This window comes from Pyrus communis, chromosome 10 (assembly GCF_963583255.1).
Source record: "Pyrus communis chromosome 10, drPyrComm1.1, whole genome shotgun sequence".
NCBI classification, from domain to species: Eukaryota; Viridiplantae; Streptophyta; class Magnoliopsida; order Rosales; family Rosaceae; genus Pyrus; species Pyrus communis.
Window position 1 is genome coordinate 7,142,294 of NC_084812.1, and position 141,268 is coordinate 7,283,561.

A 141,268-nucleotide genomic window follows, 5' to 3' on the forward strand; every position below is an offset into this window, starting at 1 on the left:
AAAAATAAGAAAATAAAATTTCTAATGGTTCGTGAATTGTAAATTGGTTTTGCTTTATTAAGTTGTCAAACATATTAAGCTTTGAATTAAAACTAATATAATTTTGTGGCTAATATGCATTTAGTCTTCACACGTCCTCAAAATGAGCACCTTAGGGAAGCAGGATTGACCGTTTCAATGCACCATATAACAATATTATTTTTGTTGGTTTTTTTATTCTTCTATGTTTTTATTGATTTATTTATATCTAGTATCTGATAGAATGACTTGAGAGATTACAAAGCTTGGAAAAACTTGACCAAAAAAATAAGAAGGCTCATTCTACCCTCACATAGATCCGTATCTATATGTCTTTACCCATGCAAAATTTTGAGTAGAAAATTGTAACTTTAGTATGAAAAAAGATTGTTTTTTTTTTTTTGGAAGAAAGGATTCATTACCAAGGCACAACTGCCAGACAAGAACAAAGAAAGCCGAAGACAGCTAACAAAACAGGGAGACCAACATACCCCAGCAGAAAAAGAGGTACGAGATTACACAAGACGCTGCCACAACTGGCGAACACATCGTCCCACAAAAACAAGAACCTTAACTAACCACTCGAAGGGCAAGGCAACTCATCCTTGTTTACAATTCTAACAAGCAAAGATGGGGGCTAATCTGCCCACACATGATTGCACATCTCCGGAGTAAAATTCTTCGCAACGAAATTCGCCGCATAATTTACTAATCTTGGAATCCAAGACCAGGAACAGGCTTGGAAGGTCTTCCCAACCACCCAGATACAGTTTCAGATTGGGAGGATTTCCAAAGCGCAGCTCAAAGAGCTATCATGCAAACATGAAATAACCTGTTTCAAATCTGATTCTATCACCACCCGGGGGATATTCAGACCCTTCGCCAGATAGCACCCCTCAAGAACCGCCAAGGACTCAGCCACCGCCATTGACGAAGCTAGAACCGCCACCATTTTGACCTCCAAACATCTACAACTTGAGTCTTGGACCACCAAACCAACCCAAGCAGAATTAGCACCTTGTCTCCAGCTCGCATCCACATTAACCTTCACCAAGGGACAAGGAGGAGGAGACCACGAAATCGCACGTTCACGGCTGGGCAGAGGCGGAGGAACAAGACCAGATTCCCTTGACTTAGCAGCAACATAATTCTCCCAACTGCTGGAAATATTGAATATGGTTTGTGATGGAGATGGGGTACGATTGTTGAACACCGCATTGCATCTGGCTCTCCAGATAAACCAACAGAAAAAGGCCACCTGAGACAAAAATCGAGACTTAAACTCATTAGACCCCAGCTGCAATGCACACAAGTGAGAGAGCCAGTCATTGAATGAGGTAATTGAAATGCCATTAATTCGAATACAAAGAGGACCACCGAACCACACAGGCTGCACCCACGAGCATAGAAGCAAAAGGTGCTCAACAGATTCCGAATGAGCAAGGCAAATAGGACAGCACGGATTTCAGCACACCTCATCCTAAACAGGTTCTCCTAAGTAGCAATGACACCCCTTATGCAGCGCCACACAAAGATTTTCACTTTTGGAGGGACTTGAAGCTTCCAAATACTAGCCCACACCGCATACTCAGCAAAATTGGAGGAAGATGGACGATCAATCCGCCAACCCGGAGTAAAGTTTCGCACCCATCAATACCCCGATTTAATCGAGTATTTGCCATTCTTAAAGGCGGGCCAGATAAGGCGATATGAAGAAAGTGAATCCCTTACCTGAATTCTGGAGATCGCAGCCCCATCCAACTCAGAAAAAAGGGCCCCAAGCTCATCTGATCTCCACGTCCTACGCTCCATGTCAATGATCGAAGCCACCACCCGTGTCTTGTCAAGCTCAACCCCACCTTTAGGAGTCGGATGACCATTCAGGATGCCAGGAAACCCATTTGTCAGCCTACAGATTGATCAAATTCCCGCTCAAAACTTGCCATCTCAACCCACGAGTGATAAGATCTCGTCCCTCCAATAAGCTAGACCAAACCCACGACGCACGCCCGCCCCTCTTGGCCTTCAATAACGAATCCTGAGGGAAATATCTATCCTTCAACACCTTAACCCATAGCGAATCCGGCTCGTGGAGAAGCCGCCATTTCGTCCCACCTTAACTAATGAATGCTCTGCTATTTGTTCGTATTTCCTCACCAAAACGTGGCAAGAGCAGCATCAATCTCCCTGAATAATCTATCAGGCAGCCGGAACATATTCATCGAGTCTGTTGGGACAGCCAAGGCAATAGCCTTAATAAGCACTTCTTTACCTGCCTAGGAGAGGAATTATTGCTTCCACCCCATAATTTTTACCAGGACCCGGTCCTTAATGTAAGTAACCGCGTTCGATGCTTACAAGCAGGGGACGCTAATACTGTTTTCTTCCATCAATCTACGGTACAACGCCGACGTTCTAACCACATTAGCAAACTCCAAAATGCTAGTGGGAGTTAGACGGATGAGCTCATAGGTATCCGGCATGTGGTTGATGACCACTTTATGCGGTTGTTTTCTACGAAGAGGAGTCGCCAGTGGGGGGACATTCTGGAATGTGTTGATCCAATTGTAATGCCTGAGATGAATGATGGGTTAAGGAATTATGTGGAGGAGATGGAGATCAGAGAGGCTTTGGCGTAGATAGGCGGCCTAAATGCGCCTGGTCCTAATGGATTCCAGGGGGTGTTCTTCCAACACTTCTGGGAAATTATTTCTCCATAGGTAATGGGGATGGTTGTTGAATGTCTTAGTGGGGGAACTTGTCCGAATTTGATCAACTCGACACATATTGTTTTAATTCCCAAGGTCCCACTCCCAGAGTCTGTGAATCAATTCAAGCCGATAAGTCTATGCAATTATTCCTATAAGGTATTATCAAAAATTCTTGCCAACCAGCTGAAACCATTTTTGCCGGAGTTAATTTCCCCCTAGTCAAAATGCCTTCGTCCATGGCCACCAAATTTAGGACAATATTATTTTGGCCCATGAGATCTTCCACTTCCTCAAGCTCCAGAAAGCTAAGCATAGATTTGAGTTGGGCATCAAGCTAGATATGAACAAGGCTTATGACCGGGTTGAATGGGATTTTTTGGAGGCAGTGGTGAGGAAAATGGGATTATGTGATGCTTGTGTATCATTTATCCAGTTTTCTGTGCTTCTAAATGGGCAGCCTGGGAAGAAGTTCAAGCCGTTAAGGGGGCTGTGGCAGGGGGACCCCTGTCACCATACCTATTTTTTTATTGTTTGTGAAGTTCTTTCCCGCCTTATCAAGAGGGCCACTGGTCTTGGGTTCTTGGATGGTATTCAACTCAGTGTGAATGGACCAAAGCTTACCCATTTACTTTTTGCTGATGACACGTTTGTGTTCCTAAAAGTTACTCCTGACAATTGCCGGAATATGTCAAACTTACTGAAAGCTTACTGTCGGGCTTCTGGTCAGCAAGTTAGCTTACAAAAATCAACGGTCTACTTCAGCGCCAACACCCCTATGGCAATGGCCCAAGAGCTCGGTGTCAACTTAGAAATGTTGGTTGTGAAGGATCCGGTGATGTACCTGGGTGTCCCCACAGTGAAAGATGATTGTTTGATCTATAGTTTCTGCTCAAGTGGCCCTGCAACGAATGCCCCCACTCAATTGTTTTTTGGTGGATAAAAAAAGTTATATTAATAAGACGTATCGCTAGTTTACTTGCTTGTGATATTAATTAGCATTAATTCTTTTAGTTGGCCAATGTTGAAAGAACATTTTCAACCATGAAATTTATGAAGAATCGATTGAGAAATCGAATGGGAGATTGATGAATGAATGATAACATGGTTATTCTTATAGAGAAAGAGATATTTGATGGTATTCGTAATGAAGTTGTCATGCAACGATTTTAAAACATGAAAACACGCCGAGGGATAGTGTGATGCGTTGTACAAAAAATCCTATGGATTAATATATAGGTATTTTGTTTAATAAATTCTTCAGCATTTTAATTTGTAACTTTGTTGTCTGAGGATACCCTCATCGATACAGATCTCTGACTTCGTCCTTATATCTAGTACGTTACATTGTCAAGAGACATGAAAAACAAATGATTATGATATAATTAGGTTTTATTGGAAAAGTATTGTAAGGTATATCGTGGATGCTCAATACTCGATATCCTGTTGATTATTTAATGGTATCAACATTAATCATATATCGTAGATTGGTATTCTGTACCAATCAACCACTCCCCCATTTTACATCCTAACGAATACTCTAACAATACCTATGGCCAAGTCTACCAACACATGTCCAGTTTTGAGTTTAAGAATCACGAGAATTCTATGCCTCTTATAGTAAGAAATCCTCTGTAATGCAACAACATCAATCCACATACACGTACGTATACATGTACAAGTTGTTTTTGGCTTATATGCCGTCCTAGCATTAGACCTAGTCATGGTGACTCGATTGAATAATGTCTCTTTGAAACTATAGACTTAATATACACATATGTATATAACATATTTATATATTTTTGAAAATAATAGCCGGCAGATAATTATTGATCAGTCTGGGATCAGCTTATATACATGCACTTCCCAATAATCCTTCCCCTCCTCTACCTATTGTTCTCTTCAATTTGAAGCAAATTAATGGTCACCTTAATTTCATGAAAATGTAACTGAATCGAAGTGTGCACACCCCTTAAAGAATACGAAAATGGAAATGCGACGCCAGTTGGTGGTGGCTTCACCACCATCTCGAAGTTTTGTTCATGCTCACATACGCATTTTGGGAGGCTTTGTTGGCATTCTGTCAGTTTTGATAGTGGCCTTGTTATACTACTTGATCAAGAAGAAGCTCCTACCAGCTCTCAGGCAAAGACAATTACTACATGAGCTTGGGCACAAAGGTGAGCAAAACCTCATTTTGTTGTGGGGCCCACACCAATTTAACCCAATTCATTGACACTCTTCAACAACCATCATTTAATAACCATTTTGATTTTAGTTTTTATTATTTAGTGTTATTTTGTGTGTGTTGTAGATACAGAAAAAGTATGCGGAAGAATGAATTGTGAGCGAAACACAAAATGAAAATGTATAACGTGCTTGCACTTTCAAATTTTTGTTTTCATGTAATCTCCTTCATTTCTTTCTTCTGCCTCCCAGTACCTCCCTTCATCCTACATCCTTCTCCGCTATTCATTTCTCTTTTATACTTTTTCTCTATTTCTAGCACAAAAAATGAAAACTAAATCAAACGGGACTAATAATATGAAAATGTTGTCTTAATTACCACATATTCGACGTTTATGTAATCAGTATCAATTAAACATCATCCATTCAAAACAAGAAATTACTGAACTAAACAACCAAATGAAATTACGTATTTTGTTAATCCGTTTGACAAGAGAACATTAGTTACGATCTGGAGAGACCACTTGAAGATTTCGGGGTGTGACTACTATGTTTTTGTCTGTTAGGAAATTTGAAAGAAGAGAAAATAACGTTGAGGCGCTTCCAGTTGGATGAACTAGTGAAGGCTACTAATAATTTCAGCAGTGAGTGCTTGTTGGGTTCTGGTGGTTTTGCAAATGTCTACAAGGGGACCTTTGATGATGCAGGAACCCTAGCCATTAAGCGAGCCCACGCCGATTCATTTCAGAGTGTCGAAGAATTCAGAAATGGTAAGCCTCAACCAATAAAAACATGTAAACGGTACTCAGATACACAAAAGTAACACGCTTGCTAACATTTTTTAATATATGTGCATCAATAGTAGGGCCCCATCAAATATATATAGTCTTGTGTCTCTAAATAGATTTATCGATGTAGAAGTTTGTAGTGTAGAAAGATTCAGAATTTAGTTGATATCATCTGATTTCTGTGTAGTGTTTATTCTTTGAACAGAAGTGAGGCTACTTTCTAAGGTCAAGCAGAGAAACCTTGTAGGTTTGGTTGGATATTGTGAAGGATCATCTGGTATGTAGTCCACCTGTAAATGCATGTTTAATTTTCTAAATTAGCCCGCTCCTTGTATTGATAAGGGAAATGATTTCAGTACCCTATGATTCTCCTTAATTTTGATTTCTTAAAATCGAATGCCAAAAATGATCAGGAGTGCATACATAGGCTATAAAAAGGTGTGTGGAAATCAATTCCTTTGATAAAGGCATGTAAACTAGCTAATATGTCCGATTGTGACTGGAATAGGGGCAAAAGGAGGAAAAGTGTTGATCTATGAATATGTACCAAATGGTTCTCTCCTTGATTACTTTGTGGGTATGTATGTTCCTTACCAGGAAATTAAACCTACTTGTTAAGTGCTAATTATAAATCTTCCTAATTCTATGTTTGTTTAGCATAAATCCTGTTAAATTACCATGTAGGAAGAAAATGGAGGAGCTTAACTTGGAGGCAAAGAGTCAACATAGCCATTGGAGCAGCAAAAGGTCAGTCATCAGAGATTCATAACTATACAAATAGCCTAACTAGATAAGTAGAACTCTAATTGATTGTGTGAAATTTTGCAGGCATTGCACATTTGCATGAAGGAGTAAACCCGAGCATAATCCACCGCGATATAAAGCCAAGCAACATCTTGATAGGAGATGGATTTGAAGCCAAGGTTTCAGATTTTGGACTTGTTAGGTCAGGGCCTACTGAGGATCAATCACATGTCAGCAGCCAAATCAAGGGAACTCCAGGATACCTAGACCCTGCATATTGTTCAAGTTTCCATTTGACGCCGTTTAGCGATGTCTATAGCTTTGGTGTGATACTTCTGCAGCTTATTTCTTCCCGGCCTGCGCTTGATTCGACAGGCCACCGCTCTAAGCAGCATATAATTGACTGGGTAAACATTTCAAACATTGCTCTTTTTTCTTCTTTTCTTTCTTCTGATACAAGCGATATGTATTCTACTTTAAATTAATTTTGAACTGCAGAGGGGGAAATTCAAACTTGCTTCGCAAAAGAGTTTGCCTTTGTTTTTCGAGTTCTAGTGAGCTGTTTTTCTTGAATGCAGGCAAGACCAAGCTTAGAGCAAGGCCGTGTTGAGGAGATTTTAGATGCAAATCTTTTAACAGAGCCATGTAACACAGAGATGATGCTAAAGATGGGGAAACTTGGCCTAAGATGTGTTGTGAAAGTGCCCAAAAACCGCCCTACCATGTCGCAAGTGTGGAAAGAACTCGAAGAGGCCCTATACTTTGCAGACAACTTCATTAGCAAACAGCCTTCATGGGGATCTCGAAGATCAACTGGCACGTCCCACCTACCATCAGAGCTAGGGCATAGAAGATCAATGGACTATGACCAGTCTCAAAACTCGGTGAGCATAGATGGCATTGGACTCCAGAGGTTTCATGTCGACGTAGATAGCCTTTCCTTTCAGAGCACAAGCTTAAGGTGTTTGGAGTTGAATGATAGCAGCATCGACATCGAAAATTGGGAAGATATACATGAGGAATCTATTAGAGAAAAAGAACTGAACATGTAATACATCTTTCTTCTGTATGTGCATTATGCAAGAGTTTTCTGAATTGTAATATATCACTCCTCTAAGAAGCACAACAATACAGTGTTTTTTTATAAGAGATATTGTAGAATATTCTACATATTCACAATATTATAACGTGTGACATACAAGAAAGCTTATTAACCTAAAACAACAGCATATTTGGAGACAAACGTGCACTACAAGCAAAACCGAGTGTTTTTGAGAAAGGTTGGAACCATAGATTAATTGGTTTATTGACCTAATTCCAAATATCCTATTGATTAAACGGAGTTTATATTTAGAATCAAGCTTCTCCGTCATTCCATGAAAAGTTATTTACGATTTTGCAACAAATTAAGGATCAAAGAAAAATTAAATATTGTTCCCAAAATAATAAAACAAAAAAGCTTAGGCTCCTAACGTTCTCAAAGCCTATAACATGAAACAACTCTTAAAATTGCCTGTCATGCTCAAAACCCTATACGCATCCTTTCCGAATCCGCCATCGGCATTAACCCGACTGTAGCAAGGTCATTTTATGATGAGTTGGTACTTTCGTTGTCAGCTTCGTTTGCATCTCCACTGCATGCTATAAGGTTTTCATACATTTTCATTTCATTGTTTGAATACTCAACCAAGGATTCGAAAACTGTAGAAAATCCCGTCTGAAATCTACTCACAGCAATATAAGTTTTCGCCTTCTTAGTATCTAGCTTCTTCCCCAACTGCTCCTTCATCTCAGTTTCAGGCCTGTTCCGCTTATTCTGTTCTTTCAACTCTTCAGCAATCTCTTTCTTTAGTCGATGCTCCTTTCTTTGTCGATCCACCAGTGCTCGGACGTCCTTCCCAAAGTCTTTCATGGCACAAGTGACTGCTTCATCTGGAAGGCTCTGCAGGCAATCTAACCAACTCTGATACAGTGAAGACTTGTCAGGGGTGCCGGATCCATTTTCAGCACCAGCAAACTTGAATATCCCACCATGAAGAGCTTTAACGTACACCTTCTGCGAAGAGACATACGAAGCAAAGCAAGAGCACCACTTTTGAAGTTCGTCTTCAAGCTTAGAAGTGGCAAGTTGGTGTAAGTCATTGCATGACATTCCATCGTACGGAGAGTTGAGACATTTCACTTGAGACATGATTCTCTTTTGCATCTCATGAGCTTCCAACATCATCTGCGAATTTCTCATTAGGCTGCAAAAATGGGGAAAGAGAGGGTTAGAACACAATTCAAAAATATTCAGGTGTCTAATACACATTCAAAGTATGATTGTGGCATTTATATTACCCTTGAAACAACTTAACAACTTGTGCCTGCAACTCATCTCTCAGCTTTTGAATTTTCTTGGAGTTATATGTGATATCTGTATAGGAATTTGAAATTTTGCTATCCAAGTACGATATTTTAACTCCAATCCTGTCCTTTTTCTTGAGCACATCTCCTTCTCCTCTTTGCTTTTGCAGTCGGACGCATCTTTTCTTGGTTTTTTCCACAATCTGAATATAAAATTTAACGATGATTCAGAAAAAAATTGTTGTGAAACTCATATCAAAGAAATACGAAAAAATCAAATGAAAGATCAAGTTGTGTAGCAAAGAAATTTCAGAAACTGAACGAAGAAAAGAACTTGTCAGATTGATATTGTACCTTCACCTCCTCATACAGCTTCTTCTCCGCATCGTATAGGCTCGCAAGTGTTGACGAATGGCCCCCAAGCAACGTCTTTCCATGGTCATCAAGGCCACTATTGAAATAAGTGCATGTCGAAGAAGTTCTAGAGCTAGATCTCAAGAGAATTTTGGAGGAGAATCTAGATGAGGCGGAGTGGCTCACCGTCATTGAACGGACAAACTTTTCCGATTTTTCTGCACCCAAAATCATAGATGCTTTGACGTTAGAGCTATATTAAAGAATAAAATCAAATGTGGACATGAATTTCACACACTAAAAAAAAGTGTTACCATGCCCACGCACCATATATTAATTTTTCATGCATATTTTAGTTATAAATTAGGTTGAAAAATAAAACAGATGGGGGACAAAAGCACTAAAAATCATCATCACAAAACGTCAAGAAAAGACAAAAGAAAAACCAAAAAGTAATGCAAGAGAGGTCAAATTTTTTAAATTAAATTGCAAATTAAATAATGTGTCACTAATAAAAAAACAAGCACGTTAATCGACTATTAATTAATAATTCAATCATCTACAACCACATCATTTAGTTTGCAAATTTGGTTTAAAAATTTTGATCTCCTAGTTACTCAAAACGAAAAGTTAAAAGAGAAGGATCTCACCCTTAATCTCCTTGGAAGCAGATTCTACTTGAACCATGTTGGTTTCAAGCATCCTCGAAACCTCCATACCAGAATAATAAGTTCGAAAGAAATGCTTCTCAACAGCTTTTAGTGCTTCCAACAATTCTACCGCTTTTCCTTCCGTTTGATTCATATTACTCGAATCTCCCTCCTTTTCACTACTTATCGCCATCTCTCCCCCCTCAGAATCTCTCTGTGTTGATGATGCCACCGAAGGAGCCACCATCACCCTACAAACTACTTCCCCATCAGTCGTCCCAGCGTCGTCCTCTTCTCCGTCAACCTTTACAGAGCTCGTCGAAATTTCGGAGTCCGAAAACGTTGAGTCAATGTTTTGAGTATGAACGTTTGCTAACATCCCTACAGCATGCCCGACCGCCAAGAGCGAATGGATGTACTTGCACTGCGCGTCTGCGAACGCAGACCTTCTCTCTAGGGCTAACTCTAGCTGGCGTTTTCTCTCTCTACAAAGCCGTACCTGATCGTTAACATCCACCACCCTGGAATTGGATTTGGAAGGAATACCACCCATGTCTCTGATTCCTCTGAATTTGCAGGGTTTTGGTTTGCTTAAGAAGATTTGTACGGACTTCTAAAGATTAGTCCGTTCTGTTTTTTTTTTTTTTGAGTTCATGGGTAGGGACTAGGGGTATATATACTGGTAGTAAAAACTCCTTGTTTGAAGGGGTAATTGTAAAAACTTGCTGTTTTTTAATCTAATTCCGAGGATAAAAGATCAATTTGAAAATTTTAATTAGGGAAGTTCTTCATATTCTTAGCCGTTTTCTTCATGTTTGAAACTGGGAAACCTCTTTTCATATTTAAATTCTTTTTAGGAAAAATCGCTTTCCTTTTTTTTCTTTTTTTCTTTTTCTAACTCTCCTTTCTTGAGCCTAAAGTTAGAACATTCTAGAAGTGGAATATTCAGTTATGTTGTCGAGTTTTATCATAACACGTAAAATTGTAAATCACGTGACTTGTGTTCTCGATACTCTGTAAACAATTTATCATGGGTATAATCAACATATTAAGGATACTACCTACTAGCATTACGATAAGTGATATTTTTCTTCACTTATAATTATATATCAAGTTTAACTCACATGCTGATTTCGATTTTTGCTTATATTTGGACCATTGTCCGAGTTAGCATAAATCCTTCCTCTCCCTCAGAGTAGGAGAATATTGTATTAAGAAAAAAAGGAAAACATATTAGGCCATTGGATAGGGCAATGTGTCCACCCCCCTGCACGAGTTAAATTCCTTCCCCTTCGATCAAAACAATTTAGAGCGAGGTCGTGGAGGAAATTTTAGCTAAATTTCCACCAAGTGTTGCAAGAACTTGAAGGAAACATCTCTTCGGGAGACAACTTCATTAACAGCCTTCAAGGGGATCTTGAAAACCAACTGGCCTAAACGATAGCTGGAATACGATTTGTCTCAAAACTGTGTGCCATCAGATTCATAGGTTTCACGTCGACATCTTGAGATGGTTTAAGAGCTCTTGGGCACCATTCCGCTGCAAACCGGTTTTTAGAGGCAAAATCTACTCGGGAACTCTTAACAAAACAGTAGTATCAAGTATCTTCCACATTGTGAATTTGCCGATTTTGTAACATTGTCATACCAGGAGGTGTAAGGAAGTGTGTGCTCCTCTTCTCCCATTTAGAAGAGACTTGCATGCAGCAAGTTCATCGACTTTGTGACATCACTAATACATGACGTTATGATAATAGACTGGGGTGCCACGTGACGGTAAACTAGGTTCTAGTTGTAAGATAAAGTATATGCGGACGTCACCCCAACAAACCCCTCGTTCAGGATTCAAGAAGCTCTACGTTGCACTCAGGCCATCCTGACAATTTCAGAATTCAAAGAAAACGTACAAGCAATCAGCATGTAGAGATTTTCCATTTCCAAGGTGTCCTTCCACGCATGATTTACATGTCCCAAAAACTCTACAACGAAGTTGAAGAAAACCGAAAAAATTCTACCATACACCGAAGCATACTAGAAAATCCCGAAAGAGAAAATAATCTTAGAGAAGATTGTCCACAAGAAAGAATCTTTATGTGCCTGTCACCTTTGAAGCTCTACATTTTTTTTATTCTTTCTTTTATACCTCTGCTCAATATCTCATAAACTAAAAATAAATTACATGTTCAAGTTAATTGTTACATTGTACAGTGAAAAAAAAATTGACTGCACCTTCCCTTGTCTCTTCGGATGTACAAGCTGACGGTTCACTGGAGTTCCCAGAAGGACTCAACAATAGATACAATATTATATGACCTGGCTCCCATCAGCTATCCATGGGTGTGGAACATGGGGCAAGAGTTTTTGACGGTATATGAACACCCGCTCCTCTCACGGACAAAGTAGGACCTCTCGTTGAGCTGGCTTTGCTCACAAGGTTCGAGTCAAGGAATAGGACTATCACTGTTACGTCGTCGTGGAAATGCCGGCGGACACCACGCTCTATTTTCTTCAAGTCTGAGTACCTCATTTCTCTTTTCTTAGCTGCTTCCTGCAAGGCAGTTTTCACAAGCCTCCGAGCACTTCCCTGAAAAACAAGAAGCAAGTAAAATCATGTTCCTTCTCTTTTAAACCACTCGCAATATGGTGTTTGATATACAATTCGACACAATTCTTTGGTGCTCCTGTATTAGTAGTCATAAACTCGATCCTATGGATACGAGCATTTATATCCTCCTCAAAGGCCACTTGCCCATTTGGCACAGAGACCAAATATAGCCCACCATGTAACTAGCTATATCAACATGTTAAACGAAATAGAACTGTAGAGATGAGTAAATTACGCTGTGTGGGTGATTCTGAACAATATCAACTGCCCCCTGGTTGGTGAGGTGCTCCCACAGCCCATCAGAAGCAAGTATGAGAAACTGATCGTGCGGTTGAAGTTCATGTACAGAGATCGATGGTTCAGAGCTTAAAATTGGCCTTTTAAAAGGTTCGCGCAAGCGAAACTTAGCATATAAAGGCTCCCTGTTAAATTCAGGCTTTTTAAGATATACATCGCCAATAGATCTAGAAACCTGCAGAAGAAAAATATATTTACCCTTAATATAAATAACAACCAAATATTCAATTAAGAACCATAAATTGTGATTCATTAAACGCCAAAAATTAAGTTGTCTTTGAAAAGAAAATGCCACTTATGATTATAACCACGAAACTCAGTAACACCCAGCATGTGCTCCGTCGTTTCTACCATAGAAATAGGAAATTAGTAGCAGCTCTACTCCAACCCCAAAAAAGAACCAAAATTTATCACTGCTTGAAATTTGAATCACTCTCAGGCCAGGTATTATCCCGCCATGAATCATGTTGGATAATTACCAAACGACATCTTTATTCTTTAAATGAAAATAAACATTAGCCTACAAGCCTATGTAGTAGCTCAAAGGTCTAAGTACCCAACATAAAACCAACATCTTAGTCCCCTGGAACGGTGGATATTAACAGAGTTTTGTTCTATTCGAAACCACAGTTCTCTATCCAATAGTCCAAACTGCCTTAGTCATTCCAATGTTCTTCTTCAACAATTAAATGAGTCAATACTGAATTAGCTTAGGAAATAGGAAAAAAAGCACTTTACCAGGAATCATAGAATCTGTCATGAATAATTTGAGAAACTGACGCAATTGAGTTACCTGTATCAAGCCCTTCACGCGCCATACATTATGCTTTAAAACTACGATATGTGAGTCATCGGGGTGCAAAGAATGCATCTCCCGTCTGACAGATTCTATGGCCACATTGTGCTCTGATGACAACTGGATGGCACGAACCTCCCCGGTAGCCTTCATAACTCTCCCCAGAACAGCACGGGAATCGCCAACGTTGGCAATGTAAAGGGTGCCACCACAAATCACACCAGCAAGGCAACAAGATCCAACAGCTGCAATTTGGGGTTTCATAGGCCATTGTTTGGTAACAACAGAGAGGAACCCCTCTTCTGTGGCTTGATATGCTTTCCGTATCACGTCTACTGACATGGACTGTTGCTCTGAAGAGAACCCTGAATATAAAAAAGATTAACAGAATCATCAGCAATGACTTCATTTCAATCTTAAAAAATCATCAATGAGAAATAGATAATACATATCCCCTGAACTGTAGTAAGGAGCTTCATTTAATTCTGGGATAATAAATCCTATTCCTAACATGGACTAGTTTGAGCGAATCAAATTTATTTCACCCACAAACACTTCTACGCTAAAAAGTTCATTTGGGACTAGGATGATGTGGTTTACTTTTTAGATGTTGGAATAGGTGATCATTGATGTAACGTGAGGTCTCAGGACCGCCATGACCGTCATATATTCCGAAAAAGGTGCCATACGGGCCAGACTCGAGCGAGCTCAGGGGGCCAGACTCGAGCGAGCTTTGATCCTCAAGCAAATTATTGGCCTGCACAACAGCCATTGAAAATTCACCATTCATGTGCTGCCCAATGTCTTTGTACCAAAGTAGCCCGTCTTGTCTGCCAGCTGCATCTGAACCTGCGTGTCCATACTGGTCCAAGGAAGGCAGCCAACAGGCCCTCAGAAAGTTCATCAACCTTGATAACATCCCTCATTTCACCTGGGCCAGCCTCGAATGCTTCCACATCCAAAATGGATGCAATACCTTTCACAACCAAGACCCCACCACACCGGCTTCCTCTCCTGAAGACCAAAAAATCGACTATAAAACCCGAAACCAATCAATTAAAACAGGAATATAAAAACCCAGTTAATCAAAATTCATCACAAACTTAACCAAAGGATCAGACTTTACAAAGTAAATTTTAGTTAACAGGCTCATTCAATACATGATAAAACAAAATCAGGTCTGAAATATCAACCCCATCTGCATTTCTGCTATAAATACTAGCTTGAAAACAAAGATAGCAACACAACCAACACATAGTTTTGGGAAAATAGTGACAGTCACAGCTACTCTACCACTACTCTACACACCAAACTTCCACCACACAATTATCTCTACACACGCAAAGCAACTTTACCATTACCCACTAACAAATTACCAAACTTTCTGATTACCCAACAACAAATTACTAAACTTTTTGATTACCCAATAGCAAAAACAACATATCAGAGAGTAAAAACCAAGAAAAATCAACTCACAGTGCAAAATTAGGCAGTTTTGATGTCAGCTACTGAACCTTGACTGGTGAAAACGACGGAGATCTAAAAGAAACAGAGCAATACATGTGGGTTTATACGCGTTAGATCTGCAGATCCATCAAACTTGAAAACTGTGGGCAAAAGGGTTTTTCGATAGGGGTCTCTGTTGTTGGTGTTTGAAGCAAATTTCTCAAGTCTTTTGGGGTTTTTCTGATTTGGGATTTTTCCTGTGGGTGACGCAAAAGGGTGTAGGACGAGGAGGAAGATAGAGATTGATTTTACTTGACAGGGGACGAGCTTTCAATCAGTGTGATTGAACGAACTGAAACACCTTTTTATTTCTTTTTCTTTTTTTCTCAGCACACAAAACCCCCACTGAAAGAAAAGCCACCAAAGCGATGGGAAAGCCAGCAATGCATACGGGCAGCAATGGGCTCCACATAGAACCAAAGAAAGAGAAAGTAGATAGAAAGAGGGACAATGATTTAATATTTTTAATTGAAAATTATGAAAATATAAAACAGAAAAGTTTTTATTTGCTTCCAAATCTAAATTGTCGAATAATTTAATTTAACAAAATTTATTGTTTAACAAAAAAAAAATTAATTATTAAATAATTTTAAATTTTGTCTGCCTAATTGAGATATAAAAAGTGAGTAACATTAGGAAGACTAATTATTTAGATCAAATTTTATAAATCATATAACGTGGTTGTTGCTGATTGAATTATTACTTAATGTTTGATTAACGTACTTATTTTCTATTGATGACATATCATATGGTTTGAAAATTTGGTATAAAAAGTTGATTTACCTAACATTACTCTTAAAAATTTAGCAATTGATCGAACTCATAATAGAGTGCATAGGCATAATTACTTTCCGCTACTGCGATAAATCTCTTCTGCCCAATTTACACCCTTGACCATTAACTTTGTCAATTATTTCGTCAAATTGAGAGTTTCATTCGTACTTTTAGCACAATACAAGCCTCTAAATTTACTTTAGGTGTGTAAGTTTCAATTCCACTTAAAATTTAAACATAACTCAATTCTCAAAATTCCAAGTACTTTTTAACTTACCAAATCAAAAGTTTAGACAACAAGAAGATCCAAAATTCAGAAGTAAAAAATTTTCCCTTTCATCTATATATTCAAATAAAATATCAAAAATTTTACTTTTCAATGAGTATTACATTTCAAAAAGTCCTTTCTCTTTCTATCCATTTAAAGTATGTCATTTTCTCTTTCAAAAGATCGCTTGTGTGGTATGGTTGACATGTTATTTCTTGTAGTAATATGTTATTTTTACATGAAAATACTTAGAAAGTAGCTAAAAGTATTATTTGATTGCTCAGTTTTTAAATTCAAATACATAGCAGTAGCACATACTTTACGAATCTCAGAAATACACCACTCAATCATCTTAAACATTACACAATATTCCAAAAAAAAAAAAAATATATATATATATATATATGTGTGTGTGTGTTATATTTGCAAACACATTGTTTGGAGACTCGTGGTGTTTATTATTCAACTTTGTTGCGTGTTTGTTTTGAGTATTATTTAAGGGCAACACCCTCCCAAATTCCCACCACAATTTTGATTCTTGAAGATGGTTTGTGTCTGTGACCTTGTGATTGTTTGCATACGTGTCCCTGCCTCAAGTGCCTGCAGGACATGTGTCCTCACACAATCACGAGAAAGTGGCAATCATTTTATGGAGTTTTAGAGAGTTGAACGTAAATAATATTATAAAAATAATAATATTAATAGAATCTGGATTTTATTAAATTTGTGCCCAATATTGAACAACATGTATACATTTAAAAACCCATTGTCGCAAGTTATGGCGCCAATTCCCGATCAAACAATTTTTATTTTTATGGTTTGTTTTACGGAAAATTTAACGAAACACTTCTAATACTATTTATTTTTAACGAAACGTCACATTTTTACGTTTTTTGTACTATTCACTACATTTTTATTTATTATTTTTCATTAAAACTAAAAAAAAATTTAAATTTTTCGTTAGTTTTCCTTTATTTTATTGATTTGTCTACCCTAAGATTCCAACCCTAGCATGGCAAACAACAAAGCTAGGTGTAATGGTATCAGCGGTGCTCCTGGTTTGCTTCGTTGTGGTGGCGGGGTTTGGTCAATATTCGGGGTGGTCATAATGGTGTTGCCATATAATGTTGGCGGTCGTTGTCTACTTGTTTGCTCGGGCCATCTTGTATTGTTAATAGGGCTTTTGTGCTCTTTACGCCATGTTGTAGTTTATTATTTTTTGTATCTTTACCTCTTTAATTGGACGTGTAGTGTTGTATGTTTCTTTCGCTGAAGAGCTAGAACGAGAGTTCTCTTCGGTTTCTCTTTGAAGATTATGGAATCCTCCAATCACATCCGTTTATCGTAAATCGTGCGGTCAGTTTTCGTCAGGTACTGTTTATATTTAATTTTAAATGAAAAAATTTACAATGATTTATAGCCGTACAATGTACGATGAACGACGTGATTGAAGAACCCTCATTCGAAAAGTTATATTTCAATTTCTGACCATGCCAATTTGTTGGGCTCTTAGGTTCTTATCTCTGTCATACTTTCTTCTATTAATGAAATTTTAGTTGAAAAAAAAAAAACGACAAAGCTAGGTTGTCGTTTGAGCATATATGTTGATGAATATCCCAAATAAACATTTTACAGGCAAAGATGCATTTTAAGTACAATTATTTGTGTTTTTATCCAAGTTTGGTCGTCTATATTTCATATATAAGAGTTGTTATAGTATATTCAAATGTCTCTAAACAACAACGTATTTGATACGTTGCAGACTGCATCATATGACTCTCCAATATAAGAAATCTCTATCGAGCATCTCACATTTATCTGTATCGTCGGTTGAGTCTGTTTTGTCCACTTTCTCCATCCCCAAAAAGGAAAGCGAGCTTGCCCATGTTCGATCCCTTCTTTCCGGGTAGTTCCCAATGAGTACTAAGTGTTTTTTCAAGATTCAATTGCATTTTGGTTAAGAAATAGGTTCACTAAAAACGTTTTTAATTATTTTAAAACACTTTCAAATGAGTCCGAAAACTTTAAATTATGAATCAAGAAGTTCTTGGATTATTGAAATGACATGATTATTATGTGTGTATAGAATGTTAATGTCAAAGCCACCGATGATTTGATGAATATCATTAAGTGTTATTTAGCAACCAAACCTAATGACTATAAAATTTCAACATTTCTTTTTTTACTTTAACATTGTATATGATATATCGCATGCCACCAACATTGTATATTGCATGTGGCATGCGATGCTTATGCCGACCATTCTTTGTATGCAGCAACACAAATTTAAGAATACACTACAAGATAATTGGAAAGTTCGGTCATTCAGGAAAAAGAAAGTGACAATGCACAATTACATTAGAATTTTGATATTGCAATTGAAAAATCAACCCTGTGGTTTTATTTATGCATGATAAAAGAGTTGCAGATGTTCCGGTTAAAAACTACGATTACAAGATAAAGTGGCAAAAGAAAGGAGAACCTAGGATGACTTGGCAAAAGATTAAAAAAAAAAAAAAAAAAAACACGAAGCACTAGAGACTAACAGAAAACTTAGCATAAAATTAAACGTTGTGATATTTTAAGATTCATACAATCAACCTTGTTAGTGTAATAACGCTTTGTTATTGTCTTCGACTCTGATGTAGTTTGGAGTTGGGTGATGATGTTGTTCTTTATAGTTTTTGCATGGGCAAATATTTAAACTCCACCGACAAAACGTCACAAAAGAGATAGGGAGATTACGCGTTACTATGGTTGGGGAATTTAAAAGGTAAAAGACCAATTCCCATGGTTCACAGTCAAACACCAGAAAAGTCATATCACAAGCAAACGACCAAACCGACCATTTGTCTGCTTTTTTATTAATTATTGTTTTTTTTATTTCTTTTTAAGCATTTAAATGGGAATAAAATTATTGAAAAATATGGTATATTCTTTAGGATCTCAACTATCCTAATCCAATCCACACAAATATGACAACACGATCGAGTCATTTTTTAAAACGGCTAAAGTCGGAAATCGGGAATTCGAGCTTAAAATATCTTTTAAACTTTGAGAAAGAAACGTAATAGTCATTTAATATTACATTTTTAGGTTTGAATATCGTTAATGGTGAATTTGATATCAAATTAGGTTGCTCATTGTATAGATAGTTGCCCTGCTCTACATACAACTTTATATATTTGTTACCTCAGTACGTAATTTAGAAGGTTTTTGTGCGGTTGTTGTAGAAGTAGGATTATTTCCCCTCATATTCTCATCTTTTTCCCTCCTCTCCTCTCACACACTATTTTTTATCTTATTAGCTCTATAAAAAAATCAATATAAGATACTGACATGACTTAACTATAACAGTTCAAATATGAAATGAAGGAAGAGGAGATAGATTAGGAGGGAAGATAATTTTCCTCTGTTGTTTTATAAGACAGTACCCATGTTTGGCAGAAGTCAATCTTTAGACGACCGAGAATGATTTGAAAACAAAAAATTCGTTTGGTGGGAATTGGGAACCAACAATTGGGTCAATTTGGATTCTTCCAAATTGCAACACAGTTCATGGCTTTCAAGCTCAATAATAAGACCACGTTAATTTAGGTCATTAAATGGCTAGATAAACACGTATGTAGAGGTCAAATTAGAGGGGGAACAAAACAAATGCAACGCTTCAAAGTCCAAAAGCTACGAAAGGCTAAAACGCGTATTTGGTGAAAGTTCACTAGCAAGAATGATTGATGTATAACTCTCTAAATAAAAAAAGAGTTTTACACAAAACGGAGGGTGACGTCTCGATTTAAAATATAATAGACTATTTAGTTAAATGTTTTTGAAGATTAGCATAACTTTTCACTTTGGTTTATGAGATTTAAAATCGATTGAACTAGTCCTTGAGTTTATTCACTGTCAATCATTTTGGTCATTCCGTGAAAAATCTTAGTTGAATAAGGAAAAATAACAAATTACCCTGAATTTTTGTCAATTATTTTGGCTTATTGTTTATTAAATTAAGAGTATTTTTGTCATTTTAATTCTTATGTAATAGAATTTTTTTTTCACAGAAATACCAAAATAATTGACGGTATACAAACTCATAGACTATTTCTATCGATTACAAATCTCAAAGACTAAAGTGATAAATTATGTCTATCTCAGAGATCATTTTTTTCTTTCTTTAAAAAACGACATTATTTTATTAAAACAAGACATTATAATGACAGTAAACCTCTTCTGCATAAGTTGATTCCTCTAGATATACATTTACATTTTGGCCAGAGTTAAAATAATAAAAAGAAAAAGAAAATAAATAAGATGATGGACATATTGCTTTTGCTTCATCAAGCCCAAAGGCACGAGAGAAGAGTGGCCCTGCAGCTGGAGACCTCGATCAGCCAAGAAAGGCCCAAAATTTAGGCCCATCACCAGAAACAATATCATTAACGAACTTTAAAAAAGGTTTTTATTGCCACGACGTTTTATTGTTGTACAAATAAGTCCACTTACAATTGTAAAGTTTGTTACTCTTAACTAAGAGTTGTTATCGAAGCTCCATAATAGTTATTACGCATTTCTCATTTATACAAACACAAGAAAATAACACATGCAAACACTACATCGATAATGTTTTTACAGAGCTAATAATAATTTTAAATTAACACTCTCGTTATCACATAGAGTTACACACATTTCCAATAACAATTCTCCGGATTGTTTTATGCTTACACAAAGAGAAGAAATAAAAGAAACTACATGAGAAAATATGTTGAAGGAGAGAGACGCACCTCATTAATATCGTTAATTGAATATACGCAAAGACAAGTTTTTCAAATTATTATACTGTCGCATGATACTACCAATATATTCATATTATAACATGTTACACTTTACTAATGATCATTTGATAATCATTCTGTTTTCAATTTTTGCTTTTTTGAAAACTAAAATCTTATTAGGTCTACTACTGTCATTTTTCAGTTTAAAAAAAAAAAAGTACTACAGTTTGGTGGTATTCCTCTTCACTTAGAAGTCAGAGATCTTAGGTTCGAATTTCATGGATGGCGAATTCGATACCAAATTAGGTTGCTTATTGTGTGACTTAGCTGAACTCCCCCTCCTCTAGTGTAAAAATATCGATGTACTAAAAAAAATATATAGTTTTTAAATTTTGGCCCAAATTTTAAATTTTAAATTTTTGGTGGTTTTCAGTTTTTTTTTTTTTTTTTTATTATTATTATTATTATTTTTTTATAACTAAAATTAGTTATAATTTTTTTTTTTTAAGTTTTTAATTTTCAAAAATGTAAAAATTGAAAACAAAATGAATATCAAACAATCACTAAACTTTTTTCATCTACTCATATTATAAAATTTTAACGCCGAGTGATATATAACTGCCAACGCAAGATTTATCGTTCATAGCTAGTGGCACCCTAGAACAAATAGTTTTTCATGTCACAACACTTTTGGTTCTCATTCTATTTCCAACAATTTTGGGTTTTCCTCAAAACAAGTATCAGATTTGTGTGTTCCAAATTAAACTAGGTTTCCTTCAAGAACAAAAGAAAGCTAATTTCTTGTTGGTCAAGAAAGCTTAACCTAGTTTTTTTTTGTTTTGGTACATCAATATTTTACATTAAGGGGTGGGGAAGTTCGGCTTAGTCAGACAATGAGCAGCTTAATTTGGTATCGAATTTACTGTTCACGAGATTCGAACGTAAGATCTCTCACTTCTAAATGGAGAGAAATACCACCAGACCATAACTATGCATTAAAACGAATTAATTGTTTTTATAATCCTATTCTATTTATGATTAAAAAAGAAAATCTCTAGCTTATAATTATTATTTTTTGGGCGATTATTCCTTGCCAGCATGGAACACTCCACCCCAAAAAATCCCAGCATCTTCCTCTTCTTCCCCATAACCCCAAATCCCCGCAAAACCCCACCCAAACCCTAATCTCTGCCCCACATGAAGAAAATTCCAATCCAATTCAATCCCAATTACCTCAAATCCCACCAGAAAAACCCCAATTTCCGGTTCTTCAATCATTAGATTTCCCATGCCTCCGATGGCCACGCCTTATCAATCTTCAGTCTTCTCCCCAATTCCCTCCATGAACGACACTCTCTCTCCTCCGCCGTCCCCCGGCGACGGCGCCGATACCTACGAGGCCTGGTACGGCAACATCCAGTACCTTCTCAACATCTCCGCCATCGGCTCCTTCTTCTGCGTCTTCTTCTTCATATTTGTCAAGCTTCGCAGCGACCACCGCCGCATGCCCGGCCCGTCTGCCCTCGTCGCTAAGCTCCTCGCGGTGTGGCACGCCACGTGTCGTGAGATTGCGCGCCACTGTGGCGCTGACGCCGCCCAGTTTCTCTTGATCGAGGGCGGCAGCTGCGGGTTGCTGTTGTCCATGGCGGTTTTGGCTGTGCTTGTGATGCTTCCGCTGAATCTCTATGCTGGGAGTGCTGTGCTGGGGGATCAATTCTCGAAGACGACCATCAATCACATTGAGAAAGGTTCGGCTTTGCTTTGGGTGCATTTCGTTTTCGTGGTTGTTGTTGTTGTTCTTGTGCATTTTGGTATTTCTGCTATTGAAGGGAGATTGAGAATCACTAGGATTAGGGATGGGAATGGCAATTTGAGTGACCCGACTGTGAATTCCACGGCGATTTTTACAATAATGGTGCAGGGGATACCGAAAACCATAGGGAATGATGGGACTGTGCTACATGAGTATTTTCAACATAGGTATCCTGGAAAGGTTTATAGGGTTATAATGCCGATGGATTTGTGTGCTTTGGATGAATTAGCCTCGGAATTAGTGAGGGTTAGACATGAAATTTCTTGGTTGGTTGCACGAATTGACTCTCGGCTCTTGCCGTATGAAAGTGAAGAGAGTGGATACGTAAGGACTTCTTCAGAGGGAGTATGGGGTTGTGCTTGTAATTTATGGCGAAAGGTGGAGGATTTCTGGTATCATACTATGGCTAGGTTGGGATACACCGATGAAAGGAAGTTAGGAAAGTTGCAGGGATGGAGAGCGGAATTGGAGACTGAACTGGCAGCTTACAAAGAAGGTCGTGCACTAGGTGCTGGAGTTGCGTTTGTGGTGTTTAAGGATGTGTACACTGCTAATAAAGCGGTTCAGGACTTTCGACATGAGAAGAAGAGGCGGATAGGGAAATTATTTTCTCTTGTGGAATCGCGTTTACAGAGAAACCAATGGAAAGTTGAGCAGGCACCCTTGGCCACAGATATTTATTGGAATCATTTGGGGTCGTCGAAGCTCTCACTGAAATTGCGAAGAGTGTTGGTGAACACGTGCTTGTTGTTGATTCTTCTGTTCTTTAGCTCTCCTCTGGCAATTATCAGTGCTCTAAAAAATGCCTGGCGGATTATAAATGCGGAAGCTATGGATAATGCCCAGTTGTGGTTTGCTTGGGTGCAGAGCTCAAGCTGGCTCGGGAGTCTTATCTTTCAGTTTCTACCCAATGTGTTTATTTTTGTCAGCATGTATATGGTTATTCCATCAGCACTTTCATATCTCTCCAAGTTCGAGCGACATCTTACAGTGTCGGGGGAGCAACGAGCTGCCCTTCTCAAGATGGTTTGTTTCTTCCTGGTGAATCTTATACTTCTTAAGGGACTGGTTGAATCATCTTTAGAGAGTGCCATCTTAAAAATGGGAAGGTGCTATATGGATGGAGAAGATTGCAAGAGAATTGAGCAGTACATGAGTGCCTCGTTTTTGTCAAGATCGTGTCTTTCTTCTCTTGCATTCTTGATAACAAGTACATTCCTGGGCATATCTTATGATCTATTGGCTCCAATCCCTTGGATAAAAAGGAAGATTCAGAAGTTTCGGAAGAATGACATGCTACAGCTTGTCCCGGAACAAAATGAAGAATACGCATTGGAAACTCAGGAAACAAATGGTCTAGAAAGGCCCTTGATTGTGGACAACACTTACGATTCTCCCAGAACTCTGCAGGGAAATGATCTCTCTGATTACCCAATCAACAGAACATCAACTGCCCCCAAACAGACATTTGATTTCGCCCAATATTATGCATTCAATCTGACGATATTTGCCCTGACCTTCATATATTCTTCCTTCTCCCCACTTGTGGTTCCCGTTGGTGCTATTTATTTTGGGTATAGGTACGTGGTCGACAAGTACAACTTCCTCTTTGTCTACAGGGTCCGGGGCTTTCCTGCTGGGAATGATGGGAAGTTGATGGATACAGTTCTGTGCATCATGCGTTTTTGCGTCGATTTATTCCTGCTGGCAATGCTGTTGTTCTTTTCGGTCCACGGAGACTCAACGAAGCTGCAAGCTATATTCACACTTGGGGTATTAGTAATGTATAAATTGTTGCCTTCCCAGAATGACTGTCTTCATCCAGCACTTTTGGAAGGCGTACAAACTGTAGACAGTGTTGTGGATGGACCTATAGATTATGAGGTGTATTCACAGCCCAAGTTTGACTGGGATACATATTATTCATGATTCACCATCTGTTGACTTGTAACTTTGCACAGTAATACTTTTCTTAGATTTCCAGAATGAGGAGTGTGCCATTGCCCTTCTTTCAGTGAGGACTTACCTACACCCGTCGCGGATTAAAAATTGATAACGCAATGCTATGTGGGAAAGTTAAGACACATGAAGTTGCGTTATTAATTTGGGATATCCCTGATTAATTTTTTTCGTTTTCTCATTGTTTTGTGTGAAGTTTGGAAAAGGATTTTTTTGGTAAGATATCATTTTGTTGAGTGAATAAAGAGAAGTGTGGTGACCTAGAGTCCTTGGATCTAACTCTGGACTTAGAGCCCTTAGATCTACAATACTCCAGCACCAGGAGCCTTTAAATCTTACTCTTGAATTGGATCCAATGATCTTAAGTGCCGTGTATTGTAGCCTTTTTGTAACCACCGTAACTTTTATACTGGTTACCATCACAACTCTTTTTCAACGAGGAAATAAGAACTACAAAACAAACTCGCGACGACAATCTAATTCCAGCCCGTCGAAGCTAAAAGTTGGGAAAAGGACCGTAGGGATAAGACGCCCTCCAAACAACATGGAATTTTGCAATATGGTCATAAAAATTGGATGAGAAAAAGAATGGTTCAATATTATGGAGATAGAGCACCAAAAAATCCGTAGACAAAGAAGGGATGTAGTGGAATATGAGGAGATCAAAAGCCAAGACTTACCCTAACTCCACTCTTGGCCAACCCTCTACTCCTCCTATACTTACACAGTTGAACCAAGTCTCCGACCAAAATGTGGCTCCACTTCTCACTATTTTCTCACTCACCTCTCTCTCTCTCTCTCTCTCTCTCTCTCTCTCTTTCTGTCTGTGTCTTAAATGTGTGGCTAATATTTAAAGGAGGTGGATTGTCTGCCCTCCCATTTTCATATTCTTCTCATGCCCTCTTGTGATGTGTGGTCACGATTAAGCCACGTTAACATTTTATATTAATTTTTTATAAAAATGATAAAACAAAAAGTAATAAGAATATAAAATGTTGACATGGCTTAACCGTAACTATAAAACAGGAGAGCATAAAAAGAGTATGGAAATGAGAGGACAGACAATCCGTCTCTATATTTAAATAAAAGTGGGAGGTTCTTATATACCATTTCAATGAGGGTAAGTAAATAGGGCAACAGTTGAAATTTTGCAGTCACAAGTTAATCGTTTCTTTTTCTACTGCTTGTAACTTCGATATTCTTTCTTTCTTCTTGTTTGTTGTGTTTTTTGGTGGAACAAATTATGCACCAATTAGGCGTGAAGAAAAGCAGCAATCTTCTTCTGGGTTCTGGTTCTGCTGCCGAGGCAAACTCTGCAGGCAATGCCCAGCCTCTTTGCCCTAAGCCTCGAAGACCTGGCCCTGCTGTGCCTGAGTTCCTCAACCCTATAAGATGTAACAAGCACAGGTTTCATTAGCGTTTTCTTGTTTTTGTCGGGTTGATTTCAAAGGAAAGTGATTTTCGCTCTCCGCTTTCTTCCCATGGAATCCTCTTTTTTTTTCAGTCTTTGGATTCAAAATATCGAAAGAGAATGAAGGACGGAAACAAGGAGAGGAGTTCAAAAGGAGAAAACGGAAGTGCGGAAATCACTGCCTACTTAAAATCATATGTTTGAAGATGTAACGGCTCCTTTGTGTTTATTTTTTGTGACCAGCCAAAAAAATTCCGACGAGAGAAGTGGGGTTCTGAATATGATCAGTGAAAAGGTTAGCATTCATGCTCCTTTATTGTTATTTTGCTTTTTCAACCATTGCCGTCTATCCTTTATGTCTAGTTGAGAATGCTTCTAAAATGGTTAAAAGTGTTTTTATCAATGTGGGATCAAAAAATTAAAAGTACTCAAATTTTAATAAAAATTCCAACATGTTTTTAATAAAAGTGTCTCTTAAAAAAACATTTATAAACAAAAGTACTTCTTACTTAAGCAATCCCAAACATGCTCGAAATTTGAACACCATGATTTCATTCGTGACCAAAATGAGTACTATCTTGTGTTTTTCGAATTCTAATCATGCATGAAATATATGATGGAAGGCAGAGGGGGCGCTGGGAAGGGAGGGGGGGGGGGGGGGGGGGGGGGCGGGGCGCGAAAGGTGTAGTCACACAAGACCCCGAATTTGAAGGAGCCTCCAAAATTTTTGTCATCTCATCTAATATTTATATGTAATAACGTTTTATATTTAAAAATTGATTTTGTTATGCAATAACGTTCTATATTTCAATATTGTTTTTGTTAGCATTTTAAATTTTCATTATGCACTCCTTATAAACATATTTTTTTCCCTTTCTAACACCTTAAAAATGGTATTCTTTTTTCAATTTTATTATATAATAATGTTATATATACAAGTGAAACTTTAAAGTTAGAAATTTTTAAGTTTTTTTTCCTTGTTTGGTTGTTTAAGATTGAACTACTTTTGATTATTTAGTGAACATTATATTTGTAACTCTTTTTACATATTATTAATGACATTTTTAAACTTGCAATCAATGAGTGCTAAACTTTGTTTTGATTTAGTGATTATTTTCTAGCGTCAATACATTATCCTACCTTTTTTAAAACTATCTTAAGGAGGGGTCCTTTCATAAATTTTGTACAGAACCTCCAAAATCCCAAAGACAACCCTGATGGAAGGGAGTATGTGTGCACGAAATGCTCACCGGCATGCTACTCAGGCTCTCCACCAGGAAGAACACACAACCCTTTGGTTCATGATGTGCAGTTCCTTCATCAGATGGAGCTTCTCCCTCCACTTACAAGAACAAAGCTCTCAGATAAATTTGGTTTTAGTACAACCTCTGCCTCTCCAGTGTGACATATCCTCACAACAATTGTGTCCCCAATTTCTTGGAAGAAGAAGAATTGGAGGATTGGGTCCTGAAAAATTTTCAGGTTCATTTTTTTTGTAGTGTGTTAATTTTGTATAAGCTTGTAATTTTGTTGAGTTTAATTTTGTGAGTATCAAATTGTATATATGATGAGACTATTACACAAAATTTGTCTTGTATATATGATTTTGATAACCATAAAGGCCTCTACTTTCAATCTTTTGTTTGTGTGTGAGCATTTTTCTTATCATGGATTGAAATGTGAGTATGATCGTAAACGAATTTTTCTCCGATCATTTGGTGACTAATACGTGGACTTATCTTAATTTAATATTGAGGGTTGAGATTAAAACATCACAAATATTTCTCTACTTCTGACATCAAATCCAAATGTGAGTGATTGTAAATCTTTGATCAACATTTGACAAGAGAATGAGATTCTATGTAGAATGAGATTCTACATGTGAGTATAATCATTTTATGAATTTTGTCATTCTTCATCTTACAGAATGTTAGAAAATAAGTTCGAACAAGATAATTTAATTACCTAGAGAATGAGATTCTATACATGCGATGTAAAGACGCTACGTGCGAGTGGGAAGGGGAGGAAGAGACCAGAGGGAGAATGACTAGGAATCGTGAATCGTGAGGAAGAGACCACAGATCTCTTTAGTTTTTACTATGTATGTGAATCGTGAATCTCATGGGTAACTTTTGAACGAAAATTTTGATTTTAAGTGATTGAAAACGAGTTTCACCACATGAGTACGATTAAAGATTAGTAGGAGAGTGATTAGTGGTAAAGCATTTGAGTCATAGCTAGGTCTCTTTCTACAAGTATAACCAATAGCCAAAAGACAAGTCATAACTTTATATCTTTCAATCATGTTGCCTTTTGTGTATATTTCGATGGGTTTTGGTTGAGGTGTCAATTGGACAAAGATGAAACTGAAATTTCGTATTGAGGAGATGGTGAAAGGTCGGTCTAATACTATTTGCTAGGTCAAAAGTTTGCAATGCTTTACTTTTCCTAGGTTCTCAAAATCTCCTCTTGGCTTTTTAGATAGATTGGTGTGAAATTGTTAACGTGGTCATTTGTTATTGGCTACTTGCATGCTAGAATTTTAAAGTAGAAAAATTCAAGCAACTAGGTTAACATAATGGATTATCCGTAATAATATTGTTTAAACTCTGCTATACATGAGAATTGAACAAAAAAATTTCTACTTACAAATTGAGAGAAATATATCTAGACAATAGTACTAGATGACTCATACTGAACTAATCTAAATATACACAAATATTAAAGGTAAGTTTTCTTTTATTCGAGCGATATACTAAACTAATCTAAACAATAACTTTCAAAAGTGTTCTTCTTGAATTAGATGCTAAAGAACCAAGAGAATCGATCTTCATGTCAAAGGAAAGGAGAACGGGAAAAATGGGATCGTTGTGGAAGAGATACAGAATCTTTCGAGTATTTTCGTTGCAATGAAACTACGGATTCGTAATATAGTGACACATTCGATGGTGAGGTGTGCACTTACATCGAATGAGTTTCTTCACCGGATTTTCTTCCCTTTGGGGTGTTTTATGGCAAGGTTTAACAATGTCGTTGCACGTTTGTTTTATAAGATTTAAACTTTGCTAAAAAAGAGAGGAGCACACCCACTCTGTTTGATTTAGCCACGCTAAGATCTGCAATAATAACAAAAGAGAAATTGAGTTAGTGATAATTAAATATTGATAATGGTTGATATAAAATCATTAATAACTATTTCTCCATAGTCGATGTCGGTGACATATTATTTTCTTCTTTTACCATGAGCATGTCAAGTTCCAATGTTTTGTATATAAGTAGGAATTATATCCTCTTGGACGAATGTTTGGAATTAAGGTAACCTGTCAAATGTTTTGTTCAATGTTTCATAGCTTGATTTTCGACAGGTGGCTTCGAAATGACGTGTGATTAAATCAGATTCCAAACTATGACTTCAAAGTCAAGGTCGGAATAGGATCCTCTCTGGATCTATTTTATGGGAATTTTAGAAATATTCATATCCTAACTATTCATCGTAAGATTTCCATATCTTAACTGTTTATCTTATATCGTGTGGTTAGTTTTGGTCAGATACTATTTATGTTTAATTTTAAATAAAAAAAGTCAAATAATTTATGATTGTATGATGCACGATGAATGGCTATGATATGATGATCCCTAAGATCCCTACAATTTGGATCTGAATGAGATCTAAATCCGTCAATGTCTTTAAAGAGATTCTCTAAAAGGGGAACTCTTCGTGAATTCTCTGTCACATCAGGTTTTTGACGTAATATTTAATTATTTTATAGAGAAATACTAAGGAGTCTTTTTTAGAATGGAATTTTCTATGGATTCTCTTGCACGTCACAGTTTAACGTCAATTTTACTGTCAAAATTATAAAACATTGTGCAAAAAAAATAAAAATAAACACGAGATGAGCGAGAGTCCATGTAGAGTCTTATTTTTTAGAGTCTTCTTAACATTTCTCTGTTTTATAATGTTAGCACAAGAATTAATGTCAATTATGAGATAGTAGAGCTTCCATAAGAGAGTCATACTTTGAGAACGTTGATTAGTATTATCTTCTTTCATATATTATTAATATAAAAATATTATTCTTACCATTTATTTGTATCATCATTTGTACATTCTTTTTAATAAAAATGGAATCCGCATGTGTTTAAGATTCTGAACTTTATTTGAACGACAGTACAAATAAATGATTAGTGTACTGCTACTTTCATTAATCTTTTTGGTAAAGTGATGTCTGTCTTCTACCCAACCGACCCGCGTCTTAATCATACCTTCCCTTTCACACGCTTTAATTTCAGGGTTATTGTCTAATCACCCCTCAACTTTCACGCTATTCATTAACTTCCTAATTTTTTCAAGCCATATTGATTAAATTTTCTACACTTAGTTACTTTTTTTTTTTTTTTTCACCTGTTAATTTATGTTTCTTTATTTTATTTAGACTTGTCCAATTTGAAGTTAAAAAGTAAAGATGCATAAAGCGAAAAAAAAAGAGGATGTGAAAATCATTTCTCATTTTCTATAGTATTTTATCATGTTTTTGTTTATTTAATTCGTTATATCAAAATATACGTCAATACATTTTAGTCAAACAATTTGCAAACTCTCCTAATATCTTTATAGTAAAGACATGCAAGATTGTGCTTTTATATTAGAAACATGCACAATCATTTTTGTAAATGTTAATAACAACTTTCAAAAAGATACAAGTAAATGAAAATTTAAGGAGACTTGCATAAACTCAATGTTAACTCAACAAATATATGCGAAAAAATCATAACTTCTTTTTTATCTGATGATATGCTAATCTAATCTAAATTATTGTGAGAAAACTTAAACTTTAATATAGAAAATGGAGAATACTGCTAATTGTGAGATGGTAGAGAGTTCTACTTTGAGAAGGTTGAATAACATTATCTTCTTTTATACATTATTAATATAAAAATATTATTCTTACCATATATTTGTATCATCATTTGTACCATCTTCATAATAAAAATGAAAGCCATATGTATTTGTGAATCCTAATTCTATTAGAACGACGATATAAATAAATGGTTAGTGTACTGCTATTTTTATTAATCTTTTTGGTAAAGTGATGTCTATCTTTTACCCAACCGACCCGATTCTTAATCATTTACCTTCCCTTTCACACGCTTTAATTTCGGGGTTATTGTCTAATCACCCCTCAACTTTCATGCTATTCATTAACTTCCTAATTTTTTCAAGCCATATTGATTAAATTCTAGAAAAATGATTTCTACACTTATTTACCTTTTTTTTTTTTTTTACACACCAGGTAAAGATGCATAGAGCAGAAAAATGATGTACAAAAATTATTTCTCATTTTTTATAGTATTTTATCACATTTAGTTTATTTAATTTGTTATATCAATTATATGTCAATGCATTTTAGTCAACCAATTTGCAAATTCTCCTAATATTTTTATAGTAGAAAAATGCACAATCATTTTTTTTTAAATGTTGATGACAACTTTCAAAGAGACACAAGTAAATGAAAATTTAAGGAGACTTGCATAAACTCAATGTTAACTCAACAAATAAATGCGAAAAAAATCATAACTTCTTTTTTATCGGATGATATGCTAATCTAATCTAAATTAATGTGAGAAAACTTAAACTTTAATATAGAACATGAAGAATACTGCTATAATCAATTTGGTTAAGCGCCCCAATTCTACATAGAAAAGACAAAATCTTGGGTGAGTATAATCTTAGGAGGGAGAGATTTTTCAGTGTGCCAGAAATACAGTCAGTACACTGAATGTTTTAATACAAGTGTTTGAATGCTTAAACAAAATTTCAACTACTTGTATTAGCGGATCATATTCCTGACACACTAACAAATTTATTGAAGAGAGAGGCTGTATGCAATTATAAGTAATTAATGCTAGTGAGCAAGTATATTAAATAGAGGTTAACGATCATGATACACAATTACAGCAAAAATATGGACATTTACAGCAATTTGTCAACTTTCGTCTATCATCCCTACTTCCCAAAGTTTTCATAATTTGTGTAAAGAATTGGACCCACTTGCCCGCGATTTCGTCAAACAGTGATCAAACTTAAACAACTACTCAAGCTTTCCCGGTTTTCCATCTCTCTCTCTCTCTCTCTCTCTCTCTCTCTCTCTCTCTCTCTCCAGCTGCTGACGTTGGTGTTTGAGAAAGCGTCGCCGCCCACCCAATATAAACCCACTTCATCACATGTCTTCGTTTCTCACTCATGCCTCCAAACCCAATTCGTCAAAACATCTGTTTCTCTCTCTAGAATCGTCTCAGCCATGGCGGCCTGGACTTGCAGAGCTTCTTACAGTTCCTCCGCCGCGCATCTCTTTCTCTCTTTTTTGGTATTGGGTTGGGCTTCTCGGACCTGTTTCGGGCTCGGGACGTACGGGTTCGATATCCACCACCGGTTCTCGGATCCCGTCAAGGCAATTCTGGGTTCCGATGAGCTGCCGGAGAAGGGTAGCGCCGAGTACTACGCCGCTATGGCCCACCGAGACCGATTGATTCGGGGCCGCCATCTCTCCACCACCGACGATCAAACGACGCCGCTTGCTTTCGAATACGGAAACATCACGTATCGGATTAGTGCATTTGGACAGTAAGGACTTTTCTCCTCTCATTTTTACCTTAAAGTTCATATATTTTTGGTGTTGAAATTGATGGAGTTTTTGTAATTGTTGAATTTTTCCTGCGTTCCTGAATTTTTACAGAAAACCCATTAATTTGTTTAAATTTTTGCACAAAACCCAGATATTTGTTTCCTTTGAAGAAAATTATACATGAAGTGTTTGAGTTTTTGCTTTTTTTGGGTCGGAATTTCAGTCTGCATTATGCAAATGTATCTGTGGGGACGCCGAGCACATCATATCTTGTGGCATTGGACACGGGCAGCGATTTGTTCTGGTTGCCATGTGATTGCAGCAGCTGCGTCCGCGGCCTCCAGCTCCCGAATGGACGTGTATGTGAACTGAATTATTATTTCTTTTGTTTGCCTTTTCTTGGATTTTACAGATTTGTGAATTTGATGCATTTTTTTTTACTTCAAAATTGGTTGCTTGGAGTATTTGACTTGGCATACTTCGACCAGTTATGTTGGTTTGTTATAATTTCCATTAGTTGTGAAATTTGTTCTGGAATAAGTACTACAACTCTCGATTCAAGCATGTAACTTTATCATCGTCTGTGTTGAGTGAATTGAGTACTGTCGTGTGGCTTTAGGGTGATTGTTTCTTGATCATAAGGAATGCAAGTGTATTTGAACTTTAAGGGCCACAAAATAGTATTGTTTTCTCGAAAAAGCTCAGGTTGCATCGTAAATTTGTAGTGTTATTCATCAAAATTTAAATCCTGAGTTGCATCTTGTGGTTTCTAAAACTATCTACCAGGCATAGTTTTAGAAGGACGGACTAAAATTGCTAGTGCATTTGGTCCCTATGTGGATCAATAGGGAAGATGCTCTTATGGTACTCATTTTGTTGACAATTAACTCTTGAGCTCTTCTATCAACCAGGTAGTAGAATTTGAAATCTACAGCCCTAATACGTCATCAACGAGCAAAAAGATTTTATGCAACAACACATTTTGTTCACAATCCCAACGCTGCGCTTCAGCAAGTGGTGATTGCAATTACAGGATCGAATATCTGTCTAATGAGACCTCATCTACTGGGGTCTTGGTAGAGGATGTTTTGCACCTATCTACCGACGATGCTCAACAAAAAGATGTACTTGCACGGATTGCCTTTGGGTGAGTTATTTTCTTCACTGCTTTACCACTAGAAAAATATAGGGTAGTCAACAAAAATTAGTGAGTATGCTGATTATATTATTCCTAAACATGCCAATTTTAATTGGTTAGCGCGCTTGTGATGTTTGCATGCTACTCTATTGCAGTTGTGGTAAGGACCAGACTGGTATATTTTTGGACGGTGCGGCTCCCAATGGTCTATTAGGGCTTGGTATGGATGATGTATCCATTCCTAGCATTTTAGCAGGACAGGGCCTTGCTTTGAATTCTTTTTCCATGTGTTTTGGACTTGACGGAATTGGGAGAATCAGATTTGGTGATAATGGAAGCCAAGGCCAGCCAGAAACACCATTCAATCATGATAGCCAGTCATAGTAAGTGCTCCCCCTAAATATCCATATGCTGATGTCAAGTTTACTAGTTTCGCAAGTTACTCCTTCAGTCTTTAATATCATCCCAGTTGTACTAATCTTTTCTTCTTCAAATGTGTTACCAGTCCAACTTACAACATTACTATCACTCAAATAGCCATCAGAAATAGTGTTACCGATCTCGAATTCTATGCAATTTTTGACTCTGGTAGCTCATTTACATACCTAAACGATCCAGCTTACACGCAGATTACTGAGAGTGTGAGTCCTTCAGATTTGGTTTTTCATAATATTACCTTTTGTATCTTCTTTATTGTATAGTCTTTGTAACTATTTGTCATTTTTCAGTTCAACTCTGTGCTTAAAAATAGTCGGCATCCAAAGGATTCAGATATTCCTTTTGAATATTGTTATGACATAAGGTAAATTCTATCAGAACACAATACTTTGTATCAGTTTTCTCTTTCTGAGCCTTCAGGCATGACTTAACTTCGTTTTCAGTCCAAATCAATCGGTGAACTTGACATTGAAAGGTGGAAAGCAGTATTCTCTCCTCGATCCACTAGTAACCGTGTCCAATTCGGTAAGTTACCACTTTTAGTATTTCTTATATATCCTGCTCCTACACTCTGTCATGCTAAACCTTACTGTTCCAATCTCCAGGATGAATCCACAGCGTTCTATTGCCTGGGCATCGTCAAAAGTGGAGATGTTAATATCATTGGACGTGAGTATCTCTTTCTAAATATCTTTCATTATCTTGCAAAAAATTTCATATGCTTGATGTGTATGCAGATCATGTAATGGTTGATTTTAAAATCAGATTCATAAAACCATCGTAACAAATGGTTAAGGCGGTGCCTTAACCATCACTGGCATTCAAATGAATTTGTGCATGTTCAATGTTGCTTACAATGTGGATTTATTCCTGCAGAAAACTTCATGACGGGTTATCGCGTAATTTTTGACCGTGAGAAGATGGTATTGGGTTGGAAGGAATCCAATTGTGAGTCTTAATTCCACCATTTCAAATCAAATTTCGACAAAACATTTTTCTCGTGATTCTTTCAGTGACAATCGCGAGACATTTTTCTTTTCAGGTTACAACGATGAGGAAACCGTCACTTTTCCGATCAGCCCATCGAAATCTCCGACTGCCTCCCCCAAGAGCGTCAACCCGGAGGCCACATCAGGGAGTACCAACACATCCAGCAAACCGGGATCAAATCATTCACCAAAATTGAAGAACTCTTTCACAAGTGCATTCACCATTCTTCTTTTTGTATTTTTCGCTATTGTGTGATTATTTTTTGCCATTCTGTAATATATCCAAAACTGAGAGGCATTTTGTTTTGGAGGTAGAATTTACACGGCGATTTTTGGTATATTATTCGTAGTTATAGCAACATGGCTTTGTACGTATGATTTTAGTTATGACTACTGACCACAGACCACAGATAATAAACATCTTTTTTTTTTTTTGTTACAATAATAAATGATTTTTAGTTTTTGGTTTATTCTTTGGAATCGAGACCCTTTCTAGATCTTGCAATCCAGAGACGATTGATTGAGAAATTTGGATCACTCATTTTAAATCCAAGCCCTTCATTAGTTCACCCTATCGGTTCCCTCACATAAACCGAGGGTTCAAATCTCTCGCCCTTTCTTGAACAGATCGGAATCGGATTATTTAGTCCGCCAACTCCGAACTGCGAGATCCGGAGTTGAATTGAACTCATTTCTTTGAACTATTCCAGAGAACTCAAGCACTAACTTGTTACTTAAAATCGCGATAACCACTCATTTTGATTCACTTCACAATTATCATTTTCAAATATTCATCTCAAGTGAAAGTCATAACTAAAAGCATTCCGATTGAGCGAATTTTTATAAACATTCTCTTTCAAGTTTCGATAATACGAAAAACAATCAGTTCAAATCATGAAATATTGTAAAACAAGATCAAAAAGTGGTTCACATCGTATTAAATTACTAACTGATTAGCACCTGATGACAAAAATAAGGGTTACGCCAAAAATAAAACTCAAACATTCTCATTTTTACTTTCCCAATGACAAAATTTTCCGACCCGAAAAAAGAATCGACAACAATATAACCAACCGCAGCTTAACTATCAGGGAGTTGACTAAGACGTCGAACGGACTTACCTTCATTCAACAATGCTTTCATTTTTGTTAACCTTTGGTCTTTTTCTGTTTCTTCGCCGGATGAGCCAAGCTTGGGTCCTCCTGCTTATCTTTCTTTTCCTTCTTCCCTTTGGACTGCAAATTTTCTTCTTTCTTTGGCATCTTACCTTGTAAGGGCTGGGCTTTCATCTTGATCGATTTAATTAACGATGATTTCTCCATCTTCGACGGTGAAACATCGGATTTCACTTCCTTTTCTGGCACTTCTCGGTCTGCCTTTGACTGTCTCAGTGCTACCTGCCGAGCATAAGCGGCACTCCTGCAAACACCAAACCACAAATACATATAACTAAAACAGTTGCGGCCGATTAATTAAGTGGCACATATTAGGGCATATATTCGAACCATCTTCTGATAACAAGTAAAAAATCGAGGGAAATACCTTTTGAACTGCGGATCTGTCGGATCCAGAGCAAAGCGAGATGAGGTGAAGAGTGCTGAAAACCGTGGATCTTCGAAATCAGCGGTTGGTATTTTGTCCTCTTCTAGAGCCTCTTTACCCTTCTTTCCCTTGGTCTTTTTACGTTTCAAATTGTAGCCCTTAGGCCCTGCATCTGCTCCGTTGTCATCAGCAAGTAATAGCTCGAGCTCATTTCTGCTTGCTTCAGCTTCCTTATCATCTTGCTGTCGCTTTTTATCTTTTTTACTTTTACCTTGAGATCCTTTTTTAGTTTTTTCGACTGAAGGCTCTTCCATAAAGAAATCATCTGGTCCATCTGCTGCCTCGTGATCACTGTCACTACTCTCATCCTCTGATGAGTCCTTCGATTTATTTTTCCTATTCTTCCTTTTCTCGCGTCTTTTTCTGAGATAGGACTCCCAAACTGTTTCTGATCCCTTATCTTTCTTTTCTAGGATGCGCTTGCTTATATCCTCTAAGCCAGTATTAAAAGTGATCTCCATATCCTGGTCATTGTCTTCACCGTCTCCTTCTGACGCATCTTCATCTCCTTCTCCTCCTTCTCCTTCTCCATTTCCAGACAGGAGTAAAGCACGGTACATATCTCGTTTTTTACTCTTTTTATCAGTCTTGTCCTCTACGGCATCATCATTCTCCTCCTCATCACTTTCACTCTCATCAGAAGCCAAATACTCCTTCAGTTCCAATTCAGAAAGCTACAAGTAAACCAACGTCAGATTAGCTAGAAGTAAACTGTACAAGAAGAAGTTGGGTTTGTTTTTAACATAAGTTTATAGCTGATAGTTTTCAGTTGCCCTTTCCATCTACCTCGTGATTTCTATTGTTTATTCAGATCACGGTGACAGAATGCCCATTCAGTCCTCAATAATGAAAGATATGAATGCATAGTGCTAGATATGAACTCTATTATTAACAAATGATGTAAAATGCAAGAAATGTTCACTTAGATAAAATTCTCCTACCTGATCATCAGTGAATTTCCGTTTCAAGGTCTTGCGTCCAGGCTCATCCTCATCCCAAGAAATATCAATTTTACTATGTTGCAGAGCTTGAGTCTGGAAATCCAAACCCCCGTAGCTTGCAGGTACCTGACAAAAGCCAAAGACTTCACAATCACTCCTCCATTTACAACAAAATTTATTTTATTTCCTTTTTGTTTCACATTCCATAAAAGAAGCATAAAAAACACAATTTGTTCTCTATAAACGTATAAATGACTGGTTGAAACATATACCTCTGTCGCAACATCACGGGGTGGGTGTTTAAACTCCATCGAGTCAGGGATGAACCTTAAATCAAGTTTATTCGATGATCTTTCAAACTCAACTCCATCACAATTTTTGTAGAGGTAATCCGCTGTGGCAATTGAGTCACATTCAACAACAGCAAAATAATACCTGGAAATAAAGTTATATCGACAATCGATAAATGAAAATATACTTTAGAGACAAAAGATAAAATCATTATCACAAAATAACAACAATTAACCACCTTAGCCTGCTTTTCTCATAAGCCCGCATTTTCTGAGCAATGAGCTCCTCATCATCATCGTCGGCGTCATCATCTTCATCACTTTTCTCATTTTCATCATCAAATAGGCCAACAGGACCATGAAGTTCTTCCTCTTTCATACGCTGGAGTCCAAACTCAGACGGATAGACAGTTACAGACTTCATTTCTCCACCTTTTGGAAGAAATGATCTCAACACAGCATACAAGTCAACAGCCTACACGAAGCACAATGGAACTCTCAGTTACTGATAAATCCCTACACAAGGAGGAGCTTATAGACAAATTAACAGTCCGAAACTCCAAACGCTATTTTACAAGAATAAACTTACTGCTCAAATTTAATCAAAAAATCAAACAATCTCCAGACCCAATGGCACAAAAATAACAAAATTTGTTACCCTTACAATGTGTCACTTAAATAAGTATAAATGAATTCAATCATGAGCTTGAAAATGCATACCTTCACATGCCTCCAATCCAGATTAACAATTGCAAGTCTGTGAGTCTCCTTCTCAATTTCCGGTATATCTTCCGCCTGCTCGTAAATTTAATCAATTAACCAAAATGTAGCAACATTTTCTTCCAAATTACGACTAACTAAGGCTTAAATTATACTCACAAAAACAATTAACAAAAACTACCTCAATTCCAGGTGCGCCGTCCTCCAAAACCACCTCCTCATCTTCATATCCATCATCGGTGTCGGTATCTGTATCCGTCGTCGTCTCCGAGCCACCACTCGCCACGTCATCCTCCGATTCCTCTCCGCCGAGCTCCTCCACCTCCTCACTCTCTTCCTCCTCCTCTTCCTTTTCCTTGTCCTCTTTCGATTTGTCCTTTTCTCCGTCTTCCGTTTTGGACTTTACCTTATCTCCGTCGTCGTCCTCCTCCATCCTGTAGTACTGCCGCAGCGAGTTGCCCTCCTCGAGCTTCTTCGGCTTGCCTCGCTTGTCCAGCGGCGCCGATGACGAGCTGAATCGCTTGTCCGTAAACATCCGGTCGAACCGCGAGTCGATCTCGACCTTCGCCTTGTGCTTGGGAACGTTCTGGAACCTAGGGTCCCAGTGCACGGACGAGAACCGAGGATCGGCGATTATGTTCTCATCGTCGCCCTTGGATTCTTTGAGCTTTTTTTTGTTTTTCTTGTTCTTCCCCATGGTGGCGGCGTAGATGGTTGTTGTTCGGCGGTTGAAGGTGGCGCGGGTCACGGCGGGTGTGGGATTTCAGTGGCGGTCTGGTGAAGGGGGCTTAAGCTTTAACGTTCCTCCTCCTCCTAGGGTTTAAGTTTAAAAGAAAAAAGGTAAAATAAAAGAAATTTTCAGCAGAATTGTGGTGGACTATGATGAGGCCCACTGGAAATTGAAAGCCCAACTTGAAATTCTACTTAAAAGAATCCAAGTTGAATGATGGTCCTCTTCAAGAATTTGGGCTTTTAGTCTATCTTAACCCAAATTGAAAAGCTAGGTCGTATCATCGCATGTCCTGAGGTGTTTATGTCACGTGACTGTGTTGAGTTTTAAAAATTTCAAATTGAGGCAAGTTAGAGGGTGATATGTACGTGTTGTATGGGTTAGCCTATATCGTTACTATCTAGACAGATGTCAAAAGTCGTTAAGCAATAAAATGTGTTTGGCAAATTGGTCGGAAAAATTTGATCATCCACAAAATAGATACCACATACGTATTTACAATCATTGCATTTAATTCTAGTAGAACGTATTAAGGGCTTTTGAAGCTATGTGTGTGTTTTGTTTATAGAGTCAATGAGTCTGCTTTTTTTTTTTTCACTCATGAGTAGTGATTCATATTGAAATTTAGACAGTGACAATAACATAAATAAGTTGAAGTTTGATGGAACCTACAACTATTTCTTCATAACCGAAAATCTATGAAGAAATAGTTTCCAACTTTATAAAGAAACATTTGCTGGTGCCACCTGCCACCTATGCATCTGAGCTCGAAACTCTACATCTCTTAAATTATTATAATAGTTTTAAACCCTCCCACTCCTCCCCTTAATAACAATAAATTTATAAAAAAAATAAAAAATAAAGTTGTCAGTGCCACCAACTTTAACTTATTTATGATACAGCCATCACCGAAACTTCATAAATATAACTAATTTGAATGGTATTATATTATAATCCCATCTCGTTTGGCAGAAGCTGTTGGGATTTCAAATTGACCATTCCAAGTACCAAACTTATAATCCAGTCAAATCCAACCCAACGCAATCAAAGCTAATACCATATCTGGGAAATTATTTATCCATTATTTTTTTAATTTCCCTCTTGCTAAAATTAGGTTCAATTATTTTTTGAATTTCCCATTTGCTAAAATTAGGTTAGCTAAGTGATCCAATACATCACCTAAATTATCCAGAATTATTTCAGAATAATTAGAAAGAATTGAGAGACAAGGTTGTTGGGATGGACTGAAGTTAGTTAATTGTGTCTCAAACATAACGAATAAAGCTGTAGACGTTGATTTCAAGCTAATTGACTCCCTCAGAATTAACAACTTTTGATGTCTCAACCCTAACCACTTTATAGTTCACACATCCTTTTTTTTCTTTTAAATCAACACAATGATTGGATTTTAGTTTGTTTCGCGTAACGCGGGTTTTCTTAAACTAAAACCAAGCCCAAAGTATGTACTAGATGATTCTGAATCAACCCAAAAACTCGATACGTGGTAGAACGAAGATATGAGGTGGAAATGAAAACTAATGAGTTGAGGAGCAGGGAAGAACTGTGTTGATGGAGCATGATGATGCATGCATAAGCTTTAAAAGAAATGAAATAAATAAAATTAGAACCACCGTGGGATCGTTCAGTGGTTGAGGACGACTTTCAGGCTCGTATTTCACACGATACATCCTGTGTTTAATTTTTAGCACTAGTAAATCAAACGATGATGACCAGAAAGACTAAAATGCCTATGTGAGTCTCTCAGTCCAAAAAAAAAAAAAAAAAACCACTAGCTGGTCTCCTTTTTAAAAGAAAAAAAATTTAAAATAAAATTAGCAGTACCTACCATACCATGCAGAAGGGTTTTATTTGGTTATTAAATTGGAGAATATTTGTTGTAATTGTTGGATTGCAGAATCTTCTCTTTCTATTTGGTCTCGAGAATCTTTTGGTTTTTGTTTTTTATGTATTAAAACATCATAATTAACTCCTTGAATTAAAAGTAAATAATCATGTGCCATGCTTGATCATTAACACCTTGAAAATCAATAAAAATTATCGAGTTCACTTTATAGGATGATGGAAATTTGATTAGTAAAAACAAACAAATCATGTTTTACGGTATTCTTTGATCAATGGGAGGCAGAGATGTGGGATGTTTTCGAACATTTAAACAGAGGTTTAAAGGTGCAAAAGAAAATATTGATATCCTATGGCCTTCGTTAACCCATTCACTGGCTCACCTCACACAAACTAAGAGTCTTGATCTTTCTCTCTCTCTCTCTCTTGAACGGTCCGATTTACTCTGTTCGTCAACTCTGAACTACGAGATCTGGAGAGAATGTGAATTCCAAAAGAAAGATGTGATGGCAATTGTCTTGTCGTAAGGTGCCTTTGCCTTCATAATTACTTCTCAACATCCTTTCTTAACTAATTCATTCCTTAGGGCCACCATCATATTAGTAACAGCCTCTGCCTCTCTCTCCCTCTCCCCCCCCCTCTCTCTCTCTCCCTCTCCCTCTCTATAAATACAACACTAATCCATTTTCATTTCCCACACTTAAACAAAGTTAAGAGAGTTAAGCAAGAGAGTTCTAAACCTCAAAAAATGGCTTTCAATCTAGCATTCTTGAGCTCAATCTTCATCATCCTTTCGGTATTTTCTGCAGTGACTAACGCGCTAAGCTCGAATTACTACGACAAGAGCTGTCCCAATGTCGATCAAATCGTTTCTAATGCCGTCAAGAAGGCGACATCCAACGACAGAACTGTCCCGGCTGCTCTACTCCGGATGCACTTCCACGACTGCTTCATTAGGGTACATACATATTTTTCGGTACAACTTGTTTTCGACAGTTGAAACACATTGGTTCGTTGATTAAGTTAACCCAAAGTGTTTGTTTTGTTTGCAGGGCTGTGATGCATCTGTGCTGTTGAACTCCAAAGGAGGCAACAAAGCTGAGAAAGATGGGCCACCAAATATTTCTCTGCATTCGTTTTATGTCATTGACGATGCAAAGAAACAAGTGGAGGCTTCCTGCCCTGGTGTCGTTTCATGTGCTGATATCTTGGCTTTGGCAGCAAGGGATGCTGTTGTGCAAGTAAGCTTTTCGAGACAGAACCGCTTGCAAGCGTTTAATAAAAATGGAACTACCGGACACACTAGCCGTATATAAACCACGGTTTAGTGCTCCTCCAGTTGTATTTTTTTATCGGAAGTTTAAAACCGGTTTCTGTTTGTTCATATTTCCCGAAAGTAAAACAATAAAGGTGTAAAATTTTATACCACTTACTGAATATGTTATCAATGTTACAGTCCGGAGGTCCGAACTGGGCTGTGCCGAAAGGACGAAAGGATGGAAGAACATCGAAGGCTAGCGAGACCGTGCAGCTGCCGGCTCCAACCTTCAACATATCTCAACTGCAGCAGAGCTTCTCGCAGAGAGGTCTGTCCTTGAACGACCTGGTGGCTCTTTCAGGTAAAACAACCAAAATTTCAATTGTTATTTCGTATCTGTAATTTATCGAAGAAGAAACGAAAGAGAGTAACTTCCGATGCATCTACAGGAGGGCACACTCTAGGGTTCTCCCACTGCTCATCGTTCCAAAACAGAATCCACAGCTTCAACGCCACACACGACGTTGATCCAACACTGAACCCGTCCTTTGCTGCAAAGTTGAAGAATACGTGTCCCATCAAGAACAGGCCGAAGAATGCCGGTGCCACCATGGATCCTTCTACAACAACCTTTGATAATACATACTTCAAGTTGATCCTCCAAGGGAAGAGCTTGTTTTCTTCGGATCAAGCTCTGCTCAGTTTTCCGAAGACTAAAGGTTTGGTTACTAAGTTTGCTTCCTCAAAACAAGCGTTCTTAGACGCTTTCGTGAATTCCATGATAAAGATGAGCAGCATTAATGGTGGGCAAGAGATCAGGAAGGACTGCAGGGTAGTAAATTAATCGAGGGCCAGCAAGCTTAGTTGCAGTCGATCCTAAAAACATGAGAACCGGGAAATCAATTAAATAGGTGGTTCTCTATCATTTCCTTTCGTGTTTTGAGAGATTTGAGATAGAAATTGTTTGTGTGTGCTGTGTTTCATAATGTTTGAAAGGATCTTGTTACAACAAAATCCTACAATAAATTGTAACAAAAATCCTACTACAAATATGAAGTATTCAGTTGAGGGGCAACGACGTTTTCTTGTATGAAACTTAAGGTAAACTCCCAACAATGCATGAAACCGGTGCATATCAACCCTTTTCAGTAACGAATATGAACAAACGATGCTCATTACAGTATGCTCGTATAGGTCAAGTGGATTAATCAACTTACAGTGCAAGCTAGAGTTGCAGAATTACCACAAACTCCCAAAATGCTAATGCAATTCCGTTGTATCAGCCCATTCACTATCCACAACGATCTCTTCCAGTTGAAGGTTGCCACTTACCCCGGATGCCTTGTAGGATGGCATAAACGAAAAGGCGTCAAGAAGCTTCGCGCACTTCAATCCCCATTTGACCATCAAGAATTCAATAAGACGATGCCCACTGCATAATACAAGAAGTGCTTTCAAAGACATAAAAGTGAAAAAGAGGACCATTTACAGCGCTATCTGCATACTCTAAGCACACATGTTACAAAGTTAAAACAGCATTAGAAGCACACGCAGGTTAAATACCTTCGATTATGGTATGTTGTTATGAAGACTGACCCCGGAGAATTTTGGAGCAGAAATGTCACGGTGGCAAAGAGGTCATCAAGGGCTTACCGAGGAGAATAAAATCCGGTTTTAGCTTAAGTTCAGTGACAGAGAGATGAGGAAAAAAACTGATCGCAAAACACAAAAACCAAAATCGATAAAAATCCTACCACTAGCATCATACAATACATCAGCGCCGAGAATAAATTTCGGGTTTAAGCTGAATGTTGATGCATCCCAAGCTCCCCATGTCAATCCCATTACCTGAAAATTACAAGTGAGATAAAATTAACATCAACTAATTAGGTTATGCGCAAATAAGAATCCGCAATTAGCCCCTTGATGGCGATTACATTGCCCTCGAGTTTATTAAGGTCAAGCACTCTTCTCATGTTGTTCAGCACCTGCAGATTCAAAACAACAACTCCGTTAACCGCTAACTATAGCCGTTAAAAACCGAGACATTTCTTGGAGAACAAATAACAAAGTCGGGTCTAATTAACTAAATTAGTACAGAAAACGATGATTCTTTATCAATTTGAAGGTTCAATCGAGATCAATACAGGCAGTTCATATCAATAATCATACTTCGGAAGTAAAAAATTAACGGTAAACAGAAATTATTACAGGAGTTTTAAGCGCAAATGGAAACACTACGCACTATAAAGTTTTCCAAGTGCCGATTTTTTGGCAAAAATGGGATGTTAAACTCATTAAAAATCGAAAATTTCCACTAACCGTTCGTTCAAAGCTATTTGATCTAGTTTTTGGTCAATTTAACACACTTTCGAGCGTAATCCTTCTCAACCATCGTAAAAAGTACACCGAGCTTTTAAGCAAATTAAAAATTAGACACGTATTAGCAAACAATCAAAATTTAAAAGCCAATGCGATTGGAATTTGAATACCTCCAATCTACTCGAATCATCAGTGAGAGTGACGTCAGCACCAACTTCGGCGGCAACCAAACCGGGCAAGGAAGTTCCAGCGCCAAGCTGCAAACTAACCCAGAAATGATTAATTAATTAATTACTAAAACAAGAATAAGATTAAACCTGGACAAGGATTAACACCGACGTTACTACCTCGACTACGCCCGCGCCGGAGAAGCGCAATGTCTGTTGCCAAACATACTCCGCCAGTACCAAGCTGCAGGGCCACACGAACAAACCGTACTCTTCCTTCACGTTCTCGATGATGGAGATGGAGAAGGCCGGCTCGTCCGAGTTGTCCCCGAAACGGTGACGCGACACCGTCGTCATATCGGCCGAGTCATTTCCTTCCGTAACTCGCTGCGGCAACGAAGTGGGCCTACTAAATCCCTACAGGCCCAACAGAAAAGGCCCAATTAAATTTATCCCGAACAACCGAAAACCAAAACCAATTTTTAAAGTCGATTTTTGATGGAGCTATCTCGAAGCAAGCAGCCCCAGAACATTCTCCGTCTTCTTCTTCCTCACTCTTCTGCTCCGCTGAGTGAACTCGCCTAACTCGCTAACTCAGAGCTCGCCCAGCCCTCCCATGGCATTTGCTCACTACCCAACGTCCATTCGCCTCCAAGCCTCAAAGCAACCAAAGACTTCGATTCTGAAACCACCACCTCCTTCTCCTTCCTTTTCCTCTCTTACTCTTCCCCTCAAACCTCGCAACCTCTCCTTATTTTCAAGGCCCCGAATTCCGGGGCATAAAGGTAATTACACTTCTCCACCGTCGGCGCAGGCGGAGCCGCAGGGGCCTCGGGCGAGTTCAGCTGCGGACGCCTTCACTAACTTCAAGCATCTGCTGCTGCCCATCACCGACGGGAACCCATATCTCTCCGAGGGCACAAGACAGGTAATTTTCGCATTCGATTTTTACCCGGGTAAATTTCGTGGCTGCCACTGTGTGAGGATCCAGGTAAAAAGTTTGATTTTTTATTTTTACAGGCTATAGCTACGGTTGCTGCTTTGGCGAAGAAGTATGGGTCTGACATTACGGTTGTGGGTATGTTTACTGATGAAATTTTACGGTGTCGAAACCAAGCGTTATAGATAGAGCATTTTTTGTTTTTTTTACTGTTCAGACCCTTATGGAATTGATTCAGAAATGTAGTGTAGGAATATAGAACTTTGTGTTGTTTTGCAGTGATCGATGATCAGCAGAAGGAGTCGTTGCCGGAACACGAAACCCAGCTTTCGACTATCCGTTGGCATCTCTCCGAAGGTTTGTGCACTGTCTTGTGTGGAATTGGGAAGGTTTAACTTTGAATATTTATCGTACATGAGGAGTATATGAGGAAAGGGAATCTTAATTGTCAGGGATGATTGATTGGTAGAGAACAAAAACATAGATACTATATGATTGTGTAGATTCCGTTATGTCGATTGAGTTTTCATCGGTGAATTGCAATAAGATGGATTTTTTTCACAAGTTGATGTGATTATGCTTCTGATGGAATCAAAACATGCACAGGGCAGAATGACAATGAAAAGGAGTCATATTTCATTACGGAAAAACAAAAAAGGAGGTGGTTTTCTAGTTGATAATTCTTTGGCATTACTGAAACCGCATTTTATTCGACCTTGAGTACCAGAGTCGTTCTAAAATGACTTGAGTCGCTCACCGTAGAATCTATATTTAGTGATGAGTTGAGGATCGTGATACTGAATGTGAAGTTGTTTCGAAAGTGGCCAAAAGTTAGTAAATTATGATAAAATTTGATGGTTGAAGGGGGTTCAAGTACTAGGAAAGGGTTGAAGCATCAATGGTTGGTTAAATTTGGTTATTTTTGTCAAAAAAGCTTGAAAGTGGAAGATGAGGATCTGGGAAAGTGGGCATTGTAGATGGCTCCAACATGCATTATTATGTTGTAAGAATATTGTATCGGTTTGCTGACCAAGTTTACTACTTAACAGAATAGGGTGTGTGAGATTATGTATAGTTACATCGTTACACTTGTATGACAATTTTGGTTGTTTATTTACTCACTAATTTTCTGTATGCACATAACAATATATTTGGCACTAACATTATTTTTAACCGTTATAATTACTGATAGGTGGGTTCCAAGAATACAAGCTGTTAGAGCGACTCGGGGAAGGGAATAAGCCAACAGCCATCATCGGCGAGGTTGCTGATGACCTGAATTTGGATTTAGTTGTTATAAGCATGGAAGCTATTCACTCCAAGCATATCGATGCAAACCTGCTTGCTGAGTTCATTCCTTGCCCTGTCATCCTTTTGCCATTATAATTTGCTATTTCAACTGTAAAGTAATCACTTCAAACTCAAGCTCCTTTCTAGTTTACAATGCCAGTTTCTTGTGACCGGATTCTATGACCTTTTATTTTTGTTTTCCAAAAAAAATCAATACAGAATTGAATTTTTTGCTCTTAGGAATCGTGGATCATTGTTATTTGTCTTGTTTAGGTGTGCTTATTTTTATTGGGTATGCTTATTTTTATTCGCCTTACCATACAAATATAGAAGACAGTAGCTATATTTGTATTCACCTTACCATACAAGTACAGAAGACAGTAGCGAAGGTATTTGTTTTTTTTCGAATTAGATTAGCTCGAAATTACAGGATCTGTCCTTGTTGTGAACAAGTGCTTTTCGAGTCCTAAGAATGTAACAAAATAGGCCAAGCGGAGTGCTTTTGACTTGCTTCACCTAAATTTGTCCTTGATATTTGATGATTTGACTTGAATTTGTCTAGTCTACTTGAAATGACCCTAAGAAAAACGATAGGAACTCCCAAGGGATACACATCTCTCTGTCTCTCCCATCACATGATTAGTGATATGCGATGAGTGAGGTTTACACAACATGTGATGGGTAAGTTTTCTTGATAAGAACAGCCACTTCCCCACAGGTAATAGAGAGTAATAGGTGGGTAAATACGCAAAGGGAGAAGCCGGCAGGATACATCATGCTACTCTGTTTGGGTGGTGGGGTTGCTGCGGAAAGATCCCAAGCCTTTAGTAGCTGATGCCCTTAGAACATACTGGTGATAGGCACCTGCTAGCAGAGCTCCAATAAATGGTCCAACCCAAAATATCCACTGCTTGACACCATTAAAGTTTAGAGGTCATAAAAACACACACACAGTGGTGCTTGACGCACTTGCCTGCACTGAGTGGGTGGCTCCTAGCCGCTGATGCATATGTGGCCACCCACCCACGTGCTCTACGACGAATATTAATAAATGTGCATTTATATACATTTCAACTGGGTTTAGTCGAGGCTCAGGTAACCATACCTGGTCATCCCAGACTTTGTCATTGTTGTAGATTACAGCAGCAGCAAAGCTCCTTGCAGGGTTGATGCCGGTGCCGGTAATGGGGATGGTGGGCAAGTGCACCATGAATACAGCAAATCCTATTGGCAAGGGCGCCAACACCTAAAACCAAACCAACCATCAAGCCAACACCTAGAAATTTTTAACATATATCTTTTAGCTTTCTACACTCCGTCCAAGCGTTGAAAAAATGTATAAAATATTTTGTTTGGAGTGCAAGTGTCTAAAAGAACGGCTCGCTACCCTTTTAACCATAGTACCACACAACGCCATTGATAAGGTGCCTTCCTGTTTGGAAAATACAAGGGTCACTCACGCCCGCATATCTTTTGACTATCAATGCATATGAGACTGTTGTGGCACTTGCATCTATGATCGAAAATCACTTATAAGGGCACGGGCAATTGATCATAAAAATAAACATTACACGTGAGAATCCCAATGGCATTAACTTTATGGTGAAGCAAATTGAAGTCATTGCTCACAGGTACGTGGGAGCCGCGTGCGCAGCTCTTGGGGTCGGCGGCTGAGAAGACGGTGTAAAGTGTAAACCAGCAGAAAAGTACCAACGATCTCAGCTCCCAAAGCAGTGCCTTTGGAGTAATCATGTGCCCCTGAGTTGGCGCCACCGCCAGGAGTGTAGTAGTAAGGCTTCATCAAAGTTTTCACTAGCCCGACGCCGCAAATGCCTCCCAAGCATTGCGCAACCGTGTAAGCCGCCGCCCGAGCCAACGACACTTTCCTCGCTACCAGCAGCCCAAAAGTCACGGCCGGATTGACGTGCCTACCTGAGCAAGATATGTTAAGAAGTGTGTAAACGTTAATTTATTGTAATTTTTCTATGTGACTATCATGTTATTCGTGTAATTTTACAACATGATATATTAAATATGTCGTTCTCTTATTGTAACATGTGAATTAGTAACTCTATATAGTGCTATGGCCGTCACATAAAAAGTAACCCCTTCATATCGCATCACTTGTTAAGGACGTGAATTCACTTTTATACATTTTGTTTTATGCAACTGATCTTGAGAGAAAGAGGAATCGAACTCGAGACCTCGACTGCAAGGGTGAATGCTCATGACAAACTAAGCTATAAACTCATTGCCATTGATTTAATCATTTACGTGTCATTATTCTGCCAACTTGGTAACATAATAAGTCGAATAAGAAAGTATGTTTTTACAAATGACTTGTAGTTCAAGTAGATAAGAGTATGTGTATTTGCATTCGAGGATCAATAGCATACCCCTAATTTCACTTGTACATATAAAAGAATAATAATGTAAGTTTATAATGGACTCTGATATTTTTTATTTTACCAGAGATTCCGGCTGTGCAGTAAACCAGGACGAAGATCATGCCGCCGAAGGCCGACGCCGTCGCATTGGTTTGCTTGCTTCTTGTGACCGATGACGGTGGCAACTGTGACGTAGAGGAAGAGAAGCGTGGCAACAAACTCTGCTATCACAGCTCTGAAGAACGGCCAGCTTTTGAGCTCTTCCATGTCCAAGAGAGGAACCAGTGGTGGCTCTACGTAGTCCTTAGACATTTCTTCTTCTCCTCTCTCTTGCTCTCTGGTTTCTAACTTTCTATTTCCTTGGGGTTAAAGATGGAGATTTTATAAGGATTATAAATAAAGGTTGAAGTGGATTTAAATCCTTGGCATAACGTGTGTAGTACATTGTTGATCAGAAAGTATGGTATTTTATATCATGAGACCATGTGACAATTTCATTGAGAGTTTGTTGTCTAATCGATTTTTTTCGTTTTTGCATAGCGTGTTATTCATTTATGTATTATAAATTATCCAAATGAAGAATTCAGATATTACGATTGCCAGCATTCTTTTCAATATCCGAGAGTTAGCTATAGAAGTGGAGGCCATTGAGTATGCTCTTATGCCTCGAGCCTGCAATAGGGTGGCTCACTCGTTGACTTCGTTTGTAAACAAAATGAGGGACCATTATAGATGGGGTTTCTCTTTTCCGAATTTCTGTTGAATATTTTTGCTGAGTAATTGAATAAAAATTTATCTATTGACAAAAGGAATATTATTAAACATAGTATTAATGAGTAAGCACACATCGTAATATTAATCAAGTGATAACATGACACGTGTAGATGTTACAGTCACATCAAACTAATAATAATAATAATAAGTCTCAAAAGGAAAAAAAATAATAATAAGTCACCATCTTGGGTATTATAAGCAACTGATAACATATCCTTTTCAGGAAAACTAATGAAAATGACTTGAAAACTTTGAGTTTTAACAAAAATGTGATGTAAGTGAATAGTACCATGATTGACTTTTTAGAATAAAAATGTGGGTTTTCATTAAAGTGAACAATACCGAGATCTTTTCGTTAAAGTTTCCTCTCTTTTCTTCCCTCTTGCTCTCTGGCTTCTAACTTTCTATTTCCTTGGAGAAAGAAGGAGACTTTTAGGGATTATAAGCAAAGGTTGAAGTGGATTTAATTACATGGCATAACGTGTATAATACATTCTTCATCACAAAGTATGGTATTGTATACCATGAGACCATGTGACATTTTCATTGAGAGTTTGTTGTCTAATCGAAAGTGTTTTTTTGCGTAGAGTGTTATTTACTTACGTATTATAAAAAACATGAACGAAAGACCTAGATATTACAATTGCTAGCATTCTTTTTGATACCCGAGAGTTAGCTGTCCAAGTGGAGTCCATTGAGTATGCTTTTATGCCTCGAGGCTGCAATAGGGTGGCTTACTCGATGACTTCGTTTGTAAACAAATTGGGATGCAAACATTGATGGGGCTTCTCTTTTCCAAATTTTTGTTGAATATTTTTTATGAGGATGTAAACATTGATATTCGTCTTTGATTCAATAAAAATTTATCTATTGACAAAAGGAGTATTATAAATAATAAAAGCATAGCATTAATGAGTAAGCATACATCGTAATATTAATAAACTGATAACATGACACGTGGAGATGTTACGGTCACATCAAACTAATGACAATAATAAGTTTCAAAAGAAAAAAAGAAAATAATAAGTCACCATTTGGGTCAATGAATTGAAGTCATATAATCATATGAAATATGTAATTTGGTCAGCCTATGGTGACACGTTCGATATGTCGAGTTCGTCCAAGAGTAATTCGAGCCCAATCAACAAATCAGTTCAGTCTCAATTAGAATTTAATAAAATTTATCATAATTTTAAAAAGTGATACATTTTAACGCAACAAATTATGATCAGAATTTTAAATTTTCTTACAGGTTGTAGATTGCCGGAGCATGATACAAATATCGATTGCCACCCCCACGGGCATCATCCTCTTAAATTAGGAAGATAAAAAAGTGAAGATATGTTACCAATTTTTGAGATATAATTGAGATGCACTCCCAAAAGCAACCTCTATATTCCATTCCATGATGCATTCACGCCACACGGCGCACTCCTATTGGATCGCAAAGTAACTTCTACGTGGAATGGTAGGATTAAGAAGATTCCGCCTCTCTTCTACTAAGATCACCGGATTAAGTGATTCAGGTCTTTGAAATTTCATCCAACGGTCAAAAATTTTTAAAAGGTAAAACCAGGTGAATCGTTGAATAAAATTTCAAAGATTCGAATCACTTAATCCAATGATCTTGATGAAAAAGATTCAGAAATGATCTCTTCCCGAATAAGAATGTTGGTAAATAGTAAAAGTAGATTCAGTGGTCGCAGTTGTATTTACATTGTGAATCCCATGCCCCTCCCCGTGGGTACGCCATAGGGGTATTTTTGTAATCTCACGTAATCTAAAACCTGCGCATCCAGGAAATCCCAATAGCGCAGCTGCGAAGAAAGGCACTATAACCGAGAAGAAACAAAACAAACACACCACCCCAAAAGAGAGAGAAAATCTCCAGAGAGCCCTCTCTCGCTCCTCCTCCCCATTCTCTCTCCTCTCCCTTCCTCCGCTCTCTGTCTCTCTCCGGTCTGCGATCCCGATCGCCCCCAAATCTTTGGAAACCCTAATTTCTGAACTCGCATTGCTCAGAAATTTTCGATCACTCTCTATTTTATTATTACACTTTTTGCCCCTCGTCGTTGATCAAGAAACTTGTCGACGCCGCTCTCGCAAACCCTAGCGTTTTTGTTTGGTTATTGTTATGGCTGCGATTAACGCCGCGAACAAGGGTACCAACACTGAAACGGCGCCGTCTGCGACCGTGCAGTCGCCGCGTAACGTCGGCAAGAGTGTCAGCAGCCCGACCCAATCGCGGCGCGCCACTAGGGCTGTCTCGTCTCCTTGGACTCAAATCGTTCGGGGCGAATCTGAGCTGATTGCGGCCGTTGATTCGTCGCCATCGGCGGCTGTGACTGAGCCAGTTGTCGCCGCTGCGGCGCCTCCGTCCCTTCCTTCCTCTTCTTCGGCTAATCAGACTCAGTCTAACTCGTCTTCTCAGTCGAATTCGTCTTCTCCTCCACCGGTGGAGGAGTCGGTGGGTGAGAGCTCAGAGAACGGCAATGCGGGTAAGAGGCCAGCTTGGAACAAGCCTTCTAATGGGGCCGTCGAGGTTGGGTCTGTAATGGGAGCTGTGTCTTGGCCTGCCTTGTCTGAGTCGGCTCGGGCTTCTACCAAATCGTCTTCTGAATCTCCCAAAGGTGTATCAGAACCCTCGTTGTTGTCTGTCTCCGCATCGCAGGTTTCTTTCTTGAATCTTTTGCTATTGTTTGGTTGCTGAGAAAGTTGGGAACTGAATCAAACTATATGCAACACTTGGGTTTTTTCTGATATGCTAATTTTTCATTGAAATTTACCATAATCAAGAAATGCACCATTAGCTCTCTGCATTCGAATGGTGGTATGCTGATAAATTTTGGGTAGATGCATAATCTTTTTAAATAAAAAGAAAACTTTTGGGTAAATGGATAATCAAAAGATTCTTATGCATTGTGAAAGCGAAGGAAAATAAGTGGATGGAAATTTGAAGAGTTGGTTCTGATTGTTTGAGACATGAAGAAATAAAATTTGATTAGAAATGATTCACCTTGTTGGAGCCTAACAATGTAGGGCGATGATGGCATATGGTTTTTGTATTCTTACATGTTCAATATGCTGGATTTTATGTGTTGTATGTGCATATGTACATTTATATTACTTGCTGTGCTTTGATGTAGGGGACTGGAACCACACCTACCTCATCACCGAAACAAGGGAATCCTTCTACTCCAAACCATACTGGACCTCCTCGCCAAAGATCGTTGAAACGAAATAATTCAAATGCATCCTCTAATGGCGGTGCCTCCCAGCATCAATCATCTGCTGGTCAAGGTGTTGAACTGCCTTCAAATAACCCATCTCCCAAGGAGCATACCCCTAGGAATGCATTTGGGTCACAATCTCACAGCAATAATGATCATCCGCAGCAACGTAACTCCTTCAGGGGCCGAAATGTTGGTTCACATCCTCGTGGAGAAGGTTCTCATCATAACTATAGGCGGGATCAGGACCGTGGAAATCAAGATTGGAACACTCATCGAAATTTTAACAATAGAGACAACCACATGCATTCTCCAAGAGGTGTTCCTAGGATGATGAGGCCTCACCAAACACCACCTCCACCACCACCTAATGCTGCCCAATTTATTCACCAACCGCAGATGAGGGCTTTTGGTGGTCCTATAGGGTTTGGTAAACACTTAGGCATATTCAAATAGAACTTGTATGCATTTTACATGCGACTTTATCCTAATGTGTTTCTTTTTTCAGATATGCAACCTCATCAACTGGTATATGTTGCACATGCCCCACATGAACCACTTGTACCTTTTGTTGCACCTCTGAGACATCCCGTGATGTTTCCTGCTCCAGATCCTCACCTGCATACTAAGATCATAAACCAGATAGATTATTATTTCAGGTACTCCTTTCATGTTTGTTTGTTTGTTTACGTAAGAACATTAATCATCATTTCCCTTTTAATTTGTTTGATAGTTTAACTGCTTTTGTCCCTTCATACTCATTTATTGCAGTAATGACAATTTAATTAAAGATACATACTTGAGGCGGAACATGGATGACCAGGGATGGGTTCGTATTAAATTAATAGTAGGCTTCAAAAAAGTGAGTTTTTGGGAAACTTTTCTCTGTGGATTTCAGTTATTGTGGTGATGATCTGGTCTTTTGTTGTGTATACAGGTGTGTGTTTGTGTGTATCCATGCGTACAGGTTTATTCTATATGTTCAAGATTAATTTGTATTTTATGTTTTTAACTTGCAATTCTTGGTGATGTGTAGGTTATGTTTGCCATTGGGATTTGTCAATTGAGCACCTTGAATTATACATTTAAAGAATGTAAATGAATGAACAACAAATAAATAAAAACAAAGTATAGAAGCACATTAAGGAAAATTACTTATGGTTACCAAGTATAATAGCACTTTGTTTGCTATTCTGTGGTGCTCTGTGGCATGCTATTCTGTGTTATTTTTTTGTTGTTGTTACATCGACATGGGATAATACGTACATGTTTTGAAGTAAGGAATTATTAATGTTAAAGACTGAAAATATGCTATAGGCCATCAAGCAAATGTTGATATTGCAGAAGAACCATTTTGTGGTGGATCATAGGGAGATACCTTAGGACGAAATGTGGGTTTATGTATTTGATTAAGCAGGAGCATATCTAAGGTTAAAATTTGCTATACTATATTGCCTCCTCAATGGGGTTCTGTTCTTATATCCTGGCCCCACTTTCTTGACCGACAACATTCAGCTTGTACTGGATGCTATGAGAATGTCAATGTTTTAATTTCTGATTTCCTTTTCAGGTTATGAGTTTGACAGACAACATTCAGCTTATACTGGATGCTATGAGAATGTCAACTGTTGTGGAAGTACAGGTAATTCAAGATTCCATAATTTAACGTTTGATGTAATCATGTAATAGAAAAAATGCCGTTGCATTGCTATTTTATTATTTATTCTCCTCCAAATTTTCATTTCCAGCACCCTCTGCCCCACCTAGCCCCGTAATATACAGTTAAAAGTGTTATGTGTTTTATGTTATATAACATTCTGATAAGATGACAAATCTTGTGCTGTGTCTTGTGACTGTTTAGGGTGATAAAATAAGAAGGCGTAATGATTGGGAGAGATGGGTAATGCCAGCTGCTGAGCCTCCAAATGCCTCGGGCTCTCAAACCCCTGGAAAGGCCGGTCCGGATGTGCTGTCAGCTCATATCCAAAGTATTGCACTGGACGAGAACACCACTAACAACAACAATGTTGAGAACAATAATCAGCCGCAGCTGTCAAATGGTGATGGAACAGGTCAATTTGGTGTTCAAGCAGTTGCTGATCGCCCTATTTCAGCAAGAAATTAGAGTTTGAGGGATGGATGTGCACAGACGATGCACACTCGTGGAGAGAAATGAACTTGTGGGAATAGAGGTTTAAAAGACACGATGGTGAATATCTAGTTTTCGCTTTTTTTTCTTATTCTTTTTTCGAAAATAGTACTACTGCCTTGGCATGATGAAACTTTCTTTCTCGCCTGGCAAATAGAAAGAAACGAAAAATGGGGAAAAAGAGAAACATCTAGGAACAGAAGCAAAAAGACTAGTCGGGGAAGAAAAAATGCTAAACGTTGACGACTCAAGCTAGTAGCACGAGTTTATTGGGATTCCTGTACTTATTTTTGCTTCATTTCTTTTTACTCCTGTTAAATTTTATGGTGGCATGGATGGTGGTGCTTTTCTGGGGGGAATTTTTGCTGTCTTTTCCCCATGCTGCCCCCTCAGCTGGTTTTTACAATCTTTGGGGTCAGACAACCTCCATTTGACGGAGAATATGTGATTTTGAGCAAGATGGATGGATGGATGAAGGTGTTCGGGGCTTGCCTCTGCGTACTGAGGGGAGAGAGGGTGGCCCTTTGCCGGATTCAGCTGGATGCTGCTACAGAAAAATATGGCTACTTGTCGAAGGGAAGATGGGTCTATCTTTTCGTATGTTCTCACATACAAAATTATATATTTAGAACTAAATTGACATATAATGTATACCTTTCTATGGATCTTCACCATTTGAGGATTGAGTGCATAAATGGTTCCTGGTGGAACAAACTGATGATGTTGTCCAGGTCGGAACTGGATTGGGGTTGGTACTTCATGTTTATTGCACTTTTTGGAGCTTGTGGATCTTTTCACCTGCTTAGGATCATTGGATTGAGTTTTATATTTTAGTTAAATGTACCTGATGGTATTATTTATTTAATTCCTTTTTATATTTCAGTTGTTGAAATGATCAATTTTCAGTATATCGTCAAGATTTGGTCGTTTTGTTCTCAATATTTTGTTGATATTTGATTTTGATCATTTCAACAATTAGAATTTAATTTTTTATCATTTTAGTCGAGTCTTAAAAAATTGATACATCTTTTTATTATTTTTGTTCTAAAAAACACATTATTATTTTTATCAATAACAATTTGAGAGATGTGTCAATTGAACGTCTTTTGCTTTTCCTAAATCACTCAGATCAATTCGCCGCAGATGCATGTCCTTTTTCTTTGGATTTGGATCCCATCTGGATTCAAATGATAGGGATATTAGAGATCTTCACATCTTAATCATTTATCGTGAGGTCAGAAATTATTTGATCTTAAGATTAACCGCACGATGTACAATAAATTGTTAGAATGTGAAGATTCTTAAGATTCCTACAAAATGGATCTGGAAATGAATGTTCTTCCTTTTTCTTTGACAAAGGAAGGTTTGGAGTTGACCCTTCTTGGATTATTGTGATGTCCTTTTTCTTGGATAGATGCGCCAACAATTTTGGATTTAGACGTCTCTAACTTGGATTTAGATAAGTTAGCTAAAACAATGTATGTTTTATTTTGTATCCAAGTTTGAATTTGTCTCCTCGTAGTTTAGATGGATTCAATGTAAATAATCATATGGTTTCTCAAAATAAAATTGAAATAAGTAAACCAAATTTGACACTTCAGAAGTCACTATTTCACCTAAGGGTGGGTTCGGTACGATTACCGTACCAAAACCCTTATAATTACCGTACCAAACTTTCAATTTGGAAAAATTCATTACCATTACCGTATCAAACTTTTGGCATACTCAATTGACATGGCATGATAATGGTAATTGCCATTTTGTTTTGTACCACTTTTTTGGGCCAAAATTTGATTTTTTTTTTTTCAACCCAATTTAAGGGCAGGACTTTTTTTTTTGCACTTTTATTTCATATATTGTAGCCTAAATTCATACATCATTCATCATTCACAATTCACACACATAATAAATCAAATGATGCATCAAGATTCATGATGAAAATTAAGGTTACAATCCAAATAGAAGTTACAAACCAAATCAATAAATAGAAGTTTCAAACCAAAACAAAATTGAAAGTGGATCTAAACTTTAAAAAATAAAAATATAGGGTAAATTACAAAAAACTACCTCAACTATTGGGTCAACCACAGTTTCAAACCCATCTTTGAAACATTTCAATGCCATACCTTATCTTCGAATTTGTTGCAATGTCATACCGTCTGTTAATTTGTCTGTCAATTCCTCTATTAAATGCTGACGTGGCTTGAGGTGGGACCCACTTTCTATTAAAAAATTAATTAAATATTTAAAAAAAAATACAATTATTAAAATATTTTTATAAAAATAATGTGGGACCCACCCACCTTCTTCCTATCCCACCCGTCTCCCCACACCTTTCCTCCTTTCACTCCAAAACCAAACCCCATTGTGACTCTCCCTCGCCCTCATCCTCCTCACTCAATCGCCTTCTCCACCCAACCACCCAGTCATCTACACTTCAATCAAGCCATTCCCCTCCATGCCCATCCTTCCCTACGCCCCCCTCCACTAGGCACCTGTCGCTCCGTCCTCAACCCCTTCTCCACCATCGATTATGCCACCAAGATCTGGATCTGCCCTTTCTGCTTCACCCGCAACCACTTCCCTCCCCACTATGCCTCCATCTTCGACAAGCTCTTCCCCCAGTACATCACCATCAAGTATGACTCGTCCCTTGAAAAACCTACATCGCCTCCGGTCTTTATTTTTGTCGTCGACACATGATTGAGGATGAGCTCTCGTTTCTCAAGTCCGCTCTGTCTTAGGCTCTTGGTCTCCATCCCCATATTTGGAGATGAGGGAGTAGGCGAGTGATGGGGGATGGGGGATTTTTGGGTCGGGTTGCTTAGAAGAAGAAGAGGAAAGGGGATTTTTGGGAAAAAGGGGTGGGTGAGGGGGGGCTTTGGTTTTGGTGGTGAAAGAGGGTTGGGGGTAGGGGACATTGGTGGATGGTGAAGAAGGGGGTTCTGGATTTGGAGTGAAAGGAGGAAGGGTGGGGGGAGACGGGCGGGATAGGAAGGTGGATGGGTCCCACACCACATTATTTTTATAAAAATATCTAAATAGTTGTATTTTAATTTTTTTAATATTTAATTAATTTTTTAATAGAAAGTAGGCATCGTCTCAAGCCACGTCAACATTTAACAGAGGAATTGATAGACAAACTAACGGAAGGTATGACATTACAACAAATTCGAAGATAAGGTATGACATTGAAATGTTTTAAAGATGAGGTATGAAACTGTGGTTGACATAATCGTTAAGGTAGTTTTTTGTAATTTACTCAAAAATATATTATGGGTGTGTTTGTTTATGATCACTATCTTTCACTGGATTAGACTGAATTAGCTATTAGTCCAATACTATGTTTGTCACTCGCTGGACTAGATTTAAATGAGACTACGACGGATTCTCTTCGACCAAGTCCTTCGCAAGTTCTTAGCGAAGCCCCCGAATAAGCAAGGGACTGTTAAGACCGTTTGCGTCTTCCTCCTTGCGTCCTTGTCCAGTCGTCCTTCTCGCGGCTTCGTCCTCGTGCTGCTTTACCGATTTCGCCGGACCACCCACCGGCGGCGATGGTGATGATCGTCGACGAGTATACGAGTTCTCGGCTCTGTGCTTCCTCCTTGCGTCCTCGTCCGGCCGTCCTCCTCGCCTTCTACTCGCACTTGCTCGTCCTCCTCCTGCACCTCAAAATCCAAGGTCCGCTTGAGTTGATTTCACACTTTAGGAATTAGCCCAATTAATGGAGGGGCTGCGATGGAGTAGTTTTTGTTGTTTGTGGCTGCGACGGTAGAGTTGGGGCTGTGATGGAGGATTTGTGGGTTGTGAAGGAAGAGTCGGCGGGAAGAAACCAGAATTTGTTTATTTTTATTTTTATTTTTATTCTTGGATTTTATAATTTAAAAAGATTAATTATTTTTTTTGTTACCCTATCTTTTAGCCCAATAATGCATCAAACGCTTCATTAAGTCAGTCCAACTTAATTCATAAAACTAGTCTAGTTTGAAATAGTCTGGTACAACAGAAGCACCGTATATGTTACTTCTTAAACCATAAATTATGAGTTTTGTAAAATCAAATCAACAACCTATATTTTATTTAAAGTGTGATCAAATCTTAGAACAGTCTACCAAATTTAGGAGGCCAAGCACTTCTTCAAAGGTAAGCTAAGGGTGATAAAGTAATATAAAGATATATCATATATTATATAATTATATATTATTTTTTGATACGGTCCAGTAATATTGTGATAGTGTTGTCAAATACCAATACCTTATCATAAAATTTCGGTTTAATACAATACCGTGCCATTACCAATTGACACAAAATTAATATAGCACGATTGACATGATAATTTGCCAAAAAAATCCATCCCTAATTTCACCAACTAATCCCCGTTCGAGCTGAGAAATCCCGGTTGGGTATCAATTTCAGACAGGACTTTGGGTTATTGAGATACTAGGCCCAATGGTCTCAAACTTTGGGCTGGAGGTGGTCTAATGGAGTTCAAATAGTTGCTTTCATGGATTGAAGACTGGATGGAGGAGGAGGCTCTTTATTTGTATTGTTGATATTAGAGCATAATCATGCATGCAGTTCTTTTCAACGCAGATTTTTTTCGATGAACTACAATTTAATTAAAAAATTTCTTAGTCCTTAAGCACCAGACACTAAGGTCTGGAGTTGATCCAAATTCCTTCTTTTAGCTCATCTTTCACTCTATTTCTTGCTAAAAATAATATAATATTAGAATTAGTTACAATGACTAGTGTTGTTGGAGTTGATGAGTTAAACTGATTAATTAAAACAAAGTTTGGAGTCAGTAACAAACTAAATTAACAAAATTTTCTAGTGTCTTAGAGATGCTTTAATGTACATGAGATAAGAATTGAGGTCTCCCAAATAGAAATCCACGTACATATGAAACCCATGTTTGCAAAAGCAGATCGGTAATAAGAAGTGCAACCTAATACAGTCACATGTATATGGTGCAAAGACTGACGAACTACATGACATAAGTCGGAAAAATGAAAACGTGGTTAGTCAAGCTTTTAGAGCTATCTCAACGAGACAATCAGTAAGAGCATTTCCGAGAGAAGATCTAATTTTTGTTAAAATAATAAGTGAACAGTGTCAAAAATTTCTTTTAGCTACTCAATTTAATTTTTCATCTTCAACAACTCTCTATTTTAACAAATTTTAAATATTATATTATTAATAATTCAAATTCAACCCATTTTTTTCCCTAAAAATTACCTTCTCTCTTTCTTTTCTCCTTGGTTTATGGATCTACCATGAAGTTTTACCATTTTTTAACATTTAACTAACATATGAACCGTGACTATAAATTTAAAGAGCAAGTCACTTTGGTATTATATAGTTTCTTGGAGATGAGTTTTGGCTCTTTAAAATAAAGTTTTAGTGGTTTTACAACTTCCCTTAAACATGTTCTAATCCTTTATAGCTAGCTCAATCAAAAAAATCTAAAGTTAAGTCGACGTAACATGTTTGATTATATAATATGTATAATCATATTGATAATTCATTGACATAGTTGTCGATATGTTTGTCATTTGTCATCCATAAAAAACACAGCTTATGACCAGATTAATAGTTCGGTTCAATTTGATCCTACCTAAGAAAAGACGATTGGTCAATATTTGGTGCATGAGTGCTACACAATTTTCATGACATTTTTGGGCCATGCCTCAATACTATCTTATGCTTTGCCATAATTAGGTATCAGCATCACATGAGTCACATCTCCACAGGACATCTGATTCAAAGTGGAAGCAAAAAATGGAAAGATAAAAACCAGTCGTGTGCCCGCCCACGTGTTTGTGGTTTGTAAAATGGCTTCAAAGTTTCATGTTCCTCCCCGAAAACCCTAAACAGAAAAAGAGGGCAACGGTTTTCATGGATTTGGTTTGGTAGAATTAGAACTGGAAGTTGTCATAAAACACATGAAAAAAGAATGAAAAACTGAGTTTTAAGTATTCTGGTATCTTCCGATTTCACTGTTTATAATTTGTGCCAGTTGAGTTCAAAAGCATTATCCGAAAATCCAGAGGTTAAGGGATTGTTCCACTGCTATTGCCTATGAGTTTTTGGTAGTTGTAGAGTAGGCTGAGATGCAGACAAATCAGTCACATAGATATTAAAAGGGAATCAGAATATATATCAGAGCTTGTTTGAATATATTTATTCATGTATATTTTTCTGGGTTTTTTGTCTGATAAAAACTCAATTATGAATGGCAACTTGTCTTCGATCAACTCAAAACCCTAGCAATGAGGTGTCCTCCTTGTATTGGTTGTATATAACACAGAAAGTTCTTGGGTTTCTTTTTTACATTTAACACCTACCTTTTCTCCATCAAACGAATATGGTTAGGGTTTTCATACGCAGGAAGGAAATGGTGGTGGTACGGGTACGTGCATACTTCCAGCTAGCTAGGGAAAAAAGACCACTGAAAGCTGCAGATGTTTAACGTTATACTATTACCAAAACAAAAGAAGAAACAAGTTTTACACATAATAGGATAGGATGAATTAATGAACAATGCAGGAAGTAATCTTGTGTTTGTTTCTTACATTATGTCACTAGTCATTACCCTGAAAAATTATGTGAGTTTCGAAGCGTAATCTACGTTAACTTGTTTAGCACGCACACAACAAGAATGATCTCTTGCATTGTGGAGGACACTAGCATAGCGCGTGTGGGATCTTAATACATTAAAGTCTCGCTTTTTCTGTGTGTGACGAGATTAGTGATGTAAATTTCTTTGATCTATTAGACAAGAATTTCTTTATTAGTAGGCGACGAGAGAATGGTTGTATACAACCTTTTCTTTTGCGTTTGTTTTAGTTTTGATTAGGTTGAGGAGAGCAACTCTCTTGGAACTAAAATATTGTTACAATGGCACAATCAACGACATAGATATTTATTGTGTATCAATACACTTATATTCATTAGATATTTGTCACATAATTTCATATTTCAAGAGATAATCTCTTAAAGGGAATGGGCTAATGTCTATATAGTTGTCTTGAGAACAAGTATCATAAAATAATTATATTATAATCAAGACATTCTCGTGTCAATCATACAATTTTAGAAAGAGAGAAAACTTACTATAACGTTGTATTATTTTCATAGACACAACAGTTATGTAATCAATTAGGTTTACTCGCCGGCCTGAGGTACCTTTGGAAGAGGGTGATATGGAAAAAGTGAGTGATTAAACAGGAAAGGAAGAGTGGTAGATCCTGCAGAGTGAAGAAGGGCTCGATTTAAAGCAAGGTCAGTGCGGCCATAAATCAAAGAGATGGGGCAGAGCAAATACTGTGCTGACATATGTCTACAGCTCCAAGACTAGACTCTGCAAACATTCAGATCAATCGATCTTACATCTCTGACCAGTCATGCGTGCTTGCTTCCCCTTTACCATCACAGAACGGAAAATTATTGGTTAAAATTTTAGTGTTTTTGTTTGGTTGGTTGAGATTGTAATTTTCAAAATCTAAAAACAGGTGAAGAGTGCATGGTCCCATGCTCGAGCAGGTTATGTCAAATTCACGGTACATGCTACTACATACTGGTTCAAGTACTTATTTCTTTTCCTTCTCAAAGAACACTACGAATCAAAATAAATCACATCGCGTAAAAAACATTTAAGATTTAAACTCAGCATTGTTTTTCTTCCTGGCATGTTCTGCATTTTGATTTGGTAATTTACTAATATGGCAACATCGTGTAGCATATTTAAAATTTTAGAGTATTTTTAATAACACTAGTTATATATATTTTTTAAATTTAAATGGTGTTTTTCATAAAATAAATAAGTGTTTGATTTCAAAAGTGTGGTGCTATTTCAAATACACTACATGTCAACCCATGTTAGTTTTTATCATTTGATCATCAATCCTTTTAATTTGAATACCAAAAATTAAAAAATGTGTGTGAAAAGTAAAAAATAATGTATATATTCCCGGATAAAACGGTTTTCTAAAATGAATTTTATTTAATATTTCCAACATCACTAGCTGTTTTAACTACTCTAGATATTTTGTTATTAATTTGTAATATAGGTGGTAGGTAGGGGATTGTGGGCACAATAGATCAGGAGGTTGCAAAGAACGATTTTTAATATGTTTTAACTGTTAACATTTTGTTAAATTATATATTTCACTAAATTTATCGAGATCATATTACAAAACTATTTTAATAGAAATGATATTTGCACATTTTTAGACCATTGAATTAGACAAATCAATGGAAAATCAAGGACTCTTGCTCTTATTTGAGGATTTGTAAGAATCAAATGTATATTAGTCACAAGATTATATTAGTTTAGATTTAAAACTTAAAATATTTGACAACTTAATAACGTAAATCCATCTTAAATTCTATAAACCATTAGAAAACTCATTTTATTATTAGGAAAATTAATGAAAAGGGCTTGAAAACTTTAAGTTTTAATAATAATGAAAAAATAAATGGTAAAGTGAATAGTACCAGGATTGACTTTTTGGTGTAAAAATATGATTTTTCGTTAAAGTGAACAGTATCGTAGGCTTTTCGTTAAAACTCCCTTTACTATTTTGTTTTAGTAAGTTGCCAAATATTTTAAGTCTTTCAATATAAACTAATATAATTTTATGGCTAATATATGCCTTTGATCCTCATAAGTCCTAAAAAATGAGAATTGTAGGAGAGCATGACTCGTTTAGATTAAGTTGTGGATAAAAACGATTAATTAACCAAATCGGTTCTTGCTTTTAACAAAAAGAAATTCAGGTTTTGTCTAGCAACATAACTATATATATGGCACGAGAACATATTACCGTTCAACACATGGCATGCAATTTACGTACAAACTAGAGCTACTCCAACTAACGATCATGGATCACTTAATTTTATGCATTTATTTCGGAAAACCTCGTTCTTTCCTGATTTGAGGCTTTTGAGCAACTTTGTTGCCACACAAAAACCACATAAGGGAAAATATAACACTATGACTTGGATGGACCTGCCCTCCAACTTTCCATACACTTTCATCATTTTTTATTTTGTGCGGTTATAGTTAAGTCACGTTAATATTTTATATTAATTTTTTTTATAAAGATAATAAAATAAAAAAAAATAATAATATAAAATAATGACGTAATTTAACGGTAATCAAACAAATAAAAAAAGATGGGAGTGTATGAAAAATGAAAAAAGAAGCCACGACCGACTTGGATATCGACTTGGACAGACACACACAGCCAAATAGAACTAGCTACTGGCCAAAATAATGATTGCAAAGAGAGAGAGAGAGAGAGAGGCTGATGAATTTTCCAGTCCCCAAGTGAGTATCCGGGAGGGGGAGGCCACGCAGCAGCTGCAGGTCCAGAAAATTATCCCAAGAATAATACAGGTGGGCAAATATGGTCAGTGCTTATTTCTTTTGTATATAAAAGGAATAACTAATTTTAATTTTCTCATATTATAATATAAGGTATTGAGATTGGATAAATTTGTACATTCAGTTTGATTGATTATATGATAATTAATTAAATTGAGAATTGAATTGGTTATGTGATAATTAATTAAATTGACGTAGTAGTGAGTTTGAGATTTTTATTTTAAATTAATGCGTAAGTCACATTTGAATTACATTAGCAAAAAATATTATAAACGTTTGGGAATATTTTGAATGATGCTAGTCAAATGTTGAAGTCTTTTCTGAATTGGAAGGTCACATTTGGTCGACGTGAAATGAACAAGATTGCACATTGGCTTGCGAGATTGGGTTTACGTTGGAGGCTCAGGTTTCTTGGTTTGAAGAACTTCCTAATGGAATCTCTGATTTGCTTTTTGAGGATAGTACTATTATTTAATTTAGTGGTGTAAGACGCTCTTTTTTCCTTGAACTGGGTTGAAATCTCCGATAAGATTTTTATGAAGGTCCATTGTTAGCATCCTATTCTCTTTGCTTGTATGGTTTCTTTCTCATTAATGGAATATCGTACTTCTTTAAAAAAAAAAAAAAGAATAAAAATATTAAAAAATTATACAATTTTAAAACTTAAAATGTATTGCAAAAAAATTAGAATCTCATGAATTATTTTAAAAATCATCTCAAACATGAAAAGTGTAAAGTGTAGCTAACCCTAATTGAAATTAGGTTCCCATCCCTATTTTTCTTACTCCATTGATTAAAATCTTATTTATTTTCAATTTTTGATCAAGGTCCTTAGATTTTAATAAACGTTATTAATTATTTCAATGATAAAATATTTTTATTTAGTGTTAGAAACGTTACATTTTGTATATTTATATTTATTGTTAAATTTTTTATCACATATTTTTATTTTTAGTTTGTACCCGTTTTTAATTTGCAATCATTTTTTTAATTTCTACCAATTTTCTCTTATGTTTTAATTTGTACCCATATATTAATTCCTTTTTGTGCCCATTGTACCCATATTTTTTAAATTTATTTGTACCCATTTTTAATTTTGCTAAATGTACGCATGCTAATTATATGTATTTATTGTGATAATCTGCCCCTAATTTTACCATTTTATTAATTTTTAAAAGAGTGAATTGACGAAAATGCCTTACCGACGAGATTGTTGATTTTCGTTGACCGTCATTTAGTGACGCGTGCAAGTTACTATTTTACCGTGCTCTCAAAGTTCTCAACGGGACGATTACGTAAGCGTAATTAGAATCAAAACTGGAGTTACGATAGGGGTTTTCCAGAACTACAAATTCGAAAAGTACTTTTGTAAAGATTGCTATTTATTATTTTATATATTTCTCTGAATTATTATATTATTATTTTAAGATTATTTTGTGAGAAATGAGGAATAAAGGAAGAAGGAATCGGAGAGGAGGAGAAACAGAGGATGAATGAGAGGGCATAACTGATCGATCGGGGGAGAAGAGAAGATGACTGACCAATGTGAACTAGGAGAAAGGAGAGAAAGGAAAGGGAAGAAAAGGAGAGAAAGGAGAGGGAAGAAAAGGAGAGGAACCAAGGGAAATCAACCCAGCCAAACCGGGTCATTCCTTGACCCGCGGCCCGACCCGGCGGAAAGCCATGATTTCCGACGCCTTTTCAGGCGATTTCTCCGGCGATTCGCAGCCACCCACCACCGGGAAGTCAGCTAACATCAACATCTTTTCTATTTCCACCCAAAACTCGATAGATTTTAGCCTTGGTGTCGTGAAGATCGTGTTGATGGGTTTTGTGGGTGCCTGCCAGCGATCGGCCGATTCTGCATGAACCATCGTCGACCACCACTATGGTTCAACTCTTCTTAAACCTAGGAACAAGTCCCAAGCCTTGATTGGTGCGGCGGAGCACCGGATGTGTCGAATCCAAACTCACCCATTTTAAGGTTTTCAACAGGTGCGAGCCAATTTGGGGCCTTTCTCGGCCAAATTGGACTTGGTCACAGGTATAAAACTTGCTCTATTTGTTGAGATCTTCATTCTTGTAAATTTTGAGAATTTTTGGAAATAGTTAAATTTTTCGGCGAGTCGGGCGGTGGTGTGTAGGCAGAGACACCACTTGACCTCCCTAGGCTAAAATGGATGCCCCGATTCCATATTAGACATATGATTGATGAAATTCCGTTGTTTGGTTATATTTCCGTTAAGGGCCGCCACTTGATTATTATATGATTCGACGATCCGATCATTAGATTGTCACCAAACTTTAATATGTAATAGTCAATAATATTTAAGGATATTAGGAATTGACGGATTGGGAATCTAACATATGGATCTTCATAGATGAGTTTTCTAAGTTTGTAAATCTAAACGTCGGCCGCCACTTAATTTTAGCGATTGGCGGAGATTCGACTGTTGGATTATTCCGAAACTTTAGGATGTCGTTCTAGAAGCTTATTGAAATTCTTGGGAAGTTACAGATCGGAAATCCGAGCTGCGGATCTTTCGGATCAAGTTACGTAGGGATGTGGACCCTACCGTCGACCTTTAACCGACGGTTAACTCTTGGTCAATGAGTTACATATCATTCTAGAACGTCATTGGGGATGCATTTTATGTAAGTTACGTGTTCTATCAATGAGAATTCTGAAACGTGATTTGATATTTGTTCCAGGAGACGATCGTTTGTGATGCCTCGATATTTGTGCTAGGGAGTTGTAGCACAGACTTCAGGTGAGTAGGTCTTTTCTTTTATATAGTATATACATATTTGTTAGTTTCCATTTATACATTGAAAGAGAATTGACTACGTATGCCTAGATTAGACTAATGCTTATAAGAACTAGCGAAATAACGAAAAATTATGAAGTGATCATAAATCCTACGGGATGCACAAGTATGTGTATGTTTATTGATGCCATGATTATACTTACGGCTATGAATGATATTATGTTGATTAGAACTATCGAACCATTATGGCATGACTATATTTATGTTTTATGCTTATCGTTTGTTGCATCGGTGTTAGTGCTCGCTCAAGGCCAGAGCCAGTCTTTCACGTGTATGTTCACTTCCACACCGCAAGGTCGCATTGGATCCAAGTAGGTGCCAGTCCTGTCGTACAAGTTGCAATAGGCAACTCTGACTCTTATGTGACTGCGAATAACGCTAGTCTTCACGTGATTGTAGCATTAGAGCGTATATTATTATTACATCGAGTCATGTTCGTGTCAGAATAATTCTGCATGAACTCGTGTGTCAGCATGTGTCGATGAGCACTTGGTTTGATATGTTTGCTCATGTGAAAGTGTACGATTACTGACGTCTTGCACTTATATATGAATTATTGTGCCGTATTGATATCTTGATATTTTGCAAGCTACGGTGAGTATTTTCATACTATATGTAGTAGTATATTTTGGAAACTATACATGTTTTATGGCGAGGGGTTATAACATTTTCAAAGGTTTTTATTAAAACTTTATTTTTAGGCTCACTCACCCTTGTTTTTCACCCCTCCAGGTTTTAGTAGCTGAGCTTTCTTATTGACGAGGATTCTTGACAAATCTTGGTGTAGACGATTACCTTCGAGGGTATAATTCTCACCCTATCTTACTGTATTATACTTATGCTGTGACATCACGTGTGAAATGGATTCATTCCCGCACACAACACACTCTTATATTTAGGCACTTTTAGGTTTAAACTTATTCACATATTCCACCACACTACACTTTATGACTTCGTCACCTTCCAGGCGTCAGCCATCACAGCTCGATTCGGAGTCTAAGTGGACATTCCGGGTCGGGGTGTGTCATTTATTTTATGGTTTAAAATATATCAATATTTAAAAAAACAAATGTTAATAACTATTTGGGTACAATATTTTTTTGCTATAATTTTTGTGAAGAACAATATTACTCTAAAATTGATTTTTAAGTATTTATTATATTTTTAAAATATTATTTGAATTTGTTTAAATTTCATAATTGGTTGGACATTATTAGATGCATAAATGTATGAGTTAAATCTCTTAAATGAGGCTATGGACCTTGATGAAAATATTTAAACAAACAAGGTTTCAGTCTAACAATTAGATTGATTAGGGATTGGAATCAAAATGATCCTTAAAATTATCACAAGTGAGAAGCAATGTGGATAGAGAGAGAGAGAGAGGCTGACATACTGGGATTGGTGGCACACTGGCACTTGCTGTAGTGCAGTCAAAATCAAACTTTAGGTTTGATACTTCAGATTATAGATACTAGCTGATGAGCACACACTCTGTGTGTGTGAACAATTTCATTTTATTTTTTGTTTTTTTTTTATTATTAAGGAGTGTGATTAGTTTTTAAAATTTTAAAAAGAGTAAGAAAAAATGATAGTGGGACAATTTCTCTTCATAAATGTATATTTTATCTTAATGTTACATAATTACTGTTTTTTGTCCTCCTTACGTAAATACTGTGTATCAAAAGTGAGGGTAAAATAGGAAAAATAGGGATATGATTATTATTTTATCAAAAGGTACAAAATTAATATTTTTCCCTCGTCATGCAATATTGTGTGTTAAAAAATGAGGGCAAAATTGGAAAAAATGGGGAAAAAAGTTGACAAGGGCTCTTATAGAATAGAAGAATAGATATGGGAATGAGAATGGTCAAGCGCTAATTACTTAATAATTTAATATGATGCTAACAACATATTTAAGTTTATTCTACGATATTTTTTTATAATTTAAATTGTTCATATTTTATATTTTCATTCATATATTATTTTTACAAATAATTTCGTCCAAGTTAAAAATGATTTAGCCATTTAATGTTTACAACGAAAAATTAACTATTTTTTCGACAACACTATGTCAATTTATTTTTCTTCGTTGTAATTAAATATTTGAACAAAAATTTGTAAGGATGATCTAGAAAAAAAATTTAAATTATTAATGGTTTTGATCATGAAAAAAATATGGTAGATTAAACCCAAGCACGTAGTTATTTCCATATTAAATTACCAATTAGTTAACGCTTGAACACTACTCTATATATAACCTCCATAGAAATATCATGACACGGAAATGTGTGAAATAAGGAGTTGATATGATTTTTCTTTATCAAAATAACAAGTAGGTCCGCATCAATTTTTCTGCTTCATTTTCCTCGGTTATTTTGTGTTCTTTTTAGTCGTTGGGGCTCTGGGATTTCCTAGCTTGAAAAGGTGGACCAATGCCCTTTCACTTTCACACTAAAGCTTGACACCAAAGATTAAAAATGGTTTGTTTGACAAAGGTCAAGTGAGTTGTGTAAAAATGTTATACACCTTGGGAATTTCAAATCATCAATCGTCCAGAACACTTGATTTCTCATCAGTCTACAACATAGTATAAATGTTTAAAATTTAATTTATTGTTGTATCTTCAGTTGTAGATAAGAAGCTCTCCTTCTCATATAAGAATGAAAAAACTCAACCACAATTTAATTTCTCATATAGCAAAGATGGAAGCCACACACACTTTAGAAAAACAAACTCAAACTTATACGATGATGATTGTTACATATAGCAAATGATGTAATAATTACAATGGGGCATTTTTGCCTAATCATAGGGAATTTAGGCCTTCAATCTGTACAAGCAATATATTTGGAAGAAGTCAAATTAAATTTAAAATTTTGGTGTGTAAAAATGAATGATTTTAACCACCTAAAAAGCTAGACTTATATGCAAGTGGAAAACATATTACAAGAGTCTAAAAGATCATTTCCTCTAAAAATATGCTTTACCCTTAAAAACATACTTACCCTAGAAGAGAATTCTACTTACCGTAAAAGCTAGACATGACTACCCTTAAATCATGCTTTACCAAGTTTGTGCCCTAAACACCGCTGACCCTTTTAACTTATTATAAAACAAAAATGTCACTCTTATCATATTTTTCATATCACATTTGTACCATATGTTTAATAAAGATTAGATCTATATGTGTTAATGAATTCTACCTCTATTAAATAAACGATACAAATATATTATAAAAAATATAATAAGTGCAGTATTACTCAATTAAAAAAAAATAACTGAAAAAATGTCTCATATCACATACCAAATAAATCTTTCTATTGAAAAGGAGAGATCTCACACACAAGAATATTGTCCTTCCCAATAGCAAGAGCTGCAAAAGCACCTCACTATTAGACAGCACCATAGATAGAAGTAGAACTATTGAGTCATTTGACATTAGTGTCTTAGCTAGAGAGAGAGAGAGAGAGAGAGAGAGAAAGAGAGAGAGAGAGAGAGAGAGAGAGAAAGAGAAAGAGAAAGAACATCCCTCACAATCTCAGTCGCTCCCCCACTTCTCTGAAAAATCTCAACAGAGATTCATACATTAACAGTTCTAAACACCCACCTTACTATTAGACAGCACCATAGATAGAAGTAGAACTATTGAGTCATTTGACATTAGTGTCTTAGCTAGAGAGAGAGAGAGAGAGAGAGAGAGAGAGAGAGAGAGAGAGAACATCCCTCACAATCTCAGTCGCTCCCCCACTTCTCTGAAAAATCTCAAGAGAGATTCATACATTGACAGTTCTAAACACCTCTCTTCAATGTTGTCATCAAATGGTAGTGACCAAACCAACTACAACACAACCGGTACTTCATCCAGGTCGTCCTCCTCATCCCCATCACCAGTTTCACAACCCTCCTCCTTCCAAACCCCACAAAGAACCATGGAAGAGGTTTGGAAAGACATCAATCTCGCCTCTCTCACTGAATCCACCACCCAAATCAGATCCTCCTCCTCCTCCTCACCGCTCCTTCACGTTAACCTCCCAAATGGGACCCACCGCCACCACCCAAACTGCAGAAATATGACCCTTCAAGAATTCCTTGCCAAACCCTTTGCCCATGACTCACCAGCTGCGGCCACCGCCTTGGTATCCTCCGCTGTCAGCCCTCCCTCTCCTCTTCCTTCGTCCTCCCTCAGGCCTCCGAGGTCCGGCTTCATTGATCATCATCAGCTAAACCCTAATAACCTTTCTAGCAGTGTTTCTAACTCTTTCAGTGGTTGCCCATTTGAGAGCTTGGCTGCTTCCTCCTCCGGCTTGCCTTCTTTTGGGAATAGATCGTTCACTGAATCTGATCACAGCAATTCCGGTGGAGATGGAAGACATAAGCGGATGATCAAGAACCGAGAGTCTGCTGCTCGATCTAGGGCAAGAAAGCAGGCATGTACCTCTCCTATATTCTTCCCAATAATCCCATTTTTGTCATCTGATTAGTCTTTTGCTTTTTGCTTTTGGTTAGGGTAGTAGTGAGGTTGGATAAAGTGTTCTTTTATGAGTTGTAGGTTTTTGTACAGTTCCGTTTTAATTTTGCTCCTTCACTCTAAGGGCAGTTTAAGTAAGTGTAAGTATTATCTCTACTAATCTCTTTTCTACTAATTAATGAAATTCTTTTTGTTAATTAAAAGAGGATGAAAAAACAACTTAGTCTTTTATCATACAAAAAAAATGATGGGCAATAATGTAATTTTACAAGTTTAAATTTTACTGTTTTTTATTGAAACCTCACTTAAATTGATGTTAAAATTCCTCCAATATTATAAAATTAAAAAAAAAAAAAAAAAACTTCACTCCCCTCACGTTCTCTCTCTCCCTCTCTCATTCTCATTTTCTGAAAAAAAAAATGTATTCATACACACAAAGTGTATAGGCAAATGCTAATATATAAGAATCAGTCACCCTGAGATTGATACTTATAACATTAGTGCCGCATTAGTGTGAGTTTAATATATTGGTATCATACTCAAAATTTCCGACGTATTGTAGAAGTTATATATATGAGTCTAATATATTGGTATCACACTCAATTTTTTCGGCATCCTGAAAGACCTAATTAGTTTTATTGTCCTTTCAAGTTTGATGCCTTGGCGTCTTAGTTTTATTGTCGAGAATGTTACTAAAATTTTTACTAAAAATGTCTTTCGTTTTTGTTTGTGGCCTGATATTTGGTTGGTCCGAACAGGCTTACACAAATGAGTTGGAGCTGAAAGTTGCACTCTTGATGGAAGAGAATGCAAGGCTCAAAAGACAGCAAGAACATGTGAGAACATAAGACTGAATAAAATTCTATTTCTAAAACAGTAATTATACATGTTTTTCTGTGATTTTGACTTCTGTTTGTTTGGTGGGAAAATGTGTATGCAGTTAATTGCAGCAGCGTCTCAACAACCCAAAAGGCACAATCTCAATCGAACATCAACAGCTCCGTTTTGAGAAATCTCAGTGCCTTGCTTTTTTGTTTGAAGGTCTTCCTTTTTAAGACTTAAGAGTAGTAGCATTACTACCCATGTTGGGGGCATCAATATTTTGTGGTAATATGAAGATGGTGCATGTACCTTTTCCGTAAGTAGATGTTTTAGGGTTAGAATATTCTAACGATGACGTTTTATGTATTTATGTTAAAAGAAGTAATTCCCCATTAAGGAACTTAATTTGGTGTGTGCTCTTTGCTTGCTTGTTTGTTTGTCTCTATCTTTTTCTTCCCTTCTCTTTTGGATTGCAACTTTTTCGCTCTCATTAACTACATTCAAATTACAATACAAGTCATGAGGTTACAAATGAATGATTAGGAGACTCTAAAAAAGAAGACTCTTCATGGACTTTACTTTTTGTTACATTGTTTTTGACACAATATTTTATAATATTAGCTCGAGAATTAATGTTAAACTGTGAGGTGACATAGTCTATGGAGAGTTTCATTATGAGTTTCCTTAGTATTTCTTTTCTAGGGTAATGCTAGGAAGACTAAAATTATTAAATCAAATTTACAAACCAAATAACATGGTTGTTAATGATTGAATTATTACTTAAATATTGATTAACGTGTTTATCTTTTATTGGTAACACGTTATTTGGTTTAAAACTTTGATTTTTCCAGCATTATCCTTCTCTTAATAAGGAATAAAAATTTGACCATAAATCTATTGTCACCATGTAATTAAGAAAACGAGTCCCATAATATTCATGTAGAAACTACAAATAAAGAACACAAATAAAAGTTTCTGCAAACAGATGAAACTGCAGTTTTATACGTAAAGAACCAAGTATTTCTTTCATGGAATTATTGAAGTGTTTATATCTAGGATAAGTGGGAATCACAAGAAGGACAATTAACAGGGTGCCAAGAATCCGAAACTAATTTGGGCCAATTGCTTTTTACAACTTATCAGTTTATCTTAATCGGAGTTGGATCCTCTCCTGAATTTGGACTCAATATCCTTCTGATTGACACATAAGAATCGTTAGATTTTAATCCAACGGTTACAATTATTATAATTTTTAGAAAACCTTCGTATTTTTAACCATTAGTTTTTTGTGTGTCGATCAAAAGGGTCCTGAGCAGCTCAGGAAAGGATCCAATTCCATCTTAATCAAAGCCTATGAGGCGGTTATACAAACTCTTTGTTTCTCACAAGAAGGACAATTAATAGTGGCTGCCATGGATGTCCTATGCTGTCGGTTTCTATTGGCATCCTTGGTCATTGAGTTACTTTGCCAAGCTGACATGATCCAATAGGAATATAGGATGACATAAAAGAGCATCATTGACATTGACATTGTGGCTAAATAAATAATGTCGCCATATCCTTATTTTCTGGGGATTTTCATGATTTCGTGATTGTGATCGTTCATCGTGCATTATGCGGTCAGTTTTCATTAGGTAGTATTTATATTTAATTTTAAATTTTAAATTTTAAAATGATTTCTGACTGTATGATATACGATAAACGGTCATGATCACGAAATCCCTAAACCCTTTCTATAAATAATAATTCATGTTTTTTTGACAATCAATAAAATAATTATACTAAGTTGATTTAAATTATGTAAAGAGAGATTCGAACTTTATCTAAATTATCTAATTTATGGGAAGAAAGATTTCAACTTGAGTGCATATAATGTAGAGCACATCTAATTTAACAAAAATCCTTATAAAAATCAAATTTGGATTTTGAGTTTCTTGTGCATTTGAGAAACCCTAGCTCTTAAGACAAAGAGAAACCCTAACACATATTTGACCCAAATTTGAGATTTGAGTCCTAGCATGGATTTTTTCACAAGTGTTTCTTTAATGTCTCAAAATTGTTAATCATATATGCCCTATACGGTCTAGCTATGTTCGTCTCCCTATCAAGTATTTCTTTAGCAGTCATCTTTTTCATGGCAATTCACTTTCTCGAAGATTGTGAAGACTCAAAGAGACATTTTAGATTTTTTTCTAACTACCATCGTGTGATTCACCAACTTTATGAATCAAAGTAAAAAATTTAGGTGTAAGAGTTACACTATTATTAATTCATGTGTTATAAATTGTATACAGTTAAATGACATATCAAGGACAGAACCCTCGATTTTTCAATTAATAAATACAACATGGATGCATGATGATTACATCAAGAAATTCGTAATGCTTGTTAAACTGTGTACTTAAATGCCATCAGTAAGTTTGTATAATTAGTGTGAGGAAACTTGAACATCTCATCCGTTGTCGTCCAGCGGTTAGGATATCTGGCTTTCACCCAGGAGACCCGGGTTCGATTCCCGGCAACGGAACTTTTTTTATTATTATGTTCAATATTTTTCTGGGCTTCAATTTGGGCTTTGTCTACTTTTCTTCCAATTCTTTTCAAGGCTCTAATTGGGCTTCAGATAATTTCTGTTCCTTTTTGGCCCTGAATGTTTGATTTTTTTTTTTTTTTTTTAATGTGATATTCTGAAAAATAATAGTTGCTCTAAATTATGGAGATGGTGATTCAAAATCGGGTGCAAGGAAGCGGGGATGCTTTTTTTGAATTTTATTTCATTTTTGTTATGTGTCAGCATGTCATTGTTGTTTTATTTTATAATGCGATATTCTAAACTGTTCTAATATACAGAGATGGAGATTCAAACTCTAATATTACGAAGACAAGAATTTGAACTTGAGTACAAGGACATTGCTTTGACCAAATAGCCTAAAATGTTGTTGATTTGCTTTTGGCTCTTTGTCTTTTTTTCTCTCACAAGGATTTGGTGGGGAAGTGAACATTGTTTCTTTTTCAACTTCCACACAAGTTTTAGAACCCAGAACTATGAAAAGAAGAAAAATAAAACATAATCTCCTCGGTGAGCAACTCCACCACCTGAGACTTGTCAACTCCTCCCACCGGAAACCGGCAAAGCGGGCACGTCATCCGGCATGCATCGAACCACTTATCCACACATACCTTGTGAAACTCGTGCAGGCAAGGAAGAACTCTCATGTCCTCTTCACCTTCCACCAATCTTGACAAACACACACAACATACCTCATCGTCCCTCAAACTGGAAAATTCTTGAGAAACAAGCAATCCCTCTTCCTCTACTTTCTTCCCAACATCTGATTTGATTGCCTCACGAGCACACGGAGATCCCTTAACTAACGCCGGATGCTCTCTCGGGCCGAAGAAACTAGAGATCAAAGCGAATGCCCTTTTGAGAACCATTTGGTTTAGTGAAGGATTGGCGTTTGGGTAGGTGTTTAATAGAGAGTTTGAAGTTGAAGGGAGAGTGTGAGAGTGATGGGTCCTCAGTTGTTTTGCGTGGGTTGCAAGGGTTGTTATAGCAAGGAAAGATTTCCCGAGTTCCTTCTCAAAGGCAGTTGCACCTAAAGAGAGTGTTACTCTTGACCTTTCTTTAATTTGATTAATCACAATTAGAGTAATAATTAGGTTTCCTTTCTCCAGCATATTGCTTCTTTTTTTTATTGCTTTTTATCTAAAATGATCACTGTGATTGGTATAACTCCTCACTTTGGCATCTGAAATTTAAAATCGATAGAAGTTGTCCCGGAGATTGTTCATCGCTAATCATTTTGGTCTTCCCGTGAAAATATGTTAAATTGAGGGTATTTTTGTCAAATCAACCCCTCCACTTTGTGATTTCTTCAATTTAACGAAGATTTTTCACAGAATGACCAAATGATCATTTCTGTTGACTTCAAATATCATAGACCAAAGTGAGGAGTTATGACAATCTCAGAGACCATTTTGGCTAATAAGCCTTTTCTATTGGTGTACAAGACCCGTTATTGGTCACTGCTCGACTCTTTACACGTAAGAAGAAATTTCTCCTTACATGCGAATCAATGTACAACAAATATTAAAAAATAACTCGTTAAAATTATGAAAGATTTGTGCATGCGTGTCATATTATGATTTGTCTGTAAAGAAGAACCAGTCCTTTCACTTCTTCACTTCCTGTGACCCATGAAATGCCTGGGTCAAACTACTTGCTGGTAGAAGGTAAATTAATGTCAAAACTTTGTGAAACTTGTATATCAAAATACACTATGGATGAAATTCATAGGGGACCTAACTCATACCAGACTACTCGATCAAGCGGTAACATTTCACCGCCGCACAGTTTGAAGCATGATGTGTTTTTGCACAAACATAGTAGAACGAGAATGGCATTACCAAGAGAAGCATTTGGTAAGGCTTCAAAATCCGGTGAGGGCCGTGACAGCGACCCTGAAGCAAGAGGTGCGGGTGGGAAGGTTCAACGAAACCAAACACAGCTCAGAACATGCAAGACTGGGAATGTTCAACGAAAAGCAAAAGCCATCCAAAACCATCTTAGACAAGAGAAACAACCTTTTCTCCATTTAACAACGGCTTAAAGACAGGAAAAAATGCACGCCGGACATCGATGTAAAAGTATACGTCTGCAAATGGAAGCGATGAATGAATTTATTCACCTCAACAGTAAAATTTATGACAACTCTCAGTACAATTTTTCATCGCGGAATAAATCTCAGACAACTTCCCTAGCAGAGTTCATCTCAGATAATGAAGCACATAATCATTTGAACGGTACCGAGTAACCGAGTAACAAGTCATACATGAATTCTCAGGCATTTCCTCACAAATGGATAAAAATTGAAATGCCAATTTAAGAAGACTTGATGACGCGACCTCCCATCTACCAAAGCACGAATAAATCGGTTCAACAAATGGCTTAAAAGAGATTGTCAAGAGGAGGCACCAACCAAAAAAATTCACAATAAACCCCGCAACAGTGACTCGGGAACAATACCACAAGTTTCACACTTTGACCTAGTGACTGCCTCTTCAATCTGCTTCGTGCTTGTCCGATGATTCTGCAGAATCTTCAGGTTTAACTGTATCATCCGCCTCGAGTGTCTCGCCATCTGTTGGTACTAAGCTCGGTATACCATCCTTTATCTATCAAGTAAAGAATACAATAAGGAACCATGTTAGACGTCAGCTATACAGGCAAAAAACATGCGGAGAAGATAGAGTTTTACACAATCATTCACGTTCAGCTGAATACAACCGTTATACAAGGGCGATGGCATCACCATTCATTTATCACAGAGACCGGAGTGATCTTTTATTTTTCAAATCATTTCCGTGTTGGATAAACTGAACAGGAAAAACCAAATATCCAGCACATCCTGCTGCCCAGGTAATCCATACTTCAGAAGAAGAAAAAACTAGCAACAACAACAACAAAGCCTTATCTCACTGATTGGAGTTGGCTGTATAAATCCTAAAATGCGACTGCGCTCGGTTTTGCGCCAAGTCTTCCGTTAGCTCCAAATACACCATGTCTTTTCTTAAATCTCTTTCGACACTAGATTACGCAAAATTGTAGCTAGGATTTTTAACATTCCCCATGGATTCCACACACTTCAAAACTGAAGTAGAAGGAATTATACAAGATAACAGCTATACAGGCAACATATAGAGAAGATGAAATTTCTGACAATCGTTCATGTTCTCGCCCTTCAACACGGGACTCCCGGATTACTATGATCGAATTTCGTCTCTGTTCGGCCAGAAGGTCTCACACTCGTTCAAGTTTATACCATTACACTCATCAGTAAAATCTTAGCTCGAGCCTACCTTCTCACACCTCCGAGCCCAACACAAAACCTCTATAATATACAAAGGGCATCACAAATTGTCACAGATAATGGGGAAAATCTCATTTTTAAATTTTTAACCAATTCCAAACCATTGATGGTGTCCAAACCGTGTCTCAAACATGTTTGAGGTGTCTCGGTGTGTCCGACACTCCAACAAATCAAGGTTTCGGAGTGTCCGTGCAACATAGCATATATATAATGTGTTCTACCCAGAAATTGAAAATTCAGAGAAAAATAGAATTACCAAAAAATTAATTAATTGCTGCATAAAAATTAGAATTGGAGTTTGGAACTCACAGGAAAGGAGACACCGATTGCATCACTGATTACTGAATTTGTTTCCTCACAAAACCTATAAAAAAACCCAAAAACAAACTAATTAAAACAACTAAAATTACCAAAAATTAAATAAATAAAACGGAGATTAAAAATAATAATTAGAGATTAAAGAAGAAACCTTATAAAATTGAGTAGCTTTACGCTTCCTCTCACCATTTCATCTGTCTTTCTGTTTGGATCTCTCGCGCTAGAAAAACGCCACCCCTTGTTGCTACGTCACCGTTTTATAAGATTGAAAGCGAACAATTGCATAAAACGACCGCGTTTCGGTTCGAATAAACAAAAGAAGCTCTACGGAGCTGCTGCACTGCAAACTACCGAGAGGGATCTCAATGTGCGTTAATGGCGAAAACCAACTGGACTTCGAATTCGGAACGATTCGTTTGGTGGATATCTCGACTGAATGACAAGGGTTTGCACCCGAGAACTCTTTCGATCCCGCAGCTCTATTTCCCCACACCTCGCTTCCAACCCATCAAAGTCCAATCTTCCCTTACCATCCTCTCCATTTTCCTCCTCTTCGTTCGAGCCCTCTGTCAACCGCCACATCTTTTCGCTTCTGGATTCGTGTCAGAGCTTGATCCAGATTACCCAACTCCACGCCCATTTGGTCACCCAGGGCGTTTTCGATTCGTTTTGGGCCCGGAAGTTACTCAAGAGCTATTACGATTTCGGTGATTTCGATTATACTATATGGGTTTTCGGATACATTGACTCTCCAGGTAGATTTTGCGTTAATACAGTTATTAAGGCGTACTCAGTGACTTCGGCGCCGGGCCGAGCTTTGGTGGTGTATTTGGGGTGGCCGAGAAATGGGTTTGTTCCCAACAGCTATACGATCATGCCGGTTTTTGGGTCGTGTGCGAAAATGGCGTGTGTTGAATCTGGGAGAACATGTCATGGGCAGGTTGTGAAGCATGGGGTCGACTCTGCTGCATGTGCAGAACTCTTTGATTCATACGTATTTTAGTTGTGGGGAATTGGAGCTTGCCGGGAAGATGTTCAATGAAATGCCTGAGAAGGACTTGGTGTCTTGGAATGCAATTCTCGATGGGAATGCTAGCGTAGGTTGTTTGATGAAATGCCTGAGAGAAATGTGATTTCTTGGAACGTTATGCTTGGTGGGTACTGGAAGGGTGCGAAGCCGGAGTGTGTGTTGAAGTTGTTTTGGAAATGGGGGATGTGGGATTGAAGGGGAACGAAACTACCATGGTGAATTTGCTTGCGGCTTCTGGTCGATCTGCTAGACCAAGTGAAGGAAGATCAGTTCACGGACGTCTAGTTAGCACATTCTTGGAGTTGAATGTATTTCTTACCACAGCTTTGATTGATATGTATGGTAATTGTGAAAGGGTGCAAGCGGCACGTGTGGTGTTTGAGAACACAGCGTATAGGAATCTGGTTTGTTGTAATGTAATGATTTTGGGGCATTGCATTCATGGAAATCCTGAAGATGGATTTAACATATATAGAGAAATGGTGTGTAGAACAAAGTCACAGCGATGATGAAACAATCCATGAGAAGGAGAGTTCGAGGCCAGATGATAATCGGGAAGGAATTATCCCAGATGAAGTAACTTTTGTAGGTGTTCTTTGTGCCTGTGCCCGCACTGGATTGGTAAGAGAAGCCAGAGATTACTTCAGCCAAATGATCAATGTCTTCCAAGTAAAGCCCAATTTTGCACACTATTGGTGCATGGCTAATGCTTTTGCTGGTGTGGGGGCTTACACAAGAGGCAGAGGAAATAATTAGGAACGTGCTGGAGGTTGTCGAGGACTTGCCATCGGAATCCTTGGCATGGGCTAGTGTGCTTAGCTCGTGTCGTTTCCAAGGAGTGCCAAATCGGGAGAACAAATTGCAAAGTCTCTTATTGAACAGGAACCTCAGAACATTGCATACTATCGGTTGCTGCTGAATGTCTGTGCCGTGGCAGGTCAATGGGAGAATGTTACTCGGGTTAAAGAGACGATGAAAGAAAAGAAGTTCGGAAGAATCCCCGGATGCAATTTAGTGGACTTGAATGAAATTGCTCGTGAGCTCAGAGTTGGAAGACATTATCTAGTTGACCTTGTAGAACCTTGACGTTTAACAGCAGACTAACTCTGCACACACAAACTGAAAGTTGGCATCAAGTGCTGAACATGTCAGAAAATGAAGATCAAACGATCGGGAGGACGTGAGCTAAAGCAGCCATGATAATTCCCTTTTTTCGATCAAATGAGGAACTAGGTTGCTGCTCAGCTTGGCATGCAAAGGATTTTGTGAGAGTGATTCGACGGATTATTTAACAAGGCAAAGAGGTGAATAAATTTTGTATTTGTGACAAAAAGCCTTTGCATTTGCAAAAGGTTTTGGCAATTCCTCGTTTGGGTTTCGTTCGGTTAGACTCTTATCCTTATTTCTGTGAATGCTTAGTATAACAAACAAGTTGAAAAAAGTCAGCTTTCAGATCTCTAAGTTTAAATTGTTTCCAGCTTTTTCCCAAATTTCTTCGTTCACAAGCAAGGGCTAGTTTTCAGTTAGATGTTTGCAACGGCTGTGTCTTATATTAGTGATGTGTTGTATGGCTATTGGCTAAGATAAGCTAATACAGCTGTAACCTTGATTGAAGGCATTGCACCTCTGCTAGATTGCAGATAGGAATGAAGGTGTAATGCGATCAAATGAATAAATGAAACTATTATGCAGTAGCAGCAACCTTTTCTCTTCTAAGATCTCAATTTCTAGTTCGTTTTTCTTCATATTTTTCGGTAATCGATCATCATAAACACCAACTTGGAAACGGAAAACACAAGACAATGAGATGTATAATTTGCAAACACTACTTCAAAGTTCAAATAAGAAGTCATCGAGTCAGATCAATCTAGCTACAACAGAATACATAGCATGTAAAAGAGACACCACCTATCGCGAGAACTATGTTCAATGCCCATTGCTGCATCTCACGACGGCCAAGATTTTCCTCCTCTTCCTCACCCTCAATCCGGAATCTTCCCCTTGATCACGTCTACAAGACAACTCTGGCATGTTAGGCCACGTCCAGGTTGGGGATGGGCAAAAGATGATGTTCGAACTTGGAAAATCTACACGGCCAGAATCCAAGCTGGACACTGCAATATCGCTTAACATGCTTCTTAACCGATGGAACTCGGAACTCTTGCTATGAAGAGCCTCGTGAAAATAAATACATCTCCCTTCCACTCCAGGGAAATCTTGAGTAGAAAGAGAGTAGCAACTGTCATCCCCTATCACCAATATTCGATCATCCAGAGCTTACGCCTCTAGCTTAACCCAGTGCTTCACATGAGCATGAGCGTCCTGTAAGTTCTGATAAGAGCTATACACTTGGTTAGCACTTGTTATTCATGTGGGAATATTCGAGATCATCATTGACAATGTTTGTGAGAGGAACATGTATATTAGGATTCATTAGCTCGAACAGTCATGATATTACTAGGAGTCTTTCTAGCTGGTATGAATAAGGGAATTCACGGTGATAAGGTTAAGATCAATCGGGATTACTGGTATATGTATTAGGGTCCCTGGACTCTCTCTAAAAACCCAAGCTTATAGAAACTCAAACCCCATTCTTGAGGCCTTGCATACTGAAGAGGAGAGGCCTTGCATGTCATCGTCTTCGAGTAAGTGGTTAACTTGGTATTGTGATATAATATTCAGAGTTCATAATCATATTCAATATATATTTTACACGTCCAGCTTAAAAATCTCGAATGTATAGTCTGACGGGTGTCCCTTCAAATACATATCAACTAAAAACAGCTCTCCCAACGACTTCACCAACTTCTTCTTCTCGTCGTCAAGGCAAGAGATTTTTGGTAATGGAGATGCAATCATTTCCGTACTCAAACAAGAATCAACTGCCACCGCTTTCCCGTCACGGCACACGGCACAAAACCTTCCTTTGTAGAAAATAACATCTTGAAAATCACTGTATTCGTCATCCAACTTCAAAAGGAAGTTGGTGCAGTCTACAACGTCAGCGCCTAGCTCTCCGTAATATAACGTTTCGAACAGATCAATTGCCATGAAAGCAGGGAAATCGAGATTCAAGGATGCAGCCACCTTAAAATCACCACGCATCTCCCCACCATAGTCTAGTAGACTATACATTCTTGCCACTTCAAATACCCGAAATTCCAATAAGTTGAATCGTAAGAGTAAACACAGGTTTTATGTTAATACACTAGCCAAGAACACAAGAATTAACCAACTAAATCACAACCGTTGCATCAAGTATGTTCTATATATACAAATACTGAAGTATTCTCAACAATACATACCTGCAAACATGTTCATGGATGAAGAAGCCATGGACGAATCTACACACAACCTTCACCTCTTTGCAAAACTCAATGCTCTCCAAGTTATAGGTAATTGGAACAATAAGAGCGTAATCTTTGTGAGAGCAAGGGCTTGTGGTTTTATACTACAAGACCTGACCCGATAACAATCCTACAAGGAATACAAGACTAAATCCTTGTACAAGTATGAGTTCTATTCTCGAGCCAACAATAGAGTTTCCATCCAAACCAAAGTTGAATTAACTCTTATAAACACATTAAGACTTCTTTATACCAATCTGAAATAACAAGGATTATTACTAAAGTGTGTGAATCACACTCATACTCTAACATTCTCCCACTTGAGTATGATTGACTACAGTGAATAATCATCTTAGATTAATATATAGGTGATCACACAAGTCTTATATCAATGTTCCTCAATATAAACACAACACAGCTTTCATGCATCAAAACAATGAATTCACAATCTTCTCTGCAATACAATGTGCAGAATCATCTTATAAATCACAAAGTTCAATTCATGTTCGCAGCAATGTGACACAGCTCATGAGCAAACTAAAAGTTTACTCACTCTTATTGCCAAAATACAACAAAGTTCATAGTTATTCTTTAACCAATATGAATAACTAAATATAATTCATCCAATAGCTTTATCAAAATTCGAAAATATTGACTTAAGAGCTTATATTGAATTATCAAAATGTTTTCTTTGAAGAACTACTCACAGATTTATCTGGAAAGGTTGAACTAAATGAATACCTTATTCCACAGCTATCTTCAAGAAGTGTGATAGGCTCTCAAGAATAACTTCAACTACTCCCACTTATCAAAAGCATCCAAATGAATTTAATGGCCGGCCTAAATACTCTTAGCCTTATGCTTACATTCGAACATATGATTATTTCTCCCACTTAAGCATAAGTAGAAAGTATTACACAACCAATAACGAAACCGGAGATATGAGCCAATTGGTTCCCGATTCCTCACCAATTGCATAATCTCGGTTTAATCATGTACACCTAGGGGGCGTTTGTTTGCCCTCACTAAGTTGGACTGGACTAGATTGGACTAGCTATTAGTCCAATACTGTGTTTGTTCCATGCTGGGACTAACATTAATGAGACTAAAGGGGACTAGCATGGACAAAACCCTTCACTAAGAGGTCTTAGCGAGACCCCCCAATAACCATGGGACTAGCTAAGACTATCCTCTCTTTCTCGTCATCGTCATGCTCAACGACCACTCCCGACAGACTCCTCATCATCTCCGGTCACCTAGATCAATCATTAACTTTCCGACTCTTTTTCAGATCCATTTCACAACCAACTTTCATATAAAATATACCAAATTGAAGCTGGGAGTGACAAGATTACGATTTTACCTGAATTGAGGCCAAAATGTGGTCGAATGTGGCCGGAAAATGGCCTGGAAGTCTCGGCCTGTTTGGGCTTCTTCAAATCCATGACAAATTCGAGCATTCAAAGCTAAGATCTCGATCTAGGGATGGTGATAAATTTTTTGGCGGTGCTAACTTCATCCAATTTAACGAGGGTTGGCCGGAAAACACATCGAGAAACCTGCAACTCGTCGGGAAAATTGGAGCCGTGAGGTTCCATTCGAACAACGCATTGCTAGAGAGGGAGGGAGGACAGAGAAATAGAGATTGGAATCAATAAGGAGTTTGACCAGGAATGAGAAAGAGACATGAATTGAGAGGTCTAAGAGGAAAAAAAGAGGGAGAGGTTGGGACGATGAGAGAAGAGGAAAAGAGTGGGACGGAAATGGTAGGAAAAAATGAAGAAAAAGATAAGATCATAATAAAATATTAATAATTTATATATTAAATAATATAATATTAGAATTTGTTATTATCCAGCTTCTTAGTCCAATACTGCACCAAACGCTTCACTAAGTTAGTCCAATTTAGTCTAGTCTAAGCCAGTCCAGCTTAGTCCTTGAAGCTAATCCAGTCCGAGATAGTCCGGCGCAACAAACGCCCCCCTAAACCATTATGCAAACAGTCTATGTATCAAAAGATAGTCTCAATCCATTCAGAAAAACTTATCTCACATAAACCCAAAATCACCGGTTTCAACAATGGTCAAAATCAGAATAGCAAGCACAATATCTTTGCATTTAATTTTATCCAAACTACTTCAATATCCATCGAGCAAGATCAACTAAAATTTGATAATGTCTGAACATAAAAGCACAAGTCATCTCAATTAAAAAAGAGATAATAAAGATCTCAACTTTTTAACAATATGATTTACATATAATAATTCTTTAACAAGATCGACATGTATCATAAATTATAATTCAATCTAGTCCAGAAATAAATTGAAAAAAATACTAAATGGCGCTTCAAAATCTCAAACAATTCCATTCAATAGAAAACCCATACTTTGTCAAAATTACAAAATTAGTATCTTAGGAACTTTGAGATCGCATCAGATGTGAATTAAAGGATACATACCAATTAAACACCAAATTTTCACTAAAAGCAGCGGAAGCAAACGAGAAACGAAACTTCCAGACCAAATCTTGTGAATTATTATCAAGTGAGATGAGTTCCACTATCATAGCGAAATAGAATGCATTCTTGCTGACAAGGCTTCACCAAACAATTTATATCGTTCCATACAAGGTATAAATACAATAGCTTTCACATGTTTTCGGTTATACACTGTGAATGATATGATATGCCAACCACAAATCATGTGCCCAAAATAATGCACAAGTCGCGTACTAAAAAAGATGCATACATACACATATATATTTATTTATAAGAAAATAATAATGACAATGAAATCACGACTATTCGAAAAGCTCAACTTTATAGCCGCAAAATTCACTTGTGACAAACAATAAAACATACCAGAATTTTAAGGGAACTTTCATGAAAAAGACTTGGACTAAGTTTATCTTAATAAAAAAAACCATGATATAACTTTAATTAATAAAAAAAACTTAAATTTTAATGAAAAACTCATAAATTTTAATAAAAAGGACAAAAAATTTAAATTTAATGAAAAAGACCTAATTTAATATTAAAAAAAACTGATGCGCGGAAGAGGAAAGAATTGGGAGAGGACGTGCAGATAGTCCTGACGAGCAGCCTTACGAGCTTATTGGTTTCTCCCCATTAGTCGACCCAAAAATAAAGAGAAGAAAGGACAAATGAAAGGGAGTCGGAATTAATTAGGAGCAGAGAGAAGGGAGTTGAAGATATTCATATCCCTCTCGCTTGGGATGTCAACTTGCAGTACGGGTTCATATTCTCAACTCTCTTTATCCTTTCCGTTTAGCCAATTCTTATTAATATTTCTTTCGGTTAATCTGTCATGGATTAGCTATTGTTTGTAAATATAGTATTATATATATGCAAATGCCTAAACCCTACAATGGTATAAAAGCCGAAGGGGATGTTTTGTTTAATTGGCCTGTTTCTGAAGACTTGTATTATGCATAAAGCTATGTTGTTGTATTACTACCCTTGGCAAAGTATTTCGACTAGTCCACTTCGGGAAGTTGGTTGTTTTCCAAACGATTGTATACTGAACACGTAATTACTTATTTAGAGAAAATATATGCATGTGGTTTTATCTACATGTGTATCAAAGTACTTGCATATCTTCCTCACTCAATCTTTACAATCCAATCGGATTGGTTTTGAAGAAAACAAGCTATTTTATTTGCTACAATTAGTCCAGCTAATTATTATCAAACCATAGTTAAATTATTGCTTTTAAACGTACTATTGGCTCTTTTGATATAGAATTTGAAAGGGGTATGCATATGGTAATTGATTATGATTGTATTTAAATTATATTGGTTGGTAAGGTTACTGCTGGTATAGATATCAATAGTTTGACAAATCTGATTCGGTGTGATTACTATTTTGATTAAGTGCTTCATGTTTATATATCACTTTCTTTCTTTGAATGTTAAAATGGGTGGCTTAATAAGTATACATATCTATATGCATTACTACGCTGAAACCAAAACCAATTTGACAATTCACGTTCTGAAGCTATGTGCTTGTACGCTCATAAGGGTTACTATATTTACATGTATGTAGTAATGATTTGTAGTGGTGATAGGAGTTTATTGCAGGTGAACTACAAATGGCTTGATCCCTATTGAGGGTACGTAGGCAGTCTAACGAAGAAGTTAGATGCAGCCATAAAATGTACGAGAAATTACTATGCGATTCGATTCTTAAGTTGTGCTTTGCCATATCCCAAAGGCGGGGTAAGTTAGATATACGGGTATTTGGTGATGTCACGTGTCGATCTTGGACGTATGTCGGGATTGGGGCATGACACGATGGACCAGCCACTTTGACACCGTCGACACGCACACGTGGACGTAGCTCTGGGATGATAAAGTCAACGTCAGTATCTTGCGGATGTGCTTCTTGCTCACCTGCTCATCCTCCTGCAACATCACTTTGGCAATCGCAACCTCAAGGTCTAGTTTCTAGGTTTTTTCTTCCGCGAAGGGAAGATGATTGAGGTTGGGCTCTTACTTTGGCTTTTGCACAATAGTGGACTCTCTTTAGGAAAAGAAAAAAAAAACTTTAGTTAAACTAAGTATAAATAACTAGTTTAAATGTTTTTAAAAATAAATATAGAATAAAATTTTAAAAATGAACATTTTAGTAATCATATTGATTTTTATTCCGATTCAATTGATTTAGTAAACAACTTCTATGAATTCAGTTTCATTCCTATTCCGATTTCTGAACATTTAAGTAAACAGTTTCAACAAGAATTCGATTATGATTCCTCCTCAATTCAATTCCTCATCAATCCAATTCCTCATATTTTAAGGAAGAAAGAGGGGATGAACGGAACACAATTGGGAATGGAAGGAGGTTTCTAGAATGAGAAAATAGATAGAAGTAATAATAAAATATTACTAAATATTTATTAAATAATGTAAAATATTAATAAATATGAATTGAATAATATAATATTAGAATTTGTTATTAGTCTTAGTCCTGATACTACACAACAAAAGCACCTTTAAAATCTCCTATATAAAGAGCTACTGCAACAAAAGCACCTTTAAAATCTCCTATATAAAGGACTACCACAACAAAAACACCTTTAAAATCTACAACAAAAGCAGCTTTAAAATTTCCTATATAAAGGGCTACCACAACAAAAACAACTAAAGGGCTACCATAACAAAAACACCTTTAAAATCTACAACAAAAGCAGCTTTAAAATTTCCTATATAAAGGGCTACCACAACAAAAACACCTTTAAAATCTACAACAAAAGCTGCTTTAAAATCTCCTATAAAGGGCTATCACAACAAAAGCACCTTTAAAATCCCCTATATAAAGGGCAACCAACTTCAAACGTTTCTCTCACTCTCATACGTCTCTTGATTTCTCTTCATTCTCCGCTTTTAAATTTAGTTTGTTTCTTAGTCTTGATACTACACAACAAAAGCACCCTTAAAATCGCCTATATAAAGGGCTACCAACTTCAAACGTTTCTCTCACTCTCATACGCCTCTTGATTTCTCTTCATTCTCCGCTTATCTGTTTTGTGCTTTCAAATTTTCGACCACCTTTTTTGTTCTAAAGTAGCATTTCCAACCCTAAATTTCTAGTAGTCTACTTTTTCTTAGCGTTTCATAGTACGTAATTTTTTCTGCGATGAGCAAACTTCAACAGCATAGTCGTTTTGCATTCTTTTGCCTCCTCTTCATAATCCCCACCTTAGTTTTCGGAGAGTGCACCTGTGAAAAAGGAGAAGGGGATGGGGACCGGAACAAAACCGAAGCTCTAAGGTACAAAATTGGGGCGATTGCATCCATCCTAGTCGCCGGTGCTCTCAGTGTTGGTATCCCAATTCTTGGGAAGACCATTCCTGCTTTACATCCCGATAGGAATATATTCTTCATCATCAAGGCCTTTGCAGCCGGGGTCATATTGGCCACTAGGTTCATCCACGTGCTCCCCGGATGATTTTGAGAGCTTGACGGACCCGGCTCTTAAGGAAGACCCATGGGGGAAATTTCCCTTCACTGGGTTTGTGGCCATGATGGCTGCCATTGGGACTTTGATGGTGGATTCTTATGCCACTTCTTATTACAGCAGGTCTCTCTTCAAGAACAATATTGATGGAGACGAAGAGAAGGCCCAAGAGCACGAGGGTCACGTGCATGTTCGTACTCATGCAACTCACAGCCATGCTCATGGCACAGTTGACACTTTACCCTCAACAGAACTTCTTAGGCACATAGTGATTTCACAGGTAATTTTCTTTTTTATTTTTTTATTATTATTATTTTTTTTTTGTGATTAGTGGTGATTTTTTTTAATTAGTTATTTAATTTTGATTTTTGTGGCAGGTTTTGGAGTTTGGGGATTGTTGTGCATTCTGTGATTATAGGAAATTCACCACTAATCACAAAAAAATAAAAAAATAAAAAAAAATAAAAAAATAAAAAAAATAACAAAATAAAAATTCAAAAAGAAAATTACCTGTGAAATCACTTTGTGCCTAAGAAGTTTTGTTGAGGGTAAAGTGTCAACTGCGCCATGAGCATGGCCATGAGTTGCATGAGTATGAACATGCACGTGACCCTCATGCTCTTGGGTCTTCTCTTCGTCTCCATCAATATTGTTCTTGAAGTGAGACCTCCTGTAATAAGAAGTGGCATAAGAATCCACCATCAAAGTCCCAATGGCAGCCATCATGCATGCCCACAACCCAGTGAAGGGAAATTTCCCCCACAGGTTCTCCTTAAGAGCCGGGTCCGTCAAGCTCTCAAAAGCATACGGGAGCACGTGGATGAACCCAGTGGCCAATATGACCCCGGCTGCAAAGGCCTTGATGATGAAGAATATGTTCCTATCGGGATGTAAAGCAGGAATGATCTTCCCAAGAATTGGGATACCAACATCGAGTGCACCGGCGACTAGGATGGATGCAATCGCCGCAATTTTGTACTTTAGAGCTTTGGTTTTGTTCCAATCCCAATCCCCTTCTCCTTTTTCACAGATGCACTATCCGAAAACTAAGGTGGGGAGTATGAAGAGGAGACAAAAGAATGCAAAACGACTATGCTGTCGAAGTTTGCTCATCGCAGAAAAAATTATGTACTACGAAATGCTAAGAAAAAGTAGACTAGAAATTCAGGGTTGGAAACACTACTTTATAACAAAAAAAGTGGTCGAAAGTTTAAAAGCACAAAACAAATGAGCGGAGAATGAAGAGAAATCAAGAGAGGTATGAGAGTGAGAAACGTTTGAAGTTGGTAGCTCTTTATATAGGAGATTTTAAGAGTGTTTGTTGTGTAGTATCAAGATTAAGAAACAGACTAATAATAAATTCTAATATTATATTATTTAATAAATATTTAGTAATATTTTATTATTACTTCTGTCTATTTTCTGATTCTTGAAACCTCCTTCCATTTCCAATTGTGTTCTGTTCATCCCCTCTTTCTTCCTTAAAATATGAGGAATTGGATTGATGAGGAATTGAATTGAGAAGGAATTAAATTGAGGATGAATCATAATCGAATTCTTGTTGAAACTGGGTGCTGATTAGCGTCATCAAAAATTGGGAAATACTAATGGAATCATAATCAAATAGTCTGGTTATGCAATGGAAGTTACAATTTGTCTAGACAATGTTACAAAATTGTATGAAAAATACTTTTTTTTTTTTTTTTTTTTTTTTGATCTCTTCATACAAGATTTTTTTGATCCCTTCTTGCTTATTCTTTTCCTGAACTTTTGTGTTCTCAATCTCCAAATTTGCATCGAATTATTAATTCAAACAGTGGTTATTTCGGGTAACAGAACTTCTTTGCAACTCAATGCAAGATTGGTTATTTGCTATACAGTCAACTTCTAATCGGAACCGTTAATCTAGTCGATCCCTCTACCATGCATATATGCATCAATGTCAACATCCACCAGTTCTTTTCCAATTTCTACTTTGAAATTATGATAGGTGGAAAATGCAAAGCAAGTTCCTTTTACTACGGAAAAAATTGATCCCCTCATTTTCCCATGTGAAGGAAAAGTCAGCAGAAATCTTCAAGGAGCGATTGAAAATCTACGAAGGAAAATCCAACTAGTAAAAAACAGAAAAATAAATAAAATATTTTAAATACTCTTAAAGAGGAAATGACATGGAGGATTGAGATGGTCATTTTTGGCTAAACTCATATTTCCACTTTCAAAACTCCAAAAGTACGATAATAAGTGCCGACTCATAATACACCTTTGCTTTTGAGAATCTCAGTTTTTTAAGGGGTCTGGAAGTGCTTTTATTGATCATGTGTTTGTTTTGTTGAAGGGTTCTGAGAAGTGCTTTTATTGGAGTGTATGTTTGTCTTGTTGAAGGGTTCTGAGAAGTGCTTATGGGTTGTCAGATCTTATGGTCCGTTTGGATGTGCTTTCTTCATGCAGACTATACATGCAATATATCTAGGGTGTCAAACTAAATATATACATGCAATATATCTTGTTGAAGGGTTCTGAGAAGTTTAATATTATTTTTTTAGTTTAATATTATTTTCTATTGTAGTAAGTTTAATATTAAACTTACTACAATAGAAAATAATAACAACAAACAAACTCAAAGCTAATTGAAGAAAAATTAAACTTTCCCCAGCTCAAATGTGGGGTATCATACTCATGTTAGGATGTCATACTCCATATATACTAAAACTGAGTTAAGCAGCTCCACTGCTACTAAGCACTGTGAATTGGCAAAAATACCCTTACCTTATTGTGCACTTCACTTCTTAGCCCACGGCCACCACCATTTCATCCAAATTCAACATACGTGAATCTTCCCGCACCCCTGGACTCACCACCCTACTCCGCGAAGTTTCCAAAACCCGCTTAACTAAAGGTATGCGAATTTGGTTTTCTGATTATGTTGGAGTTGAATTAATATGTTTGATTTCCAGACCACTGCTACCACCAAATCCCTCAGTTCTCTTTCAAAAACTTTCATATCGGTATATCATCTCAACTCCTAATCTTTTTCAAACCCAAAGATTGATTATTTTCCTCTTTTTCTCTGTTTTTATCTTCCATTATACGAAAAATAAAAAATAAAATCTTTGCTAAAAAAGTTTAAATTTTTCTCGGTTCCATGAGATTTTCTCCCTGGGTTTTGGTCCTCAGGTTACGAATTTAAAAGGTTTTGGTTTTGGAAGGAGATGGAGATCCGTGACGATGAGCAGAGTTTGTAGCTTTGTGAATGATCCCGGTGGAGCGTTTATTTTCAACACCGATGATTTCTAGGGTTTTTGGTGCGTGAAGTTTTGGAGATTTGGTTTAGGATTCTGGATAAGCAACTGTCACCTCTGTTCAACTTAAATTTAGTTTTCTTTTTTCTTTTTCTTTTTTTCCCTCAAGTTTGTTTCATGGAATGAATGTTTGATCCTTTGCTAAATAGTTGTTAAGAAAAGCTAGAACTTTAATAGTAACTGGAATAGTTTTGAATTTTTTTTATATTTTATTTTCAAGCCTTGAGAAGTAAAGACTGTTTCATAATTAAAAGTATGAGTTGATGATTACATGAGCCCCTTATCATGAAGAATTTAAATAATGTGATGTCTCATGACATGATTATGTGCATGTTTATTAATTTAGTTGTGAACCAAATAATGCAATCATGTCTCATGATTATGTGAATATTTATAAAATTAATTGTGAACCAGAACCTGGATATAGGTTTCAAGTTTTTCTGTACTTTGGAATTTTTTTTTTCACAATTCCACCACAGAGAAGTATAAGAGGTCTAACAAAATAAATCAGAAGATACAATATCATACTTCTGGCTCTCCCCAGAGCAGAGAGCGGGCATTTTTGCTAGTTCAAAACTAATTGACTGAATAGTAAAAGAGAGTAAATTGGGATTGTATATGCTTTACTGGTTGCATAATGTGCTTGTAAGGAAGGGTGGTGTATAATGTGCACTCGAGTAGGAACGACAGAGAGATGGCAACAATCTTCTAGTTCAAATTCCCCTCCACCGATACGTTTGTATTAAAAATAAAATAAAATCTTTAAATCCCTAATCTGAATCCCCCAATTCCTAAATTAGGGACCTATACAAAATCAGAAATTGGACATCACTTAAATCTCCAAAATCCCCAACCAAACATAAATCAGAAACCCCTAAATCTTAAATCTTTAAATCAGAATCTAGAAACAAAGCCAGAAATTAATAAATTGCAAAAAAAGTAAAAATAAAGAAAGACTTACAGAGCCGGCACTATCCCCGAAGAGAAGTTTCTCGTTTCCGAAAACAGAGAATCATTTTTCAGTCGCCCGTTTCCGGAAACAGGTTATTGAATTGGCACCGACCGCAGCTTCTGAAAGGAATTGTCTGGCGAATGATCACTTCCGGTTCGGCAGGTGTTTGGCGGTGCCGCGATTAGAGTATGGTGGTGGACAGCCACGACAGAGGACATCTGATGGGGTGAGACCTCATCGTCTCCGATATGCTCAAATGGAAAGTTCGGATCATGCGCGGGCGACGGGGGTAGACAATGAGAGAGAGAGAGAGAGAGAGAGAGAGAGTGAGACGCAAATGCTTATCCCATTTCGTTTTTAGAATTGAATAACTTACTAAATTCAATATTAATTTTCAAATGAAAAAAGAGAGGTGATACTAATTTTCAAACTTTGTATAATTTAGGATAAAAAAAACTTGTTTGGGAATCCTTTAAAAAGACTTCGAGTGTTTTTCGGAATGCTTTTAAGACGACTTCAACCGTTTTTGACGAAAATGATTTTAGAATTACTACTTGTGAGTCTTTTTAACCATTTTAAAAATATTTTTAAACGAATTTTTAATTATATGGCATGAGTCTGCTGTTATTTGACACTAAACGCGAATTTAGAGGTTGAAATAGAAGGAAAATATACGAGGACAAATGAATAAACAGAAAAGGACAAATTACAGTTTACACTTTGAAGGTTGGATGCAATTACAACTTCATACACCATCTTTAAAACATTTCAATTCTATATATGTACTTGTTATTTCATTTCAATGTCATACATTGTTACATTTTATGTCAACTTGACTGTTAAATGATTACCGATGTGAGTCTTAAATTTATGTCATACGAATAAAAAAGTAGTAAACAGTATATTGTATCATGTAAAATTTAGTACAAAACTTCGACAAAAATCTAATAAAAAAGTAGTAAACAATTTATGTCACATTCCTCCTCATGCTCAATTCAATTCATCCAATTCTGATTACGAAATAGTAAAACAAGCCATAAGTGATCTTATCCTAAAAACCAGTTTCATAATCATTTTTATGCAAACTTGAGCAAAAATCAAAGGAATTGAGGAATGATAGTCACATAGATATGGAAGAACTGTAACAAGAATTCGGCTAGAAAAGGACACAACTAAAGGCATACACACCAAGCTTGATTCAAACCACGTGAGAAACAACTTAATGGAAGTAGAAGATTTTGATTCAGAAATAGTAAAACTGGCAATGGCATTGATAGTAGTAGAAGAACCACTACCAACATCAGAATCCAACTTTTATCTACAATTTGAAAGGACTTGCAACTCCGATAAAAGCACTTAATAACAGAGAATGATAAAGAAGTGAGCTGATTAACTAGAATACATGATAGGTATGCCAGCACTAAGTTCCAAGTAGAAAGACCATCACCGAGAAACTTCATTCAAACGCCCACTGGTTCTCACGACGAACTTCCTCCTCTTCCTCCTGGGTGAAGTCGTTCTTGATGTTGAAGGTCTGTCTGCAACTGTCTCGCATGTCATGGCTTTCTTCATGCAGACTATACATGCAATATTATACCGGACGGTAAGAATCTTGATCAACTCAGTAACTGATTAATTAATTAGATTTATCCTCGTATTCTATTACTATTTTTTACACCATTTCATTTAATTTAATCTAAATTATGTGTTCCGAATTAGGGTATAGAGGTGAACACATCTGCTTAGTCGATTTTAATTGTATCTATGCCTGTCATCGTTAACGTTGAAAAAACATAAATTTTATCGGATATAACAATATCAAATTTAGAGAGATCAAAGATAGCAAATACATAATTGATGACCCCCTTTTATTGTATTTAGTTTGAGATTCATGGTCATCTCAGTTTCTCCTTTACATCGTCATATCTTTTGTAGAACCCTTCATCCCTCTCTTTACATCGCAATGTTTCTGACTCAGGATTACAACTCTTTCATGTTTTATTTTTTACTCTGTTCGATTAAACCCGAGTTTGTTTTGATTCAATAATAATATATACTATGTTCATGGTGTCCCATTGACACAGGTAACTACCAGCTGCCACTTTTATATGAATCTCAATTTCTGTTAACAATACAATAATATTGATGTATCATCAAGCTGTGGTTTAAAACTAATCGAACCGACATTAGATATATCTACAAAACAAAGACAAAAAGTAGAGAACCGAAATCAATCGTGTAGATGCACCAATTTCCCTCCACCCTAACAACTAACTATATAACCTAATAACACTATCGCTATACTAAAAAAAAATATTAAACTTGCTACAATAGAAAATAATAATAACAAACAAACTCAAAGCTAATTGAAGAAAAGTAAAACTTTCTCCAGCTCAAATGTGGGGTATCATACACATTTGAGCTTCTATTGTATGTACTAAGACCTAGTTTGGTACTGAGGTGATTCTGAAAAAAGCTGCTATCAAAAAAAGCTGGGAGCTGTTTTTGTGTTTGGTAAACACTCAGCTTCAGCTTTTTTTCACAGTTTTGGATGAAAAAAAAGCCAAAAACAAGAAGCTGCAAAACCTAGCTTTGAAAAACCGGTTTTTTTTCACATCTGTTTTACATAAAAGTTTACCAAACACTCTAATATTGCTTTTTTTTTTTTCAAAAGCACTTTTACAAAAAAGTTTACCAAACACTCTGCTGCTTTATTTCACAGCTGCTTATTCTCACAGCACAGCAGAAGCAGCTTTTTTTCAAAGCACAGCAATACCAAACCAGCCCTAAAACTGAGTTAAGCAGCTTTACCGCTCCTGAGCACTGTGAATTGGCAAAAATACCCTTACTTTACTGTGCACTTCACTTCTTATTTTCCTCACTTGCACAGTTAAATGACGAAGAAGGCCATGGATACGTGTTGCTTCTCTAGGTCTGTGAGCTTTTCCACCACTTCACCCAGAACCGCCACCACCATTTCATCCAAATTCAACATGAGTGAATCTTCCCGCAACCCTGGACTCACCACCCTACTCCGCGAAGCTTCCAAAACCCGCTTAACTAAAGGTATGCGAATTTGGTTTTCTGATTACGTTGGAGTTGAATTAATATGTTTGATTTCCAAACCACTGCTACCACCAAATCCCTCAGTTCTCTTTCAACTGCTTCTCAAAACTATCATATCGGTATATCAACTCAACTCCTAATCTTTTTCAAACCCAAAGATTGATTATGTTCCTCTGTTTCTCTGTTTTTATCTTCCATTAAAAAAAAAAAAAAAAAAAGAATCTTTGCTAAAAAAGTTAAAATTTTTCTCGGTTCCCTGAGATTTTCTCTCTGGGTTTCGGTCCTCAGGTTACGAATTTAAAAGGTTTTGGTTTTGGAAGGAGAAGGAGATCCGTGACGATGAGCAGAGTTCGTAGCTTTGTGAATGATCTCAGTGGAGCGTTTATTTTCAACTCCGATGATTTCTAGGGTTTTTGGTGCGTGAAGTTTTGGAGATTTGGTTTAGGCTTCTGGGTAAGCAACTGTCACCTCTATTCAACATAAACTTAGTTTTCTTTTTTCTTTTTCTTTTTTTTCCCTCAAGTTTGTTTTCATGGAATGAATGTTTGATCCTTTGCTAAATAGCTGTTAAGAAAAGTTAGAACTTTAATAGTAACTTTAATAGTTTTGAATTTTTTTATATTTTATTTTCAAGGCTTGAGAAGTAAAGACTGTTTCATAATTAAAAGTGTGAGTTGATGATTACATGAGCCCCTTATCATGAAGAATTTAAATAATGTGATGTCTCATGATTATGTGAATGTTTATTAATGTAGTTGTGAACCAAATAATGCAATCATGTCTCATGATTATGTGAATATTTATAAATTTAATTGTGAACCGGAACCTGGATATCGGTTTCAAGTTTTTCTGTACTTTGGATTTTTTTATTTTTTTCACAATTCAACCACAGAGAAGTATAAGAGGTCTACTCCTAGCACAACCACTAAACACTATATTTCAGTGACATTTATCCTATTTTTTATTTCACATATGTATTGTTGAGGGCAATTAGATGATATTATGCGCCTGTTGGAAATTATATTATGATAATGTTGAATTGAGTAGTCCTGAATTCAGTTTTTGTGCAAATTATGTATTTATGGTAATTGATGTTTGCACTATTTCATTGTCGTATTAATCCTAAAATGCATTTTGTAGGGAACCAAAAAGAGGAATATAATGTGTAAATACGCTTGGTTATTCAAATACAATTTTTTTTACTTGATTGCCCGAACATGACTTACAATTACAATTAACCAAATGTTGATTGGGCAGTTTAGCCAGGTTCAGTTAGAATTAACTCCATAACTTTGCTGAACTTGCAGGAAATGGAATTCATATACGACATGCCGGAGTAGATGGAGAAATTCTACCGTGAGCGGTCGAATCTACGAAAAGTAATTAAGAGCTGTGTAGACATGCAAATGGTAATGCAGCATTCCATGAAGCAGGAAGTTCATTCATGTTCGAACTCTCATTCATGTTTTATGGTTCTTCATCAGATGTTTATGTGTCAATTCTAGAGTCTAGACTCTACACACGATGGCACCTCAATACAGTAGGCTTGGGTATTAAATATAATTGTGAGAAAACGTCATATTGGAAGAGTTCATTGTGATTATAACTTCTTTCGTTTAATATAAAGTTATAAATCTATAGCCTTCAAATTCTGAAATAAGTGGAAAATGAATTTAAGGGTGGCAGCAGACTATTTAGTACATATGGTACATATTATAGAATCCGGATCCTTGCGGATCCTCTTTGTAAGGATCCTAGGGATCTGTGAATCATATCCGTTCATTATACATCGTGCGGTTAGAAATCATTTTAAATATTTTTATTTAAAATTAAATACAAATAGTACCTGACTTGACCACACGATGTATGATGAACGGACACGATTTACGGATTCTCAGGATCCTCACCAAAAGGATCCGGAGAGGATCCTGTTGGCATATTATATGCATTGTTTATATTGCTGAATCAACATTACTGTAGAAGTGAAACCATAGTATGGTTGCATCTTTCTAACTTATGTCATTGTTCTGTAGCTTTCTTCCTTGCCTTGGGATTTAGGACTTGACATCCGTGAAGCTCATGTCTTCTCGACGACCGATGGCTACTGTTTGGATGTATTTGTGGTGGATGGATGACCTGTTGAGGTAGTTTTCTTTTTACGATATAACATATTTATTGTCATTCACTATGTCTTTTCTACTGTCAAAGTTTTGTATCTTGAAATTTTGCATGTTATTATATTATCAAATGAGTAATGTCCTATACAAGAAACGTTGGATGACCCTTCTTAAAATATATGCTGCTACTATATGCTTATTTTTGTTGGCTGTCGATTTTGCTTTACTGCAAGTTGTTTATGTCCTTTCTTTTTGTATGCATGGATGAACGCGTTTTAGTCAGTGTTTATCCTTGATCTATCATATAGATTGCTGCTGTGATTACATGAGTTTTATGCTCATTTTTAACAATTAGGCATCGAAGTTGATCTCTCACTTGGAGTTCACATTTTTTGCACATCATGCGAAAAGGAAATAGAAATAAGAAAATAAATCAGAAGATACAGCATCATACTTCTGGCACTCCCCACAGCAGAGCGCAGGCTTTTTTGCTAGTTCAAAACTAATTGACTGAATAGGAAAAGATAGTAAATTGGGATTGTATATGGTTTACTGGTTGCATAATGTTCTTGTAAGGAAGGGTGGTGTATAATGTGCCTCGAGTAGGAACGACAGAGAGATGGCAACAATGTTCTTAGATCCTACATTTTACATGTTTTTCAAACGTTGTGGAACAACTGGGCTTTCTGCTGTTTGGTTTTGAATATTTATTATCAGTTTGTTGCAGTGAGTTCTCCATGCATTTCAATGCTTCTCGTATTAAAGTTCTTCAGGCTCATGATGTTGTGGTTAACTCCATGAAGGAGGTAGCATCCGAGAAGCTTCTGAATGTGAGCCAAGTAAAATGATAATTAGTTGTCCTATGAGAAAAGCAAAATGATAATTACGGGCAATTTGTGATTAAAAAGTAGTATTAAGGACAAAGAATTGCGTGGCTCAACATGTGATGCTCGTCTATTTCCTATCAAGTCAACAATTTGATGCAGATGCAAGGCTTTGGATGCAGATGCAGGGCTTTTGATTAGGAAATTAGTATTATGGACAAAGAATTTAGATGCAGATGTAGATGCAGAGCTTTGGAGTTTGAGTGTTGTTTTTGGTAAATTGTTAATAAATAATTCAAAGGCTTGGAGCCAAATTCATTAATTGTTTGTCGATATATGTACTTTGCAATGGCAGTAGCAAGGTGCACTGGGTTCAGTTGTTTGTTTTGGCTCAGTTTTTTTCTTTCTTTTTTGTTCAGTGGTTTGGTTTGGCTCAAATGGTTCTATTAGTATAATTGTGATGGCTTGGGGATGCTGGAAAAAGAATATCTAACTGTTTGCATTTTTGTGTTGCAGAAGCTCTGGTTTGGGCCCTTGTGTATGATTTTAACATTCTCAGTCGTACGACAATGAATTTCACTTTGTGTTCGTCATCTCAGAGCTCAGATACCCTTTGGTTGATGGGTTGCCATATACAAACAAGAATATGCTAGAGTCTGAACCTTTTCTGAAGGTTGATAAGTTCAACAAGAAGGATAACACTCAAGTATCTAATCATGATGCTGGAAAGCTCGTGATGTCTAGCAATTTGATGCCTCGGCGCTTGAATGAATCATATGTGGGAAAGAATAACCTCAAGGAACCTGGGCGGAAGCTGGAATTTGTGAGGACATTGTTGATTGACAACTATGACAGCTACTTACAATATATACCAGGAGCTGTCTGTCATTAATGTTTGTTTTTGTTTTTGTTCAGTTGTTTGGTTTGGCTCAAATGGTACACTTTTGATGGAGGAGGCCGAGCGGATCACTAGCAGGGAGCATAGATCGAAAAAGGTTGCTATTATTTCGGGAGAAGGAACTCGTCGTTACTATAAGAAATTAGGCTACGAGCTTGAACGGCCTTACATAATGAAACATCTTGTATGAAGAGATCACCAAAAAAAAAAAAAAAAAAAAAGTAGTTTTCATACAATTTTGTAACATTATCTAAACAAGTTCTAACTTCCATTGCATAACCAGACTACTTGTTTTGAGAATTCAATACACAGTTATATTGTTATATTCATCAGTTCTTTTGTTATGTTCATGAGTTCCCTTCTAACTTTGTTCTATGTTTTTTATTGAGTCTCACTCATCCCATAATATTAGTTTTGTTAATATCTTAATGGAAAAAGAGTTAAAATGGAGCTTCTTTTTTTTTTTTGGTAAAAAAAATGGAACTATTTTCATTATCTTGTTTCTTAGTCCGACATTGCACCAAACGCTTTACTAAGTTAGTTCAGCTTAGTCTAGTCTAAGCCAGTTCAGCTTAGTCCTGAAGTTAGTGCAGTCCGAGATAGTCCAGTACAACAAACACACCCTAAGACCATCTCCAATGGTGACCTAAAACCTAAAAATATTTAGCCCAGAAAATTTAGGTTTTAGCCCAGAAACAGGTTTTCTACTCCAACTCTTCTGACTTAAAATTTTAGCCCCAGATTATCAAAGAATGAATTAAGGCTTTTTTTTTTAAATTAACTTTAAAAAAAAAATAAATTATGTAGACTATCCTAAACTAATTTTATGAACATTTTAACCTAAAAATATTTAAATTCCGATAAATTTTGAAAAATCACTAAATCAATACATGAAAATCAAGATAAACCACATAAACTTAATACCAACGACATTTAATAAACCACATAAATTTAAAAAATAAAAAAGACAATTAATAAACCACATAAACTTAAAAAATAAAAAAAACAATTAATAAACTACATAAACTTAATACAATCGAAAACTCATAGACTACATAAACTTAATAATGATATTCACCATCTTGACTTGGTGATGGACTTGGGTGATAGTCTTGAGATGAATCATCATCTTGAAATATACTCCTTGTGGCATTCCTTCGTAAAATTTCCTTTTGCTTACCACGTAAGTATCTCTTCCTCTCTGGAGTGTATTTGTCGAGGTCCTCCATTCTCAAATTAGTTTCGTACCTTTCTTGCTCCCTATCCCCTTGTTCCTTCATGGCCAAAAGCATTTGGGCCGATTCTTCTTGCCGACGGCACTGGATTTCGTTCATTATTGCCATTTCGCTAGCAAATTGTGCACGTGTTGGATCTTGGGACTTCCCTTTTCTCTTTGCTTCCTTTTGCTTATCTCTACCCGGGGGCCTTGCAAAAGAAGAAGTTGGGGTCATTTGTTCGACACCTTCATTGTTGGCAAAATTCACACCTTCATTGACATCATTTGGGGGTGGGGCTTCATTATGAAATAATCTTCCAGATTGTTGGTTCGCATCGGTTCCCCACCTCGGACAATCCTTGAGGATGTTCCAAGCATGATGCAACTTAAAAACTTGATTTTTTGGTGTAGTTCTTGTCTTGTAAATTGCCATTGCTTTGTCACCCTATGCAACAAATACATAAAAACAATTAGTTGCAAAATACTATTATGTACATGACAACTAAAATATCAACAAATAAACTCACAATTTCTGAGGCGCCCCTTCCACTAAGCATGTCAACCATGGCTCTCTCCAAGCTTCATTTCCACAAAGTGCACGCTTTGTTAATAATCTTCCACCGATCATAAACACCACCAACTTCCATTCGACCGGCGTTGGAGTTTTCATGGAACTTATCAACGATTTTACCCCATAAAACCTTTCTATTTTGATTGGTGCCAACTGCACCATCTTCGCTAATCGAAATCCATGCCAAACATAAAGCAATATCTTCGTCAAAGGTCCAATTACGACCTCTAACATGCTCTTTTGCCATCTTGAAAATTCTGGAAATGAGAATAAATGGTATAAAGAAAAATTGGAAGAATTGTAGGAGAAAAGTGAGTTTTGTGTGGATGTTTGAACAAATACATAGGTATTTATAGAGTTTTTGGTTGAATTTTAGGTTAAATAATTTTTTAAAATTATTCTAGCCGTTGGATTTAAATTTGGACCGTTAGATCTTTTTTTTACTGTTATATTTAATTATATTTGATCTAAACCGTTGGATTCAATAAATACATAAATATAAAACTAAAAAAAAAAAAAAAATTGAACCTGGACAGTTGGATTAACCAACGGCCCATTTAAAGTCACCATTGGATTAACCTAATGGCTACTTTTGCTTTGAAAGCTGAGGGAACAGCCCCACGTGGGGTTGTCGGCTGATTGCAAAAAGGGGCGCGTGCGCGTCTGGCGGAAGGGAAAGTGGGCTTCACAGCCCATGTTTCACTCACAACAGGTAGGGCCCATAATGACTTTTGGCCTAAAAACGGGCTGGTATTTGGCCTTCTTTTAAGTTTTGGGTTTTAGGTTTTATTTAGCACATGGGTTGGAGTGGGTTTTGAGGAGAAAAAAAAGGAGAATTTTAGGTTATAAGCCATTGTTGGAGATGGTCTAATGGGACTCGCCCAGACTAAATTGGACTAAACACTCGGCTAAAGGGGCTTAGCGAGACCCCCCGAAATCGGGTGGACAGCTAAGACCTTAGCTTCCCTCTCCCGTTTCTCACATCCATCTACTTTGTCCTCACTTCCCAGAACCATCTTCAAGACCAGATCCAGAAAAACCGAAACAAAATAGAAGAAAAATCTGCAAACATTCTATTTTGAATACCACATCCAATACCCAAAATCTCAGAAAACCTAAAAAAAAAAAAAATTGAAAGTAAGATGAGCTTGAAATTTTCAATCACACAACACCGAGAAAACCAGAAGCCCAAAAAATCTGCAATGAGGTGAACTTGAAATTTTCAAAATAGTCGTTTTGCATTCTTTTGCCTCCTCTTCATACTCCCCACCTTAGTTTTCGGAGAGTGCACATGTGAAAAAGGACAAGGGGATGGGGACCGGAACAAAATTGAAGCTCTAAAGTGAGAGAAGGGCATGGATACAAACAAGACGATTTCGAATCCGCTTTGTCCTATTAATCGACGTGGAAAGTGAGAGAACGTCAGGATTTGTACAGAGAATCATAGTACTTAGCTAGGAAAGTAACTTAACACCAAATCAGTAGAAGTGAATTCGTTGGATTTGACTGTACAATTGCTTGGTGAACACAGCCAAATACGATGCCAACATATTCATCAAAAATAATTTTGCTTTATTTTGCAGAGTCTGGTATTTGAATATTTTAAATTGGACAAGAAGCAAGCATTGTGCTTTGCCCTGGCTATCTTCATGCAGACTATGCATGCAATATTATACCGGACGGCAAGAATCTTGATCAACTCAGCAACTGATTAATTAATTAGCTTTATCCTCGTATTCTATTACTATTTTTACACCATTTCATTTGAATTTAATCTAAATTATGTGTTCCGAATTAGGGTATAGAGGAGAACACATCTGCTTAGGCGGAGGGCTAGCGCCGGGCGCCTAGGCGGATTTAGGTAATTTTTTTGTATATCTTGTAGATAAGTGCATATTAACACTTACAAAAAATTATACTTGTATGAAATTCATGAATAAGATAATAAAATAATGATAAAATACAAAAAAAATTATCCAACAAATCCAAAATTTAAAAATACATTAAGTATATATGCCATATAACTTAAGACATTGTAAATGATTATGTCTAATTTTTTAAAATAAAAGTAATAATCCCATGTATTGGGTTGGATGGTTCATAATAAAGAGAAAATTCTGATGTCAATATGGGTGGTTCATAATAATATTTTTTAGAGATCATATTCATTTATGTTGAATTTAAAGAGAAATAAAGGTGTCAAATATGTGAATGTGGAAAGGGCACGCTAGGACTCATAAAGATGGGAACTCGGCACCAGAACTTAATGACAATGACATCTTCAACCTGACACCACATGCTTGGACAAGGATTGTCTGCTCTCCCACTTCTGGTGCTTTCCCGTGCCCTCCTGTTTTATGTGGTCACAGTTAAGCCACGTCAACATTTTATATTGTTTTTTTTTATAGAGATAATAAGACAAAAATGAATAGTAATATAAAATATTGACGTTGCTTAACCATGACCACACAAACAGAAGAGCACGGGAAGACACCTGAAGTGGGAGGGTAGACAATCCTTGTCTCATTTTTTAGGAGAAAAATCAATATGCTAGAATTGAGTCACTGACAGCCTATGGCTTTATACAAAAAGCAAGCAATTTGATGCTAGGTGTCCAAAGTTGATTGGAGAGAAACTAAGAAAAAAAAAATTAAATAAGAAAAGTATGTAGCTTGGTCATGTGGTGTGAAAGGAAGAGAGAGAACGTCATCGTCTACCAACTTCCATTGCATAACTAGACTATTTGATTATGATTCCATTAGTATTAATTAGGCTAATAACAAAAAAAAACTTACATGTTGCAAATTATACAATCTAAAATAAATTAGATTTGGTTTAGGTTTCTGGGTAAGCAACTGTCACCTCCATTCAACTTAAATTTAGTTTTTTTTTTTCCCTCAAGTTTGTTTCATGGAATGAATGTTTGATCCTTTGCCAAATAGTTATGAAGAAAAGTTAGAACTTTAATAGTAACCTTAATAGTTTTGAATTTTTTTATATTTTATTTTCAAGCCTTGAGAAGTAAAGACTGTTTCATAATTAAAAGTGTGAGTTGATGATTACATGAGGCCCTTATCATGAAGAATTTAAATAATGTGATGTCTCATGATTATGTGAATGTTTATTAATGTAGTTGTGAACCAAATAATGCAATCATGTCTCATGATTATGTGAATATTTATAAATTTAATTGTGAACCGGAACCTGGATATCGGTTTCAAGTTTTTCTGTACTTTGGAATTTTTTATTTTTTTTCACAATTCAACCACAGAGAAGTATAAGAGGTCTACTCCTAGCACGGTCACTAAACACTATATTTCAGTGACATTTATCCTATTTTTTATTTCACATATGTATTGTTAAGGGCAATTAGATGATATTATGCGCCTATTGGAAATTATATTATTATAATGTTGAATTGAGTAGTCCTGAATTCAGTTTTTGTGCAAATTATGTATTTATGGTAATTGATGTTTGCATCTTTTTCATTGTCGTATTAATCCTAAAATGCATTTTGTAGGGAACCAAAAAGAGGAACATAATGTTTAAATATGCTTGGTTATTCAAATACAACTTTTTTTACTTGATTGCCCGAACATGATTTACAATTACAATTAACCAAATGTTGATTGGGCAGTCTATCCAGGTTCAGTTAGAATTAACTCCATAACTTTGCTAAACTTGCAGGAAATGGAATTCATATACGACATGCGAGAGTAGATGGAGAAATTCTACCGTGAGCTGTCAAATCTACGAAAAGTAATTAAGAGTTGTGTAGACATGCAAATGGTAATGCAGCATTCCATGAAGCAGGAAGTTCATTCATGTTCGAACTCTCATTCATGTTTTATGGTTCTTCATCAGATGTTTTTGTGTCAATTCTAGAGTCTAGACTCTACACACGATGGCACCTCAATACAGTAGGCTTGGGTATTAAATATAATTGTGAGAAAACGTCATATTGGAAGAGTTCATTGTGATTATAACTTCTTTCGTTTAATATAAAGTTATAAATCTATAGCCTTCAAATTCTGAAATAAGTGGAAAATGAATTTAAGGGTGGCAGTAGACTATTCAATACATACGGTACATATTATAGAATCCGGATCCTCGCGGATCCTCTTTGTAAGGATCCTGGGGATCCGTGAATCATATTCGTTCATCGTACATCGTGCGGTCAGAAATTTAAATATTTTATTTAAAATTAAATACAAACAGTACCTAACTTGACCGCACGATGTATGATGAACGGGCACGATTTACGGATTCTCAAGATCCTCACCAAAAGGATGCGGAGAGGATCCTGTTGGCATATTATATGCATTGTTTATATTGTTGAATCAACATTACTGCAGAAGTGAAACCATAGTATGGTCGCATCTTTCTAACTTATGTCATTTTTCTGTAGCTTTCTTGCCTTGGGATTTAGGACTTGACATCCGTGAAGCTCATGTCTTCTCGACGACCGATGGCTACTGTTTGGATGTATTTGTGGTGGATGGATGACCTGTTGAGGTAGTTTTCTTTTTACGATATAACATATTTATTGTCATTCACTATGTCTTTTCTACTGTCAAAGTTTTGTATCTTGAAATTTTGCATGTTATTATATTATCAAATGAGTAATGTCCTATACAAGAAACGTTGGATGACCCTTCTTAAAATCACTATTCTAAAAATCCCCGCCTAGCCCTGCCTAGGCCTCGTCTAGACGTCAGGCGGTTGGCCACCGCCCCGATTAATGCCTAGGCGTTTGAAAATTAAGAAAGAGCGCCTTGACCTATTCAAACGCCCGCCTAGACCGCCTAGACACCGTCTAGCCCACCCAGACCCGACTAGACTCTTGCCTAGGTTGTGACTCACTTAGACAGAAAATAGATAACTTTCATTTTGCATTTTATTTTTTCAATAAATTGTAAGGGGCTTGTTGAATACTTAAAAGAACACACATTATATACTTGTTCCCCATGTTTTCATTATGTTCCAATAGCTCATAATATATATGTCATTCCATTTTGTAGTTTGTGATGAAATCATATATATTTTACGTATAAACAGACATTTATTTACATGAAATATAAAAGATTTAATTAAATCCGCATGGGTGCCCACCTAGACCCCGCCTTGCCGCCTAGGCACTGAGCCCTAACCCGCCGCTCGACTTGCATCTTTTAGAACCTTGCTTAAAATATATGCTGCTACTATATGCTTATTTTTGTTGGCTGTCGATTTTGCTTTACTGCAAGTTGTTTATGTGCTTTCTTTTTGTATGCATGGATGAACGCGTTTTAGTCAGTGTTTATCTCTGATCTATAATATAGATTCCTGCTGTGATTACATGAGTTTTATGCTCATTTTTGACAATTAGGCATCAAAGTTAATCTCTTACTTGGAGTTTACATTTTTTGCACATCATGCCAAAAGGAAATAGGAATAACAAAATAAATCAGAAGATACAATATCATACTTCTGGCACTCCCCACGGCAGAGCGCAGGCTTTTTTGCCAGTTCAAAACTAATTGACTGAATAGTAAAAGAGAGTAAATTGGGATTGTATATGGTTTACTGGTTGCATAATGTTCTTGTAAGGAAGGGTGGTGTATAATGTGCACTCGAGTAGGAACGGCAGAGAGATGGCAACAATGTTCTTAGATCCTACATTTTACATGTTTTCCAAACGTTGTGGAACAAATGGGCTTTCTGCTGTTTGGTTTTGAATATTTATTATCGGTTTGTTGCAGTGAGTTCTCCATGCATTTCAATGCTTCTCGTATTAAAGTTCTTCAGGCTCATGATGTTGTGGTTAACTCCATGAAGGAGGTAGCATCCGAGAAGCTTCTGAATGTGAGCCAAGTAAAATGATAATTAGTTGTCCTATGAGAAAAGCAAAATGATAATTACGGGCAATTTGTGATTAAAAAGTAGTATTAAGGACAAAGAATTGCGTGGCTCAACATGTGATGCTCGTCTATTTCCTATCAAGTCAACAATCTGATGCAGATGCAAGGCTTTGGATGCAGATGCAGGGCTTTTGATTAGAAAATTTGTATTATGGACTAAGAATTTAGATGCAGATGTAGATGCAGAGCTTTGGAGTTTGAGTGTTGTTTTTGGTAAATTGTTAATAAATAATTCGAAAGCTTGGAGCCAAATTCATTAATTGTTTGTCGATATGTGTACTTTGCAATGGCAGTAGCAAGGTGCACTGGGTTCAGTTGTTTGTTTCGGCTCAGTTTTTTTCTTTCTTTTTTGTTCAGTTGTTTGGTTTGGCTCAAATGGTTCTATTAGTATAATTGTGATGGCTTGGGGATGCTGGAAAAAGAATAATCTTGGAGTACAGGAAAAAGAGTATCTAACTGTTTGCATTTTTGTGTTGCAGAAGCTCTGGTTTGGGCCCTTGTGTATGATTTTAACATTCTCAGTCGTACGACAATGAATTTCACCTTGTGTTCGTCATCTCAGAGCTCAGATACCCTTTGGTTGAGGGGTTGCCATATACAAACAAGAATATGCTAGAGTCTGAACCTTTTCTGAAGGTTGATAAGTTCAATAAGAAGGATGACACTCAAATATCTAATCATGATGCTGGAAAGCTCGTGATGTCTAGCAATTTGATGCCTCGGCGCTTGAATGGATCATATGTGGGAAAGAATAACCTCAAGGAACCTGGGCGGAAGCTGGAATTTGTGAGGACATTGTTGATTGACAACTATGACAGCTACTTACAATATATACCAGGAGCTGTCTGTCATTAATGTTTGTTTTTGTTTTTGTTTTTGTTCAGTTGTTTGGTTTGGCTCAAATGGTACACTTTTGATGGAGGAGGCCGAGCGGATCACCAGCAGGGAGCATAGATTGAAAAAGGTTGCTATTATTTCGGGAGAAGGAACTCGTCGTTACTATAAGAAATTAGGCTACGAGCTTGAACGTCTTGTATGAAGAGATCACAAAAACAAAAAAAAAGGGTCTTACATGATGAAACATCTTGTATGAAGAGATCACCAAAAAAAAAAAAAGTAGTTTTCATACAATTTTGTAACATTATCTAAACAAGTTGTAACTTCCATTGCATAACCAGACTACTTGTTTTGAGAATTCAATACACAGTTATATTGTTATATTCATCAGTTCTGTTGTTATGTTCATGAGTTCCTTTCTAACTTTGTTCTATATTTTTTTATTGAGTCTCACTCATCCCATAATATTAGTTTTGTTAATATCTTAATGGAAAAAGAATTAAAATGGAACTTCTTTTTTTTTGGTAAAAAAAATGGAACTATTTTCATTATCTTGTTTCTTAGTCCGACATTGCACCAAACGCTTTACTAAGTTAGTCCAACTTAGTCCTGAAGTTAGTCCAGTCCGAGAAAGTCCGGTACAACAAACACACCCTAATGGGACTCGCCCAGACTAAATTGGACTATACACTCGGCTAAAGGGGCTTAGCGAGACGCCCCGAAATCAGGTGGACAGCTAAGACCTTAGCTTCCCTCTCCCGTTTCGCACATCCATCTACTTTGTCCTCACTTCCCAGAACCATCTTCAAGACCAGATCCAGAAAAACCGAAACAAAATAGAAGAAAAATCTGCAAACATTCTATTTTGAATACCACATCCAATACCCAAAATCTCAGAAAACCTAAAAAAAAAAAAAAATTGAAAGTGAGATGAGCTTGAAATTTTCAATCACGCAACACCGAGAAAACCAGAAACCCAAAAAATCTGCAATGAGGTGAGCTTGAAATTTTCAATCACAGCACCAAAAACTTAGAAAACGCAAACCAGATCCAACCCCCATCTTCTACCTTCGGGCCAATAACACATGCAACCCAATCCCAACTCCTAAAGTTTCAATCTCTTTCTTGCTTTATGGTTTTATTGTGAAGATTTGCAGTCGATTCTTGTTAGAATCTGAACTATTTGATGGTGTATTTGCAACAATTTAGTACAAAGAGGAAGAAGATTTAGAGAGAGAGATAGTACTCGAAATTTTTCAAAGAGAGCTAGAATGCTCTTTTGCCCATTTTTCATTTCATCACACCAGCACTTACATAACCGTTCGAGAGGGAGGGAATCTAGGAGAGCCTATGACCTCATCCAACCATTCATTACAAGACCCTATGAGATCTTAACACTTGCTCACATTTGAGCCTACTACAAATTGATCTAATCTCAGCCCTTGATTCACTAACAACTCTAATTACTCAAACTAACAGCTTACTACAAATAATGAAATGACAGTTTAGACCGTGACTAAAATCATGTAGCACAAATCTCAGCCATATGGCTTGAGTAGTAGCTTCAGAGACACTCATATACTCGGCTTCTGCAGTTGAGAGTGCAACACTTTGTTGCTTTACAAAGGTCCAAGAGAATGCACCACTGCCAAAGCTAAAATCATAACATGATGTGGACTTCATGCCATCTTCGTCTCCACTCCAGTCATTGCCATAGAAACGTATGAGCAAGGCTGCATTTCCCTTTTCATACTTGATTCCATAATCCACAGTTCCTTGCACATATCTGAGGATCCTCTTAGCAGTGCCAAGATGTTTGGTGGACGGACAATGCATGTATCTGGCAAGTACACAAGCTGAGTACATGATATCAAGCCTTGTTGCAGTCAAATACAGAAGGCTGCCAACAATTCTTCTATACAATTCCTCATCTGCAGCGTCACTTTCATCATCTTTTCTTAGTTTATCAGCGAGAGGTAGAGGAATTGAGACATATTTGCAATTCTTCAATCTAAACTTGTCAATCAAACTCAATGCATATTTCTTTTGATGAATGAGGCCTTGTTGCAGTCAAATACAAAAGGCTGCCAACAATTCTTCTATTCAATTCCTCATCTGCAGCGTCACTCCCATCATCTTTTCTTAGTTTATCAGTGGGAGGTAGAGGAATTGAGACATATTTGCAATTCTTCAATCCAAACTTGTCAATCAAACTTAATGCATATTTCTTTTGATGAATGAATATGCTCCCTTCTTGTTGAATGACTCAAATTCCAAGAAAGTGATACAGCAGACCTAAGTCTGTCATCTCATACTTTTTCATCATATCACATTTGAATTATTCAATCATCTGTGAATAACTTTCAATATAAACTATGTCATCCACATATATGGAGACAATCAGTGTTCCCTGTCCATCCTTATGCTTCACGTATAAAGTGGCCTCACTTGGACTCTTTTCAAATCCACACTCCAGCAGGTATGTATTAATGTTGTTGTACCAAGCTCTGGGAGCTTGTTTTCGACCATACAAGGCCTTCTTCAATTTGTACACCTTGTGTTCTTCCCTTTGACAAAATACCCATTTGGTTGAACTATATACACTTCTTCTTCAAGGATCCCATTCAGAAAAGCAGACATCATATCTAACTGGAACATTTTCCACCCCTTCTGTGTAGCCAAAGCAATGAGAGTCCTTATAGTGTCCAATCTAGCCACAGGTGCAAAAGTCTCATTAAAATCAATCCCAGGCTTTTGAGTGTACCCTTTGGCAACTAATCTTACCTTGTGTTTTTGTATAGTGCCGTCCAGATTCAGCTTGGTTTTGAAAATCCACTTCACTCCAACAATTGGTTTGTCACTTGGCCTATCAACCAATTTCCAAGTACCATTCTTCTCAATCATAGTGATCTCATCATTCATTGCTTTCTTCCAAGCTTCATCTTGAGATGCTTCATTGTAGTGCCCAGGATCAATGACATTGAGTCTACACTGAGCAAACACTTCATTCAAGTTTCTCCACTTCTTTGGTGTATTTTCATAAGTTTCTATGAGTTGGATTTCACTCTCCACATTCACAGCATTAGAAACATTACTATGTACATCAGTAATACACTCTTCACCTGTGGTTAAATCATTCGACTTAGAAGAACCAATATTAGATTCCTCACATACACCATTTTCAATCTCTGTTATGCTTACACCTTCATTACCTTCTGAATAGGGCAAATGGATGTGCACTATCTCCATATTCTTAGTTTTAATATTAGTTTTGTTAATATCTTAATGGAAAAGAAATTAAAATGGAACTTTTTTTTTAATGGTAAAAAAAATGGAACTATTTTCATTATCCAGTTTTTTAGTTCGACATTGCACCAAACGCTTCATTAAGTCAGTCCAGCTTAGTCCTGAAGCTAGTCCAGTCCGAGATAGTCCGGTACAACAAACGCACCCTAATGGGACTCGCCCAAACTAAATTAGACTAAACATTTGGTTAAAGGGGCTTAGCAAGACCCCCCCTGGAAATCGGGCGGACTGCTAAGACCTTAGCTTTCCCCTCCCGCTTTGCACATCCATCTACTTTTTCCTCACTTCCTAGAACCATCTTCAAGACCAGATTTGGCAAAACCAAAACAAAATAGAAGAAAAATTTGCAAACGTTCTATTTTCAAAACCACATCCAACACCCAAAATCTCAAAAAACCTAAAAAAAATATGAAAGTGAGATGAGCTCGAAAGTTTCAATCACAAAACATCGAGAAAACCAGAAACCCAAAAAATCTGCAGTGAGGTAAGCTTGAAATTTTCAATCACAGTACCAAAAACTTAGAAAACGCAAACTAGATCCAACCCCCATCTTCAACCTTCGGGCCAATCTCACATGCAACCCGCTCCCAACTCCTAAATTTTCAATCTCTTTCTTGCTTTTTGGTTTGATTATGAAGATTTGCAGTCGATTATTGTTAGAATCTGAACTATTTGATGGTGTATTTGCAGCAATTTAGTATAGAGAGATGTGCTTAAATCATTCGACTTAGAAGAACCAATATTAGATTCTCACATACACCATTTTCAATCTCAGTTATGCTTACACCTTCATTAGCTTCTGAATAGGGCAGAAGGATGAGCACTATCTCCATATTCTCCCAATTTAGCACTGCATCTTCATAAAAAATGACACTTCTGGAGAAAATGATCTTGTTGCTTTTCAGATCATACACTCTATAGCCATTCTCTCTTGTCCCATATCCAACAAACCCTTATATCCAGTTTCATACAGTTTTTGCCTCAACTAAGTATTCTCAAGTGCTTTACTCCTGGTTTTCTACCACAAAACTCTTCAAAATGAGTCTTGTTCTCCAGTGCCTTAGTAAGACACCTATTAAGCAAGTAGATAGTAGTGTGAACTGCTTCACCCCAGAACTTGAGTGGTAACTTCTTTTCATAGAGCATGGTTTTCGCCATCTTTACAATGGTACGATTCTTCCTCTCAACAATGCCATTTTATTGGGGAGAATAAGCAACAGTGAGTTTCTTTTCAATGCCAACATCTTCACAAAACTTCTCAAATTCTAAGGATGTATACTCTCCTTCTCTGTCACTTCTGAGCTTCTTCAAGTTGTGACTAGTTTGTAGTTCAACCATAACCTTGAACATTTTAAAAATTCTGAGTACCTCAGACTTATACATCAAGAAATAGACCCAGCACATCCTTGACTTGTCATCGATGAAGGTAAGAAAGTATATGCTACCACCAAGAGTCTCACTCATAGGTCCACACACATCTGTGTGTACAAGTTCTAGTGGAAATGTTGCCCTTCATCTTTGTTCTTTGTTGAAAGTCTCTCTGTGAGCCTTTCCAATGGCACACCCTTTACACACTTGATTGTGCTTTTGTAAGTGAGGCAGACCATACACCATGCACCTTTCTTGCAGCATTCTCAAACTGTCATAGTTCAGATGCCCAAATCTTCTGTGCCATTTCCATGTATTTTCTTTAATAGTTGCTCTAAGAGGGAAACATCTATTTCCTTTCATTTGCACAGTAGCAACATGGTCTTGCAGATCCCTGTCACCAAATATGCAAGCCATGAAATCACCAAATACTAACCAATACCCATGTTCTGCCATTTGGCCTACACTGAGAAGGTTCTCATCTAAACCAGGTACAATCATAACTTCTGGTTTTTACCTGGTTCCTCTTAATCTCCACCACCAGAGTCTCCTTCCCAATTGAATCAACCAAGTCTCATGTGCCCATTTTCACCTTACACCTTATACTCATGTCAATGTTGATAAGCAATGATTCATTACTAGTCATGTGGTTACTGCAACCACTGTCCAGATACCAAACACCATTTTTTTCTTGCACAAAGGCCTTATGGCAAGCATAGAACATCATTGTGTTGTCTTGAACATGATTCAAATAGTTGGCAGCATATGTTTTCTTAGGCTAATGACAATCTTTCACTATATGTCCAAATCTGTTGCAATTATGGCATTTAGGTTTTCCTTTAAACCAACACTCTCTATAGTGAGCCTTATCACATATTTTGCACTTTTGTCTAGCACCTTCAGGGATCTCACCCTGTCTCTCAGGCTGTCGAGTATTGTTTTCCCATTTCTTAGGCTTGGACTTCCAATTCTTCTTTCCCTTACTGTGATTTCCCTGTGTAAATGGCTTATTCTGTGCTTTAGGTACAAGATTCATACTAGAGAAAGCATACTCAGAGCTTGCAGCATCATCTCTATGTCTACTCAACCTAAGCTCATAACTTTTAAGAGATCCTACCACTTCTTGCACAGTCACAACATTTAAATCAGAAATTTTTTCAATCACAACACAAATTGGATCATATTTACTAGACAAAGTAATTAAAACCTTTTGAAACTCTCTTTGGTGAGTGAGGTTCTCACCATAAGATTTCATCTAATTAATTAGTTCAAATAATCTAGTAAGATAGGTAGATAAAGATACATTTTCTTTCATCTGCATATATTCAAATTCACGACGCAAACTTTGGAGTTTGACAGATCTTGCCTATTCATCGCCATGAAATTCCTCTTAGAGTAGGTGCCATGCACCTTTGGATGTCTATTGGTTCACAATCAGAGGGAAGATTTCTTTAGAGACTACACTCTGAATGATTCCCAGTTCTTTAGCATCCTTCATTAGTTGATCCTCCATAAGTGCACTAAGCTCATCATCGTCTCCTTCAGCGCCATGCTACTCGAATGAATCTTCATTGCCATCTCCCTTCTTTGTTTTTCCCTTTTCTCCTTTCTTCTTCGATTCTGAAATAGTAATCAACTTGTCTACCAATTACCAAATCCCATACGATTTGGAAATGGTGACCATTTTCACCTTCCAGAACTCGGACTCCGTTCCATAAAAAACGGGAGCTTGTAAATCGCTGCTTCCAGACCCAGCCATTTTAGCTTGAATTGGAATGAAATTGAGAGTTTTCTCGTTGGATTCTCTCGCACAATTCAGCATAAATCAACGCCCAGTCCGAAATCGAACCTAGGCTCTTGATACCATGTTAGAATCTGAACTATTTGATGGTTTATTTGCAGTAATTTAGTACAGAAAGGAAGAAGATTTAGAGAGAGAGAGAGTGAAGAGATAGATAAAGTACTTGGAATTTTTCAGAGACAGCTAGAATTCTATTCTGCCCATTTTTCATTTCATCACACCAGCACTTGCATAACCGTTAGAGAGGGAGAGAATCTAGGAGAGCCTATGACCTCATCCAACCATTCATTACAAGACCCTATGAGATCTTGACACTTGCTCACATTTGATCTTACTACAAATTGATCTAATCTCAGCCCTTGATTCACTAACAACTCTAATTACTCAAACTAACAGCTTACTACAAATAATGAAATGACAGTTTAGACCTTAATCAACCAACAATTATGAAGTTGGGAGACGAACAGCTTCTGGGTTTAATTTTGATGTTAATTTCTTTCATCAAAAGAGGGAGATGAACATAGAACAAAAGGAAGAAAATAGGGAGATGAACAAAGAACAAAAGAAGAAGATGGAGATGAAGAGGGAGTGGGACGAAGGAAAAAAAGGAGAAGGACAAAGAAATATTAGGAAGAAAATACAGGGAGAGAGGCGGAGAATTTATGCGTGTTTACCAATCCGTAATCGGAATGAAAAGAAGGAGTCCGATTCCGATTACAGTTCATATCTGTGTTTACTAAAATTAGAAGGAATCAACAGTACGTGGGACCCACACAAATAATGGAATTCAATTCCTGAAATTGGAGGAATTGGACTCTCTCCATGTATGTGGTAATTGAATTCCGGGAGGGTGAAGGAATCTAGAATTCATTTGCTCTTCCTATTGTGCCCTCTTCTCTTATCAATCTATCATTCAACCCAACAAATTAATCTCAGGAGCTTGAATTCTGATAGGGTGAGGGAATCGAAAATCTGATAGGTTCAGGAGGTCTGTGGGTCGCATACGAGATATCATTCCCGAACACCGAATCGCCATCGTTCAAGAGGCGATGTGTTACAACCCGTCCATAATTTTATTTTATTTAATGTGAAAGGATCAAAATGTCCTTAGATGATATGTGTCGACTTTCATTCATTTACTGGTCAGGACACGTGTGACATATTAATTTCTATATTCTGAAAACACTCATTATTATGAACAATTGATCATAATAAAATTAGAACTAGAAGAAATATTCTACGAAACACGTATAAATCATTATATGCAAAGTAGTGGAAAAGATAATAGCACTAGATATAAAGTCTTAATTGTAGAATAAAATAATAAAGAATGAAGAAAAATGAGAGGTCGAGAAGGATCGAGAAAAAGGAAAGAAGGAAGAAAAAAAAGGGCCCCCCGCAGGGGGGCGCTTCCCTTCCAAGGGAGCACTCCCTCTTCTCTTGATTTTTTTTTGGGGCGGTTTGAGAGGACACCCATGGGGAACGAGTCCTGCGAGTCTGATCACAAAAACACTATCAGGGAAGAGAGAAAGAACTGGGAGAGGATGTGCAGATAGTCCTGATGAGCAGCCTTACGAGCTTATTGGTTTCTCCCCATTGGTCGATCCAAAAATAAAGAGAAGAAAGGACAAATGGAAGGAAGGGAGTAGGAATTAATTAGGAGCAGAGAGAAGGGAGTTGAATATATTCATATCCTTCTTGCTTGGGATGTCAACCTGCAGTATGGGTTCATATTCTCAACTCTCTTTATCCTTTCCGTTTAGCTAATTCTTATTAATATTTCTTTCGGTTAATCTGTCGTGGATTAGCTATTGTTTGTAAAAATAGTATTATATATATGCAAATGCCTAAACCCTACAATGGTATAAAAGCCGAAAGGGATGTTTTGTTTAATTGCCCTGTTTCTGAAGACTTGTATTATGCATAAAGCTGTATTGTTGTATCACTACCCTTGGCAAAGTATTTCGACTAGTCCACTTCGGGAAGCTGGTTGTTTTCCAAACGATTGTATACTGAACACATAATTACTTATGAAGAGAAAATATATGCAGGTGGTTTTATCTACATGTGTATCAAGATACATGCATATCTTCCTCGCTCAATCTTTACAATCCAATCGGATTGGTTTTGAAGAAAACAAGCTATTTTATTTGCTACAATTAGTCCAGCTAATTATTATCAAACCATAGTTAGATTATTGCTTTTAAACGTACTATTGGCTCTATGTTTTGATATAGAATTTGAAAGGGGTATGCATATGGTAATTGATTATGATTGTATTTAAATTATATTGGTTGGTAAGGTTAGTGCTGGTATAGATATCAATAGTTTGACAAATCTGATTCGGTGTGATTACTATTTTGATTAAGTGCTTCATGTTTATACATCACTTTCTTTGTTTGAATGTTAAAATGGGTGGCTTAATAAGTATACATATCTATATGCATTACTACACTGAAACCATAGCCAATTTGACAATTCATGTTCTGAAGCTAAGTGCTTATACGCTCATAAGGGTTACTATGTTTACATGTATGTACTAATGACTTGTCGTGATGATAGGAATTTATTGCAGGTGAACTACGAATGGCTTAATCCCTATTGAGGCTACGTAGGTAGTCTAACGAAAAAGTTAGATGCAGCCATAAAATGTACGAGAAATTACTATGAATTCGATTCTTGAGTTGTGCTTTGCCATATCCTGGAGGCGGGGTAAGTTAGAGATATGGGTATTTGGTGATGTCACGTGTCGATCCTGGACATATGTCGGGATCAGGACGTGATATGATGGACCAGCTGCTTCGACACCACTGATACGCACGCGTGGACGTAGCTCTGGGACGATGAAGTCAACGTTAGTATCTCGGGGATGTGCTTCTTGCTCGCCTGCTCATCCTCCTGCGACATCGCGACCTCAAGGTCTAGTTTCTAGGTTTTTTCTTCCGCGGAGGGAAGATGATTGTGGTTGGGCTCTTACTTCGGCTTTTGCACAATAGTGGACTTTAACTCTTTAGGAAAAGAAAAAAAAAATCTTTAGTTTAACTAAGTAAAAATAACTAGTTTAAATGTTTTTAAGAATAAATATAGAATAAATTTTAAAAAGGGGCATTTTAGTAATTATATTGATTTTTATTCCGATTCAGTTGATTTAGTAAACAACTTCTATGAATTCAGTTTCATTCCTATTCCGATTCCTGAACATTTAAGTAAACAGTTTCAACAATAATTCGATTATGATTCCTCCTCAATTTAATTCCTTCTCAATTCAATTCCTCATCAATCCAATTCCTCATATTTTAAGGATGAAATAGGGGATGAACCGAACACAATTGGGAATGGAAGGAGGTTTCTAGAATGAAAAAATAGAAAGAAGTAATGATAAAATATTAGTAAATATTTATTAAATAATGTAAAATATTAATATATATGAATTAAATAATATAATATTAGAATTTGTTATTAGTTTTAGTCCTGATACTACACAACAAAAGCACCTTTAAAATCTCCTATATAAAGGGCTACCAATTTCAAACGTTTCTCTCACTCTTATATGTCTCTTGATTTCTCTTCATTCTCTGCTTATCTGTTTTGTACTTTTAAATTTTTGACCACCTTTTTTGTTATAAAGTAGCGTTTCCAACCTTGAATTTTTAGTCTATTTTTTCTTAGCGTTTCGTAGTACATAATTTTTTCTGCGGTGAGCAAACTTCGACATCATAGTCGTTTTGCATTCTTTTGCCTCCTCTTCATATTCCCCACCTTAGTTTTCGGAGAGTGCACATGTGAAAAAGGACAAGGGGATGGGGACCGGAACAAAACTGAAGCTCTAAAGTGAGAGAAGGGCATGGATACAAATTATGCATTGGAATGCAAGACGATTTCGAATCCGCTTTGTCCTATTAATCGACGTAGAAAGTGAGAGAACGTCAGGATTTATACAGAGAATCATAGTACTTAGCTAGGAAAGTAACTTAATACCAAATCAGTAGAAGTGAATTCGTTGGATTTGACTGTACAATTGCTTGGTGAACACAGCCAAATACGATGCCAACATATTCATCAAAAATAATTTTGCTTTATTTTGCAGAGTCTGGTATTTGAATATTTTAAATTGGACAAGAAGCAAGCATTGTGCTTTGCCCTGGCTATCTTCAGGCAGACTATACATGCAATATTATACCGGACGGCAAGAATCTTGATCAACTCAGCAACTGATTAATTAATTAGCTTTATCCTCGTATTCTATTACTATTTTTTACACCATTTCATTTTAATTTAATCTAAATTATGTGTTCCGAATTAGGGTATAGAGGAGAACACATCTGCTTAGGCGGAGGGCTAGCGCCGGGAGCCTAGGCGGATTTAGGTAATTTTTTTTTATATCTTGTAGATAAGTGCATATTAACACTTACAAAAAATGATACTTGTATGAAATTCATGAATAAGATAATAAAATAATGATAAAATACAAAAAAAATTATCTAACAAATCCAAAATTTAAAAATACATTAAGTATATATGCCATATAACTTAAGACATTTTAAATGATTATATCTAATTTTTTAAAATAAAAGTAATAATCCCATGTATTGGGTTGGATGGTTCATAATAAAGAGAAAATTCTGATGTCAATATGGGTGGTTCATAATAATATTTTTTAGAGATCATATTCATTTATGTTGAATTTAAAGAGAAATAAAGGTGTCAAATATGTGAATGTGGAAAGGGCACGCTAGGACGCATAAAGATGGGAACTCTGCACCAGAACTTAATGACAATGACATCTTCAAACTGACACCACATGCCTGGACAAGGATTGTCTGCCCTCCCACTTCTGGTGTCTTCCCGTGCCCTCCTGTTTTATGTGGTCACAGTTAAGCTACGTCAACATTTTATATTATTTTTTTATAGAGATAAGAAGACAAAAATGAATAGTAATATAAAATATTGACGTTGCTTAACCATGACCACACAAACAGAAGAGCACGGGAAGACACCTGAAGTGGGAGGGTAGACAATCCTTGTCTCATTTTTTAGGAGAAAAATCAATATGCTAGAATTGAGTCACTGACAGCCTATGGCTTTATACAAAAAGCAAGCAATTTGATGCTAGGTGTCCAAAGTTGATTGGAGAGAAACTAAGAAAAAAAAAATTAAATAAGAAGAGTATGTAGCTTGGTCATGTGGTGTGAAAGGAAGAGAGAGAACGTCATCGTCTACCAACTTCCATTGCATAACTAGACTATTTGATTATGATCCCATTAGTATTAATTAGGCTAATAACAAAAAAAACTTGCATGTTGCAAATTATACAATGTAAAATAAATGAGATTTGGTTTAGGTTTCTGGGTAAGCAACTGTCACCTCCATTCAACTTAAATTTAGTTTTTTTTTGTCCCTCAAGTTTGTTTCATGGAATGAATGTTTGATCCTTTGCCAAATAGTTATGAAGAAAAGTTAGAACTTTAATAGTAACCTTAATAGTTTTGAATTTTTTTATATTTTATTTTCAAGCCTTGAGAAGTAAAGACTGTTTCATAATTAAAAGTGTGAGTTGATGATTACATGAGGCCCTTATCATGAAGAATTTAAATAATGTGATGTCTCATGATTATGTGAATGTTTATTAATGTAGTTGTGAACCAAATAATGCAATCATGTCTCATGATTATGTGAATATTTATAAATTTAATTGTGAACCAGAACCTGGATATGGGTTTCAAGTTTTTCTGTACTTTGGAATTTTTTTTTTTCAACAATTCAACCACAGAGAAGTATAAGAGGTCTACTCCTAGCACAATCACTACACTATATTTCAGTGACATTTATCCTATTTTTTATTTCACATATGTATTGTTAAGGGCAATTAGATGATATTATGCGCCTATTGGAAATTATATTATTATAATGTTGAATTGAGTAGTCCTGAATTCAGTTTTTGTGCAAATTATGTATTTATGGTAATTGATGTTTGCATCTATTTCATTGTCGTATTAATCCTAAAATGCATTTTGTAGGGAACCAAAAAGATGAACATAATGTGTAAATATGCTTGGTTATTCAAATACAATTTTTTTTACTTGATTGCCCGAACATGACTTACAATTACAATTAACCAAATGTTGATTGGGCAGTCTATCCACGTTCAGTTAGAATTAACTCCATAACTTTGCTGAACTTGCAGGAAATGGAATTCATATACGACATGCGAGAGTAGATGGAGAAATTCTACCGTGAGCTATCAAATCTACGAAAAGTAATTAAGAGTTGTGTAGACATGCAAATGGTAATGCAGCATTCCATGAAGCAGGAAGTTCATTCATGTTCGAACTCTCATTCATGTTTTATGGTTCTTCATCAGATGTTTTTGTGTCAATTCTAGAGTCTAGACTCTACACACGATGGCACCTCAATACAGTAGGCTTGGGTATTAAATATAATTGTGAGAAAACGTCATATTGGAAGAGTTCATTGTGATTACAACTTCTTTCGTTTAATATAAAGTTATAAATCTATAGCCTTCAAATTCTGAAATAAGGGGAAAATGAATTTAAGGGTGGCAGTAGACTATTCAATACATACGGTACATATTATAGAATCCGGATCCTCGCGGATCCTCTTTGTAAGGATCCTGGGAATCCGTGAATTATATTCGTTCATCGTACATCATGCGGTCAGAAATTTAAATATTTTATTTAAAATTAAATACAAACAGTACCTAACTTGACCGCACGATGTATGATGAACAGGCACGATTTACGGATTCTCAAGATCCTCACCAAAAGGATCCGGAGAGGATCCTGTTGGCATATTATATGCATTGTTTATATTGTTGAATCAACATTACTGCAGAAGTGAAACCATAGTATGGTCGCATCTTTCTAACTTATGTCATTTTTCTGTAGCATTCTTGCCTTGGGATTTAGGACTTGACATCCGTGAAGCTCATGTCTTCTCGACGACCGATGGCTACTGTTTGGATGTATTTGTGGTGGATGGATGACCTGTTGAGGTAGTTTTCTTTTTACGATATAACATATTTATTGTCATTCACTATGTCTTTTCTACTGTCAAAGTTTTGTATCTTGAAATTTTGCGTGTTATTATATTATCAAATGAGTAATGTCCTATACAAGAAACGTTGGATAACCCTTCTTAAAATCACTATTCTAAAAATCCCTACCTAGTCCTGCCTAGGCCTCGTCTAGACGTCAGGCGGTTGGCCACCGCCCCGATTAATGCCTAGGCGTTTGAAAATTAAGAAAGAGCGCCTTGACCTATTCAAACGCCCGCCTAGACCGCCTAGACACCGTCTAGCCCACCCAGACCCGACTAGACTCTTGCCTAGGTTGTGACTCACTTAGACAGAAAATAGATAACTTTCATTTTGCATTTTATTTTTTCAATAAATTGTAAGGGGCTTGTTGAATACTTAAAAGAACACACATTATATACTTGTTCCCCATGTTTTCATTATGTTCCAATAGCTCATAATATATATGTCATTCCATTTTGTAGTTTGTGATGAAATCATATATATTTTACATATAAACAGACATTTATTTACATGAAATATAAAAGATTTAATTAAATCCGCCTGGGTGCCCACCTAGACCCCGCCTAGCCGCCTAGGCACTAGGTCCTAACCCGCCGCCCGACTCGCATCTTTTAGAACCTTGCTTAAAATATATGCTGCTACTATATGCTTATTTTTGTTGGCTGTCGATTTTGCTTTACTGCAAGTTGTTTATGTGCTTTCTTTTTGTATGCATGGATGAACGCGTTTTAGTCAGTGTTTATCTCTGATCTATAATATAGATTCCTGCTGTGATTACATGAGTTTTATGCTCATTTTTGACAATTAGGCATCAAAGTTAATCTCTTACTTGGAGTTTACATTTTTTGCACATCATGCCAAAATGAAATAGGAATAACAAAATAAATCAGAAGATACAATATCATACTTCTGGCACTCCCCACGGCAGAGCGCAGGCTTTTTTGCCAGTTCAAAACTAATTGACTGAATAGTAAAAGAGAGTAAATTGGGATTGTATATGGTTTACTGGTTGCATAATGTTCTTGTAAGGAAGGGTGGTGTATAATGTGCACTCGAGTAGGAACGGCAGAGAGATGGCAACAATGTTCTTAGATCCTACATTTTACATGTTTTTCTAACGTTGTGGAACAAATGGGCTTTCTGCTGTTTGGTTTTGAATATTTATTATCGGTTTGTTGCAGTGAGTTCTCCATGCATTTCAATGCTTCTCGTATTAAAGTTCTTCAGGCTCATGATGTTGTGGTTAACTCCATGAAGGAGGTAGCATCCAAGAAGCTTCTGAATGTGAGCCAAGTAAAATGATAATTAGTTGTCCTATGAGAAAAGCAAAATGATAATTAGGTGCAATTTGTGATTAAAAAGTAGTATTAAGGACAAAGAATTGCGTGCCTCAACATGTGATGCTCGTCTATTTCCTATCAAGTCAACAATTTGATGCAGATGCAAGGCTTTGGATGCAGATGCAGGGCTTTTGATTAGGAAATTAGTATTATGGACAAAGAATTTAGATGCAGATGTAGATGCAGAGCTTTGGAGTTTGAGTGTTGTTTTTGGTAAATTGTTAATAAATAATTCGAAAGCTTGGAGCCAAATTCATTAATTGTTTGTCGATATATGTACTTTGCAATGGCAGTAGCAAGGTGCACTGGGTTCAGTTGTTTGTTTCGGCTCAGTTTTTTTCTTTCTTTTTTGTTCAGTTGTTTGGTTTGGCTCAAATGGTTCTATTAGTATAATTGTGATGGCTTGGGGATGCTGGAAAAAGAATAATCTTGGAGTACAGGAAAAAGAATATCTAACTGTTTGCATTTTTGTGTTGCAGAAGCTCTGGTTTGGGCCCTTGTGTATGATTTTAACATTCTCAGTCGTACGACAATGAATTTCACTTTGTGTTCGTCATCTCAGAGCTCAGATACCCTTTGGTTGAGGGGTTGCCATATACAAACAAGAATATGCTAGAGTCTGAACCTTTTCTGAAGGTTGATAAGTTCAATAAGAAGGATAACACTCAAGTATCTAATCATGATGCTGGAAAGCTCGTGATGTCTAGCAATTTGATGCCCCGGCGCTTGAATGAATCATATGTGGGAACGAATAACCTCAAGGAACCTGGGCGGAAGCTGGAATTTGTGAGGACATTGTTGATTGACAACTATGACAGCTACTTACAATATATACCAGGAGCTGTCTGTCATTAATGTTTGTTTTTGTTTTTGTTCAGTTGCTTGGTTTGGCTCAAATGGTACACTTTTGATGGAGGAGGCCGAGCGGATCACTAGCAGGGAGCATAGATTGAAAAAGGTTGCTATTATTTCGGGAGAGGAACTCGTCGTTACTATAAGAAATTAGGCTACGAGCTTCAAGAGCCTTACATGGTGAAACATTGTCTAAACAAGTTGTAACTTCCATTGCATAACCAGACTATTTGATTATGATTCCATTAGTATTTCCCAATTTTTGATGACGCTAATCAACACCCAGTTTCAACAAGAATTCGATTATGATTCCTCTTCAATTTAATTCCTTCTCAATTCAATTCCTCATCAATCCAATTTCTCATATTTTAAGGAAGAAAGAGGGGATGAACGGAACACAATTGGGAATGGAAGGAAGTTTCTAAAATGAGAAAATAGACAAAAGTAATAATAAAATATTACTAAATATTTATTAAATAATGTAAAATACTAATAAATATGAATTAAATAAGTCTTGATCCTGATACTACACAACAAAAGCACCTTTAAAATCTCCTATATAAAGGGCTACCAACTTCAAACATTTCTCTCACTCTCATACGCCTCTTCATTTCTCTTCATTCTCTGCTTATCTGTTTTGTGCTTTCAAATTTTCGACCATTGTTATAAAGTAGCGTTTCCAACCCTGAATTTCTAGTCTACTTTTGCTTAGCGTTTCGTAGTACGTAATTTTTTTCTGCAATGAGCAAACTTCGACAGCATAGTCGTTTTGCATTCTTTTGCCTCCTCTTCATACTCCCCACCTTAGTTTTCGGAGAGTGCACCTGTGAAAAAGGAGAAGGGGATGGGGATCGGAACAAAACCGAAGCTCTAAAGTACAAAATTGGGGCGATTGCATCCATCCTAGTCGCCGGTGCACTCGGTGTTGGTATCCCAATTCTTGGGAAGACCATTCCTGATTTACATCCCGATAGGAACATATTCTTCATCATCAAGGCCTTTGCAGCCGGGGTCATATTGGCCACTGGGTTCATCCACGTGCTTCCAGATGCTTTTGAGAGCTTGACGGACCCGGCTCTTAAGGAGAACCCGTGGAGGAAATTTTCCTTCACTGGGTTTGTGGCCATGATGGCTGCCATTGGGACTTTGATGGTGGATTCTTGTGCCACTTCTTATTACAGCAGGTCTCACTTCAAGAACAATATTGATGGAGACGAAGAGAGGGCCCAAGAGCATGAGGGTCACGATGTTCATACTCATACAACTCACGGTCATGCTAATGGCGCAGTTGACACTTCACCCTCAACAGAACTTCTTAGGCACAGAGTGATTTCACAGGTAATTTTCTTTTTGAAATTTTTTTTTGGTGATTAGTGGTGAATTTTTTTTTAAAATTAGTTATTTAATTTTGATTTTTGTGGCAGGTTTTGGAGTTGGGGATTGTTGTGCATTCTGTGATTATAGGAATTTCGTTAGGTGCTTCTGAAAGTCCTAAAACAATAAAGCCTCTTGTAGCTGCATTGTCTTTCCATCAATTTTTTGAAGGCATGGGACTCGGTGGATGCATAACTCAGGTAATTTTTTGCCTATAACTATTGATGTCAATATGTCCGTACCCAAGTTGGTTAGAGCAAACAAACTCTGGATGTTGATCGGATATTATTTTTTTAATGTTCTTTGTAGTCAAAATTCAAGAATCGAGCTGTTGCAATCATGTCGTTGTTCTTCTCTCTTACAACTCCAGTTGGGATTGTCATCGGAATTGGAATATCAAAATTTTATGACGGAAGCAGCCCGACCGTACTCATCATGGAAGGCGTCTTTAACGCGGCATCTGCCGGTATCTTAATCTACATGTCCCTTGTTGATCTGCTAGCAGCTGATTTCATGAAACCAAAAATGCAGAGCAATGGAAAGCTTCAAGCTGGAGCTTACATATCTCTTCTTCTCGGAGCTGGTTGCATGTCTTTGCTGGCCAAATGGGCTTAAACTAGTTAGTCAATCAAAAATATTGTCCTTAAGTTTTAGTTTGCTTTTCCTTAAGTTTTCTTGCTTATTCTTTTCCTGAACTTTTGTGTTCTCTATCTCCAAATTTGCATCGAATTATTAATTCAAACAGTGGTTATTTCGTGGAAGAGAACTTCTTTGCAACTCAATGCAAGAGTGGTTATTAGCCATACAGTCAACTTTTAATCTGAACCGTTAATCTAGTCGATCCCTCTACCATGCAGATATGCATCAATGTCAACATCCACCACTTCTTTTCCAATTTATACTTCGAAATTGTGATAGGTGGAAAATCTACGAAGGAAAATCCAACTAGTAAAAAACAGAAAAATAAATAAAATATTTTAAAGACTCTTAAAGAGGAAATGACATGGAGGATTGGGATCAAGACTCTAAAAAACGTTAGGCGCTAGTCGGGCGGAGGGCTAGCGCCTTGCGCCTAGGCGCCTAGGCGGGGTCTAGGCGGCCTAGATGGATTTAGGTAATTTTCTTATATATCTTGTGTTGGAAAAGTTATGGAAAACTGCTATATATATTTTATTATATATTATTAAATAATACACAATAAAATCTCTACAAATGCAAGAAGAACAAGGAATAGAAGAACCTTAAGAGATCGAGGCTACAATTTGATTCTATAGCCTTAAGACAAGATTGCCCCTTAGTGGTGCCTCAAGGTTTGCGTTGGCAAATATCTCCCAGAATACAACAATCTTTCTCTTCACGGAAGTAGCACTCTAATCCACAAAGAACAGCAAACCAAAAGTGTTTAAAACTCTCTCTTTATTGAACACTAAATTACTCTAATTTCTATATGATTTCTGGATGCTATATTTTTATATAAAATGCTTGACTTGGTGGTCTATTTATAGGCATTGACATACCCCATTTTCAAAGATTGCATCTGCTTTCCAAAAGACAAAGGATCCGTCTACACAGAGGATGCATCTGTTTCCAAGGCAGAAAGGATGTGACCTTTGTTCAAACATACATAACCTTTTGGAAATCTGCCAGTCACACCTTTCCATGACCATTTTCATAATAAAATAAAATTAAAAGGTACAATTGCAGACTGCAACATATAGGCAGTTCATGACTAAACCACTTTTCCATTTTAATTTTCATTCACTTGAATATTTAATATTTTAAATATTAATAATACTAATATTTAAATTATTAAATTTCTAACATCTTGTAAATAAGTGCATATTAACACTTTCAAAAAATTATACTTGTATAAAATTCATGGATAAGATAATAAAAGAATGATAAAATACAAAAAAAAAGTATCTAAAAAATCCAAAATTTAAAAACACATTAAGCATATATGCCATATAACTTAAGACATTTTAAATGATTATATCTAATTTTTTAAAAATAAAAGTAATAATCCCACGTATTGGGTTGGATGGTTCATAATAAAGAGAAAATTCTCATGTCAATATGGGTGGTTCATAATAATATTTTTTAGAGATTATATTAATTTATGTTGAATTTAAAGAGAAATAAAGGTGTCAAATATGTGGACATGGAAAGGGCACCCTAGGACACATAAAGATGGGAACTTTGCACCAAAACTTAATGACAATGACATCTTCAACCTGACACCACATGCTTGGACGAGGATTGTCTACCCTCTCGTGCCCTCCTGTTTTGTGTGGTCACGGTTAAGCCACATCAACATTTTATATTATTTTTTTTATAGAGATAATAAGACAAAAATAAATAGTAATATAAAATGTTGACGTGGCTTAACCGTTACCACACAAACAGAAGGGCGCGGGAGGGAACCGGAAGTGGGAGGGCAGACAATCCTTGTCCCATTTTTTAGGAGAAAAATCAATATGCTAGAACTGAGTCACTGACAACCTATGGCTTTATACAAAAAGTAGGCAATTTGATGCTAGGTGTCCAAAGTTGATTGGAGAGAAACTAAGAAAAAAAAAAGTAAATAAGAAAAGTAGCTTGGTCACGTGGTGTGAAAGGAAGAGAGAGAATGTCATCGTCTTCCTCTTTTCATCTTCGCCAAACCAAGAACCAGAAGAAACCCAGAAAGGCCAAAAACAAAAAATGCAGATGATCTACATTCTTGAAAACATAATAAAACTGAAATTCCTGGACCGCCTAGGCCACTCAGTTGCCCGCCTAGGCTGCCCAAGGGCCGCCCAGGCCGTCTCGACGGCCGCCTAATCTCTGCTAGCAGCTGATTTCATGAAACCAAAAATGTAGAGCAATGGAAGGCTTCAAGCTGGAGCTAACATATCTTTTCTTCTCAGAGCTGGTTGCATGTCTTTGCTGGCCAAATGGGCTTAAACTAGTTAGTCAATCAAAAATATTGTCCATAATTTTTAGTTTGCTTTTCCTTAAGTTTTCTTGCTTATTCTTTTCCTGAACTTTTGTGTTCTTTATCTCCAAATTTGCATCGAATTATTAATTCAAATAGTGGTTATTTCGTGTGAGGGAACTTCTTTGCAACTCAATGCAAGAGTGGTTATTAGCTATACATTCAACTTTTAATCTGAACCGTTAATCTAGTTGATCCCTCTACCATGCATATATGCATCAATGTCAACATCCATATTGGAAGAAGATCAGGAAGAAGATCTACTTTCTGTCAGTTACTTTAACCGGCATGGGGTGCTATCATTTACCCTAGCCAGTAGGTAGCATGGGTGTGTGCATGGGGTGTTGTCTAACAACTTGAAGTATGGCTGTCATTCTCACTAATTCAAGGGATTTGCTGATCTTGCTTTAGTTATGTGATTAGTAAATCAACGAAGGAAGATTGTTTCTTGTTCCTTGTTTTTCTCTTCTTCCCACGCTCATATATATGAGCTATCTTTGTACTTTGTTTCATATAATAGAAAATACACCTTCAAAACTGAATATGGTATCAGCGCAGTGATCCTAATCGACCTGCTTTTGAGTAGTTTCTTGAGAGATCTGTGACTTTTTGTTTTTTCTGATTCTCTATCATGGCTGAAGAGAGTTCAGTTCATGGCGAAGAAGTTAGCTCGTATGCTGCGCCATCTTCATTTCATTTAGATGTTGATGTCAACCTAAATCAACGTCTCAGTTCTGTCTTACTAAATGAGTTCAATTATCTTCCCTGGGAGAGAGCAGTCACTCTTGCTTTGGGAGGACGATCGAAACTTGTTTTTGTTAATGGTGTTATTCCAGTGCCTGATGTGTCCTCACCAGATTACAATGACTGGCTGTGCAAGGACCAATTGGTTATGTCATGGCTACTAATTTCTATGGATCGAAAGATTGTAGAAATTTTCAGCTATGTTGAATCCTCCTACATCCTTTGGAAAAATCTCAAAGAAATGTATGGGAATCAGAATAATGCAGCTCGAGTGTTCCAGTTAAAAAAGGATATTGCGGGTCTTCAACAGGAAGGAAACTCATTTGTGCAGCATCTTAGAAAGTTAACCACCATGTGGAACGAGTTGAATGTCTATCGGCCACATACCATTGACGCTGTCGTGTTGACCAAGAGAGCTGAGGAAGACAAAATATTTCAACTTCTTGAGAGTTTAAATCCTGAATACGAAGATCTCAGGAGTCATGTCCTCATAAATCCTGATCTTCCCTCCTTCTCAAGTGTGTGTGCCACGATTCAAAGGGAAGAAACTCGTAGAAAAATCATGACTGTGGAATTAAAGGCAAATATACCAAAAGCTAGGGTATATCTCTCTAACCACAGAACTGATGACGAGAGGGGCTATAAAAGAAAGAAACCTATTGTAAAATATAGCTACTGTGATACTGGTGGACATACATGAGATCATTGCTAGATTCTCCACCCTGAGCTAAGGCCCAAGTCTTCGAGGGATAACAACAAGGGTTTCCCTAAGAGTTCACACAACTCACCCTACAAGGCAAATCATACCGTCACCACTCATTCCGATAGAGCACAGAAGTTCACCTCAAATCCAGCCAACCTGATAAATGAATTTGCTGCCTTCCTTCATAAGAAACAAGGTCATGGAGATAATGAAGGATCAACTAATCAAGGTCACAACAAAAAAACTACTCTACTCAGTCAGTTTGCTGGTTTTTTGGTTGAAAATAAAGGTGTGACACAACAAGATATTCCAGGTATCTTACAATCTTTCTCAACTGCTCTCAAAGTTGGTAATGTGCATGATTATTTTATTATAGATTTAGGAGCTACTGATCATATGACTAACAAGTCTACAAATTTGCATAATTTTGAAAAACTCTCATGTCCATCTCAAGTGTCAGTTGGCAAGGGTGCTATGGTTGTAAGGTGAAGGAAAACACATTTGATTTCTAGTGATGTCGAGTCTGAGGCCCTTTATGTTCCCTCTTTTCCTTTTCAACTCTTATTTGTTGGAAAAATCACAAACTCACTAAACTGTCTTGCTATTTTCTCCCCAAAAACTGTGGTTTTTCAGGATATCACCACCAAGAAGACGATTGGTGAAGGTTTTTTCCTAAATGGTCTCTACTACCTTTCCAAGCATGTCCAATTTCCCAAGGGTTTTCAAGTCACTTCAAGCCTGGTTCAAGAACAACAACTTTGGCACTAACGACTTGCACACCCTTCTGATAGAGTTTTGTCCTTTTTGTTTCCAAACCTGTGCAAAGTTACAAGTTCCTATGATGTTTGTCACTTTTCTAAGTTCACTAGATTACCTTTCACTTCCTCCTTGTCTAGGGCTAGTAATCCTTTTGAAATCGTGCATTCCGATGTTTAGGGACCAGTTCTAGAGTCCTTTGACGGATACAAATATTTTGTAACTTTTGTGGATGATTTCACAAGGATCACTTGGTTGTATCTTTTAAAATTTAAAAGTGAAGTGCTGGAAGTTTTTCAAGATTTTCATAGACTTGTAAACACACAATTTTCTTCAAACATTCATGTCTTGCGATCAGATAATGGCTTTGAATATATGTCCCATAACATGTCTCACTATCTAAGCACACATGGTATATTACATCAAACTGGTTGTGTTGGAACACCTCAACAAAACGGGTTAGCAGAAATGAAGAATAGAGATCTACTTGAAAAAACTAGAGCTCTTATGTTTCACTCGAATGTGCCTAAAAAATTCTGGTCACAAGGTGTTCTTACTGCTGCATATCTCATCAATAGATTACCTAGCAAGATATTGAACTTCAAATCACCTTATGAGGTATTGAAAGATAGACAGATCAATTTATCCCATTTGAGAGTGTTTAGATGTACATGCTTTGTTCACATTCAAGCACCAAATCGTGACAAGCTAGATCCAAGGGCTACCAAATGTGTTTTCCTAGGTTATTCATCCACTCAAAAGGGTTACAAATGTTACAATCCAACAACTAGGAAAATAGTTATTTCAAGAGATGTGAAATTTGAACAAACCATGCCTTACTTCACTCAACCTCTGGACTATTCTAGAGAGGGGGAGAATTTGCTTGATTTTTTCCCAATACCATATCCCAGTGAAGAAGATACAACAGATGATTCAAGGGACCAGGTATTGCATAAGGATGATGTTAGCAACCTGCAGAATTCTCCACATGTGGTCTCTGAAGAACCTATCTCACTAGAACCCTCAAGTAGTCCCTCCAACCAGGAAACTGCTCATGTGCCAACAACTCAATCTCCTACAGTTCGTCGAAATCATCCCCGTGAGAGGAAACTTCCATCCAAGTTACATGATTATGTAACTTACAATACCAGGTACCCCTTGACTTCTGATATTGATTACAGCAAAGTTTCATCCTCTTTTGCTGCATTCCTCAGTGCAATTACTAAAACTAGTGAACCACAAAGCTTTCAAGAAGGTAATCTACATAGTGAGTGGAGAGCTGTTATGGCAGAAGAGCTTTAAGCTCTTCATGAAAACAACACATGGACTATAGTGAAACTTCCCAAAGGGAAAAAGGTTGTGGGAAGTCGTTGGGTATACAAGACCAAGTTCCATTCAAATGGCACAATTGAAATGAACAAGGCTCGTTTGGTTGCTCGAGGATTCACACAAACCTATGGAGTGGATTACAAGGAGACATTTGCTCCCGTGGCAAAGATGAACATTGTGAGGGTGCTGTTATCTGTTGCTGTTAACAATGCATGGCCTCTTTTTCAAGTGGATGTTAAAAATGCTTTTCTGCATGGTGAACTTGAAGAAGAAGTTTTCATGAAACTGCCCCCAGGTCATCCTCAATCAAACAATCCAGAAATAGTGTGCAAACTTCATAAATCCATTTATGGTCTCAAGCAAAGTCCACGTGCATGGTATGCCAAGCTCAGTCATGTTCTAGAAAGAGTTGGTTTCTGTTGAAGCAATGTGGATTCTTCCTTATTTGTGTGTTCAAGCACATCGGGTAAACTTATGGTGCTTATTTACGTTGATGATCTCATTGTGACAGGTGATAATATATCAGAGATTAGTGCTCTTAAACAATATCTCAATCACAAGTTTGCTATCAAAGATCTCGGCATTCTTAAATATTTTCTAGGGATCGAGATGGCATACTCTCACAAGGGTTGTTTTCTAAATCAGCGCAAGTATGTTATTGATCTTCTTCGTGAGGCCAATATGACAGATTGTAAACCTACTCACACACCTTTGAATAGTAACTTGAAGCTGCAAGTTCATGGTGATCTCATTCCCAATATAGAGTATTATCAGAGATTGGTCGACAAACTCATTTTATCTAACTATCACTCGCCCTGATATACAATATGCCGTGAGCCTTGTTAGCCAGGTTATGCATGCTCCAAGCATGGATCACATGAAGATTGTTCATCATGTGCTTCGATGTCTGAAGGGCTCAATTGGTCGAGGGATTCTCATGCGCAACAATAATCATACTCATATCTCAGGATATACAAATGCAGATTGGGCGGGGAACACTCTTGATCGCAAATCTATCACTAGTTTTTGCACCTTCGTATGAGGTAACTTAGTCACCTAGAAGAGCAAGAAACAAAGCGTGGTTGCACACTCTAATGCAGAAGCAGAATACCGTGTTATGGCTTTGACTGCTTGTGAACTTATTTGGCTCAAAAATCTGTTATTGGACTTAGGGTTTCCCCATCAGCGACCTATGTCTCTCTACTATGATAATCAAACTGCGATGCACATAACATCAAATCCTGTCTTCTATGAGCGAACCAAACACATTGAAGTTGATTGCCACTATGTTCGAAATCAAGTGCAGTCCAAGGTGATTGATACACACTTCATTCGTAGTCATGATCAACTTGCAAATATCTTCACAAAAGGATTACCGTTTGCTACTTTCCATCACCTCCTGTCCAAGCTTAGATCAATCGACCCGTTTGATCCAGCTTAAGGGGGAGTATTAGAAGAAGATCGGGAAGAAGATCTACTTTCTGTCAGTTACTCTAACTGGCATGGGGTGCTATCATTTACCCTAGCCGGTAGGTAGCATGGATGTGTGCATGGGGTGTTGTCTAACAACTTGAAGTATAGCTGTCATTCTCACTAATTCAAGGGATTTGCTGATCTTGCTTTAGTTGTTATGTGATTAGGCGTAAATCAAGGAAGGAAGATTGGTTCTTGTTCCTTGTTTTTCTCTTCTTCCCACGCTCATATATATGAGCTATCTTTGTACTTTGTTTCATATAATAGAAAATACACCTTCAAAACTCAATAATCCACCACTTCTTTTCCAATTTATACTTCGAAATTGTGATAGGTGGAAAATGCAAAGCAAGTTTATTGCACTGTGGAAAAAATTGATCCCCTTATTTTCCAAAGTGAAGGAAAAGTCAACAGAGATCTTCAACGAGCGATTGAAAATCTACGAAGAAAAATCCAACTAGTAAAAAACAGAAAAATAAATAAAATATTTTAAATACTCTTAAAGAAGAAATGACATGGAGGATTGGGATCAAGGCTCTAAAAAACGTTAGGCGCTAGTCGGGCGGAGGGCAAGCGACTAGCACCTAGCACCTAGGCGGCTAGGCGGGGTCTAGGCGGGCGCCTAGGAAGCCTAGGCGGATTTAGGTAATTTTCTTGTATATCTTGTAAATAAGTGCATATTAACACTTACAAAAAATTATACTTGTATGAAATTCATGGATAAGATAATAAAAGAATGATAAAATACCAAAAAAAAAAGTATCTAACAAATCCAAAATTTAAAAACACATTAAGCATATATGTTATATAACTTAAGACATTTTAAATGATTATATCTAATTTTTTTTAAAATAAAAGTAATAATCCCACGTATTGGGTTGGATGGTTCATAATAAAGAGAAAATTCTGATGTCAATATGGGTGGTTGATGCGTGATTTATACGCACACAAATTAAACCCTCTTTTTATCAATTGTAGTATAAGTATAAGTAGGGATCGTTCTGGACCGGGGATTAGGAGGGATTGTTAATCACTTGGAAACTGACTCAAAAACGTAAAAACAATATAAAACACTAAACTAGACTCAAAGAATGCGAAACTAAACGTTAAAACACTAAGACAAACCAAAAGACTCAAAATGCTTTAAAAACACAAACTAAATTGATTTCTAACTAAATTGAACATTAAAGCAAAAGGAGGATTGAGGTTTGACAAAAATTGAAATAACGAAACAAGTTAATAAACTAGACAGAATGTAAATATGAAATTGATGAAATGGTGTTGAAGTTTTCCTTCTTCGGGCTAGAATATTTTTAGTATAATGGCACAAGTAAGGGTGTCGAAACCACAGGGACTAATTGGACCTAAACAACTACTTGTTTTGCAAAAACTCTATAAGAGAAACAAAACTAATCAATTTAGGCAGATTTGTTGTTGTAACTTGAAAGCACAAGAAAATGAAGTAGACACAAATAAATGAATCAACAACTAATGAAAAGAGATAGCACAAATGGAGATGAAGCTAGAGATTCGATTTCACCATTGCTAAGCCAAGTCCATGCTTGTTAAGTCAGATTATACTCATCCCTCTACTTATTTCTTGGGTTTGTTTCACTTAGATATGATCAGCCATATGATGTGTGGACTTGATCAAATGTCCCTAATCATGAACCTAATTGTGATGTGCAACTTTGGTCCCTAATCAAGAACATGACACGCACAAGAAACTTTCATAAAACCAAAGGAAACACTCGGCAGGTTGTTTGCAAAGCATTCCCTTCATTCATTCACATATCCACCAAGAGTATGCATGATGTGTGCTTTACTCTTGGCTAAACAACCTGTGGTTAAATCAAATGGTGATCAAGCATTAAAATCAACACACAAAGTCACAATTAAATCAGAGAATGAAACAAGAAATAAATGGATCAACTGAGCATTCTGAATTAACTACATGGCAATCTTGCAAGGCTACATCGAATCCCTAGAAAGAGATTAGTTACACTTCATGTTTATAGAATGTTTGATATAAAAATATACAACATGAATGAACATAGAATTAAGGAGAAAGAACCCTTGAAGCAAAACTGATGTCGAAATCCCTTAAGAGTTGCCTTCGGTGTGGTGCTCCAAGTGTGTTGTAACTGAAGGTGGAGAGGCTAAGGTTGAATGGTTTCTGCGAATGGGAGAGTGTATCTAATGGAATGAAGCCGATAGGAAGTTCCTCATGGTACAAAACAAAGAGAATCAAAGAAACACCTAAACATTCCAACAACTCAAACTTGAATTGTATGAACGTTTAGGCCCTCTTATCTTCCTCTTCGTCGTAGCACAAGGTCTAAGGGATGTTGTTGGTGTGTTGAATGGATTGGGGAATTATGGAAATGGATGAGGAGTGGTGTTTGGATTATAAGGGAATGGGAGCTCACGGCAATGAGGGAAGATTGGATGTGTTTGTGGTGTGTTGTGTATGAAAATGAGATGTGATTTTTGTGTATGAATGCATGGGTTTTTATAGGGGGAATGGGAGAATATGTGGGTGATTGTTTAAGAGTGAATGTGGTTGTTATGATTGAGAGTGCATGTGGATGAAATGATGAAGTAGGAAGGTGGAAATGCATGTGTTGAATTGGTGGTGCAATGATGAAAGAGTAAGTGCATGTGTGTGTGAATGGTGGTAGCTAGGGTGAATTATGATGAATGCATGTGGAATAAAGATGGAGAAGGTGGTGTAATGATGAAGGATTAAGTGCATGTGTGTGTGAATGGTGGTGCAATGATGAAAGAGTAAGTGCATGTGTGTGTGAATGGTGTTTCTTGATGGTTTTGGGGTTGTGATGCATGTGAATGCATGTGGCTAAGGGTTGTTGATTGGGCTAGAGGTTTTGCATGGCTCAAAGGATTGTTTGATTGGGCTAGGCCCTTTGTTTTATGTCCAAAGTGCATACAAGGCTTTCAAATTCGTCCAACACTTTGGCTCCAAGCATATGCTATCCATTCCAAGCCCAATTTTGCTCCAAAATGCATCTTTTTGCTTCCTTAGCCATAAGAACCTAAAAACACACGAAAATGGCTTAAACTACTAAAACAATTATGAATTAACAACATAGATGCACGAAAACAAGCTAAGTAAGTCGCCTAAATATGCTCCTATCAGTGGTTCATAATAATATTTTTTAGAGATCATATTAATTTATCTTGAATTTAAAGAGAAATAAAGGTGTCAAATATGTGGATGTGGAAAGGGCACACTAGGATGCATTAAGATGGGAACTCTGCACCAAAACTTAATGACAATGACATCTTCAACCTGACACCACATGCTTGGACAAGGATTGTCTGCCCTCCCACTTCTGGTGCCCTCTTGTGCCCTCCTGTTCTGTGTGGTCACGGTTAAGCCACATCAACATTTTATATTGTTTTTTTTTATAGAGATAATAAGACAGAAATGAATAGTAATATAAAATGTTGACGTGGCTTAACCGTGTGATAGGAGCATATTCATGCGACTTAAATGGCTTGTTCTCGTACATTTACGTTATGTTTCTTTAGTTATTTTAGTTCTTTATGCTTCTTTTGTGTGTTTTCAGGTTCTAAGGGCTTAGGGAGCAAGAAAGTGCATTTTGAGGCTATTTGGAGCATTTTTGGGCATGGATTGGATAGCTTATCCATAGAGCCAAAGTTTGGACGAATTTGAAGGCCTTATTTTCACTTTGGACATAAAACAAAGGGCCTAGCCCATTCTCTCTTAAACCAACCCCAAGGCCATGCATTTCCTTCCAAAACCCACAATCACTTCAAAGGCCATGCAAATCCATATTCAACACCTTAAACTACAACCATGCATCATTACACCACCTTCTCCATCTTTATTCCACATATAATTCACCTTAGCCATCACATTCACACACATGCCGTGCTTCCCCCTTTGTTCCCACCAAACACATGCACTCAAACAAAGCCAACCTAGCTAACCCTACATGCATTTTTTATTCACTCTTCATCATTGCATACATCACCAAACACTTCCATTGTTGCCGTGCCCTTCCCTTCCATTTTCTGCACCTTTCCTCCTTGAAATTCCACATGCTTTCATCATCATAACCCACCTACAATCCACCTAATTCACAAAGCTTTTTCCAACAAACAATTTCACCAAACACATGCACCAAAACCTTCAATGCCGTGGGATCCATTGCATTTCCAGCATTCCCCTTGTGCAATTCCAGCTTTCCACCCACTTTCCTAGCTATTTTTCAAATGCTTTGCAGCCACATTCTCACCCACTCTCTCCCTATATAAACCACACACACTTCATTCATTTGTGATTCATTCACTCCCCATTCAATTCACATCTCATTTTCATACACAACACACCACAAACACCTTCATTCTTGCCGTGCATATCCCTTCATTTTCTGCATATTTTCTCTTCATTCCAACCACTCCAACCACTCCTCATCCCCCAAAAACTCACCTTAGACCTTGTGCTACAACAACGAAGAAGAGAAGAGTGCCTAAACGTTCATACAATTCAAGTTTGAGTTGTTGGAATGTTTAGGTGTTTCTTTGATTTCAATGTTTAAATTCAATTTTCTTTGTTTTGTAATGGAAGAGAAGAGTGCCTAAACGTTCATACAATTCAGTTTGAGTTGTTGGAATGTTTAGGTGTTTCTTTGATTTCAAAGTTATGAGGAACTAAACCCCCTTTAGCTAGGGGGTGATTCGAAACTATGTTTATATTTGCAATTTGAATTGATTACGTTTGGTTGGAATTTCATAAGTTGTGGATTCAATTCGTTTAACTGTTTGATTGATAACTTATTTATGTATGTTCATTGAGATTGCAAGCTTAATTTTCATGCATAAATATGACGCTAGAATATAAGTGAATTTCACCTAATCGTTATGAACTTATATTCACAAGTAGTGGAGGTTGCTTATAAACAATCGCGTTAAACGAATTCTTGGCATAAGTTTCATGCGTATTCCATAGTAACGAATGCCTCGTCGATGTTTATGATTTCCGTTGAACTTAATGATCTTTGTTGAATGTCTCTATCATGCGTATTCCATAGTTAGGGACTTTGATTAAGAATAATTTGGTTGTAATGCGTATTCCATTCAATCCAACGAATTTAGGGAAATCTGAAAGTTAATCTAAGCGGATCTAATTAACTTGGAGCATTGAGTTTCACAACTTATCGAAAGACCAACTGAGAATCAATTTTGTATGCAAGTGTAACATGTGTGGAGAAGAACCCCTTGGCTATTCCATCATCCATATTTTCATCACATTCATATTTACATTTTGCCTTTAATTATATTCTGTCTTTTTAATTTAATATCGTCCAAACACATTTCCCCCATATTTCGTTGAGTCTTAATCATTCGTATTAGTTTTATTTTTGTATCTTTAAGCTTTTGGAGTCATAAACACTTGCAAATTCGTCTAAATCAAGTTCTAGCTTCTATTTGAGTCAATTTGATTGTTTTAGACAATTTGAGTTTTTCAAAGCCATTCTGAGTCATAGTAGTCTTGTTAAGAGTATTTTAATTTAGTTTTTATGTTTTTAAGTCAATTTAAAAGGTTTTAGCAAGCCCTCCTAATCCCCGGTCTAGAACGATCCCTCACTTATCCATTCTACTACAATTGTCAAACGAGGGTTTAATTTGAGTGTCAAGTAAATCTCGCATCACCGTGACCACACAAATAGGAGGGTACGGGAGGGCACCGGAAGTGGGAGGGCAGACAATCCTTGTCCCATTTTTTAGGGGAAAAATCAATATACTAGAACTGAGCCACTGATAGCCAATGGCTTTATACAAAAAAGCAAGCAATTTGATGCTAGGTGTCCAAAGTTGATTGGAGAGAAACTAAGAAAAAAAAATTAAATAAGAGAATTAGCTTGGTCACGTGGTGTGAAAGGAAGAGAGAGAATGTCATCGTCTTCCTCTTTTCATCTTCGCCAAACCAAGAACCATAAGAAACCCAGAAAGGCAAAAAAAATAAAATTGCAGCTGATCTACATTCTTGAAAACATAATAAAACTGAAATTCCTGGACCGCCTAGGCCACTCAGTCGCCCGCCTAGGCTGCCCAAGGGCAGCCCAGGCCGTCTCGGCGGCTGCCTAATCTCTATCCCGATTTTGCATTAATCCCCTCAGTCGGCCACCGCCCAGCGCCTAGGTCGATTTTTAGAACACTGATTGAGATGGTCATTTTTGGCTAAACTTATATTTTGACTTTCAAAACTCCAAAAGTACAATAATAAGTGTTGACTCATAAAACACCTTTGCTTTTGAGAATCTTAGTTTTTTTAAGGGGTCTGAGAAGTGCTTTTATTGATCATGTGTTTGTTTTGTTGAAGGGCTGTGAGAAGTGCTTTTATTGGAGTGTATGCTTGTTTCGTTGAAGGGTTCTAAAAAAGTAGTTTTCATACAATTCTGTAACATTATCTAAACAAGTTGTAACTTCCATTGCATAACCAGAATATTTGTTTTGAGAATTCAATACACAGTTACATTGTTATATTCATCAGTTCTTTTGTTATATTCATGAGTTCTTTTCTAACCTTGGTCTATATTTTTTATTCAGTCTCACT

At 37.0% G+C, this 141,268-nt stretch overlaps 15 protein-coding genes, 1 long non-coding RNA gene, 1 other non-coding gene and 4 pseudogenes across 23 annotated transcripts; 14 read left to right on the forward strand and 7 right to left on the reverse strand.

The window, feature by feature from the left end:
* Positions 1-3,069: 3,069 nt before the first annotated feature.
* Positions 3,070-3,669, forward strand: LOC137747774 (uncharacterized). Its single transcript, XM_068487922.1, has one exon. The coding sequence runs from the start codon at positions 3,070-3,072 to the stop codon at positions 3,667-3,669; it is 600 nt and encodes a 199-aa protein (XP_068344023.1).
* A 1,044-nt stretch (positions 3,670-4,713) lies between these two features.
* Positions 4,714-7,497, forward strand: LOC137747775 (probable serine/threonine-protein kinase PBL11). The gene is made up of 6 exons (XM_068487923.1): positions 4,714-4,906; positions 5,480-5,683; positions 6,210-6,278; positions 6,386-6,448; positions 6,530-6,852; positions 7,024-7,497. Exons 1-6 carry the CDS (start codon positions 4,714-4,716, stop codon positions 7,495-7,497), a joined length of 1,326 nt encoding a protein of 441 aa, XP_068344024.1.
* A 536-nt stretch (positions 7,498-8,033) lies between these two features.
* Positions 8,034-10,348, reverse strand: LOC137747776 (protein ALTERED PHOSPHATE STARVATION RESPONSE 1-like). Its single transcript, XM_068487925.1, has 4 exons — positions 9,796-10,348; positions 9,146-9,363; positions 8,786-8,994; positions 8,034-8,691 (listed from the first exon to the last, which is right to left on the reverse strand). The coding sequence occupies exons 1-4, from the start codon at positions 10,346-10,348 to the stop codon at positions 8,034-8,036; spliced, it is 1,638 nt and encodes a 545-aa protein (XP_068344026.1).
* A 1,360-nt stretch (positions 10,349-11,708) lies between these two features.
* Positions 11,709-15,266, reverse strand: LOC137747124 (probable protein phosphatase 2C 46). Of its 4 annotated transcripts, none has more exons than XM_068487139.1 (5): positions 14,970-15,266; positions 14,094-14,507; positions 13,491-13,858; positions 12,636-12,872; positions 11,709-12,379 (listed from the first exon to the last, which is right to left on the reverse strand). In XM_068487139.1, the coding sequence occupies exons 2-5, from the start codon at positions 14,410-14,412 to the stop codon at positions 12,119-12,121; spliced, it is 1,185 nt and encodes a 394-aa protein (XP_068343240.1). In that variant the 5' UTR covers positions 14,413-14,507; positions 14,970-15,266; the 3' UTR covers positions 11,709-12,118. The 4 variants fall into 4 exon arrangements, with proteins under 4 accessions (XP_068343240.1, XP_068343241.1, XP_068343242.1 ...); XM_068487140.1 differs by having other exon boundaries at positions 14,094-14,526; XM_068487141.1 differs by lacking the exon at positions 14,970-15,266 and adding an exon at positions 14,620-14,850 and having other exon boundaries at positions 14,094-14,526.
* A 6,651-nt stretch (positions 15,267-21,917) lies between these two features.
* Positions 21,918-24,567, forward strand: LOC137747678 (CSC1-like protein At4g35870). The gene has a single exon (XM_068487834.1). It carries the CDS (start codon positions 22,099-22,101, stop codon positions 24,550-24,552), a length of 2,454 nt encoding a protein of 817 aa, XP_068343935.1. The 5' UTR covers positions 21,918-22,098; the 3' UTR covers positions 24,553-24,567.
* A 7,565-nt stretch (positions 24,568-32,132) lies between these two features.
* LOC137747416 (aspartyl protease family protein 1-like) lies at positions 32,133-35,543 on the forward strand. Its single transcript, XM_068487521.1, has 10 exons — positions 32,133-32,618; positions 32,843-32,978; positions 33,531-33,766; positions 33,913-34,140; positions 34,263-34,398; positions 34,486-34,559; positions 34,639-34,720; positions 34,801-34,864; positions 35,072-35,143; positions 35,238-35,543. The coding sequence occupies exons 1-10, from the start codon at positions 32,296-32,298 to the stop codon at positions 35,438-35,440; spliced, it is 1,554 nt and encodes a 517-aa protein (XP_068343622.1). The 5' UTR covers positions 32,133-32,295; the 3' UTR covers positions 35,441-35,543.
* Positions 35,544-36,099: 556 nt separating this feature from the next.
* LOC137747415 (pre-rRNA-processing protein ESF1-like) lies at positions 36,100-39,536 on the reverse strand. Its single transcript, XM_068487520.1, has 7 exons — positions 38,919-39,536; positions 38,738-38,812; positions 38,257-38,492; positions 38,000-38,162; positions 37,728-37,853; positions 36,727-37,460; positions 36,100-36,603 (listed from the first exon to the last, which is right to left on the reverse strand). The coding sequence occupies exons 1-7, from the start codon at positions 39,432-39,434 to the stop codon at positions 36,333-36,335; spliced, it is 2,121 nt and encodes a 706-aa protein (XP_068343621.1). The 5' UTR covers positions 39,435-39,536; the 3' UTR covers positions 36,100-36,332.
* A 2,503-nt stretch (positions 39,537-42,039) lies between these two features.
* LOC137748290 (peroxidase 64-like) lies at positions 42,040-43,670 on the forward strand. The gene is made up of 4 exons (XM_068488420.1): positions 42,040-42,285; positions 42,380-42,568; positions 42,784-42,946; positions 43,035-43,670. Exons 1-4 carry the CDS (start codon positions 42,076-42,078, stop codon positions 43,427-43,429), a joined length of 957 nt encoding a protein of 318 aa, XP_068344521.1. The 5' UTR covers positions 42,040-42,075; the 3' UTR covers positions 43,430-43,670.
* Positions 43,671-43,799: 129 nt separating this feature from the next.
* LOC137747777 (uncharacterized) lies at positions 43,800-45,692 on the reverse strand. The gene is made up of 7 exons (XM_068487926.1): positions 45,680-45,692; positions 45,255-45,448; positions 45,078-45,164; positions 44,523-44,573; positions 44,340-44,433; positions 44,149-44,233; positions 43,800-44,017 (listed from the first exon to the last, which is right to left on the reverse strand). Exons 1-7 carry the CDS (start codon positions 45,690-45,692, stop codon positions 43,846-43,848), a joined length of 696 nt encoding a protein of 231 aa, XP_068344027.1. The 3' UTR covers positions 43,800-43,845.
* Positions 45,588-47,543, forward strand: LOC137748575 (uncharacterized). Its single transcript, XM_068488743.1, has 4 exons — positions 45,588-46,002; positions 46,095-46,152; positions 46,294-46,371; positions 47,207-47,543. The coding sequence occupies exons 1-4, from the start codon at positions 45,691-45,693 to the stop codon at positions 47,398-47,400; spliced, it is 642 nt and encodes a 213-aa protein (XP_068344844.1). The 5' UTR covers positions 45,588-45,690; the 3' UTR covers positions 47,401-47,543.
* A 539-nt stretch (positions 47,544-48,082) lies between these two features.
* Positions 48,083-50,136, reverse strand: LOC137747778 (aquaporin PIP2-7-like; annotated as a pseudogene).
* A 2,163-nt stretch (positions 50,137-52,299) lies between these two features.
* Positions 52,300-56,709, forward strand: LOC137747051 (la-related protein 1C-like). The gene is made up of 6 exons (XM_068487054.1): positions 52,300-53,136; positions 53,612-54,125; positions 54,204-54,354; positions 54,467-54,557; positions 55,266-55,337; positions 55,557-56,709. The coding sequence occupies exons 1-6, from the start codon at positions 52,600-52,602 to the stop codon at positions 55,818-55,820; spliced, it is 1,629 nt and encodes a 542-aa protein (XP_068343155.1). The 5' UTR covers positions 52,300-52,599; the 3' UTR covers positions 55,821-56,709.
* Positions 56,710-71,773: 15,064 nt separating this feature from the next.
* On the forward strand, positions 71,774-73,543 carry LOC137746670 (protein FD-like). The gene is made up of 3 exons (XM_068486670.1): positions 71,774-72,493; positions 73,293-73,370; positions 73,475-73,543. Exons 1-3 carry the CDS (start codon positions 71,873-71,875, stop codon positions 73,541-73,543), a joined length of 768 nt encoding a protein of 255 aa, XP_068342771.1. The 5' UTR covers positions 71,774-71,872.
* A 2,268-nt stretch (positions 73,544-75,811) lies between these two features.
* On the forward strand, positions 75,812-75,883 carry TRNAE-UUC (transfer RNA glutamic acid (anticodon UUC)). The gene has a single exon. It is a non-coding gene; the product is annotated as a tRNA-Glu (tRNA).
* Positions 75,884-79,866: 3,983 nt separating this feature from the next.
* Positions 79,867-82,158, forward strand: LOC137746707 (pentatricopeptide repeat-containing protein At3g51320-like; annotated as a pseudogene).
* A 1,049-nt stretch (positions 82,159-83,207) lies between these two features.
* On the reverse strand, positions 83,208-94,500 carry LOC137746710 (F-box protein SKIP23-like). The gene is made up of 3 exons (XM_068486716.1): positions 94,165-94,500; positions 83,883-84,925; positions 83,208-83,720 (listed from the first exon to the last, which is right to left on the reverse strand). The coding sequence occupies exons 2-3, from the start codon at positions 83,911-83,913 to the stop codon at positions 83,287-83,289; spliced, it is 465 nt and encodes a 154-aa protein (XP_068342817.1). The 5' UTR covers positions 83,914-84,925; positions 94,165-94,500; the 3' UTR covers positions 83,208-83,286.
* Positions 88,968-90,348, forward strand: LOC137747779 (zinc transporter 1-like; annotated as a pseudogene).
* Positions 90,379-94,170, reverse strand: LOC137746709 (zinc transporter 1-like; annotated as a pseudogene).
* Positions 94,501-97,095: 2,595 nt separating the features above from the next.
* On the forward strand, positions 97,096-101,364 carry LOC137746711 (uncharacterized). 4 transcript variants are annotated; one of them, XR_011069898.1, is made up of 6 exons: positions 97,115-97,221; positions 97,510-97,674; positions 98,529-98,630; positions 99,255-99,365; positions 100,679-100,985; positions 101,078-101,364. It is a non-coding gene; the product is annotated as an uncharacterized lncRNA (long non-coding RNA). The 4 variants fall into 4 exon arrangements; XR_011069897.1 differs by having other exon boundaries at positions 97,096-97,221; positions 97,542-97,674; positions 100,679-101,364; XR_011069896.1 differs by having other exon boundaries at positions 100,679-101,364.
* A 24,685-nt stretch (positions 101,365-126,049) lies between these two features.
* Positions 126,050-127,423, forward strand: LOC137746708 (zinc transporter 8-like). Its single transcript, XM_068486715.1, has 3 exons — positions 126,050-126,646; positions 126,733-126,882; positions 126,992-127,423. The coding sequence occupies exons 1-3, from the start codon at positions 126,050-126,052 to the stop codon at positions 127,295-127,297; spliced, it is 1,053 nt and encodes a 350-aa protein (XP_068342816.1). The 3' UTR covers positions 127,298-127,423.
* A 2,867-nt stretch (positions 127,424-130,290) lies between these two features.
* LOC137747780 (uncharacterized) lies at positions 130,291-131,103 on the forward strand. The gene has a single exon (XM_068487927.1). The coding sequence runs from the start codon at positions 130,291-130,293 to the stop codon at positions 131,101-131,103; it is 813 nt and encodes a 270-aa protein (XP_068344028.1).
* Positions 131,104-141,268: the final 10,165 nt, after the last annotated feature.

Bases quoted from the DNA above. Each gene is read 5' to 3' on its own strand.
- LOC137747777 (XM_068487926.1), bottom strand. The intron at 44,434-44,522 runs GTAATCGCCATC...TGTAATTTTCAG, and splicing joins TTAATAAACTCGAGGGCAAT to GTAATGGGATTGACATGGGG. The intron at 44,018-44,148 runs GTATTTAACCTG...TGTATTATGCAG, and splicing joins ACAACATACCATAATCGAAG to TGGGCATCGTCTTATTGAAT.
- LOC137748575 (XM_068488743.1), top strand. From the start codon at position 45,691: ATGGCATTTGCTCACTACCCAACGTCCATTCGCCTCCAAGCCTCAAAG. The intron at 46,003-46,094 runs GTAATTTTCGCA...TTATTTTTACAG, and splicing joins TCTCCGAGGGCACAAGACAG to GCTATAGCTACGGTTGCTGC. The intron at 46,153-46,293 runs GTATGTTTACTG...GTTGTTTTGCAG, and splicing joins GTCTGACATTACGGTTGTGG to TGATCGATGATCAGCAGAAG.
- LOC137747124 (XM_068487139.1), bottom strand. From the start codon at position 14,412: ATGTTATCAAGGTTGATGAACTTTCTGAGGGCCTGTTGGCTGCCTTCC. The intron at 13,859-14,093 runs GTAAACCACATC...TTTTATATTCAG, and splicing joins CCTATTCCAACATCTAAAAA to GGTTCTCTTCAGAGCAACAG. The intron at 12,873-13,490 runs GTAACTCAATTG...TTTCTTCTGCAG, and splicing joins GCGTGAAGGGCTTGATACAG to GTTTCTAGATCTATTGGCGA.
- LOC137748290 (XM_068488420.1), top strand. From the start codon at position 42,076: ATGGCTTTCAATCTAGCATTCTTGAGCTCAATCTTCATCATCCTTTCG. The intron at 42,569-42,783 runs GTAAGCTTTTCG...TCAATGTTACAG, and splicing joins CAAGGGATGCTGTTGTGCAA to TCCGGAGGTCCGAACTGGGC. The intron at 42,947-43,034 runs GTAAAACAACCA...ATGCATCTACAG, and splicing joins CGACCTGGTGGCTCTTTCAG to GAGGGCACACTCTAGGGTTC.
- LOC137747780 (XM_068487927.1), top strand. From the start codon at position 130,291: ATGGCTGAAGAGAGTTCAGTTCATGGCGAAGAAGTTAGCTCGTATGCT.
- LOC137747774 (XM_068487922.1), top strand. From the start codon at position 3,070: ATGAACAAGGCTTATGACCGGGTTGAATGGGATTTTTTGGAGGCAGTG.
- LOC137747775 (XM_068487923.1), top strand. From the start codon at position 4,714: ATGGAAATGCGACGCCAGTTGGTGGTGGCTTCACCACCATCTCGAAGT. The intron at 5,684-6,209 runs GTAAGCCTCAAC...TGACTGGAATAG, and splicing joins TGTCGAAGAATTCAGAAATG to GGGCAAAAGGAGGAAAAGTG. The intron at 6,279-6,385 runs GTATGTATGTTC...ATTACCATGTAG, and splicing joins TCTCCTTGATTACTTTGTGG to GAAGAAAATGGAGGAGCTTA.
- LOC137747678 (XM_068487834.1), top strand. From the start codon at position 22,099: ATGCCTCCGATGGCCACGCCTTATCAATCTTCAGTCTTCTCCCCAATT.
- LOC137746708 (XM_068486715.1), top strand. From the start codon at position 126,050: ATGAGCAAACTTCGACAGCATAGTCGTTTTGCATTCTTTTGCCTCCTC. The intron at 126,647-126,732 runs GTAATTTTCTTT...TTTTTGTGGCAG, and splicing joins GGCACAGAGTGATTTCACAG to GTTTTGGAGTTGGGGATTGT. The intron at 126,883-126,991 runs GTAATTTTTTGC...TGTTCTTTGTAG, and splicing joins TCGGTGGATGCATAACTCAG to TCAAAATTCAAGAATCGAGC.
- LOC137747415 (XM_068487520.1), bottom strand. From the start codon at position 39,434: ATGGGGAAGAACAAGAAAAACAAAAAAAAGCTCAAAGAATCCAAGGGC. The intron at 38,813-38,918 runs GTAGTTTTTGTT...ATTTACGAGCAG, and splicing joins ACGGCGCACCTGGAATTGAG to GCGGAAGATATACCGGAAAT. The intron at 37,461-37,727 runs GTAGGAGAATTT...GTTTACTTGTAG, and splicing joins GGAAATTCACTGATGATCAG to CTTTCTGAATTGGAACTGAA.
- LOC137747776 (XM_068487925.1), bottom strand. From the start codon at position 10,348: ATGGGTGGTATTCCTTCCAAATCCAATTCCAGGGTGGTGGATGTTAAC. The intron at 8,995-9,145 runs GTACAATATCAA...TTTTATATTCAG, and splicing joins AGCTGTATGAGGAGGTGAAG to ATTGTGGAAAAAACCAAGAA. The intron at 8,692-8,785 runs GTAATATAAATG...CCATTTTTGCAG, and splicing joins GTTGTTAAGTTGTTTCAAGG to CCTAATGAGAAATTCGCAGA.
- LOC137746710 (XM_068486716.1), bottom strand. From the start codon at position 83,913: ATGGCTTCTTCATCCATGAACATGTTTGCAG. The intron at 83,721-83,882 runs GTATGTATTGTT...GGGTATTTGAAG, and splicing joins ATCCATGAACATGTTTGCAG to TGGCAAGAATGTATAGTCTA.
- LOC137747051 (XM_068487054.1), top strand. From the start codon at position 52,600: ATGGCTGCGATTAACGCCGCGAACAAGGGTACCAACACTGAAACGGCG. The intron at 53,137-53,611 runs GTTTCTTTCTTG...GCTTTGATGTAG, and splicing joins TGTCTGTCTCCGCATCGCAG to GGGACTGGAACCACACCTAC. The intron at 54,558-55,265 runs GTGAGTTTTTGG...TTTCCTTTTCAG, and splicing joins TAATAGTAGGCTTCAAAAAA to GTTATGAGTTTGACAGACAA.
- LOC137747416 (XM_068487521.1), top strand. From the start codon at position 32,296: ATGGCGGCCTGGACTTGCAGAGCTTCTTACAGTTCCTCCGCCGCGCAT. The intron at 34,560-34,638 runs GTAAATTCTATC...CTTCGTTTTCAG, and splicing joins GAATATTGTTATGACATAAG to TCCAAATCAATCGGTGAACT. The intron at 35,144-35,237 runs GTGAGTCTTAAT...TTTTCTTTTCAG, and splicing joins GGGTTGGAAGGAATCCAATT to GTTACAACGATGAGGAAACC.
- LOC137746670 (XM_068486670.1), top strand. From the start codon at position 71,873: ATGTTGTCATCAAATGGTAGTGACCAAACCAACTACAACACAACCGGT. The intron at 72,494-73,292 runs GCATGTACCTCT...TGGTCCGAACAG, and splicing joins GATCTAGGGCAAGAAAGCAG to GCTTACACAAATGAGTTGGA. The intron at 73,371-73,474 runs GTGAGAACATAA...ATGTGTATGCAG, and splicing joins TCAAAAGACAGCAAGAACAT to TTAATTGCAGCAGCGTCTCA.